The sequence below is a fragment of the Stenella coeruleoalba genome, assembly GCF_951394435.1.
Source record: "Stenella coeruleoalba genome assembly, chromosome: 21".
In the NCBI taxonomy this organism is placed as follows: domain Eukaryota; kingdom Metazoa; phylum Chordata; class Mammalia; order Artiodactyla; family Delphinidae; genus Stenella; species Stenella coeruleoalba.
The window spans coordinates 13,440,349-13,584,527 of record NC_137167.1 but is presented as its reverse complement, the minus strand read 5'-3'; the positions used below and the strand labels follow the sequence as shown (position 1 = coordinate 13,584,527).

At 44.0% G+C, this 144,179-nt stretch overlaps 1 long non-coding RNA gene across 2 annotated transcripts; it reads right to left on the bottom strand.

The window, feature by feature from the left end:
- Positions 1 to 28,606: 28,606 nt before the first annotated feature.
- On the bottom strand, positions 28,607 to 118,840 carry LOC307179797. 2 transcript variants are annotated; one of them, XR_013825557.1, is made up of 3 exons: positions 118,678 to 118,840; positions 98,784 to 98,918; positions 28,607 to 29,447 (listed from the first exon to the last, which is right to left on the bottom strand). It is a non-coding gene; the product is annotated as an uncharacterized lncRNA (long non-coding RNA). The 2 variants fall into 2 exon arrangements; XR_013825558.1 differs by lacking the exon at positions 28,607 to 29,447 and adding an exon at positions 76,400 to 76,624.
- Positions 118,841 to 144,179: the final 25,339 nt, after the last annotated feature.

Sequence of the window (144,179 nt, the reverse complement as noted above, 5' to 3'; positions counted from 1 at the left end):
CTAAACCCACGATGGTACAGGACTTATGGGAATGGACTCAAGCGTTCTTTCCTCAGGGTCTCATTTTATTTTAAGTATTTTAAAGTAAGTTAAGTTTGCTGCCCTCTCCTACGATGGATGGTTCTTCTTGTGTCTGTATCGGGTCTCATGCTTCTTTCTCAGGTATCAGAGGAGTGTTTTCCAACTGGCAGCTGTGACCACGCAAAACATTTGCATGGCTTTCTGCAGGCTCTGCAGGTCGGTGATCGTGAAATGTAAAACGACCTTCCTTACAGAGGAGTAGTACCCACTTCCCCCTCTCACCCCATATACATAGCTCTTATTAGCTCTGCTAAAAAAGAGCATCTTTAAAATTACATTTTGTTTGCTTTTATTATTTTTGCCAAAAAGAGAATATCTTGGCATCTTTGAATTTGTACTGTTTAAGGTTACCAAACAGAATGTGCAGTGGAATCCTATTTTTAGAGTGTTTATATGTATGTGTATATATATAGTTATATATGCTTAATGTTCGTATATTTTTATATTTTATGTTTATATATTTTATATGTTTATATATACATATTTATAAAGAGTGGGAAAATATACCAGTATGCTAATATTTGATGGTGGTGAAAATAATATGATTTTTATTTAACTGTGTTCCCCTCAATGAGCATATATTATGTCTATGATAAGAAAAATACCAGTACATTTTCCTATTTTTTCAAGTAAAGGTACTTGCATTACTTGGGCACGTGCTTATTGCTAAAGGTCAGTTTCCTGGTACGAGAGGACACGAAAAGGATCCCCTTGATGTGTGGCCGTTCCTTTTACCTTGTGATTTTAGCTTTTACATCTGACTTAATAAACTAAATAAAGGCAAACTGAACTAGCAGTACTGGGTTCTCCTGTTTCCATTTACCCTGAACGTAAGCCAAGCCCCAGGCTAACGTGGGCACGGCTGATTAAGGATGACAGTTTGCTCCATCACTTCCTTAAGAAATTGTTTGTGACGTCAAAGCTGGAGCTGTGGAGTCTTAGAACTCTCGTCACACTGGATGCCTGCCTTGGAGCAGCTGCATTTACCTTTGTGGCTTCCTCTCCTCTCTCCTCCAGCGGGGGTGTCTGTGTTTGCCATCTGCCCCTTTTCCTGACTCCTTCCTCCTTTGCTCTGAACACAAGGGTAACAAGTTCCATGCTGCTCCGTAAGCAATGTCCACTTCTCTCCCCACACCAGTGAGTGAATTCCTGAGATCCAGGAATTTGATGTCTCCTTCATCCCCCAATATTCCCTAAGTACTTCATCTTTTGTCGAAAGGTCTTTGTTTTTCTTGGTCAGGCTCTCTGTGTTTGTGCACTGGCTTGGGTGCTTATTTAGGGAGATGACAGACACCACCATGTGCAGGGACCAGCCCTCCCACAGGTGCCCCGACCTGGCTCTCCCTAGAACTTGTAAGACAGCTTCTTCCCTTTGGGGGTTGCTCCCAATCCTTCTGGAACACATCTTTCAACATGTGAAACTTCCGGTTGATGTGATTTCTCAAACATAAAACTCCCTTTCTTGGTATTCAGGACTCACAATCACCTGGTCCCTACCTGTCTTTCCAAACTAATCTACCATGAGTGCCCTCTACGAATCCTCCCCAGGAGCAGAAAACCTTCTCTTTATTGTGCTTGGACTCAACTGATGTCATTGTATCTCGATGCTCTTACCCAACTCAGGAGTCTCCTCCATAATCTGCTCTATCAACTTGAATCCCATCCATCCTTTACGTCTTCATTCAGATATTATTTATCCGGTGAGTTCCTGTGACTCCAGGTCATAGTAAGCTTTCCCACTCATTTGGAAATCCTCACATAATTTGAATATATGCATAAACAAAAATAATCTCATACTGCACCTAAGAAGAGATGAACACAGATGTGCGACAGTCTGCTTTATATATTCTAAGGAAAGTGACAACAGGAATATTAAAAACAGGAAGAAATTTCCAATGCAACTGGAACCTAGGGATAGATGTTATTTACATGCCAGAAACTATACTGATTACTATGTCATTGGCAGATCCATCAGACATGGTATAGGTACAGAGCCAGACTGAAGAAAAACGGGTTCACACCTTGCCCCTCATAAGTCAGAGAGGAGCCTTGGAAAAGTAAGTGGGGGAGACATCAGTAGAAACCCTTATTAGAAAGAGCAAGAGATGGTAACAATATAAGTTTACCTCAACCATCATTCATTAGTAAGAAATGAGAGATAGGTTCTAAGTATAAGCAGATGGAGAGGATTTACCCACCTTCTTCATGGGGAAAAAACAAAACCAATATTTAGTCAAGGAAGGGTTTAGGCAACAAAGGAGAAGTAGAATATAACCCTCAAGAGAGACATCAAAATGATAACCTTTGGAAAATATTTGCCTTGAGAAGCAAAACTAAATTTTAGGAAGAATCCACGAGCACCCCCATAGACACATCGCTTTCTCCTGACAGTGTGTGCAATTGTATAGGAAAGAACCTTCTATTTTTCCTGGGCATAAGTGTCTGGCCTTGGGCGCTTCTCCCAGTGGAGTTTTGGAAAGGACACAGAAGTTATCTGTTGTACATATGTAACTTCACCTAATCCCCGGTTTTCAGCCCTAGTTCTCACTCCAGCCTCCAATACATTTGCCCTCTCCTGGTCCAGAGAGTCTCTGGGGCAGGTTGGCTGCATCCTCCATCCTTGACACACAGTGCAGGCTGCAGCTTCCTTCTGCTTCCCATCCTCCAAGAATTTGGTGCAATTTCACGTCCTTGGAGTTCTCTTTCCATTATCTGAATTGCTATAGGCTCTAACTTTTCTATTGCTTTGCTATCACTTATTGAGGCATCACAAGCAAAAACAGATAGACGTGTGTGTTCAAGCTGTCAGTTTCATCTGAAAGGCTCTCAAAGTTTTACTCACTTCTTCCCAAGATATTTTATACATTTAATGAAATTTCAATCTAATTACAAGTGGAATATTTTAACAAAATAATTTAAAATTGATTTGGAAGGCTATACGGTAGACCAAACAAGAAAATTCTGAAAGACAAGAATTATGGGAGAACGGGATCATAGGACTGATACTAGAGTATTTGGTTATGAAAAATACAACAGAATGATCAGTGGAACAGAAAAGAAAAACACAACACAGACCTAAGTATATATATGCATGAACTTAATATGTGATTAGATACTACGTCAATCTGGCTAAGGGAAAAATTACGGATGATGATGGCAAATGGGGTGACTCATTTGGAATGAAGATTAAAAACCAACCTTTACTCTGTATGATTGATATATTAGAACACATTCCAAATAAACTAAAGAGTTAAATCTTTAAGAGAGACTGAATAATATGACAGAAGATAAAAATATACATTAAAATGTAGCCAATCTTGGGGGTGGCAAAGGCATTAATAACACAAAAGAGGAGAAGGAACTCCAAAGGAAATGACTGGATAGCACTGATTACGTGAAAATGGAAGATTTCTGAAAGCTTAAAAAAATAAAAAACGTAGACAAAGCAAGTAAAATATTTATAATATATGGGACAGAAACGAATAATAGTATTAGTATACAAAGACCTTTAAAAATCAATAACTATGAACACTCCATGAAAACATGGGGCTAAAAACACAAAACCACAATTTAAAAAAAAGAAAAAAAAATGACCAATAAACAAGAAATCATGTTCAATTTCTCTAGTAAGCAAAGAAACAGTCATCAAAATAAGATATCCTTTTTAACCACCAAATTGGCAAAACTTTTTTTTTTTTTTTTTTTTTGCGGTACGCTGGCCTCTCACTGTTGTGGCTTCTCCCGTTGCGGAGCACAGGCTCCGGACGCGCAGGCTCAGCAGCCATGGCTCACAGGCCTAGCCGCTCCGCGGCATGTGGGATCTTCCCAGACTGGGGCATGAACCTGTGTCCCCTGCATCGGCAGGCGGACTCTCAACTACTGCGCCACCAGGGAAGCCTGGCAAGACATTTTAAAAATGATAACATCCAGAGTACCCTTATTCATTGTTGCAGTGTGTGTAAATGCCTACAGCTTTTTTGATGAGAAAAACCATACTGGCCCAAACCTTGCATGTATATGTTTTAAATCCTTTAATATATTTATGTTTTTCAGTCCATTAAATTTACATTTAGGAAATTTTCCTAGGGGACTATTTATAGATGTAACAAAAACGTACACTGCAATATTATTTGTAATAGCCAATGGCTTTAATCAACATACTGCCCAAAAAAAGGATTTGTTAAATTAATTATTATGCATCCAAATGATAGAATATCTCATAACCATAGATTATTTTAAATAATACTTAATGACTTTGGGAAATGGTATCACTCTAGTAGGTAAAAAAGGTTCATTTAAATGTGTATAATATGATCCCAACTTTGTAAAAAGAAATTTAAACATGTACACATTTTTAAAAACTATACCAAATGTTAATGGTGATTATCTCTGGGTGGTGGCATATGGGTGATTTAAATTTTCTTCCTTATATTTTTACATGTTTTCCAAATTTTCTATAATAAACATATGTCATCTTTATAAGCAGAAAACATCTTTTTAACGTAATGATTTTCTTAACCAGATTTTAAGTTCTTCAAGGGCATTTTTTTACTGAACACACCATCCTAACTCCTGCAGGGTTCAGGCCCAGGATGTTATTTTAAATGTAGTGGGTAATAAAGATACCTTTATCTGATAAACAAACTTCCTTCTTGGGTTTTTTTGTATTGCTTTTAAAAAGACTATATAGCATATTTTAAAAATATGGGATCATCCTCTAAAACCTGCTTTTCACGTGGGCATGTGATAAATACTGCTTCCCGTCTGTCCTAGCAGAGAGCAAACTCATTGCCTGAAAGGGTTAATTTCACTTCCGGCCACCTGTTCAGCATCTGCCACATGGGTTCATTTCAAAGGCCTCGGAGGCTCACCAACTCAGGAAAAAGGATTTTTGCTTTGCAATGGATACATACACAAAGGCAGAGCCAATGCAAATAAGAAATTCCCAGTCCAGAAATAAACATTTCTTAAGCAACCCAGACAATGAAATGGATGATAGCCTTTTCTCCCAGAACTTTTTTGTAATTACGTTTTTATTGACTTTGCAGAGGAAATGAAAAAGGCTAACATATAACTGACTAAAAGAAATAAGAGTAAACCAAGCCAGAAGTCTTGAGGAAACATGTATATAAGGTAAAATAACTCTAATATGAAAATCTATTCTAGGATGTTGAAGTTATATAATTACCTCCACATGCTGCTTTTGGCCGTGAAAAGAGCTGGGTATGGTGCTGTGACATGGAACACCACGAGGAGGGCTCGGGTCTCTTAATGAATTTGTCTATCCTCTGGGTATTTTAAATTCCACAATTCAAAAGCAGGTATCAGTACTGAATTCTGATTTCTGCATGAAAGAACTGTGGAGGACAGGGCGTGTGTGAGTGTGTCTAAGTGGATTAACGAGGCATTTAACAAGTTGTCTTATGATAACCCTGTAGCCAAGAAGATCAGTTACTTGGTGAATATACATATACACACACACATATACATACATGTTCTCCAAGTGATCCGGGATGGAGGCCACTCTGGGGTGAAGTGGTGAGTCATATGCGATTGTATTTTCAACATAATCATTAATGTGGTTTGAATTAGCGATTCTAAATGGCTGATGAGAATTATGAGTGGAGGTCAGAGAGGAAGGTGGTGAAGCTTCAACTGCCACGTGCCCTGCCCCCTAATATTCAGGGAGGATTTTGTGCCTACACGTTGAGTCATCCGTGTTCTAGATGGGAGGGAATCATACCCCTCAGATGTTGGGGTAGAAAAAAGGGTAAAACCTGCTGATGCTGATAAAAATAGAAAAGGCAAAGCTCAGCCAATCTGTGAGTCAATTGCAACTAGTGTTTTGATGACAGAATCATGCTATAAACTGATCTTGACAGGATGAAATGAAGAGATGAATGTAGCAAGAAGATATTTAATAGGGATAAAAGTTAGGCTCTGACCTTGGGGCTGAAGATCAATGGCAAAAGCACAGGAAGAGGTGATCTAGTGGTTCTTGGGAAAAGTGCGAGGGGTCTCAGGCACCACTCTGGATGCCAACCAGAAATTCTGCTCTAAGCTGTATAAATGGACTTACAGAATTTAGAATGAAGAGGTTGGCATACTCTCTTCCCTGGTCACAGCACCCCCAGAGGGCTGTTTCTGGTTCTCTGGGTACCATCCTTCAAGGGATTATAGACCACCAGGACTGGGTTCAGAAGAGAGTGAGGGAAGGTTGACGGGTCTTAAGGCTCAGCAGAGGAGGAAAGGGATGTTATGCCTAAAGAAAGAATGACTTGGGGGTGAGTGGGAGGGCATGGACTGTCTCCCAAGTTTAGAAGAACACAGAAGCATCCCCATCCAGAATGGTCAGGGTCCCATCCTCTGTGCTTTTGTAGCACTGTGTGCCTATTTCTAATATGGTAGAAATTCATCTTCGTGTTAATTTCCTCCCACAAGACTGTAAGCTCTGTGAGGACAGAGACCGTGTCGTAGTTTGTTTGTCTCCTCAGCATATAGTTGATTCTCAATAATGTTTGTTTGGACCAGAAAGTAGAGGAATTAGACTTATGTCTGGCTCCTAGAGGTAGGTAGCACTATGACCAATAGCTAGAAGCTGTGGCAAGACAAGATTACAACTCAATATAAAAAACAGTTAAGTGACAGAGTTGAGCAAGGTGAAACAGTTGACCTCAGGAAGGAATGCCTTCAACCCCAGACTGAATGACCACTTAGCAAGCTAAACATTCAACATTCAAATAGATAGTTGGAGCAGATGATCTTTCAGGTGTCATCTTCTAAGCCTGTGATCTGTGATTCCACCCAAGGGTGCACATCATTCTTCTTTAGAAAGGCAACATCATGCTAAGAAGAGGTGCTCCCAGAGACACATGAAGGCCTATTCTGGTTTCCTTCGCCAGAACCTCATGGAAAAGCTATAGGTCCAAGTCTTCAGGTCCAAGGTCAGATGAAGAAGGGCCACCACATAATTAAGACCCTACAATGATGTGTCAGCTCACTGACAGGTTTTCATTCCACCAGGCAGTCTGCCTAACTCTCCCTTTGACTTCATGTGCTCCCGACTCAAACTGCCTAACTTACTCTGATCTCCTTTCCTCTTCCCTTCCCTGAGCCCCAACCACAAAATTTCCTGACTGGCCTGATAATCTGATCTTGACTTGTGACTCTTCCGTGCCTGCCAGCTTTGTGTTTCCATTCTTGATGCTTCATAGGGCCCCATGGACTGGGTCACAGGGGGAAAGATCCGGAGGGGGCTACCTCACTTAGCACTGTGGTCTCAATGTGGGTGGTAGGGGGTACAGAAAGTGGCCCCAGCAGAAGGGAGGTGCATGCTGGCCTGGAGTTCGCAGTCCCTCAGGGCTGGGCAACAGTGTCACCCCCTCTGCAGGGCCACCAGAGTGCACAACTGCAGGGGTGCCGCCGTGTGCCCAACCTGTGTGTCCTTGTGTGGGGCAACAGGCCAAGGGGAAAGGGCCCGCGTGTGGATGGGTCACCAGGTGGCAGGAGGAGTTTCCCAGGCAGCTGCTGGGTCATGGTGGGCCCTTCAGGGAAACGCCTGTATTTCCTCATTGGGCTTCTGGTTTTATGGGTCTCCTTGGGCTGCCCCAAAGAGAAAGACTTATCATGAACTGTCATGGGTACAGGGCTCAAGAAACTCAACAGCTGTAACCACCCCTATCTAGTCCCTTCCCAGTTCCCTTCTGGACTTGGGATTTAGATGAGGAATGTTGAGAGGAATTGTCCAGTTACCAGATGTGGGGGGCTACAGGAGCCCCCTGAGTCAAAAGGCGGGCCAGGGTCCCTGTCCTTCTTACATTCTGTGCCTGGCAGGGTTTGGCTTTTGCAAGGGGCGCTGAAACCTTATACACGCAGTAATGGATTCATGCTGGCTAAAGGGAAAATTCATAGATTAGCTGGAAGGAGAGTTTACAGGATGAGGATCCAAGTAGGAAGAAAATTAATTGCTCAATTCTCACACTTTATTTAAGTCCATCACTTAACTTCTAAAAGACATCTATTCTCTCTGTACAGACCTATTTCCAAAATCCCATTACCTGATTTCTTGAATGGCCCAGTGCTCCTTGGCCAATTCACAGACCGCTAACTCTCTCCCTCTCTATGTCAAGGGAGAAAAGTGCCCCCAAGTGAGCTGCTTCAGGCTCAGGTGAATGGCAGCGATAAACCCTGATTCATTTTAAACAGGCTCCAGGGGCATTCAGAGACAGACAGCGGCCAGACATGGGGGCATTGTGTGTGTGTGTGTGTGTGTGTGTGTGTGTGTGTGTGTGTGTACGCGCGCGCGTGCGCACGCTTTGGGAGGGGAGGCTGGCAGGTGGAAAGGCGGCAGGCACCAGAAGGGGTAGAGAGTTTCTGAAATAATATGCCCAACTATTTACTGTGATTCCGCGCTGCTCCCCTAATAGCTGCTAGACCAGATAACCTTCCATCCTCGGGCCCCCTCCCCACCCAGAACTACCTTTTCACTGAGCGACAGGGAATGGTGACGGGGTGAACAGACACCATGCTGCCCTTAGTCACTAAAGGAGGGAGATTGTGTCTTCCTCATGTTTTGTGGAGATGCAGCTACTCTAAAAGGAGCTACCCGACCAAAGCCACCCCACCTCTCCCAGCACACTCATGGGGGCCCCATGTGTCCTGGAGGCAACATGGTGGCCTGAAGAGGACGTGGGCTTAGCAGCCCAGCTCTGGGGCTTACATGAAGTTGGCATTGTAATCCCCATCTCACGAGGCTGCTGTAAACATGAGATAACAGTAACACCACCTAAGACACAGTGAGCATGCCACAATAGTCCCTCCCCCTCCAGGACAGAGAGAGCATGTTTCTAAGACCGTATAGACTCACACTCTGCTCTCTGTTCCTATTTTTGGAATAATTTCTCATTTGGGATCCTAAGCCTTGAACCTGAGAAAATTTGTCCTTCCCATCCAACTCCTCCCAAATTTAACTGAAGTACCTCTGTCTTTGGCTGAGAACTGATATCATCTCTACAGTATAACACGTAGGCCTGGGGTGTAATGATAGGAAGCAAATGGAACTAACGATTGCTGTGTGTATTTTATGCACTTCCGTATACATTCTCTTATTTAGACTCTTGGGCACCAGAAATCCACATGGATTTTCCTCGACTATGCATTTCCCTCTCCTAGTTGCAAATCAGACCTCATTTCATATCCATCTCAAGGAAAGAATTGTTACTTCATTCATTTGCCTACTTGCTCACTCACTCATTAATTCAGTTCACATCTAGTGGGGACTTAACATTTGCCAGACGTGGGTCAAGCGCTGGCAATGCAAAGACGGAGCAGGTGTGGCCACCACTCCTGAGAAGCTCCCAGTCAGCCGGGGGAGATGTGCACCTTCACCAGGGCAGGAGGGTGTGTCAGGTGCTCCGGCAGAGGTGTGGGGAGGGATCATCGAAAAGGGAGGTGCACTGAATCCTTCCTGCAGGCGGTCGGGAAAGCTCCGATAGAGACTTGGAAGCTAATCATGGACGTGAAAGTTGGAGCTGGCCAAGCACACAGGTTTGGAAAAGGGCATTTCAGAGCGTCAGGACCTCCTGAGGAAAATCAGTGAAGCGTGGAAATACATAGGGAACATTCCATGCGTTTGCAGGAATGAACGACAAGCGGCTTCCAGATTCATTTCCCGGAAGTGGCCAACCGTGTTAGCCTCCTCAAGAAGCAATGGGCAAAATATACCACCTTGAGGGAACTTCAAATAGACTTTTCACGTTTATGGTAACATGAAATTGAAAGTTGACGACGACCAGAAGGAAAGTCCTGAAGTAAATCTACTACCAGCCCAGCAGTTATCCCCAAATCCCAGCACACAGGTGGCCACGACTGATGGCACCCGTGAGGACCTTGCAGATGGTGCCTCAGAAGGACTTACACACCCTCTAGGAGATGAGCAGGGAAGGAATCTGGACCCCACAAAGTGAAAACAAAAACAAATGTGAGACCACAGTGCAACAGCCTCCCGTCACAGTGAGGGACGAAGACCCAGTGAAGTCAGGGACTGACCCACACCCACCGGGCAGAACAAAGACGGGAGCCCAAGTGGACCAGTTTCCCATCAAATCACCTGGATGGGGAGTCAAGATACTGCACCACAGTGGACGAGGTCACCTCCACCTGATGCCGCTGCCACCTCTCCAGACTCCTCTCTTGCCATCCTCACCACATACTCTACTCCCACCATTCTGACCTGCTTACAATTTTCGGAACATGCCAGTCTCTCTCTCTCCTGCCGGCTGGTGTTTATGCTACTCTCTCTGCCCGGATCACTCTCCTCCAACCCTCCCATCCCTCCACTTGGCTAATATCCACTCATTTCTGCACTTAAATTAGAAGCCCTCCTTGACGCTCTCATACCACCCCTTCCATCCTCATCATAGCAGTTAGCACACTGCGCTTCAGCACAGCAAGTACCAGGTCACTGCCCTGCCTCCCAAGGACAAAGCAAGCTCCTTACTGGCAGGACTTATTCCTTTCTCATCTTCGTTCCTGGACATCTAACACAGCACCTGGAGTAGGCTCTCTATAAATATATATTGCAACAATGAGCGAATTCTCTCTTACTGCAAAACAAGGGTTAAAGGCAACCCCAATCTCTCCTAATCTCCTCTTGCCTAAAGATGCCCATTGAGGAGAAACAGCCAAAGTGCACCATATATTTGTAGAAAACAGACAAATATATATTACATAGCCACCACGTTAGAGCCACTTACAATGTGTCACACACATATACTGGACCATTTAGACCCTGCAACAAACCTGCAAAAATAGATGTTACCCCCTCACCCCATTTTACAGCTGACTTTCCTCCAGTCACCCAGATAGTAAGTAGTGGAGCTAGGCTCTTCCATAGTCAAGAGTCCGAGCTCCAGAGCCTTCCACTGCACCCCTGACGGAAGCAGGTGCTCGCCATTTGCCTTTGTACTGTCTTTGAAATGGAGGTGTTTCTGCTTACATAAGCTGATGCCAGAACAGACAGCTTCAAGCAAAATACCATTGTGGTTCTGCTCAGCAATGCCAAGGTGACATCAACAGCGTTCAGTTTGCTCAGACACAAGCGAAGAAGATTAGAACACGATTTTTGTGGGCAGGGGAAAATGTGCAACTTCAATAATTAACCCCAAAGAGCAAATTTTGGATGACAATTAAATTCTCTTTCGAAACAACACATTTCTCATGAAAATAGGAAATTATCTCCTCTTAGGTTTCCTACAAAGCAAACTGGCCATATAACAAGAATGTCAGGTTCTTCGAAAACATCAACAGCGACTCTGAAATCAACAAAATCAACTTTAAAATACCCACTTGCATGGGAAGGTCTGCAAGCTTCTGAAGGCTACTGCCAGATATGATGTTTTACCTGTACTTCTCATGGATATGGATTGAACAGATGTGGACATATGTACTCAGTATACAAATACAGGCCAAAGAATTGGAAGGAAATCTTAAGGCATCTTGATGGATGGCCTATATGGACATGCTCCATGGGCAGGTAAGACTGCTGAAAGCTTATGAGGGACCCAGAAGTCATATCTTAGGACGTATCAGAAACATTTGACTGCTCAGCCATGACAAGGTACAGAGGCTAGGGGCCAGGATAGGGCATTACATGCACCAACTTTCAAGGATCAGTATAGGAAGGTGGCCCCAACAGACAATAAAAGCCCCATCTGGCATGAAGACCAAGAGGTAGAGAAAGCTCCAGCCACAGCTCAAGAAACCTTTCGAAGCAGAGATTTCCAGAGGAGATGGTGTATTTTTAAGCAGAGTCCATCGATGGGAAATTAGAATTCTGACACTTTCATAACTCAGGCTCACCAGGGCTTCTCCAACTCCACTAGAACTAAACAAGTTTGCTTTGAACACTATCCCGTGGAACACCAAAGCCATCACAAATATTTGGGGGAATTCCTAGGAGGGTCATTTTCTCACGTCACCTCTGCCTAAGGACCCCTGTTTCCATGGCATACTGGATATTCTTTGGCCCTCCAGATCAGTGCCCCACCTTTCCCCACTCAGTCCCACATCCTGGGTGTCTGATATGCACGCGCTACATCAAAGCCTTGTCTTTTGGCTTCCAGTTGGGTCTGGCCAATGGGAGGGATGAGCAAGAGATCAGAGGGTGAAAGAAGGATGAGGGGAGGGCAGTTATTCCCCCTCCCCCTTTGGCTGCTAACCTACAGCCACCACTACAACCTTCTGGTCCTAGGAAGTGCTCCCTCCGCTTGCCCCTTCGGGCCTTGGGGTGGAAAAACTCTCCACTGTTGCTGGTTCCAACGTACTTCACCATCCTCTGTTGGTTTCCCTTAACTCTGCCCACCTCCTTGAAAATATTCCGTTTGTTAAACTCTCCTTCATTACCTAGTTTGAGTGGGTCATCTGTTTGCTTTCAGAACCTTAAAGATACATGTAGTATTGACTCTATTTGTAAAACTCTGTCCTTCCTTGATTTTTATAAGAAAAATGCGCTCACACAAAGCAGTTATCCATGCAGTAAACTGACTTGTAGTCAGCTGACTTGAGGGTAACCTCATACGCCGCACAAATAAAACACAAAGTCACTTGCCTCTGGGGCTCCTGATCCATGCACACATGTCCAGACAGTTAGCAGTGGCTCCTTTCTCCTCCCCTTCTCTCCTTTCTTCCCCCACCCCACCAGTTTCTCATAGGGACCAGCTTACCTACAATGTTTTGCATCTTGGGCTCCTGGTGACATTTTTTTCTTCCCAGTCTGGACTTTTGATTCCAAGTGATTTATCAAGAAATTCTCCTAAACAAAGACATTTCTTTCCCTAAGAGAAAACCTAGTGTCACCTCTTAAAATAATAAAACCCTTAGAAGTGTGAAAAAGCAGACACAATACTTAACAGGTCAACTCACAGGTGACCTAGAGCGGCCCATGCACAGAACTTCAGGCTCCAGGGAGGGGCATTGAGAGGAGCTATTAACTTAGGTCTCAGACCAAAGCAGAAGCCTAATCACAGGCTTAAATTGGAAAACCAAGGCATAGGTGAGGCCCAATTCCTGGAAAGTATTGCTGGGGGAGAATGGAAGATGCAACTGTCAAACCACATGAGAGGTCCATGGTCAGTATAAAAGCCTTGTTCTAGCCAGATGAACCAAGGGTGACATGGCACTGAGGCCAGCCCCTGCTCAAGTTGAGTCAGGGTTGGTCTGGAAACTTGAGCCTGACAATGGGCCACCCACTGAGGGAGCTGGAGAAACCAAGATGGAAGAAGTGAAAGTGGGGCCGACCCGTAGCACCCTTCCATTAAGACGTGAAATTGTTTACGTTCGTAGCATCGAAGAAACTAAATTATGTCATCCAAGACTAAAGTAAGAATAAACCATGACTGAAATATATTTAACACAAACAGGCAGGGAGTGTGGGGAAAGAAAAGCTTTGATATGAATAAACTACCATAAATTTCCTATGTTTCCCATTTTAATATTGCAATCGAATACAAAAGAAACAAAATAAGGTAAGTGCATTCATTCATTCCTTTGAAAACTGTAATTGATGAAAAACTTGCCGTGGATGTTAATAGTCTTGAGAATGACAAAAATAAATATTTGTATAGCACCTTACCTTTCCGGAAATACTTGCAGATGTATTACCTCATTTCAAATATATTATAGAGGCGAAATCAAGGATTGGCTAGGCCATGTGACTCGCTTAAGGCACAGACATAAGAAATAGTGTTGTGAGGACAAACATCCTAGTCTCTGACACCAGGGCTATGATTTTACAACTGTGTCATGTGCCACCTGCCCTGTGTCGGGGTGAAAGCCCAAACACCTGAGCACTCGAATCTTGATTTGACAGTTAGGAGAGAAATAGGTTAGGGATGCCCCCCTCTCCCAACCCCTTCCTGCTCTTCAATCTTCTTTGGCTTTTCTTGGTAGAACCACCCACAGTTATGGGGAGAAATCATCTCAAATTGCAAAGGACTAGAATTGGTAATGTAGCACACATGATTAGCTTACTGGCCGATGACCTGACAAGTTACTTATCAAACTTACCATGTGAAAAAACCAGACTTGTATAGATGATCTAATTATTTACTAGCAAATATCTATCTTCAAAATTAGCTAAACCAAATGAATTGCTGTAGTCATGCATCTAAGTAATGTCCTACTCTGCTCAGTCTTTCCAAATTTAAATTAAACCAATGATAGACTCTTGGCAACCAAAGGGAATAAATATATACTCGTTAATCTCTAACTTGATCACAGATAATTAAATACAATCATGTTATACAGTTTAAATATCATCTATTACATTGGTCAACTCTCCAAACATCGTGGCTGGTGAATAGTCAGATAATGAACATGGTTAAGTTGCCATCATTTTTATTCCTCTGTAATTAACTCAACTCCATATTAATTAACTGGCAAACAAATAAAGATACATTGGGTGGGTGAGCAGCAAAGTGGCAGAATAATCACAGATATTTTGAGATTCTGCTCAAATAAAGAGGACGAAAGAGCTCAGACCCATCATAATAACACTTCTTTTGAGCTATACTCCTTTGTGATGGCTTTTTGCCTGAACCAAGCCTGAGTTGCAACATGGCAGACAGTTGGTGATTCACAGCTGGTATCCAACAGGAAAGTTGGTATTAAGGAGCTTAGAATTTGCTGAAGAGTGGTTAGACAGTCATTCCTAGGAGAAGAGCAGACTCTTTTTGAGATCCCGAACACTTTCTTTTAGGATTCAAAATTACCGAGACTGCCAGACACCCTGGGGTAACATTCACCAAGGTAGAAATTCGGAAAGGGCTGCGTGAAGTCACTTAGATGATGGGCTGGTTTGAATTTTGTTCAGCAAGGATTCACTAGTTACCCCTCACCCCATAAAGTGTTGGGCATGGCCAGGTGACCCTCTTCAGTCAGTGGGATGTTTGGCGAGGCTGGAGGTATGCTTGCCTTCCTGGGCTTGCTTCTTCACCTCTGCATGAGATTATCATGCCCTAGATGATTACTGACTCCAAGAGAATGACAGACACATGGAGCAGACCTGAAACCAACCTGCAGCCTGGAGCCAAGCTCAGCTGATCCAGCCTGCATCAGTCAGACCACAGTCGATCTGCAGACTTAAGAGCAATAAATAAACGCCAGACAGGATCTATGAACAGTGAGGGCCAAGCACTGAGCGGGAAGAGTGGTTCTGGGGTTTAAGAGCCCCAGCACCAGAATCCGTCCCCACTGGTGCAGTCATCATGGAGACGGGCCTGCACCCCAAGGAGTTGGCCAAGTGAAAGGTAAGAGCTGCAACTCTAAGAGGTGTAACCCTGAGAGTCCTAACCCTTGTGAGGCTCACCCTGGGCTGAGCATCACCCAGGACGTTGTAGCACATACAGGTGTGATAATGCTGGCGGCAGCACTATACACATCTGGAGCCTGCTCAGGATGGTTGCCAGAGGGGAGAGAGCAGAACAAGCCGCACCTCTTGCAGTAACAGGGCAGCAGCACTTTCTAAAGGCAAAATAGAGTTCTGGCACCAGCCAAGAAGTGAGAATGATTCGAACTCATCTTTGGACACGGTGCATAATCTAAGAATTCTAGAATATGCCATTGGAGGGAGTTCTGAGAATGGGGTGGGGTAAGATGGGTCTCCCACTAACCTGAGAGGTTTAGAACTCTTATTGTTGTACTTTGAGATGCTACTTTGGGATGATACTGTTTACACTCCAAGTTGGTAATATGAGGCTTAACAGTAATCCCGACCAAAAGGATGGCACCAGGTAAAACATTTCTTATAGCAGCACGAAATCACGGGGAAGACAACCAAACTGTTTAACATCCTGAATATTCCCGGGACAGAAATGGGTCCAACTTATTTCAATAACTTTTTAAATGTGGAGGAAATGTAATCACCTTATCAAATGGTGGGAAACAGTACATTGTCGATTATGACAGAGCGATTAGAAACTCTGGCAGACAAGGGACAACTTTTGATGTAAGCACAACCTGAAAAACCCCTTCACCTGTAGGAGTGTCTGGGTTCTTGAGTCTGGACAGAATCCCAGGCCACCACTTGCCTGCTCTGTGACCTTAAGCAATGATTTCATGTTTTCTTTAACTCACTTTCTTCTCTTGAAAAATAGAGATGATAATGCCTACTTCACAGCACTCTTGATCAGTTAAATGAGATTCTACACAAAAATGACTAATACAGTTCCAGGTAGTCAATAAATGCTAGCTATCATTGGGCTTATTTTGTTCTCATAAGATATTAATTGCTTGGAGATAGAGCCAGCCAAGCAGGAGAGGAAAATCATTTTCATTTCACCAATTATACTGATAATGCAAAATCAAATAACACTGACGCTGTTAACTGGAGATGAGTCATGTAGTTTGCATCTGTTGGCAAAACTGGCAGTTTCCTCTCAGGTATTTTGTCTGCGTTTGGGACCCGCCTGCGCTACGTAAGTGGTGTCTTGCTGATGATCGTGTAGCTTTGGCGTAGTGAAGAGAAGAAAATAATCACTCGTTTTTCTATCCGATTATCCTTTTTATAGACAAAATTAAGATATTTAAACAACAGATCATAGTGGAATTAATAGTTCCACTAAAGAATATCGAAACAACATAAGTAGAATAAGATTTTAAAAATAAGCACACAACAGCAATTTTGTACCTATCTTACCAACCCTTACACTTGGTCTCTTTAATCTTATTTTTCATCTGACCTGATTAGTTTGTCCCTTTCTAACTCACCTAAACACTTAACGGTGCCCAAGCTTTCAAGGATGACTCTGGAATACCCAGCTCGCTGCCCTCCATCTTTGGGAAACATGGTTTATGTACACTGCGGTCCTGCATGTCCTGTCTACTGATAGCGCTAATAAACGGGCATCTTCTTCTGCTCGTTTTGCTTATCCTACCTGCTACCCTCTTCACATAACAGAGGCAGAGAGAAAGAAGAAAAGTTGTACAAAAACACAACCCTAAATTTAGTAATGACTTTTTTCATTCAGATGGGAAACATTTTTCACTGTCTAAAGGAATCAAGAAAGCTCGCTAAACGAGAAGAACCTACAGGCAGACCTTGGAGATACTTCAGGTCCGGTTCCAGACCAACACAAGAAAAAGAATATCGCAGTAAAGCAAGTCACATGAATTTTTTGGTTTCCCATTTCATATAAAAGTTATGCTTACACTATACTGTAGTCTATTAAGTGTGCAATAGCATTATGTCTAAAAAATGTACGTATCTTAATTTTAAAATAGTACTAAAAAATATTAACCATCGTCTGAGCCTTCAGAAAGTCATAGCAGTAACATCAAAGATCATTGATCACAGATCACACAACAAACATAATAATAATGAAAAAGTTTGAAATAGCGCGAGAATTACCAAAATGTAACACAGAGACAAAAAGCGAGCCAATGCCGTTGGAGAAATGGCACCAACAGACTTGCTCGAGGCAAGGTTGCCACAAACCTTCAATTTGTAAAATAACGCAGTTATCTGCGAAGCACACTGAAGCAAAGCATAATAAAACAAGGTCTGCCTGTACAGACAGTTTTCCTTCTATAGGCACTGAGAACTTCGTCCACTGGAATCGATCAGTCATGGGTTTATTTCCACAGGATCTAAATAACCTCTGGTTGCCAGGAAGCTATAGCTGTCCCTCAACCTCTGGGGCAAAGGACCAACTAAAGGACACTTGACCTGCAGGCAGTGAGAGTCAAGGAGCCTGAGGTTGGTCCTGGGACACTGCCGTGAGGCTGAGGAAGGGACAATGGTGAGGGAGCAAAGCCCAGGGTCACGTAAGTCCTCCATGGGCCATCTACTCAGAGGCTGGTGCTAGAAACCTCCGCAGAAAGAGAAGGAGGAGAGAAGTGGGATAAAGGCCAGAAAGAGCTCTAATGAAAGAGCACTACCCCCCAGGCATTCGATTTTGTGGCCCAGGAAAACTGCCACTGTAACCATGAGGCCCCAAGACACCCACTCAGGGCCTCTCCAGCCTCAATGAAACTCCAGAGACTTTGCTGCTGGGAACTAAGCCAGACTCCAGTGCAGTGTTTCTGTTCATTCTCCTCGGATTCCCTGATGGCTGTCCTAGGTCAGTGGTGCTTGAGGAAGCACTTGTGGACAAAGGTGACCGTGACCAGCAAGGAACTGCCTGAGCCTGGGAGGATTTAGGGGAGACAGAGCTGGGCGGAGCCAATGATTTATTTCAACAGTCCCTGGCTCCCCCACGCCTGCACTGCCCGTAAAGCTGCAGCTACTGAACTCTGGGGGTTTGGGTGTCCTGTGTGATATCCACACATCCAAATAACCTGGGACATTCCTGATAGGATCATGGCGAGGAAAACAAATGACCAAGCCAAGCTGTTGAAGCGTCGGGACAGTATACTTTCTGTTTGTCTAAGATTGTCCCTTATCTCATGCCTTGTCCCATGGCCTTGAACTCCCATTTCCTGGTTCAGCAGATGAGGAAGTCAGTCTCCACAGCTGAATCTAAGACAGGGAGTTGGCAAGACATTCAGTCTGGTCACTGCCACTGCGGGGTCTTCCACCCCCGCCCCACGTAAAGCTCATGGACGAGTGTCAGGTGGTGCGACACGCACAGGAAAAGGCAGCTGGGACAGCTGTCCCTGGCCTGTTGGCGGGCCCCATCCATCTGTTCCTCTGTTTGTCTTGTGAAACAGAACAAGGCCACCTCTGTGGTGGGCAGTCAGGGAGCAGGTGGCCAGATATGCAGAGCCAGTGATGTGGGTGCAGGAAGATGGGGCCTGGGGCAGAGACAGGGAGCGGTATCTGGGTCTGAGCTCCAGAGGAGAGGGGCTCCCAGCTGGACCTGGTCTCACCAATGTCACAGTGGGCAGAACCGGCACCCTGGGTTGGCTTGTCATGCCCTATCAAACATCCACGCCTGCAGGGCTGGGTGGAGTCACTCTTGCCTTTGAGGGGAGGGCGGTGAAAAAGCCACAAGCAAGTCGAGAGAAGGTTGTGCAACATCCCTCCTTAAATGTGCTTTCTGGGATCCACGCTCCCTTTTTATACCTCCACGTGCCTGTTTACACCCTAAGTTCCTCCCAAACCCAGCCGTGCACTGTCTGGAAGGTCCCCATGTTGAACGAGAAAATGCCTTCTCGTTCACCCGCAGCCCCATCAAACCTCCCTTGGTCTCAGTGCTGGGAAAGCTGTCAGACAGCGGTGATGTCAAGCACATCGCTTTGTTTTAGGTTATATTAACAGCAGTTTCCTCCCCCAAGGCCCCGTGGCTGCCTCACCCTGGCATTAAGCCCTTACATTTGCCTGCTCCCGAGCTGCTTATTTCTCCAGAGGGAAGTATCACCTGCCCATTTGTCTGCTAACGAACTGTGTGCTCATAACAGTCAACCCACTCCAGCCCCAGAGAGGAAAGGGAAAGGAATGTTTGTGGCCAGGCTGAGCATCTAGGGCAGGGCGGGGGGTTTGGCGGGAGAAGGGGCTCTGGTTACAGTAGAGGCAAAGAGACAGCAAACAAGAAAACACCTTCTCCACCGGCCGTGCACAAAGCACTGGGGTGGGTGGTTTCCAAAGGTTATAGAAACCGGAGCCCAGAGAGGGTGACCGGCTGTTCAAGGTTACACTGCTCGAGAGGTGAGTGAGCTGCAGAACAGGGGTTCGAAGCCTAGGCTATTGGATACCAAAGCCACAGTCTCTGGAAGCTGTCTTACGATTCACCGGCTGCCCTCGGAGCAGGACACGCACACACAGGTGCCCCAGGCTCCTGAGTAGAGTCGTCAGCTCTCCTGGCCAAAGGACTGAGTAGGACACGGTACCCCCAGGGCCCGGGGCTCAGCGTGGCTCACGAGGGAACATGCAGCCGCCACTCCTAAGGTCAGAGCAGAGGGCTGGGGCCCGTGCACTGCAGGCAGGAGGCCAGTGGGACGGGGAGACCAGAGGCGAGCCCCTGCCTTCCACACCACTGGGGAGCAGGAAGCATAACTCCTGTCCTTCCAACCCCCAGGACCTTCTGACACCACACACGTATGGCTGGCTGGGAAAGGGAAACTTAGCACCGCAGGTTCTGAGCCACTTACAATAAAACATAATATGCACAGAAACAATTCTGAAAATCCATTAGTTCCTATCATTACAAATATGCATTTATCAGTAGTAAGTCCTGATCATCAGGGCTCTCATCTTAGTTTGTGGACCACGTGAGATGGTCATCCACTTAACACTGGAAAACTTAGGAGCATCAAGTTGGAATGGGGTGGACAGGGGAGCAGCATAAACAGGAGGACACCAGGGCCTGAGGGGGTTCGAGGGACCAGGCAGACGCTCCAGATGGGAAAATCAAGGTAGAAAGGAAACGAGAGGCTGAAGGAACAGGCTCGCATAAAGGTTCATGGAGGAGAGGAGGAGAGGAGGAGGGGGACAGAGGAACTCCTGTCCCACCACACGGCAAGACATGTGCCTCTTTGACACCCAAGAGCCTCTTTAGAAATGGAGGGCCACGGGTGCTTGGGTGCAGAGATGTGAGGTGATTACGCAGGTGATGCTGTCCGGGGGCAGTTAGAGGTCAGCTACGGAAACAGAGATGCTCCCATTAACATGGAGAACACATCCAGAAGCTGAAGGAAGAGCTCAGAGGTTGTATTGTCCCTGGGTATGTCCCACCACCACATGTCACCCAATCAGAGCACAGGCCCCTGAGGGAGCCCGGAGCCCTGCGGCCGGCGGTGAGGCTGCATCAGCCCCGCTCCCGGGAGGCCAGCGTGCGTCCCCCCTGTGTTGGGGAGATTCTGACACAGGCTCAGATCCCAGCCTGGCCCTGCTACCCTTCTCTGCTCCCAGGTCAGTGCCTGTCCTCTAGCTCCAAGGCATGGGACGTCCGTTTCCTCTATAAACCCCTAGAACCGACATTTAGTGCCTTCTCGGGTGATCGTGGGAGAATGGGCTGGGCTACCGCTCCCGCTGTAAAATAATTTCCTAACTGCGAATCAGTCGACAAGGGCAAAGAGAAGGAATTCTTGAAAGAGCCCATCAAAAAAGCAAGCTGCACGGGCTTCCCTGGTGGCACAGTGGTTGAGAGTCCGCCTGCCGATGCAGGGGACATGGGTTCGTGCCCCGGTGCGGGAAGATCCCACATGCCCCGGAGCGGCTGGGCCCGTGAGCCACGGCCACTGAGCCTGTGCGTCCAGAGCGTGTTCCGCAACGACGGGAGAGGCCACAACAGTGAGAGGCCCGCGTACCGCAAAAAAAAAAAAAAAGCAAGTTGCAAAAGAGAAGACCGTGGATCTCCCTGGATCCATCCCTGTCATGAGTTCTTAGGATAGAAGTGTGAGAAGAAAGCATGTTCTTAACATGGGACTTTTGCCCATTTTTGGTGAGTCCACTTTAAGAAAGTGGCACATAGAAATCTAAGCTTAGCAAAATGGACACATTAGGCAATACTTATTCACCTTCTGAAAGGATCTTTTATTCTGCACAAGCGTTTACAGCAAAATATCTTTGACACCAAACATGGTTTGAGTGAGTCCTTCTATGCCCCAGGTATTAAGCCAGCTCTGGAATGCAAAGTAGTGCGTCCTGCTGTCAAAAAGCAGCAGAGGAAAGCCAGATATCAGCTGAGGTCGCCCTGTCCATGGAGAGTTACATAGAAGTAGCTGCAGCTCCCTAGGCCACGGCTAGCAGGCAGCCCTATGCCCGCATCCATGTTTCTGCATGTTTCCGAGGCTCTCTGTCTTAAAGGTTCTGGCTTGAATGGAACCCTTAGCCTCACATGCTTTCCACTCCCCCACCCTCAAGCTCTTCTCTGCCAGCAGTGGCACCGACCCACCCAAGTACACAAGTGTTATGGTCAGGGTCACACCAGCTGCTGTGGAAAGAAGTCTATAGATTAGGATTTATTTTTCTCTCAAGTAACAGTCGAATGTGAATGTTCCCAGCTGGCAGGCGGCTTTCCTCCCTGTGCTAAGCCAAGGACCCTTCCCCTCTCCCGGGTTCAAGGAGACGTCTACCTCCAGTTGGCAGATGGGGAAGTGGAACAGAGAAGTACACCTGGGAACTGACACGCATCGCTTTTGCTCAGTTTCCCTTGGCGACAGCCAGCCAGCCACATGGTCCCACCTAGAAGCAACAGGAGCTGAGAAATGGACTCTTGGTCGAGCAACTGATTCCCAGCAATAGCTCTGTGCTGTGGAAGGGTGAGCAGGAGTTTTATTGGGCAGTTTGCCGTCTTTGCCACAAAAACATCACCACTTTTCCTTGATTTCCCCCGTCACAGAAGGATGGCGAGTGACAGAAGCTTTTACAGAAGGTTAGCGGATTTCAAAGAGGGTGGTGGTTAGCTATGCAGATAAAACCTATTTTGAATGTGTCCCATTAAAAATGGCAAAACAGCTTCAAATTAAATTTTTGGTATATTCTTAACAATCCTTTGTCTGTCCAAGAATTTCTTACTGGGCAACTTTCATGGCAGGTCCTCCTAATCTCTTCAGTCCCCAAATTCTTACTAAGTTCTCATGTCCAGTGGTTGGGGTCAAATCTATGTGTGTGCAGCTCGGGGCTGAGCCGGGAGTTCATCCACAACTTTATAGGTTTGCTACCTTGATCTCCCTGGAACTTTCCAGCTCCCAGGTACCACCCTTTCTGGTCCACTGGCTAGAAATCCAGAGTTTTCATCTCCCTGTTCTGTCATATTCCTCCTGTGACTGCCTCTGTTACCAGTTCTATGGTACTTGGAATTCTGTTATTTTCCCCCCCAATCTGCTTGCTATCATTTTACTTTTCCGTGTCCTCCAGGAGCTACTCAATGCATTTTCTCCAGGGATTTTTTTTAAACTGCAATCAGTGGGAGACATGGAGGTGGTGTGTACTTAATCCATCTTTGCAAGAACCGGGAACCCACTGAAGGTTTTTAAGCAAACGGCATGTAGCTTTCTATTCCAGAAAGTTTTGTTTGGCTGGGGCAAGGAGAAGAGGTAGAGGCAGCAATGCTAGAGCAGGGACTGCAGAGACGAGGTGAGAGCCGGCAGAGCAAGCTAAGACACAGAGGCCATAAGCCAGGTCAAAGGCCACTGCAGGGGAGGGGCGAAGGAGGGAGCAAAGTCCAGCGCTACTGAGAAGTGGGTTCTACAGGCTCTGAGGGCCAAGTAGATGTAAAGATAGAGACTTATGGAAGTGTCCAGAATGGCTCCCCAGGAAGGGAAAAGGAGGAGGAACAGTCCGCTCCAGGATGTCGGTCTTTGATCAAATTCGTAGGCGGATGCTCCTTTCATAGACCAGAACAGACGGATTTGAAATCTCTCTCCACTTTCCTTCTCTACACTTCAGGACCACTGGCCTCTGTGTGATCAGCCGTGCCAAGATATCCTCCATTCTGACAAAACGTACCTGAGCCAGCTTGGAGACGTGCAAAGCTTACTACTGGCCTGGTTGTTGTTTTCAGTAGAACCAACTCAAAACTGACTTCATCTGTATAACAAGCCCCCACCTTCCGCTGGGAAGCAGTCACAGGTAGAGCTATCATTCTGTATGTGTTGCATCAGTGGAACTTACTTTTCTGGAGCCCTGTTTAAGAATTTCGCCATTTGTTTCTATGTTTTGTTAGCAAAATACTATTGGGTGACATTTCAAGTATATAAAACATTTTAAGAGAAACTAAGAAAACCTTAATTTGCCTGGACTGTTCGTTAAAGAAACTAATATCAGAGAACTTAATGTAGCCACAGATAGGATAATGCTTTCCTGATCTGTTTTTGCAGAGGTAGCTGTGTCTTTAGACACAGACTCTAAAGAGGCCACACACAGACTCACCGTGGAGATGTATTCGTGTTTCACAGGCTCCCACTTTACCTGCTAGCATATAATTCTACCTTTCAGCTCCCTACAAAGTCTGCATCCTAGCCCCATTATTTTTTCACAGCTGAGAGGTGATTAATCACTCCAACTATGGACAATTTGCCCTTAACCTAGAATAAACACCTTTTCCTCTGCTGAGTATGCTTACAAAAAGAGCGTGACCCAGAACCCATTCAGCTTGGTCACGGTACCGAGACGGTAAAATCCTCCTCTCGTTGTAACCATGTGCTTAACTTTGGGTAGAAAAAACCCCCAAAACCCTAAAAACGGCAAGAAATTACCAAGATAAACAATACAAAGGACGGAGAATGAAAGCCCTTACACTTGAGACAGAACTGGATTATTTCTTGGAAAGGCTTTTTGAGACAGGAATCTGGGGGCACAAGGAGAAAAAGTTTCCTTTTGTGTAGCTTGCTGCAAGTGGACAGAAGAAATAAAAGGAGGGAAAGCTTTGGCAACCTGTTGCTAACAAAGCCCTTAATTTGGGCTGAAACTTCTCGGGTTTGGGAGCGTCAGAGAGCATTCTTGGAGCATGGAGAGCATCACTGCAAGACAGCGCCCACCCTCCCTGCCCCCTGGGTGGGCAATTGTTTCTCCTTTCCTGAACCTGGGATCATGCTGAGTCGGAAGGTTTTGTTTGATCAGTTGGAAAGGAAGAGCGAGTGGGGTTTCAGCCTCAGATTTTTTTGCTCATGCTCAGGCATGAGGCTGTCAGACCCACTGCCACTGTGCTCCATTTTTTGTTTTGTTTTGTTTTTGTTTTTGTTTTTTTGCAGTACGCTGGCCTCTCACTGCTGTGGCCTCTCCCATTGCGGAGTGGAGCACAGGCTCCGGACGCGCAGGCTCAGCGGCCATGGCTCACGGGCCCAGCCGCTCCACGGCATGTGGGATCTTCCCGGAGTGGGGCACGAACCCGTGTCCCCTGCATCGGCAGACGGACTCCCAACCACTGCGCCACCAGGGAAGCCCCACTGTGCTGCTTGATAAGAGATATCCTTTAACAGAAGGACCAGGCTTTGCGTAAAAAAAATCTACATTGCTCAGAAACTCTAGGCAATGTTTTTAATCATGTACATTTCTGCTCTATTCCTCCAGTTAAACCTTTTCTGAGAGCCCCCTTTCTGGCATCCACATTTTATCTGTGAGGTTTACCCACTAACAGAGGCCTGCTGCTGTCTGTGGGATCTGGTGATGCTGAACTGGATTTGTTCTTTGGTCAGTTTTCCAAAAAGGTGTGGTCAGCACAGCCTAGGCTGGAGGTTATGCAGGGAACGGGAACTGAGCTGGGGAGTCAGCCGGATCTAAGTACTTTGGAAAGCACGTGCAAGGATTTGTTAATACACTACAGTTGGTCCAGTGAAAACATTTTCAAATACCCCTGGGTGCTCATGCAAGAGCTAAGAATAGGTATAAATTCCCACATGTGAGAGAACTCAAAATAGCATCGAACAACAGACTCAGAAATATTTGGAGTAGGCCCTATCTGCCAACCTCACCAAAAGACAAGCAAAAAACTCCCAGTGGACCTTTGGCCGAGTTTCACCACTCAGACACCTTGGCTGGTTGTACCAATGAGTGGATTCCTTGTGAGATATTTTAGATTTGGTCCATTTCTTCATGAAGACTCAATGGCTGGTTCATGTCTGGATTTATCATTCAAAATGCTGTTAAAATACTTTTCCATGAAAAGACAGTAGGCAGCTATAGAGAAGGTTGGTGATGAGTTTTATGAAAAGGAATTCAGATGTCCTGTGTCAGATAACTAAGGACAAGCTGAGGTGGAAGGGGACTAAAGTCAGGAGATGCATCTCAGAGCCAGAAATGTGCAACTGCCTCCGGAGGGAGAACCAGAGCCACAAAGGTGGGGTCAGCTCCTGATGAAGACGAGATTACTAGAGCAGTAAGAGCAGTAATGATGAACCAGCTAACATTTATTGAACATTTACTATATTTTATTTGTCCGAAGACCCATTGCTGAGAAGTGGCAGAGCTTCAGTTCAAACCTGGAGTCTCTGATCCGGATCCCTGGCTCTTAACCTTTACTCCACTGGCCTGGATAGTGGGGATCCTGGGTTTCCTCGGCTGGAGTGAGAGCTCTTGGCAAAATTTTGCATTTAGAATTCTAACACCAGCATGGACTTATATATACTACCAAATGTAAAATAGATAGGTAGTGGGAAGCAACCGCATAGCACAGGGAGATCAGCTCGGTGCTTTGTGACCACCTACAGAGGTGGGATAGGGAGAGTGGGATAGGGAGGTGGGAGGGAGACGCAAGAGGGAGGAGATATGGGGATATATGTATATGTATAGCTGATTCACTTTGTTATACAGCAGAAACTAATACACCATTGTAAAGCAATTATACTCCAATAAAGATGTTTAAAAAAAAAAAGAAAAAATTCTGTTACCAAGTGGGCCACTGCCAAGGCCATTTTGTATGAGTGTGCAGGTGTGCATTACACAACTTTGTACACATCACAGTTTAGGTCACTGCCACTCCAACTCAAGAAACTGCACAGTAGACAGACTGCCAACTGTATACTCTGGCCCTGCCATTTCTATTCCACTTTTACAAGTGAGACCCCTAAACTGGTGGAGAGACAAAGTGACCCCAAGGCCACTGGTTGTGGAGAAAAGTCAGGACTGACCTACAAAGGACATTTCTACCCTCTGGCCAACCCACTGCAATGGATTCTGCCCAGCGTCCTACACTACAGGTTCCTGCACTACAGGGTCCGCTAACAGCTGGTAAATAAGTCAAACATGTACACAGGGTTCTGCGAAGAAATAAGGACAGACAAGAAGGCTTCCTCAAAAAAAACACAAAAAAAACAAAAACAAAAAAGCAACAAACAAACAAAAATCTGTTCTACCCCAGAGAAGCCAAAGGAAAGGGTTGGCATCAACTTGGATAAGATTCCTGAACTGCCTGCTCCCCCCAGAAACAAAGGAGAGGGGCACTATTTTGAAGCACGTGATACTCTAGAGGCAACTGATCAGTGCTGTGGGAAGACCAGAAATGCTGTCATTAGGAAAATGAAACCGGCACGTGCTTGGATTTGTGTCTCACGAGGGAGCCACGAGCGCTGCTCTCCTGCTGGCAGGGCCTGACTGCAACAGCAAGGATGGCTGCGTGCTCCCGTCCCAAGGACGCGTACGAGGGCCACAGGAAGATTTCTCAGCTGCTTCCATCTCGGGTGGGTGAGCTGAGCCAGGGATGAAAGCCTCAGAGACCTAGCTTCCGCAGGCAGCTCTGGGAGCTGGGCCAACTCCTTTGACTGTCTCTGAGGAAGGCCGCGACTCTCTGAGCCCCTTACAAACATGCAGTGAAGGCCTGGCCACTTGTTGGCATTTCAAGTGGATTCTCATTTCCCGGATGTCCTCACAGCTGGTCCAGACCCACGGAAAAAGCTGCTGTGAACAGTCATTAAAGGCAGCAGCGGATCGGGAATGGTCTCCATTAGCCCCTGGCTGCCACCAGCTTTTAGGATAGCTTGGACTAGCCTTTTCACCTCTTGGAGGGGGGGCAGGTCTCAGTTTCCCCATGAATAAAATGGGGGAGGGGAAGGTTAGACAAATATGTCTTTTCCATTTCAGCTCTAAATCCTTTGATTCTATGAAACAGATTGGTTTGAGAGGATGGCTGAATTGCCATCCACAGCAAAATCATTTTCATTATTATTTATTTCATGAAGCCAGGCTTCTAGAACGATGCCAATCCAACCATTGGAATCTCAGGTGAGCCCAATAAACAGATCCCTCACCCCTCGAAACAATTTGAGAAACAAACAGGAGCGTCAGATGAAAGGAGACAGAATTATCATCTCTCGTCCCAAACCCAACCCCAAATTCCTATTTCAGTTTGCACCTGAGTGCTCAGTGCACAGCCCAGTGTAGTGAAAAAACACAGGAAAAGGAGTGGAAATCTGTTCCAGACCCAGCTGTCTTACAGTAATTGACACATTCGCCAATATCCCTGTCTTACCCACTCTCACTTCTCAGAACATTGGCTCCAGGATCACCACTAAATGAAGTGAATTTCCCAGGGAGCTGGAGAAGCTTAAACTCCAGAGCCCCTCACTTGTCTGTGCCCCTACAAGTGCTGGAGACTGTAGAGTTCAAGGTGAAATGCATTTCTGTGCAAGCATTTCTCTTCCACTGCTGAAGCATATCTCAGAAGAAAGGGATGGACATTTTCAAGATTCCAGTAACTTTGGGGGGTTTCTCACTTTAAATAAATAATCACTTTTGTATCTCATTTTGTATTTGTGGTTTTATATCAATTCTTAAATTAGGTTCCCCAATTAACATAAACCTCAGGCCCACAAAGCCCAGATCTGGCCCTGGTTGTATATCTGCTCCGCTAATAACAGTTAACTGGATGAGGGAGGAAGGCTGACCCAGTCTGGGCAGAGAAAGAGAGAGGATGAGAATGGGAACTCTCAGTTTCTAAAGGTTTTAAGATCCAGGCTCCGGTCTCTTCTGAAGCCCTTTTGCACTTCCTGCCCTGAGGCCTTGGCCTTGCCTTAACCCTAACCTCGTCCCAGTGGGCTTCTCTTGCAAACAATCAAATAATCCTTGATAACCCTGATCTCTGTCTCTCCGTGACTTTGTGTGACTCTATCTCTATCTCTCTCTCTCTCTTTTTTTTTTTTTTTTTGCGGTACGCGGGCCTCTCACCGCTGTGGCCTCTCCCGTTGCGGAGCACAGGCTCCAGACACTCAGGCTCAGCAGCCATGGCTCACAGGCCCAGCCGCTCTGCGGCATGTGGGATCTTCCCAGACTGGGGCACGAACCCGTGTCCCCTGCATCGGCAGGCGGACTCTCAACCACTGCGCCACCAGGGAAGCCCCGACTCTATCTCTTGATGCCTCTGTTTCCTTGTCTGTAAAATGTTGCATTTCCAAGTTTCTTTCCCAGCCCTCTGATTATATGAAAGGCTGCTGCAAAGCAAAACAGGGTCAAGTCACGGAGACCCCTCGGAATTCCCCCAACGAGCCAGATCCAAGCCCAGAACCAAGCCACATCGGCCACGTGAACAGCCACGTGATCAGCCCCAGTCGCTGTCGTCTTGGCAGAGACTACTGTCCCTTCCTGGAACCAAGGGTGCAGCATGGAAACAGGGACCTCAGACTCCTCTGATACAAAGTCAATACTCCAGCACCCAGTTCTGCCGAAGATGAGCCGGGGGCTGGCCCGGGCCGAGCTCGCCTGCAGCCACGCAGCTCCCATCCACGTGCGCTGTCACTGTGGCCGTGAGCGTATTTATAGCTCCCTGTGCGTGTCGGAAAATGACGCTCAGGCTCTTTCTTACTCCCCCCTCTTCCAGGCCCTTGAAGTAGCTAGAATGCTAGTGATTATGTGCGATTTCAATTGGAGTTTCCATTGCACAGGCTCCTCGGACAATCCGTGCCTGCTTCTCACGCATGTGGCATTTCACAAGTGTCACTGTCTGCCACAGAGGAATGCTGCATGGGTGGCCGGGGAGCGTCGCTTTAGAGCTGCTGAACTACAAGGAAAAACAGAATAAACTGCAGCTGTAAGGAACTAGATTAGACAAAAGGAAAACAACAACAACAACCTTCCCTCGGGTGGTAGTAAGACAGTGGTGTATATTAAAACGGACAATGTGTTAATGAAATCTCAAGATATTTTTAGAAAGAGCAGACAGCTTCCTCCTGGGGATGGGTGTATGGCTGGTAATGCGATCCTGTTTAGAGGCCTTGGAATAGATGTGATGAAATCTCGGCGTCCCTTCCAGGCCTAGGCTGACGACACGGTCCCTCTGCCCATATAACTGCCTGAAGAGGCCCACACTTTAGCTATAACTGTAACTTGGCTCTTTCCCATCCAGTCCTCACTACCATCCCACTTCACTACCAATCCCTACCCTCATTAAGGGTAGGTGAGGCTTAACAGGAAGAGTCTGGATGCTACGAACAAATGTGGGTGAATCTCTTCCAGAGGCTGAACTGACTGCTGTCTGATACCTGAGGCTCCCTGGCCCCGGTTCCTCATTCAAGGTATCTATATCACCCACCCTCCCTAACTGTGTGAACCATCCTTAAAGGTGCCCTTAGATGAACAGCAAACAGAAGCTTCCAGAAAAGTAGTTCCTCCCACCATAGGGAGTAGGAAACCTCTGACCAGTAGAGCCAGTGGACCAATAGATAAATCAACCTCAGGTCTCTGACTCCTGAGGAAACTTGACCCGTATGCTCAACACCCATGCTGGTTCTGGCTTCACTCATGAAGCAGCAGCTCATTCCGTTGGCCTCTTGTGGATGTCTGCATCTTAAAGGGCTTTTGGTGGAAGCAGGGGACGTGGACAAAGTTTTGCTCGTCACTGTGTGTCCACAGCACCAATCGCCATGCCTGGCACACACTAACACTCAAAACATTGTCCAAGGAATAACAAAAAGAAATGTATCAGTTAGGTGATTAGTCAGAAAATTATGTTTTCTCGGATTCCTTCTGATTTTCATATTATATTATTAGTTCTTTATTTAATAATTAATTATTGTATTAATCACAGTAGATAGCCTGTTTTTTTTCTTCTATTTGCATTAAACTTACTCTGCCCAAGATTTAAATCATTTCCCTTTATGGAAAATAAGATTTAGGACAATTCTGTGAACTAGTCTAGGTTCATATTTTTTATTCAAGATGACTGGGGAGTCATACTTGTATCTAAAAATAATGACAGCCCACTGGCAGAAATGAGGAGCCAGAGGAGGTAACTACGAAACAGGAGTGTACCCCAGGGAAGGCTCTGGAGTAGGACCAGGAGGGTGGGCGCTAGTGCCAACTCTGCCTTTATCCAGCAGCTTGCCCAGGAGGAAATCATTTTCTTCCCTGGACCCTGGTTTATTCATCTGGGAGATGAGACAGTTGTTCTCAGTGGGGAACCTTCTGCCTTCAGCATGTGATATGATTCATGAGAATGATCGTCCCCCTTCCTGCCATCTCCCTGTAAAACCAGAATTCTCCTCGCGAGGAGAAGGTCAGAGCCAGAGGTCTTTCCTTCTCTCTGGCTAAAGTTTTTTTCAGGTAGCTCTTGACCTGCCACTTGTAAAGGGAATGTACTGAGAAACATCACACTTAGGGTACATCTTTATCATTCTGCCTGACACTCATTTTTCCATAACCAGGAGGGAGAAGACTGTCTAATTCATTTCTAGAAACAATTTAATTTAGAAGAGCAGGTGCCATATTCTGGCCGTGAGCTGTAAAGAAACCTCAGGGTCAGAGGCCAGAACTCATACTCCAGGTCCTCCACTGACTGGCTGTGAGCTTTGGGCGTGATTTAACAGATAGATAGATAGACAGATACCTGCATACATCCATACATACATGTAGAGCTAAAAATGGATAGATAGATCTAACTGGCTTACTTCACAGGGTGATCATGAAAACCATATAAGACATCATTTGTGTAAACAATTTGAAAACTTTAAAGTACAGTACACATCGGTTTTCAGATGCCCAAAATACGCCCCCAAGGAATAAAGGCATATATTGGTGTCATGTCATAGATATTACACTTCCAGCGGCGCCACTTGCTACCAACTCCCAACAGACCAAGATGTTAGCTGCTCAATGCCTCCTTCTCTGCCACAGTCCAAGGTCACAGCCTTCCAAAAATCCTAGACCTTCCCAAGTGCTCATCCGAAAATTTCAGGATTATTCAGTGAAGAAGTCGCTGTTCACCTTGCCGGGTGATAAAGGATTGAAGCGGAAAATGATAATACCATCAACAAATAAATACCAGTAACAAATCGATAAAAGTATGTTAGAGATCTTCTCATTCAGAGTAAACAGACTGAAAAAATAATATTTACCCAAGAAAATACGCTTGCTGCTCCAGGGAATAATTTTTCAGCACTATCAGAGACATTCTTCCAAGCCAACTAATGCTCAAAAATAGAATGGAAAGCCTTGTATATGTGGTTAGTTGACTTTCCACAAAGGTGTCAAGACCATTCAATGGGGAAAGGTCAGCCTTTTCAACAAATAGTGCTAGGAAAACTGGATATCCACATGTAAAAGAATGAATTTGGGTTCTTACCTTAAACCATATACAACAATTAACTCAAAATGGAACAAAGAACTAAAACAATAAAACTCTTAGAAGCAAACATGGGATAAAAGTTTCGCGACATTGCATTTGGCAATGATTTATTGGATATGATACCGGAAGCACAGGCAGCAAAAATAGATGAATTAGACTTCATCAAAATTAAAAGCTTTTGTGTATCACTATCAAGAAAGTGAAAAGGAAACCCACAGAATGGGAAAAATATTTGCAAATCATGTATCAGATAAGTAATTAATATCCAGAATATACAAAGAATTCCTGCTGCTCAAAAACAAAAACACCCAATTTAAAAATGAACAAAGGACTTGACTAGACATTTCTTCAGAAAGGTATACAAAGGGCCAATGAAAAGGACATGAACACGTGCTCAACGTCATTAGCCATGAGGGAAATGCAAATCAAAACCGCAATGAGATACCACTTCACACCTTTTAGGATGGCCATTATAAAAACAAAACAAAACAAACATTGTAAATCAACGATACTCCAATTAAAAAATTTAACAAACCAAAATAAATTAATTAATAAAAATAAAATAAAGTAAAAAGTGGAAATAACAAGTGTTGGTGAGGATGTGGAGAAAGTGGATCCCTTACACTTTGCTGATAGGACTATAAACTACTGGTGCAGCCACTATGGAAAACACTTTGGCTGTTACTCAGAAAACTAAACACAGAATTACTACATGATCCAGCAATTCCACTTGTAGGTATGTACCTAAAAGAATTGAAAGAAGGGACTCAAACATACAGCAGTGTTCATAGCAGTATTATTTACCATAGCCAAAAGGGAGAAACAACCCAAATGTCCATCAACAGATGAATGGATAAACAAAATGTGATGTATACAATGGAATGTTATTCAGCCTTAAAAAGGAATGACATTGTGACACATGCTACAACATGGGTGAACAATGAAGACATTAAGTTAAATGTCAGGTACAAAAGGACAAATATTAGGTAAATCCACTTATCTCAGAACCTAGAATGGGCAAATTCAAAAAGACAGAAAGTAGAACAGAGATTACCAGTGTCTGGGTGGGAGGAGGGAATGGGAACTTACTGTTTCTGGGTGCACAGCCTGTTTGGGATGATGAAAAGCTCTAGAGATGGATGTTGGTGATGGTTGCAGAACATTGCGAACGTACTTAATACCACCAAATTGTACACTTAAAAATGTTTAAAATGGTAAATATTATGTATATTTTACCACAACTAGAAAAAAAATGGAATGGAGGTCCCTGACATCATGGAAAATTGTTCTTCTGTCATTTTTTATAGATAGTGGGTATGTCCTATTTACTTAAGGGTCTCAAAACCCAGGAGGAGAAGGCGAAATTGATGGAAAAGAGCCCGCGCCTGAGTTTCCCTGTGCTCCCTGCAGCCCTCGCTCACACTCATTAATCTAAGGTTCTCAGCAATCAGTCAGCCTTCTTATTTCCCCCCTTTCAAATACTTTTCAGGGTGGCAAAAAAGATGTCAAGCCTCAGCACCCTCACATCTCCAGGAGAATGAGATGTCACCTCAGCCTGCAGCCATTGTCCAAATCTGCACATCAAACAGCAAAGCAGAGAACAGATGCAATGCGTTGAATAAGGCTGGAATCTGCAGCCTGTTCAGTCTAAAGGACATTCTTTTGGAGCTGGGGGAGTGGATAGACAGCTCAGGGAGAGAAGCAAGAATGTGAACACTAAGAACTCCAATAATGGCCCTTTCCCTCTGCCTTGCCCCAAGAGAGATCTACAAAACACACAGGTTCAAATGGGACAGATTAAGAAAGGTAGGACTGGGGAGGTTAAGAGTGAGGGCTCTGGGGTCAAAGAGACTGGCTGCAAATCCTCACTCTACCACTCACACCCCACGAGACCACAAGTTGACTCACCTCATTGTGCATTTCTTTCTCTATATGGACAGAGAATATCCTACTATAGAACCTAACTTACTGGATGGCTGTGAAGATTTTGAAGTATTAACTGATGTCAGCTATTATTATCAAAGAACAAAGTAAAAATCCAAAGCTATAACTAAGAGTCACAGTACTGAGCCAACAGAAGAAAAGATTGCTTTGGGGGTATATTGTGTACACATAAGCGCATATTGTGTCTATGTATACGATTTGCTTATAACTTTCTAGGCAGAGTCATGTGAATATTAGCCTGAAACCCTCTCCCAAGCTGCTTCCTGACTTCTACCTGTAATGTCCCTCCAAAACAAAGTTTCTTGGCAGGCAGAAAGGGTCAATGATTTTCAAATCAGAGATGGTGGAGTGTGCTTCCTCCTTGTCAGTCTCCCTAAGTGATGGAAACAAAGCTGCATCTAAGCTAGCCGAGCTCAAGTTACAGGAGCTGGAGCTGACTAGCTCTTCCTAGCTATTCTCCATCCTCCTCTCATGGTGTGGCAGGTACCACATGCCACCTTGATTAGAGCTTCGCTGGACTCTTCTTTCACGTTTCTATGTCTCATGCCCGACACCGAGATAACTTACATACTTGCCTCCTTTCCTGGGTGGGCAGAATCAGGTTTATGCCCCTTTTCCAGAAGTCTCTTCTTTGTTAGGGTACCACCCTACCTCTTCTACAGAGGGCGTGTGTATCCCTCTGTCTGTTTCCTTGATCAAGGCAACTGAAACTTCATACAATAACCAAAGTCTCATCAACTGCTAGCAAGGAGGCTAGAGTTTCCTTAGTAATACTGAGCAATCTAGTGTTCCTCAAGGGCCAGGAAGTCTATGATCAAAAAAAAAAAAAAAAAAGTAACTAGGAATCATTAATATTCATTAGAATTATACGGAGAAAAGATAAGGAAAAATGGAGAGAAGACAGGTATAAAGAAGGCACGTGTTTCACGACAATGGAGTAACCCACAAAGCTACACTATCTCACAGAACACCATTTGTCACCATCTATCTCAAAGGAAAGAAGAAATCTAAGTCTGGATGCTAACAGTTGTACCAGCAATAATTCTCATCCTCCAACTCAGGAGCAGAGCTTCCATTCTCCATGGCAGAACGATAGCCATAGCAGATATAGGCAGGGCTACATTCCAGACTCCCACCAACAATAGGATGATTCTCAACATCTGTGATCATGACCATGGCAGACCCAAGAGACCTGACAGCTTCATGACAAGCTTCCGCCTTCAGAGAATGGCATCAGTCTGGGGGACATAATGCTGCAAACCATGAAGAACTAAGTGTTTAGCCTTTACTTGCCTCACTGAACTCAGTGATGGTTTTTGTAATTAACAAGAGCTATCTTTATTTAGGTTTCCTTTCCTTCCCCCATCATGTGTGTACAGGGATCTGATAGGGAGGGAAGAGAGGATGGATGTGAGAAAAGCATTAAGCAGAGGAGGGCATGCTATCTGAGAATTCAGTGCTATACAAGAAAAATATGATCGAGAGAAAACTGTTTCTTCTAAATTTTTCCATTTGCTTACCCTTCCTTGTCACGTAGACTTCCAAGAGTTAGAACCTTAGTTTCAAAATCCTCCGGTTAGAACCTTAGTTTCAAAACTGCTCATATTCAATTGACGAACATGGTCCAGTGGTTTGTAAAAAGGAAAACTAAATATTTTAAAGACACCAAAGCATCCCCAATTATAATTAAAATATCAAGGGGCATTCTTTTGGAACTTAACAAAGCAGTTCTAAAGTTCATGGGCAAAAATAAATGTGTAAGGGACTTTCCTGGTGGTCCAGGGGGTAGGACTCCATGCTCCAAATGCAGGGGTCCCGGGTTCGATCCCTGGTCGGGGAACTACATCCCTCATGCATGCCACAACTAAGAGTTTGCATGCCACAACTAAGAGTTCGCATGCCGCAACTATGAAGTCCGCATGCCGCAGTGAAGATCCTGTGTGCCGCAACTAAGACCCAGTGCAGCCAAAATAAATAAATAAATAAAATAAATGTGTAAGTATACTGAAGAAAATTTTGACAAAATAAAAGCAACGAGGGACCACTAGCCCTATCAGGCATTAAAATATATTTTAAAGTTATAAGATGTAAAACAATGTGGTACTGACTCTAGAACTGACAAGTCAGTTGAAAAGAAGAGACACATTAGATGTAAATTTTAATGTATAAAATTTAATTAACTTAAAAGATGCTATCAAAAATCTGTAGGGAAAGGTAGGATTGCTCAACACATGGTTTTGATGCAACTGGTTAAGTTTTCATAAAAACTTGCTCTAAGTCTCCTTTCCTCAAATCTCCCCAGTTCTGAGTTTCCCAGGATTATGTCACCAGGGCTTCGGAACTGTCATCTTGCTTTCCTCCACTCTGGTCCTCTCATCCCAGTCTCCCACTATTGTCTCTGCTGCATGTGACCTCCCTGAGATCACAGTTCCAATGAGCATCATTATCCTCCACTCCTGGCTCCACTCACAGGAGTGAGGACCACTCCCCCCTCCCATTCACTTCTTAGCCAAAGTCTGATCACAGCCCTCCTTAACTCCCACAGCACATCCAGGACCAGGACATGTTTAAAGATTTGAAGTTAATAATAAAGAAATCTTCAGTGGTTGACAGGGGAGAGAGGGATGAACAGGGATTTTTAGGGCAGTGAAACTATTCTGTATGATGCTATAATGGTGGATACAAGTCATATATTTGTCAAAATCCATAGAATGTACTGTTAAAGAAAAAAATATTCTAGCACTTGTTAAAATGGTAAGGAAGACTTTATTCAGGATTATTACAACAAGTGTCAAGACTACCACAACAGGGGAGAGAGATCAGGCTCAACTCCAAATACAAAAAAGACAGCTGGGGATTTATAGTCAATGAGCAGAGGGAGGGGGGCAGTGGATGGAAAATTACTAAGAGGAGACATCAAAGGTAGAGATTCTTATTGATTTGGCTTAACAAGATTCTTGATGAAGGCAGGCCAGGGTGATCAGATGGCTATCAAGGGTAGGATATGAGGAATCTGATTAAATATCAAGGGCAATCAGATATCAAGAGTGGGGGATTCTTGCTAAACTAATTTATCAGGATTCTTACTAAGACTGAATGACAGAGGCTCGGCAAGGACAGGACAAGGGCCAAGGTCAAAGCCTCGTCAGGAAGGGGGCTCCTCTGAGCTAAACTAAAGTTTGGTCAAGGAGAGAGTCTCTGTCAGTGCAACACCAAGACTGAACCCTGATGTAAACTATGGACTTTGGGTGATAATGATGTGTCAATGTGAATTCATCAACTGTAACAAATGTACCACCAGGGTGTGGGATGGTGATAGTGGGGAATTTTGTGCATGTGTGGGAACAGAGAGTATATGGGAACTAGCTGTACTTTCTGCCCAGTTCTGCTGGGAATCAAAAACTGCTCAAAAAATAAAGTCTATTAAAAATTTTTAATTAAAAAGGAAATGTGAAATTGAATAACTCCTATGTCACAGGCAGCAGGACCATTCCTGGGCCCTTCATAGGCGAGAAGTTTACAGTTAGGTTACCAGCTATGGCACCCAGCTGATCCCTGGGAGACTCGGTCATCTTTGCCACGCCAAACAATGGGAGTGGCGGCTGTTCCATGCAGGTCCCCCCTGTCCTATCATCTCTCTTTACTTCTCCTCTCTTCTTGTGTGGACACTGTGGATTGTACTCAAGAACCACTCACAAACCCCTCCCACTTGCTGTATTAAGAAGCAGTAGGGAGGGCATTCTGGGAATGCTTTTAAAGGCAGCAGACTGAGCTGGTACACCGCCTTCAGCCTATTCCCCCTTTTCCATTCAGCATGCCTGGAATGTGGACATAATGTCTAATGCAGCCATCTTGTGACTCTGAGGATGAAAGCCACAAGCCAAGGATAGCAGAGTGAAAAGAGAGAAGGAGGTTGAGATATTGATGTCATTGTGGACCCTAGATTGCCTGTCTCCAAATGAGTTTTGCTTGAAACAAATAAATCCCTTATTTGTGTAAGCCCCTGATAGTTGGGTTTTTGTTACTTCCAGCCAAACATAATGTCAATTGATAAACTTCTCTACTCCCCAAACAGGCACAAGAGATAGATTGGCCATCCTACTGCATAAACAAATGTCCAACTGGGATTCAGGGGCCTCTAATTTTTTAATATGATTTTTAAGTGTAAAAGCATTTTCTCTCTACACAGCAGTTCCCACTAAGTCAGAACTCATGACTGCAACGATTCTCTCCTCTTCCTCCTCTCCAGGGTTCTACCTTATAGACAGGGAGTAGTAGGAAAGGGTGTTAATTGTGGTAGGATTTATTATGCAATTTCTGAGCCATTAAAAATTGATTTTTAAATATTTAAGAACAAAGAAAGCAAGATATTTCTTCTAAATAAAGACTATTAAGTAACCATAGTTTAGACTAGTGATGATCTGTCTATTCTAAAAGTGATCTTTTTAACATATAAACCAGTTCACTCCTCTACTCAAAAACCTCCTGTGTCAAAAAAACAAACAATCCAATCAAAAAATGGGCGGAAGACCTAAATAGACATTTCTCCAAAGAAGACATACAGATGGCCAACAAACACATGAAAAGATGCTCAACATCACTAGTTATTTGAGAAATGCAAATCAAAACTACAATGAGGTATTACTTCACACTGGTCAGAATGGCCAACATCAAAAAAATCTACAAACAATAAATGCTGGAGAGGGTGTGGAAAAAAGGGAACCCTCATACACTGTGGGTGGGAATGTAAATTGATACAGACACTATGGAAAACAGTATGGAGGTTCCTTAAAAAACTAAAGTTAGAACTACCGTATGACCTAACAATCCCACTACTGGGCATATACCCAGAGAAAACCATAATTCAAAAAAACACATGCACCCCAACGTTCATAGCAGCACTATTTACAATAGCCAGGACATGGAAACAACCTAAATGGCCATCAACAGAGGAATGGATAAAGAAGATGTGGTACATATATACAATGGAATATTACTCAGCCATAAAAAGGAATGGAATTGGGTCATTTGTAGAGACGTGGATGGACCTAGAGAGTGTCATACAGAATGAAGTAAGTCAGAAAGAGAAAAGCAAATATCATATAATAATGCATATATGTGGAATCTAGAAAAATGGTATAGATGATCTTATTTGCAAAGCAGAAATAGAGACACAGACGTAGAGAACAAATGTATGGATACTAAGGGGGAAGCGGGTGGGGTGGGAGGAATTGGGAGACTGGGATTTACACATATACATTATTGATACTATGTATAAAATAGACAACTGATGGGAACATCTATACAGCACAGGGAACTCTACTTAATGCACTGTGGTAACCTAAATGGGAGGAAAGTCCAAAAGGGAGGGGATATCTGTATGTGTATGGCTGATTCATTTTGTTGTGCAGTGGAGGCTAACACAACATTGTAAAGCAACCATATTTCAATAAAAATAAATAATAATAATTTTTAAAACCCTCCTATGGTTGGTTGTATTACTTCCTTGCCCATTGATATTGGGCTTGGGCAAATGACTTGCTTTGGCCAGTGGGATGTGAGCAGATATGATACAAGCAGAGGTTTTCAGCATGCTTGCTAGTTTGGCTTTTCCTCTTGCCTTCCTGCTATCTGTCATAAGACCATGCTCTGGCAGCTACTATCTCAAAATGAAGAAGCAGTTGAAGCAGTCAAGAATCCAATCTGCAGCTTGAAGCACAGCCTCCACAACAGACCCACAGATACACGAGTGAAAAATAAAATTTATTCTTATAAACCATTGAAAAGTTGGGATTGCTTGTTATGCAGCATTAGGCAGTGATAGCTGACCAATACACTTCCAATGGCTTTCCAGCTCACACTAAGTAAAATGTCAAAGTCATCCAAGTGATTTAAAAGAATCCTCATATTCTGGATCCTTTTACATTTCTGACTCCATCTTCAACTACTTACCTCCTTTCTTACTCTGCTCCAGATACGCCAGACTCCCTGTTTTTCCTCTAACATGCCAGACTTGTTTCTCCCTTAGAACTTTGCACCTGCTGTTCCTCCTGCCTGGAACTCTTTCACCAAATTCCTGCCCGGCTCATTTGTTAATTTCCCTCAGATCTGTAAGAAATTCATCTCCAGGCAGATTTATCTGACCATCTGATTTCTGATTTTAAACTGCATTCCCCAGTACTCCTTCACCCCTTCCTTGCTTTACTTTTCTATGTAGCACTTATCATCATCTATCTGTCCTCTTCCTGCCACCTCTCTGTTTTATGCACTGTAGTACTCCCAGAGTCTAGCTAGAGCACTGCTTGGCACATAGTAGGCATTTCATAATTATTCATAAATGAACAGATAAATTAATGTATTAAAGTCTCAACATAAATATACACAAATAAAATATTATTACTCAGTAAAACAAATATTAAATTTTCATTATATAAATAAAAATGTATAGATGATATTTAATGAAAGAAAAAGTCTAGATGATTAGGAAAAGAAATACGGATGACCCTCATTTGAAATTAAAGGATTAAGAATTAATATTACAGAAAACTACTCTTTCTCCTTTCAAATAAGCAAATGTCTTAAAGAACTGTAATATTCTTGTCGGTAAGAATTCTCTTTTGCTGGTCCAGGTATTCTCTTACACTGAAGGTGGAAATATGTAGGGATTCATCTTTTGGGGAAAGCAACCAAATATCTTTAAAGTTCACATTTGTGGTTCAGTAATTTCCCATCTAGGAATATTTCCCAAAGAAGAAATTAGTGCTTGAGGCAAGGAATTATGTACCAAAAATTCCTTATAGCATTCTTTGTAGTGATAAAACATTTAGAAACAACTTAAGCAATCCACAATGGGAGAACAGTTAAATGAATCATAGTATGTTCATAGTTTAGTATATGACGTTTGCAAATATTATTTAATGATATGAGAAATTGCTCACACATTATATTAAGTAAAAAAGGCAGAACACAAAATTGCATACATAGTATATCCCAATTATGTAAAAATATATGTGAAAGTGGAACATCTAGAAGGAAATCAGTACATGAAAATGTCAACAGTGGTCATCTCTGACATGGAATTATGAATGAGTTTTTACTCTTTTACATACTTTCCTGCATTTTCAAGACTTTCTAGGATGATCACATATTGCTATTACAAATATATTTCTTTTAACATAAAAGGGAATGAGATGCAAATTTGAGACCAACCTCTCTGGTAACAGAAAGTACACCCACAGTATCAGGAAATGATGCTGCAGAATGCCAGAGCCTTTCTTGACCATATTTGGGAAGGAAAATATTTGAATCCAAAGATGGTGCAAGGCAAGAAGATGGAGAGAGAAGAAGAGATAAAGTCTCTGTTGGTTTCCATTTTCATATGTTTCATACAGCACTAGTTTGTAGCTCCTTCAAGACAGAGACATACCTTCTCTTTTAGTGACCTGCAGATCCAACCTAGGCTTGGCACACTGCATGAGGAACACAGAAGGGGACTGAAATGCAGGCGAGGAAACAGAGAAACTATACTGGGGGCAGCAAATTGGAGGCATGGAACATACAGAAAGATGGGAGTTAGGCCACGGAGAAATAGAAATAGAAGATATAATACAAAGGAAGAAGAGGCCTAAGAGAATGGAGGGAGAGAAGAGAATGGAGGGAGTGAGGAGTGGGGTGAAGACAAGTGCCGACATGACGCTCTGTGATGACCACATTCTAGTCCATCCTCTAGGAAGGCTCTGGGCTAATGCAATCTAGAGTTGACCGCAAAGGGGAAGTTCTCACTGGTTTTGCATCAGCCCCAGATGATTCCCGAGAAGATCACAACCAGCCACTGCGGGAGTCCTTGACCTTGCAGCCAAGTCTGCTCAGCAGCTGGATCACACCCAGCACCGAGTGACTCACCAGCCACCGGATAATTTGGAAAAACACAGAGACACCAAAGACTTGCTTGCACTCACTTACAGCATCCAAGGCCCATTATGGTCCCACTCTGGTTAAGAAAGGTGGGGGGAGTAGATAAATGAGTGGTGAGAGACCATAAATGATAAAGCAGGGGCATAAGAAGTTGCAAAAGTAGGTCACCCCAAAGGGCAATCTCAGCTTCTCTGTTCCCCTTGGTGCAAAGAAGGCACATTTTTACCTAGAACGAGGGTGTGGTGTGGAGCAAAGAAATGCGGCTGTCGGTCAAGCAGGCGTGCTGCATCATTTCCTGCCTCAACACCTCCACAGGCCCCCATGGCCGCCACCCCTCCTCTGGCTGCTAGGTGACCAAGCCTGGCCTGTGTGTGCTTCACAGTTCTCTTCCCCAGTTCCCCCAACACGTGTAGACATTCCCTGAGCAGGAAATCCTGAGTCGAGCTCAACACTCTTCCTTCTCCCTTCCAGCAGCTTTTCAGGGGGTTAGGACCATGGGATGCTGACTTGGGACGGTGAGCATCTTCTCTCTTTTCTGGGATAGAGAGTAAAGAAGTCACCCCAGAAACTTAAGAGAGCTCAAGGGAGAGGCCTCAATTTCCAAGCATAAGCTGCTGAAAGAGTTTCAAAATCTGCCAAAGAACTGGGGCAAGATGACCAATGACGTGAGAGCTCAAAGACCCCGGGACGCTCTATTAGGTGAGCAGGTCCCAACTCCTCACTGGGCACTGCTTGGCAAACCATCACCAACAGGGGAGACCTGGTCAAAACATCACAGGTCACGGTTATTACTGAGGATCGGACCTGACACTCAACCAGAGGTTCAGAAACACATTTGCCGTCGTTCTCCTCTGGAAACGGGGGCCCACATTCTCAAAATGATGATCAGTGGTAACAGCAGACATCTGCCCTTGACAAGCGTGGTGTTGGTGTGCCCAGCTCCCCACATAGCACAATCCAACACGAGCTTCCTGGCTGTGGATTTGGGGGAGTCACTTAATCTGTCTGAGATTCGCTTCACAACCTCATCTGGTAAATCTGAGAATTAATTTAAGGCGTCTAGCACAAAATAGAAACTCAGAAATGGCTGTTGTTGTCATTAAGGTGCTGTTTTAAGTGCTTAAGGGTACAAATATGGGTAAGATATTTCCTTCTTTTAAAATCTACAATGCAAAGTATAAAATAAATAAGCTACAAGGATATATTGTACAACATGGGGAATATAGCCAACATGTTACATAATTATCAATGGAACATAACCTTTAAAATTGTGAATCACTGTGTTGTACACCTGAAACATATAATATTGTACATCAACTATATTGCAATTAAAAAATAAATAAATAAAATCTAAAATCCAAAGAGAAAGAATAAAATGGATGCACAACAACTATCACACAAGACAGGTTTATGAGAAAGGTGTAAATTTCTGTGCAAATCCAGAAGGGGTTAAGATCACAGGTCATAAAGTTCAAGTACGGGAAGGGTAGAGATGCGATTAGGAGGGTGTTCTGGGGCCAGGCTGTGGAAAGCCCAAATGCCAGGCCAAGGAGCTCGCGCTTAATTCAGTGGTCAGCAGGGAGTCATTGGAGGCTGTTGAGCAGGAGAGTTGCTTTCCTTACAGCTGTGCCAGGCTAAATTAAGCATAAACAGTACTTTATAATTGGAAAGGGAAGGCCCCGAAATAGCTCTTGACTGAGAGACAGGCATAAGGAAAGGTAATGAGAAGCACAGGCTCTGATCAAAGCAGAGAGGTTAATTAAATTTCTAATTATTGTGAAAGGCCATTAAAAAACCCTAGTTCACTAGGGATAACTGCTCTGGAGGGGCTTGAAAGAATAACCTTAACCCTTGGGTAGCTGCAACTCAGGGGAACATTTGCTTTTCCATGGAGGAGACATGTTTGAGGTACTGAGTAAACGGTAAGTACACATGCACATTTGTTCTCTGTAAATCACACCCCTCTCCCATCCAGAATCCATGTATCCACGTATGGGACTCGCCAAAAGGAATCTACACAGAAAATGATGGGTCTCTAATTTGACCCCCAATCCATACAGCAGGTGCTGAGACAACTCAACTTGTTCTGTATTGCCAAGGTTTCCCATGAATTGTTTAAAATGTATTCCTATTATGAAGTATTCCATTATTATTTGAATAATTAGTAATTTATCAATAGGTCATTTTCACCATTGACCACTGGGGATTAGCAGACAGCTGAATATTGACATCAATGGTGGAACTGACACCACTAAATTCCATCATCACCTTGAATCACCCTTGCGTATGCAGCATAGTAATCGATGTTGAAAAAGAACAATGCTACCACCTTAGTATTGTACATTACTTTGTGGTTTAAAAGGATTATTTTCACATCTCCTGTCTCATGAGAGATACAATTTTTATTCCCCTTAAGCGGTCAAGAACACTGAGGCTCAGACCGATTAAGAGGTGCACCCAAATATACACTGTTAATTATGAAATTTAGGTCTTCTAAATTCTAGCTCAGAGTTCTTTCACCTGTGCCAAACTGTGTGCAGGTCTAACTTATGGTTCTTGTCCTCAAGCAGACTGGCTGGTAAGAGAAAATGAACAAGGAAATAAAGTGAAAACAAATATGCACCAGACTTTGTGGTTATGGTGAGAGTTTAAGAAGGAAAGAGCCAGGAAGGCTTCCTGGAGGAGGTTCTGCTGCTGAAACAGCAACCCCAATTTCAAAAAGCTTAAGCGAGCCAGAAGTTATTTCTCCCCCATGTGTCTAAGGGTCAGCATCCAGGGCTGATAGGTCACAGAGCCCGTAGGACAGCTCCAAGCTGTTGGGGATGGAGAGTCCTTCCCTCCTTGTGGCTCTGCCATCTTAGTGTACATCCATCCAGTCCAGAAAGCTCACACCCTGTGCACATCCCAGCCACAGAAAGAGCAAGGAAAGACCATGCCCTTCCCTTTAAGGAAATGATCCACAGCTCACACAAAGTTGCTCGTCAATGACCTTGCTCATTTGACTCAGCACCGCTACAAGCGAGACTGGGACATGTGGTCTTTGTTGTGGGCAGCCATGTCCCCAGGTAAACTCCTGTTACCGTGGAGGGGGACAGAATGAAGGCTGGAGAACAACTAGCAGTCTCCACCATGAGCAGAGGATCCCCTGGGGCTTGGGGAATGGGTAGGCACGGGGACGGTGGTACAGGGCCAACAATGCAGGTGGGTAAAGGGGAAAAAAGAGGGCATCCTGAGCAGGCAGATCTGAGAGGTGCATTCTGGACACAAGGAGGAAATGAACCTGTCGGGAAAGGCAAGTGAAGTAGGAAGAGAAAATCAGATATGTTCACTGCAGTCAGACAGACAATGGACTTTGAAAGTCAAGCGGAGGGGTTTGGATTGGAGCTCCTGTAGGTTCTCAGGGAAACAGTGTTTAAGGACAACTTGTTGTCAGGACCACACAGGATGTATTAGGTGGGTTACACTTGGGAGCCAAGGAGACCCATTAGGAGGCTCTTTCAACAATCTGTCCATAAGCTGATAAAAGACCCAAGGCAGAAGCTCTGCCTACAGAGAAGGGGTCGTGTGAGAGGGGTTTCACGAGAGAATAAGAGGGCTTGATCTCTGCTGGGTTGTGCAGGGAAGAGTCCCAGATGCCTGAGAAGCTTCTCTCTTGGGAGGTGGGCTCCCTCACATGTGCTGTTTGGGGCTCCTCAGGTACCCATTCATCCTTCCTGCTCGTACTTGGAGCACATGATGCCGAAACTACGTCCAGCAACAAATATTTGTTAAACAGCAGCTTCATGTGGACACAGAGCCTGGCACACAGTAAATGCTCAGTAAATATCTGTTGAATAAACGGCTGAATAAATAAATGAATACGTCAGCAAAATGTAGGCATAGACAGTAAAAACTTTAAATGGTGACGGAGGGTAATTAAACTTATCGTGGTGATAATCTCATAGTGTATATCAATATCACTATGTTGTACAGCTGTAACTACTGTAACATTGTATGTCAATTATACTTCGACTTTTAAAAATGTAGGTACAGACCACATTGGGTACTGCACCCAGCAGAGGCCATGAAAATCTTCTGGGGAAAGTCACCTATCACGTGTTCAGGATTTTACATAGAAGAGATTTAGATGGAGTGCTTTCTGCAAACTGTCATAGCAATTTGTGACATTGTTGAGTGAAGTGGGAATATTAAAATATTCTCTTAGCCAAACTGTTTCTTCAGCTCAAACTCACAGAAGAAAATACAGACACCAGCTACTCCTGGTTGTATATATTCTCTTCCTGGTTTCCTTTTTTTTAATAAGGGCCCAGATTTTCTGAACTAGCTAGATGTGGGTAGTTCCAGTTCAACCATTATTCCTGGTTCTTTCTTATATTCTCCAACCATTCCATGAATGAATCAAAGGGAGGTTGCCTTGACAACACTCACCTCTCTCTAATTAAGCACCCTGAACAGCCTCCAATGCTTCCTTGAGATAAAAGCTTCCAGAGCACCGGGATTCATGACCTCAGACAATGCACAGTAGCTGAGAGGCTAACCCGAACTGTGCCGCAGCAGAATAAAAGGCTATGAAATGCTTCCTTCCCATCACCCTGTGTTCCAGCTCCTGTAGCCCCTCACACTGGCCAGTAAGCATGAGATGCAGTCCCGCAAACAGAAACCACATTAAGAGGCTCTTTTCCAATGGGCCCATGGACTGTTTTTTACCAGGTAATGAAGACATTGTGTGATCATGTGATTAGAAGACATTGTGTGATTTCTGTGCCACTTCACCTGGGCAGTATCTTGTCGGACTAGGCAGAGAGCTGTTATATCACAAGTCTTGGATGTTCTGTTCTAGCCCAAGACAGAAGGCAAGGACTCCCATCAGAGCCACCTGTACGCCCCAAGCTTTGAATCCAAGATTACAACCAAAACACTAGGATAAAAAGCCTAGACCAAACCCCAATCTTACATTTCTTAGAAATCCACAAGATGAACCCAAATAAAACCTGTATATTTACTACAATAATTAAGCCAGAATAAACTGGATGAAAATATTCTCTGAACCAAACTAATAGTTTATCCCGTTCAAATATTCCAAAGACCTGAAAGATGGACCCATCATATAAATATCGCCAAAATTTCCTAGAGTGGCAGAGCCTCTTGTCAGCAGCACTGAATTGGGGGTTGGGGGGGTGTGAAAATGTTAAGACATTATTGTCATTATTATGACTGCATTTATTCTGCAATGAGTACGTCCCAGGCCCTGCAGTAAGCATTTCTCATGCATAATTTTGTTTAACCCTCATAACCAACTAGGTAGTTTTAGTATCTCCATATTATAGATGAGAAATGGTTGGACAGGAGGGGGAAGGGTAAGCTGTGACAAACTGAGAGAGTGGCATGGACATATATACACTACCAAATGTAAAACAGATAGCTAGTGGGAAGCAGCCGCATAGCACAGGGAGATCAGCTCGGTGCTTTGTGACCACCTAGAGGGGTGGGATAGGGAGGGTGGGAGGGAGGGAGATGCAAGAGGGAAGAGATATGGGAACATATGGATATGTATAACTGATTCACTTTGTTATAAAGCAGAAACTGACACACCATTGTAAAGCAATTATACTCCAATAAAGATGCTAAAAAAAAAAGAAAGAAAGAAAGAAGGATATGGTTGGAGAGCCTATGTTGATTTCTCCAGGTCCTATAGCCAGCCGGGCAGGGATGTGAACCCATGATTATCATTTTACCCTCATACCCATCCCCTCTTAGGTGAAAGGAAGAGGGAGACAGAGAGACAAGGAGAAGGAGGAAGAGGAGGAGGGGAGAGGGGAAGGGGAAGAAAAGGAAGGAAGAAGGATTAAAAGGAAGGAGGGGGACTTCCCTGGAGGTCCAGCAGTTAAGACTCCAAGTTTCCACTCCACAGGGCTTGGGTTCGATCCCTGTTCGGTGAACTAAGATCCTGCATGCCGCGTGGTGCGGCCATAAATAAATAAATAAATAAATAAAAGAAGGGATAGATGTAAAAATAAGGGTAGGATGGAATCGGGGCCAGACGCCATCTTGAAATCTAAATTATTTATCTTAGTGAGACAATGATCTGGCTAATTCAGAAGCAAGAAGGATGTATCTGGCTCCTTATTGGCATGGGAGGTTTGGGAATGAAAATAAAAACCTGGGTATCAAAGACAGGCCTTATGGACCCAGATCTCCTATCCTAGCCTTTAGGATCCCATTGGGTTAAGGCTCACCAGGGATGCCACTTTGCCTCCTGAAATTCTAAGCTGAAGTCCATTTAATCCTCACTTTGAGAGGACTGTGGGAAAGGCACTGAACACTATGGTTCCCAGAGTGATCTTATACATTTTAGATAGAAAACAGCACTAAGGCACAAGCCACAGAACATCGGTCCTGGACAACAGCAGCAGAGACCTCAAATATGATATGTATATCAAAGGATTTTAATTCTCAGTTTAGGTCTGACTTATATAGAATGAAAAGATGAGGTACATGTGGGCTGATAGGAGGCTGGCGGGCAGGATGCATCTGCTTTTATACTTACAGCTTGTAAGACTCATTTTTCTGTTTTTGCAGATGGGTCTTACACTGGGAAAGTTCTAGCAGCTGTTAGAGGCTGGTGAACCAACACTGAAAGAATAATAATAATTTCAACACTGAAAGAATAATATCTGAACTTAGACCGATTCTCCCTTAGAAATATAGGTCTGGGTGTCTTACAAACTGGTTTGGCCTCATGGAACCCTCAGAAAAAAGCTAAAATTCTTCTTATCCCCCAGCTTACAAAAGAAGACCAAGGAAAGAGATTTAAGTTTTTTTAAGGTGAAATTAATGGAATAAATAACGTGTTTGAAAGTCCTGAGAGATGTGCAGCTGGAGGGGAGTCTGAGGTTGACTAAGCAATATGTCACAGAACGTCAAGTGCGCGCGCGCGCACACACACACACACACACAGAACCCAAGCTAATTATTAACTCCAGGAAAGTAGAAAAATTGTGCAGCAAGGGGAAGTAATCATACTTTACTACATGGCTGAGTTGCTCAGAGCATTAACATATTCATAAAATGAAGACAACTGCTATTATACCAGTCAAAACTACAACATAACCATATTGAAAGTACGGGATGTCCAGGAAAGTGTGTATCTGTGTCTATGTTTCTGTGTGTGTGTCTTGAGGGCAAATCACTTTGCAAAGTAAGAAGTCCTGATAAATTATGCAGCAAGATAAGCATATAAGATATATAAGATATAAGATAAGCATACGAGATAAGATATGGAAGCTAATACCCAAAAACATTCACTGAGAGAGTTGAAAATGGCTGCTTCTGGAGAATGGAATATTTGAGAAGAGTGTGGTTTGATGTTTTTCCTAACAAACCTTGGAGGATAATTTGACTTTTTAAACTATGTGCACTTATAACTTTGACGGAAGAAAAAACTAACTTTAAAAAATCATTCAGGGCTTCCCTGGTGGCGCAGTGGTTGAGAGTCCGCCTGCCGATGCAGGGGACATAGGTTCGTGCCCTGGTCCGGGAAGATCCCACATGCCGCGGAGCGGCTGGGCCCATGAGCCATGGCCGCAGAGCCTGTGCGTCTGGAGCCTGTGCTCTGCAACAGGAGAGGCTACAACAGTGAGAGGCCCGTGTACCGAAAAAAAAAAAAAAAATCATTCACACATGATGGTGCTATACACAATTTAGAGCTCAAAACGTGTGAACTATTTTTCTTACCCAGGGGAATGTTAAACAGCTTTAAAATGGAACCAATAACAAGAGACTCCATGACTTCAACTGTGACAACCTCATGAGAAAGCTCTTGAAAGAGCCCAACTCTTCTGAGAGAACCTTCTCTCTGCCATGCCCCACAGGAGGCCCTGCAAACACAGCAGCTAACAAGCCAGACCCAGCTCTTTTCTTCACGGGGTTCAGGCTAGCGGAGAAGATGGAGGAGTTAAGAGTTACCTACATTTGATGCTACGCTGGGGAAAGGACCAGGCGTAAAAGAGGAAGGGTCCCTACTCAGACTTGCGGTCGGTCAAAGAAGGCTTCCCAGGGAAAGGGGGTCACTTTGGAGACCAAGCCCAGCAATTGCATCCACTTTTCTTTTTATCAAGGCTACACGACCACCTCTTAGGCAGGCACTTGTGACAAGATGTAAAACAGAAGGTGATTTGATCCTCAAAGAACGTCTCCCCCACTTAAGGAGTTTACCAAGTTCCAAGATCAAATGCCCTTACCAGGGACAAACTGGAGATGAGAAGAAAGTCCAAGAAACCCAACGTTCAAACAAGGAAACTCTGGACACAAAAGGTTCCCTGACCAGAAGAAACGTTCAAACAAGGAGACTCTGGACACGAAAGTTTCCCTGACATTCAGAAGCACCACACAAACAAATCAGCCCATTCAGCACTGAATTGACATGATTTATTTCTCCAGGGATTTGCCCACTTCCAGCAGCATGGCCCTCATGTCACCATTTAGGAAAAGGTCAATGCATAAGTCCATCTTGCTAGTAAAATACCCCAGTGCATCGGATGTGAGCACCCAGGCCACATGCACTACAGCCCCCCTACTGCACTGCAAGTCGCAGGGACCAGCTTCCCAAGAAAAGGTCATCGGAGCTTTGGACAAACCAAGTTGCTCAGAAAACCTTGGTTATTCTCCATGAGTGCATTCATTGTGTAGTTGGTGGTTATCTAAATCCTCCAAAAATCACGGTCTGAGCAGAGAAGGAAGAGCTATAGAAGCAACTGGAAACTGTGGTCCAGTAACTGAGAGGTAATCCATGGTAGGTCCATGGTAATTTGGGTAGTGGAGGTTGCCAATATTTTCCCAATTGCTTATAGGAGTTTGGCTCGATGAAAATGTACTAAAAACTCCTTTTTCTGATTTTTTTCCCAAGCACAATCTCTTTCTAAATGTCAGAAAGCTTTTTTCGATCTATACGCTTGCTTGCTCGCTTGTCTGTTTTTAACCAGAGACCAAAACTGATGGAAATATCTGTTTGATTCACTCCAGAGGATATTTTGGTGTTCAAATTAAATACTCTTCAAAAATATAAAGAACCAGTCTAGTTCTAACTAGTAGTTCAAAAAGCGGCTTGCTTTATTTTTAAAAATACACATTTGGTTCTTGGTTTCTAAGTTCAGTCTTTTTTCATGGAACTTGGGAGCTGAGCTCTGGGTTCGGTTTATTCTGGGTTTTGGCGCCCAGTTTGGTTTGAGTCCTGGCTGGCGCTGACGAGGCAGCTTGCTTAGCTTGGTTCCGCAAGTTCTTGGCAGGGGAGGGTGGGACAGCTGCTGTGCTTTTAAACTGGCTGTGGTTAGCCAAGGAGAAGCCCGACGGGGCCACAAAATTCTGGAACTGGAAGGGCCCTCTGTGGACAGGCAGCCCAATGCCTGCATGTAGAGGGGAGTTGACCGCTTACAGGAAACTCACCCAAAGTGGCACCATGAACAGGGCAGAGTGGATGGCTGTCAGTTTGTCTTCCTGATTCCATGATGCCTCCCTGAGCTCTTTAGAAAACCCCTTCAGACGGCCATTCTTTAGGGGAGTAAAGGGGATTCGAACAGCAACATTTCAAAGTATTACTTTTCCATCTAGACCCTTGATGTGACGTTCTAGGGACCAAAGCGAAACATGGAGAAAGCTGTTCTCCAGCCCCTACTCCCCACTCCGCATTCCCCGAGCCTGTGTCAAGGCTCAGGCTGTGGGGAGGATCTCCCGGAACCACCACCACCACCCCCGCACCGCCCCCCGCCCCGAAGCCCCGGGCAGTGATTCAGGGAAGCAGTGGGTGGGCAGAGGAGCCAGCAGGTATTCAAAAAGACCTACGGTGCTCGCATAAGAATGAGCCTATAAATTCTACCCCCATCACCGTTGCCAAGGCAATGCAGGTGGGCCTGGAGCAGCCGCTCAGGCAAGAAAACCCCACCTCCTCCCTCCACACACATTTTCCTGGCTGCGCGTGCGTGGGGTTTCACCGCAGCTCGACTTCAGCTACTCCTCTTCCTGTATAAGGCGACTCATTTTAGCTAGATTCCAGCCAGGCGAAAATATTCAGAGGAATGTGGAAGGGCCCACAGTACGAGCTGCCCTGAGCCCTGACCTCCCCTTGGAGGTAAACCTGCCTCAAGCCTAGGTCCTCAGAAACTCCGAGATGCTAACAGTTCTAGGCGTGGACCGCAGCCTCTCCTCTGCTTCCATGCCCTCATTCAGGGTCACACCTTCATCCCTTTGTTGCTCTTCCTCCAAACACGGGCCTGACAACTTACCCTCCAATCTGTGTCACCCACCGAAGTCGACGCAAAAAGCGTGGGGGCCATATCTGTTTTCCGACAAAGCACAGAGTGGCAACAATCATAAAGGAGAGGGAAAGCTAGCCATGTTATGACCGCCAGGAGTCCACTTCTGCCCTCAGCAGAGCCAAGTGTCAGGAAGAAACGGTTAAGCCACATTGTGACTCCTTTTCTGATGTTCTTTTCCCCGGTGGGTTCCATCACGTCGTTCCGATTCCCCTCCCCCATATAGCTGCACATAGAGATACCTTTTTTTTTTCCCCCCGGTACGTGGGCCTCTCCCTGTTGTGGCCTCTCCCGTTGCGGAGCACAGGCTCCGGACGCGCAGGCTCAGCGGCCATGGCTCACGGGCCCAGCCGCTCCGCGGCATGTGGGATCTTCCCGGATCGGGGCACGAACCCGTGTCCCCCGCAACGGCAGGCGGACTCTCAAGCACTGCGCCACCAGGGAAGCCCCAGAGATACCTTTTTATTCCTAACACAGCTGCCGTTATGAAGGATGGCAGCCTCGCCATATGGCACCAGTCGCTCAGCTCCTTCAGGCAGCACCCAGCTCATGCTAATAGTATTTACCCCACACTCTGGCGGTCAAACTCTGCACCAAGAGCACCCCTTCCATTGGCCTGTGCCCCCAAGGGTACTCCATTGAGAGCACACATACGGATGGAGGAGGAACTACAGCTTAACGGCTGGGGTCGGCCCGCTACACACTGGCCCAGACGGATAATTAAGGACTAAAATAGTACAGGAGAAAGGTCTCTTCTAAATGTGAACCTCATGTTATCATTAACCAGACTGTGGATGCCTAATTAATTGGTGATTGCATCAACCCACAGTGGTGGCAGAGTCAGTGATGTAATCTGATCTATATACTCTCCTTACGTGCTGCAGCACGGGAGAGGGTGAGCCTCGGCAAATGGGTACATGCACCAGACAGAGACAGATGAGACAGAGAGAGAGAGAGAGACAGACAGACAGACAGACAGACAGAGAGAGAACAAAGTCTGGGGAGGGAGCCAAAGGTGAACACAGGTGCCACCCAATCCTTCCCCCTTCTCACACCTTAGCTTTGTCCCTACAAAGAGCCCGGGGATCTTACTCCCACCCCCCTTCCTGTAACCTGAGTGCCACCATTAGGTAAATCCAGGGAGTTTTCTTGTTCTTAAGCCTATTCCTCTGAGGAATTAGGGACAGGTTGTATGTCCTGAAACCAATAGGGCCTGGGATGTCCCTATATCTGGTAGAAGCTCCCTGTTACATTAAGAAAGGGAATGAGCTAGAAGTCCCAGAAAGGTCCTAGGATCTAAGGACTCTGAATAAACTGTCCAAGTTTGAGTATTTGGATTTTTTTTTTTTAGTATTGGTGGGATGCAGTTTAGAAACAATCCCAATAAAATGTCATTATCTAAGGTATGAGCAATAGACATATACAAGTTGATATATACAAATGAACTAAATCTCTGAATCAAATGCTTTATTTTTTTCAGGCAACATGGAGTTCTGTATAGTGTGTAGGGTTTGTGTCTCTAATGGGGACCATTGCCGGATCTGTCTGAACTGCCATGTCTTCAGCTCTAAAGTGGGCATGATACCACCGCATCTTAACTGTGGGCAGATTAAGTAAGATGACGTGTGAAGCCTAGCACATCACAGGCTTTCACTAAACGTTACTCCTCTCCTCCTTACCTCCTCTCCCCCCTGAACTTGTCATATTGGTATCCACGCTCTTGCAGCCCTAGGAACAGTGAAGAGACACAAAGAATAACAAAAACCTACTAAGCGCTATTCAGCTTGGCTAGTGTAGTGGGGGCCAACCTGGGAGACTAAAGTGTTACAGTCTGAGAAATAAGAGGCGCGCACACTAAATGAGACCTATTTGGACCCAGAGTTGCCCACTTACAAATTTCCAAAAAATAGGACTAATTGTTTTAGATGCATGGTCCTCCATTCTCCCCCCTTCCCCCTCCCCGCAAAAAAAAAAAAAAAAAATTGAAGCATATCATTTCTAGATGGAGTCTATCAAAATCTTTACAACCTATCTTAATGATTTTATGCATATTCCCCTAAGTCCAGCAGATACTATTTTTTACAGATGTGAACGTCCGGCTCCAACTTTCAAAACTAGACTGCCACTTGGGGATTAAAACATGTAGGTTCCAGGCTCTTTGCGTAAGGACATTGTGAAATTAAGATGGTTCCATCTGGAGGGCCAGCCACCAAGGGGTGCCTCTGCCTGTGTGGTCTGTGAGCAGGATGGGAAGAGGAGGGGTCTCTGTCCAGTCTCCACCCACGGCCCCTGTAGAGTGCCAACACCAGTAAAGCACACCGGAGACGGCCAGGCACCGGGAATCTCCAGCCTGCCCTTCCACGCCGCCTGACAACGCAGCTCCGCGCATCAGGCAACTGACTCCCATTCATGAAACTGTTAAGTATTCCCTCCATTCATTGAGAGACACGGAGCTGGGATGGCCACGGTGCAGCGGTGGATAAATCCCAGCTAACCCAAACCTTTGTTCTCTGAGCACAGAGGAACTTGGAATCCAGTGCTGGGGTCGTGTGTCGGAACGGCTTCGTTGCTAGGCAGAAAGATACCCAGCCTCCATCGAGAGGGGATATACATGAATGCGTGGGGAGGTGTGTTTCTCCCTGGACCTCTCCCTTCTTCGCCTGCCACCTCTAAGCACCACAGTCAGTGACACAGCAGGCTTCCATGACAGCCCCTCCTCTCCAGGGCATCTAGAGGCTTAGACCACGAAATCTGTTCTGTAAACAACCCAATCTCACGAGGGTGAGTTTTATTTTTTTACATGCCCCCCACTCAGAAATCCACAACTGTACAATATTTGCTGACATTTCCAGCACGGAGACAGTCAGCAGTGGCAGGGCAGTTCCCACATGTGAGCCATCAATTTAGAAAGCTTATGAGGTTAAAATGTTCCTTAATGAGGCACAACTCTGCAGGGACCAGTTCTGTATCACAACGAGATTAATATGCATATTAAAATGTGTGAATAATCTTTGCATACTGTAATAACCATCCATTAGGCATAAGGAAATACGTATTTTAGTACTAGATCAATGGGAAAAATCAGAAGTAAAGATTCAGTTCACACACGAAGAAACTATTTAATTCACTGGGAAACAGGTAAAACATCAAGGCTGCAAATGGTCCGTTAAAGCCTTAGAAAAAGCATCTGCGATAATGTGTTGAATGCAAGAACTCATCATGACTCCACAACAAGAAAGACTATTCTTATAGATCAAGAAGGGAAGGAGTAAGAATTACATCAGCAATGTATTTTGCCCCCAGGTCACAAAATTCTGGGTTTATAGGGAAGTATTCAGCCTGCAGTAACGGTCAGTAAAAATGACCAGATTCACACCACAGAAACTTGTAAAGATAAAGGGGGACAAAGCAGCAGGGCTGGGGTGAGGCTCATAAATAAACTTGTCCAGAAGCAGAAATCCAAGGTTTCCTGCTCTTCAAAAGCTTAAGCTCAGATACGATACAGCAAATTTATGGATGAAGCAAAATAAGTTATTCGCTCAAACTAAGACTTTTGTTATAGTCATTCAGGAAAGAGCAAAACCCACTACAAACAACCTTCTACCATTGGCAGAGGCTGTAGGGCCGGTAAAATAATTGAATCTGTTCTTCGGGGCTCAGCAGCAGCAGGTAGAGGCAGCAATGCAGCTGAGAATGCACTTCAGGGCTCCAGCTTCAGGTGGGTGATAATAAATGGATTAAGACAATGACGTTTTATAAGTACAGACCTAAGAATGTACCTCTTAATGGTGTCTGTGAAATATGCTGGAATAGGGCCAGAATAATAAAACAAATTCTGGCCAACATATCATCAGACATCTGGTTGGCTGAGAAAACTCACAGAGGCGGGAAGCCCACCTGCACAGCCATCCTAGCCCTATCCACTCTCACAGTCATGAAGGAAGCATCACTGTGAACCCAAGCACAGTGCCAGATACTCAAGATACAAAGGTGAGAAGTTTCTTAAGTTGCTCACCGTTCACTACAAAAAGTCCCCCAAAAATATCCAGGCAGGATGAATGTATAGTAAGAGGCTGCAAGGGAAAGTGGGGCTGGGAATGACTTCTATAGAGGTTGGAAAGCTTCCTCGCAGTTAGGATAGTCATGTGATCAAACTACGCCCCTAAAGACAGAAACAGGAGTCTAGTTTTATTTGAGGGGGAGGGGTGAGCTTGGGGGCATATTGGAAAGTATTTTGTCATATAAAGGAAAAGACTCAACTGCTACAACCCTTCCTACATTCACTCTATTTTTTTGTCATATATGGAGACATGAGCTGCAGCAGCTATTTTGCAACCATGAGGGAAAGACCAAGAGATTCACAGAAATAACTCTGACATCACCTAATGGCTAAACCAACACCAGCACCTGCCACCTCCTGATGTCTTGTTGAATAGAAAAATCCACCCGATGTGTTTAGACCACTGCGGCTAGTTCAGCCAAATGCATTCCTAACTGATACATCTTCAAAGGCATCTATCTTGTGCTGGAATTCCACTGATCAACATGTACATCGATCCCTTATCGCTAATGAAGTCCAAACTCCCTTGAGATCCTTGTTATTTGAGATCCTTGTTAGTCTGACTTCTCCCTTCCTTTCAGCCTTCTGCGCCCGGTATGAGACCCTGTGCTCTCATCAGGATGGCCTCTGCTCTCTTGCCCCAACTCACAAACCAACCTTCCCCCCACTGCCATCTCCCTTGGAGTGCCACACAGTGAGGTACTCCTCTGTTTCCATCTGGCCTCCCCAAGTCTGAGAGCTTTCTCAGAGCCAAGACTAGAGCACATGCTTACTTTTCCAGATCTCCCATGGTAACCAGTATACTGCTGGACCCATCACGGGAGACCACACCAGGATATCCAAGAGGAGCAGGGCTTAACTAGGTCCACCCCAACTCCCTTGTTTGACTGGACGGCTGAGACCCAAAGAGATAAAGGCACTCACTCAGGGTTACACACTGAAGTATTAATAGACCCAGAACAAGAGCACCAGGACGCTGGCTCCTCAATGAGCACGTTTTCTGCCATACCTCACTGTCTAAAAGAAAAGTGCTGATTAGAAGCACAAAAAGTAACAAAGCTGGTGATGACTATAATGGATGAGTATGTCTTTTCAGAGGGTATGAAAAAGAGAGCTGAGTAGAGGCCGACGTGAAGACGCTTCTTCAGTATGTAATTAACTGCCGACTTCTTTGTATTGTTCCAGTGATAAACTCAGCCACGATCTGCAGAACAACCTTGCCCGCGGGGGCGAGAAAAACGGTGCCAGGCTCCTGGGAAGATTGCTCACGGCGGGGGGCGGGTTCCAGGCCGACTCTGAGTCAGCCGGGACGTTCCTCACTCGCACGCCTTTATGATGATGAGACCTAACCGGTGACTTCTTACCACAGGCAGTTGTCAGTTTAGGCAGAGATGCTGAGCACGCAGCCCTTGGGTGTCCCACGTGCCCAGACCTTACAGCAGAGGAAAGACGCTCAGAACCTGAAGTGCGCCTCAACAGCGATCCTCTTTCTAACCAGCCTATAAAAGCGCTCTCAGCTGTTTTGAGGAAAGAAGCTCGGGACACTTTGGACGCCTGTGATCCCCAGAACGACTTAACTGGAGGCCACGGAGGAGACGGAAGATTCACAGTCACAAAACCTTACACTTTGGAGCCATGGAGCCATCAGGAGCCCTGGAGGTGACCTACTCCAATCTCTTTATTTTAAAGATGAGGAAACTGGGGCCCAGAGAGAGAAGGTGACTGGCCTGTGGTCACACAGCCTGCGGGTGGCAGACCCATTGGATGCTCTGCTCTCTGCTGCTCCCTGAACACACACACATACCCTCACAGCCCTCAGGCCTGGGCTTTTTGTGCCCAGGGTGTCGAATATCTCAGAGCCCCTTGAAGTATCCCGCTGCTCACCAGAAAGATAAACTAATTCCTAACAGGAGATGGGTTGAGGCCACTGTTTTCCTCCTTTATTAATCAATAAGTGGACACGGGCCTCACTTTCCTGAAATGTCATCTAAAAAGCAGTTTCCCAGATGGTGAGTGAAGAACTTGGCAACACTGGCAACCCCTTCTGTTTAAACACAAAAGGAGGACAGACAGACCGACGGAAGGGGAACTACCCAAACTGACGCCATTTGCCTCAATATCCAATATGAGGTCTTAAAAAACTCTGAAGGGAAGCGGAAACTAAGAACCAGAGATATTAATACCTTTCCAGAGCCAGATAACTAAATAGTGACAAGCCAGTATTAATAGAGAAAGAAAGCTTGGACAAGTATGACACACCAAATTCTTAAAAGGCCATGGAACATTTATGAAAGGTACATATCATTAGAAATGTTTAATTAAAGTTCAAACTGCTATGACCTGTCTGGCATTCCTGCCCTATCATTTTCTAAAACCTATGCTGGGACCCCTGAGACCACACCTTACATCAGGGCTTCACGGGCATGTGACTGGTGCAGTTGTCCAAGTCCCTGGGCTTGCAGCTTAAGGCTCGAAGGTCACCGTCTTGAAATTCTTAATTTTGTCTTTAATTTCTGTTGCGTAATTGAAGTTCGACGGGAGAGTGGAGCACGCGTGGGCACCTTGGAGCCTGACACACTGGTCCGTCCTCCCGCCAGCTCCCAGGGTGGGTCTCAGCTGCTTCCAGGTCCTGGTGCCCTGACTCCACCCACCCTTACCCGCACCCCACCCCGCCCCGCTGTCTGCCTAGGCTTAGCAACCAAGGCACTTAGGCTGGCGGAGAGCAGTGTCATCTCTCTCTGCTCCCGGAATGGGGGCAGGGTGCACAAGCGGGGACACTGGGAGGCTCAGGGCTGTGTCGTAAGGCAGAGCATGGTGGCAGCTGTCCCCATCCTGGCCGCAGACAACCTGGCAGACGTCCACGCCTACCTCCGCTCCAGGTACCAAACACTTCCCAGCACGGAGGTTGCAATCCCTTTGGGGACACCAGTCCTCAGTGAGCTGGGGCTTTGCGCCTGAAAGGAAGAGGAGATTGGCTCCCATGACCCTGCGGCGGCCAGTGGGAGAAGATCCTGGAAGCTGGTTGGCCACACTGTCGAGTAACAGGGTCCCCAGGCACTCGGGAGAGTTTATACTGACCTTGCAAGCAAGTACCCTCATGCCCAAGGGAGTGCAATATTAAATGGCAGATTAAAAAACCGGCATAATAGAGAAAGACAATAGCTGTGTGACCTTGGGCTAACTTACTTTATTAACAACTTGCCTTTTCTTTGAGTGTCCACCTGTAAAATGGGAATAACTGTACATACCTCTCCTTTCTGAAATCATCCAGCACTCAATAATTCTGTGTCATATTTCAATTACAAACATCCTGGTGTGAGGCCAAAAGTGTGGATTTTGGAATCTAGCAGTTCTGCATCAGAATTCCAGACCTGCCACTCACAGTGTTACTTTCAGAGAGGTAATATGTTCGAAGAGAGCCTAGGTTTTGTCATGCAAAGGCAGGCTGATGCTATCCTAAAACCCAGAGCTGTTCCAAGTATTGAGAGAGAGACAGAGAGATTTTATAAAGTGTGTGGAATGTAGTCAGTAACCCAACAAATGTTAACTTCCTTCCATAATACACACACACACACACACACACACACACACACACACACACACACACACACACACGGCTTTAATCAGAAATGGAAAGTGAAATGTTGACTAATCCTAATTCTTTTTTTTTTTTCAATTGCTAGGATATGAAAGCCAAACATACTTGTGGAAACTCAAGATGATTTTTCGTACTCACAGACAAAAGTGACCTTAAGGAAACAAAATAGCAAACAGAAAAGTCAAAGACTCACTTTGACAATGGATGTGAAAACATCTCCTTAAATGATGATCCTGGTCAGTGTGGTTTCCCCGCCTTCAGACAGTGGCTGCACCGGCTGGCGGGGGATGGGGCGCTTCAGTCTGCACCATACCCTCCAAGCCCTGCTGCCCTCACCAACACCAGTGCCAACAGCCTCACCAGAATCCCCCATGCAAACATCGCTGGGCTCCAACCACCAGATCCCTCCCTCCAGCACAGTTGCATCTCTCTCTCCTCTCTCAGGAGGTGAAATGTTGACTCACTATATATGTTTTTAATAAAGGCAAATTTAAGCTTTAATTTGTATTTTAAAATAAGTTCTCCTAGGACATGGACCACTAGGGAATTAGTTACAAATGGCTCTTAGTGATACATATTTAATGAACATTTAACCAAAGAAAATTGCTGGTACGCATGATTTCTTTTTTTTTTTGTAACTGCTGGGTACCATAAATCCAACCTGTCATTTCTTTTTAACTACATTTGCCACAAAAGCACTTATTTTACAGTGACATAAGCACTGCTGTTTCACCTGATGATTAATAAAGTAATTAGCATCGGTTCTAATATCCTCAGCAAAGAGGCCAAGCTTTAGCTGTTTCTGTTGCACTGAGAGGTTTTCTGTTTTCTAATGCGAGCTGGCATGCATGAAAGGCTGCATGCTGGGGCCTGTGGAACGCATTTTCTAATGTACATCATGGAGATCAGTTGATAAATTACGTCAGGCTGGGTTAGTCACCATACAGAAAATATCATTAGAGAGAAAAGAGAAATGGGAGGATGTGGGCAGGGGTAATTTGTTTTTCATGGTTGATTTATGTTATAGAACGATCCTTCTAAGTCAATTACCGAGAGACAAAATGCTGGGGAAATATAAAAACTCTAGAAAAGAAGAGGCTATTTCAGAGATACATGGTAAACAGACAACAATGACAACTCTTTTGAAACCAGGATCCCGTGGAGTCAGCTGGAAATCATATTTCTGACTATATATAGCATCCTCGGGGCCCCACCAAGTGCAGAATTGGGCCCTGGGCTCTGTCACATCCCTCCTTCCAAAATGTGTTTCCCTGGCGCGTAACTGAGGACACGTCAGGGGGGCAGGGCACAAGTGTGGGCTGGGAAGAGGGACACGGTCATCCAAGGCGTCTTAGGGTTGTTTGCTCTTGGAAACTTCGGGATGCTGAACTCAGGCACCAGGGAACCTTGTGTCAACCAGGGCCCTTTGCGGTTACAAAAATAAAAAATTGCATCAATTCATGGGCATTGCTGAAAACAGACCCTCTCTGTTTTTAAGTCTTGCCTTGGAAATCTATTAGGGAAATTCGATTCTTGGGACAGGATATAAATTTTCTTACCAGCCCTGTAATCATTGACTTCACTGCCCTTCCATCATTCATTCATTCATTCAATAAGCACTTAGGCTGTGTCAGGCTCGGGCTTGGCCCTGGGGAGACAATGATTCTTGTTTAGGGAGCCCACCGAGTATTGTATAATAGATACTAGCGTGGGCTCTGGATCCAGGTGTCACTGCTCACTAGCTAAGTGACTTCAGATAAGTTAACTTGCCCAAGCCAGGTCTACAATGGGGGTCACAACTGTACCTACCTTATAGGATTAAATGAGGTAATACCTGTGAGAGAGCTGAAGACAGGGTCCTGCTCATCGTGACTGTTCAATAAATAGAAACGCTCACTCCTACTAAGACAGTGCCACGGACTCAGGACTATGCAGGAATGTACTTGGAGCTGCTTCTCCAGTGCTGGGAATAAATTTATAGAGAGCCATCTGCGCTCTCTCCTTGGGGTCTCCTTGGGGTCTCCCTGGGATCCACAGTGCTATCTGCAAAGTTTCTCAGATCAGAGAAAATCAGCAATTGATAGAGATTGCACAAAGCACCTCACAGTGATCAGCCCAGGGCTCATCGAGCAAACTGCCCACCCCAGACAAACCCCATCAGGGACACTGGATGCTCTTCTTCCTCTCTTTCCTCCTCCCTCCCCCTCCCCTCTCTTTGGCATACCCTCAGACCCCCTTCCACCTCCCCTAAGAGAAGGAGAGCGCCTTTATGGTTCTGAATAATCCCCATCATCCCTCAGGAGACCAGGCACAGTGAACCAAGAGTCAGTTGCTCAAAAGAAAAGTAAGTGAAATTCACAGACTCAGATTCCTCAGGGCTGGGAGGAGCCTCAGAGGCTCTTCTACTGGACGCTCTCATTCCCACTCTCCGATGGAGCTGAAGCGGCCTGTCCTGCTGCCAGGTGTCGGGAGTGGAGGTGGGATGACCGCCCGGCCTCTCTTCTCTGGGGCGCGGCGATGAGAGTGAGAAATCACCCCCCGTCCCCGCTGCATCAGTAACCCCTTAGCTCTGCCCTTCCTGGTGCTCAGGGCGCTCCGTTGGAATGTTTTGGATTGGTTCCTTCATCCGACAGGGGATGTGACAAGGACCGGCACCACAGAGATGCTTTTGGATGCAGGGGAACTGGTCTTTGCTTTCTTTTTTTCCAAAGGGACTACAGCCAACCCAAACCCACCCCGACTGTGTCCTCGGCCACCTCCCACTCGCTAGTTTCTAAAGTGGTGTCTGTTCACGAGAGGCGCCTGATCAAAGGGAGAGTTGGTGGCAGTACCAGGAGGGGTGAGACTCAGGGAGGAGGCCCTGAGGGCCTGCCAGAAGCCAGGGGCTGGGGATGGGCTGGGCACCTGGACCCCAGATGCCTGTGCTAGCCTGCTGCCTTGGTCTGACATGGAATCGTGAAGCAGAGAGGCTGGCTTAGTCTCAGGCCAGCCCCAGCCCAGTGTCCACACAGCCCGGTGTCCACACAGCCCAGTGTCCACACAGCCTGGTGTCTCAGTTATCTCAGCCCAGTGTCCACACAGTCACTTGAACTGCTCAAAGAGGTTCTCAGCTTCTGTGCACGAGAGTCTATTTCAGCCCAGCCCATAAACTCCCAGCCCGACGCTTTTGTTCATCACTGCGTTTTGGCGAGAGAGGCCAGAAGGAATTCCCACAGTCACTGAGGAGCAGAGGGAGGTTTCCTGAATGAGGGACATGACTAAATGCTTTCCCCACCTGCCAGTTCCCCTGTTTCCACCTCCATGCCTGTTTCAGGACACAGAGGACATAATCCTGTCACCCAAAGCAAGACAGAAATTTCACATTAAGCTTGAAACAAGTACACGATTCTGATCCGCAGGTCACTCTCACCATTTACAGGCCAGCCAACCTTCCACACTGCCTGCCCCCAGCACCTCTGGAGTGTGAGCCCCAAGAAACGTAGAGGTTTATCCCCCTAGATACTCGCTGCTTCACAACACACACACACACCCCCCACACACACACTACACACAGAAATACACCACACACATATACCACACGTACAGACCACACACACACCACACATACACACCACACACACCACACATAAACACGCCACACATGTATTCCACACATACATACTGTTCGCGCCTGCACACACACACACTTAGGAAAGCCCTTCTTCTCATTCTCCTTTGAGATCCCAGTCACATGATCAGCGCCCCTCAGAAGCCCTCCCTCTCCTGTCCCCAGGCTGCAGTGAGTCTCTTTCTCATCTCTGCTCCCACAGCACTTCCTTTACACCTACACTTGCTGCCTTCACTAGAGTTATCTGGCCTGGTTTGTAAACTCCCTGAGCCCTGAGACTTCTGTCTTTTTCACGCTTATATCCCTTGCGGGCCTTGCAGAGAAACCTGCATAATTCTACACACAGTAAACGTTTGTCCAGTTAGAAACTAGAGACAGTGTCTCCCCAAGGAATCTTGGATATAACCCCGCTGGATAAATGATGCCAATTTAAGATATGGGGGTGTATGAGTTTGCTAGGGCTGCCAAAACAAAGTATCATAGAATTGGTGATTTGAACAACAGAAATTTATTTTCTCACAATTCTAGAGGTTGGAAGTTTGAGATCAAGGTGCCTGCAGGGTTGGTTTCTTCTGAGGCCTCTCTCCTTGTCTTGTAGATAGCCATCTTCTCCCTGTGTCTTCACATGGTCTTCCTTTGTATTAATCTATGTCATAATAAGGACACGAGTCACCTTGGATTAGGGCCCATCCTAATGACCTCATTTTGACTTAATGACCTCAGTAAAGACCCTGTCTCCAAATACAGTCCCATTCTGAGGCACTGGGTGTTAGGACTTCAACATATGTATCTGGGGGCAAGGGGGACACAATTTGGTCCACAACAGGAGGCAAATTAGCAGCGCTTCACAGCTCCTGTGACGCACTACTAGGCTCAGCCATTGCTGCTACCCAAGAGCCACCCCACGGCCTCCACCTGAGCTTCTCAGAGTAAGACTTCCCAACCCGTGAGAGCGGTTCTTGTCTGACTTTAACATGTAAGCACGTTTTTCAGTCTCCAGAGCAGCGTTTATCCTGTGGGGAGTGTGAATTCTGTGGTGGAAAGCTCAGGACGAGGCTCGCCCATGCTGAGTGTGAGATGATTGTGGCAGACATGCGTAGTCCTGTTTCTGCCTCCATTTGCACTCCTGCCACCTGCCTTCATTTGCTCAAATCTGAATGTATGTCAATTGGTCAAATTTCATGCATCTTTATAAATTACCTGTACTCCTTTCTGCATTAAAAAGACTGTCAGGGCTTCCCTGGTGGTGCAGTGGCTGCGAGTCCGCCTGCCGATGCAGGGGACACGGGTTCATGTCCCGGTCCTGGAAGATCCCACATGCTGCAGAGCGGCTAGGCCCGTGAGCCATGGCCACTGAGCCTGCGCATCCAGAGCTCCGCAACAGGAGAGGCCACAACAATGAGAGGCCCACGTACCGCAAAAAAAATAATAATAATAATAATAAAATAAAAAGACTGTCAATTGAGCTGTTCTATCTGTCGTCAGCTGGCACACCATCTCGTCCTCCTGAGAATGGCAACAGTACTCTCCAAGATCCCTCTCTCTGGACGGTTCTGGGTTCACTTTCCATCGAGAGGAACTCTCATGAGATTTGGGAGCCATCCCTCTGCAGAAACAGTTACAGGCAGACGTGTGGAGAGACAAGAGATTTCCCACAGGTTCCTGGTAAATTCTTCACCAGTGCAGACTGAGACACCTGCTGGGAGCTTCTTGGAGAGTCTCACGCATCCCAGGCAAGCCTCCGAGAGCCAGCTTGGGGCCTCAGGCTGGCATCCTCCGTGTCAACGCCTTTAACTTTCCGGGGCAGCTCTCCCAAATCTTTGGTACCAATTTCTCTGACCTCCACCACCTAAATCTTCCAATTTATGAGCAAGATTCCAAATCTATTTTAAACCCTTTATCTCCAGAACATATAGAGTTGCTTCTGTTTTTCTAACTAACTCCTGTCTGGTACATATATGTATATACTAAAAAGAAGCCATCATACCCTCATGCATTGCTGGTGGGAATGTAAAATGGTGCCACTACTGTGGAAAATGGTTTGGCAGTTCCTCAAAAAGTTAAACAAAGAATTACCATATGATCCAGGAACTCTGCTTCTAGATATATACCACAAAGAACCGAAAACAGACACTTGTACACTGAAGTTCACTGCAGCATTATCCACAATGGCCAAAAAGTGGAAACAACTCAGATGTCCATCATAGATGAATGGACAAACAAAATGTATATACACACAATGGAATATTATTCAGTCATAAAAAGGAAAGCAGTTCTGATACATACTACAATACGGGTGAACCTTTAAAACATTACGCTATGTGAAATAAGCCAGCCACAAAATGACAAATATTATATGATCCCACTTATAAGAAATATCTAGAATAGACAAACTCATAGAGACAAGAAGTAGATTACATTTTACCAGGGGCTGGAGAGAAGAGGAAATGGGGTGTTTTGTTCAATGAGTACAGAATTGCTATTTGGAATGATAAAGAAGCTCTGGAAAGAGATTATGGTGACAGTTACACAACACTGTGAATGTACTTAATGCCACTGAATTGTACACTTAAAAATGGCTCAATTTTATGATACGTTTATTTTACCACAATAATACATCTGTTTTAAAAAGCCATCATGACAGCAGACTTCCAGACGTGGCCTGTGTGTACCCAACCCAGTTTATCACACGTGATCAATATATACAGACTGAGACACACACTACGTATTGATTATCAAGTACATGTCTCTAGAGAGGAAGAGACAATCCCATTTTATCTAGCTTTGAGGAAAAAGCCAACTGAGGTTTTACAGTTTGGATTCTTCCATCCTAGGCAAAAAGTCCAACCAATGCCCTGTCCAAGCTTACCTCGCCTGACTGATTCAAAAATGCTTTCTCCCCCAGCTCGCTGAGACACTTGTTCTCCTCAGCACCCTTCTTGTAGCTCCCCCTACACACACACCATGCACTTGTTTCTAACCAGTTTCAATCCCTAGTCCAGCATGAGTGGCTTCCTTTTGGTCTCTGGGTTTATAAGATTAAAACCCTTTTCATTACTAGTACTCAGCCTCCCATATACACATTTACCTCCCTCTTTAACTACGATGCTCTCATGTCTAATGCTCTCATTGGCCTAGACATAAAGGGATCTCCACAGTTTACCAATGAACCATTTGCGTGTGTGTGTGTGTCTGCGTGTGCACGCACGCTCACCTCAGCCCACACAATTCGTCATTCTAATGAAAGCAAACCTACTGTCTTTCCAGATCCCATTCACTATATCCCATTGCTCAAGACCCTGGTCCAGTACAACCTGGTTTCAAAGCTATAGAGTTTGCATAGAGCCAGTCAGTGTTTGAGATCATAATCCTTTAAGGGAAGTAGTTCCCTTATGTGTGTAAATGAATTTCTATCCTTTTGTTTCAGTTTCAATACAGATGACCATATATTTGCTTCTTTTAAAACTAAAACCTATGGGAGTTCCCTGGTGGCCTAGTGGTTAGGATTCCAGGCTTTCACAGCCGTGGCCTGGGTTCAATCCCTGATCAGGGGACTGAGATCCCGCAAGCCACACAGCATGTGCCCCCCCCAAAAAGTAAAAATAAACCCTAATTACCTGGCTAAGTCCTTATTTGCATTTGGGGTGCTATGAAAACCACCCTGAGGATCAGAGGGCCTTGGTTTTCTTAACTTTCTGATGACCTGCTTTGTGAACTTGAAAATGTTCCTTCACTAAGCCTGAGTTTTTCCATGTTAAAAAATGGGGGAAGAACTTGAATTGGTGAATTATCTGGTTCCTTCCAGTTCTGGGAGCTTTTCATTTGGTCAAAGCAAATCCCAGGTTGCCCCTGATGTAAGCCGCTCTGTTTTAGTTGCTTCCCAGGCTCAAGAAGCATTCTCAAGGCAACAACCAGGAGAAGACCCCAGGTTGGAGACCCCGGGAATGGGAGACCCAGACACAGAGAAGTTCAATGCCCTCACGTGAGTCCCCAGCCTGAGGATCAGATGCCACAGCTCCTCCCAGAGATCACCCTACCCTTCTGTCTGACCAGCTGGTTGGGTCACCTCGAAATAGCTTTAGCTTTAAAAGCATGTAGGCTGTGATCATAATTTTATGATGGGCATCTTGTGATTTTGTATACAGAATTCATGATTTATGAAAGAGCCTAATTACAGGATCCTCCATAGAGACATACGCTGGTGGAAACACCGTCTTGCGGCATAATTGCCTAACAAGTAGATACCCAAGGAGCTGGAGAAGAGCACATGCTGCACAGACCTCAGCTAGAGCAGATGCCTTCTCTCATCCTCCCCCTAATGGCAAGGACCCTGGCCCAGCCAGCCCCTCTGTTCAGTTACCTCCCAAAATTCCATGTTCAAAATTCTACTTTTCTCCTAGGAGAAGATATATAATCTACTTTCGCTTCTCCCTAAGGCACATCCCTGGCCTGTATATAGGTTAAGTCATCTGTGTTCCCATACACCCAGCTGCCCCGATCCTAAACCTGGCGCTATTAAAATATAGGGCATCTGGGGCTGAGCTCTCTAGGGCTGCACTACATCCTGGATTTCCACCCACTTTGCCCACCCCAGCCTGCTGACACATTGCAAAAGAAACGGGATACTGTGTAACAGAATTGTCCCCATTGACACATCTTCAAGATTGTAATTTGCAAGATCTTAGAGACCCTTCTTCCCAGCCAAGCCAGGGGAGCAATCACAAGGTCCACACTGGTTGGACCCTGGAGCTGGACTTTTAGGCTCAGTTTCCACCCCTGCATTGTGGAAATAGGCTGGCTGCTCTGGACCTCAGTGCCCTCATCTGTAAGACAAGATAAGACAGAACCATCTCCATGGACCCTCCATCAGGTAAGAATAGATCTGGCTGCTGAAACAGACACAAGACAACAATGCTCAAGCATTGTCTCCCACAGAAAGTGAAGCTGAACCTCGTGGCTCTGCTCCATGATGCCTCAGGCACTCAGGTACCTGGCATCTGTTTCATTGCTCTGCCATCCCTACAGGTTTGCTCTTGGCCACTGGAATGGGGAAAAAGGGAGTGGAGGCTACACTCTTTTTAAGGAAATTACACTCGTGATTTAGAACTTGGACATATGACCACAACTGCCTGCCAGGTGGCTGGAAGAACATGTGACCAGCTGAAAATTCTATTACCTAGGAAGAAGTGGAGAATGAATATTGGGGCCACCTTGGAGTTTTGGCCACAGAGCCTCCCAGTTATACCATGCTAAGTCTAAGACATCACAGGTGAACATGGGGCAGGGGATATCAGACTCCCAGCAGAGGCTGACACCGCAGGGGTCTCCAGGAAGAGTGACCCCAACTGTCACTTTTGTGTGTGCAAAATAATTAGATGTTCAAAAGAGAAGGTGTATAATCCTACTTAATGCAGCATACATATATATTGCTTCTGCTACCTATGCTACATTCTGTTAGTACCAGACTGCAATGAAGTTTACTAGTTCATTTCAACAAATATTTATGGGCACCTATTACGTACCAGGCACTAGAGATATAAAAATGAATATGATCCATCCATCCCTGACCTCAAGCATTTAGAGGCTAGTGGGGAAATAGAACCCAAAGAGAAAAGTTTAGTATAATGGGATAAGTGCTTTGATGGTGGTGAATCAGGAGATGCACCCTCTAGCTGAAGAGAGAAAACAAAAAAATCTAAGACAAGTCTTAAATAACACAGGCAGGAAACAACCAAGTACTAAAATACATGTTAAAGGCAACCATGTTCTCTGAGTATCGATCGAGAGAGAGGAAGATTACTGTAGGTTTAATATAAAAGAAAGACTTTTTAAGGGGGAGGGCATCTTAAAGGGTGAGTAGAAGTGGAGAGGAAGAAGGAGAAGATGGTCAACTGTCGTAAAGACTTTGGCTAAAAGGGGGAGGGCATCTTAAAGGGTGAGTAGAAGTGGAGAGGAAGAAGGAGAAGATGGTCAACTGTCGTAAAGACTTTGGCTAAAAGGGGGAGGGCATCTTAAAGGGTGAGTAGAAGTGGAGAGGAAGAAGGAGAAGATGGTCAACTGTCGTAAAGACTTTGGTTAAAAGGGGGAGGGCATCTTAAAGGGTGGGTAGAAGTGGAGAGGAAGAAGGAGAAGATGGTCAACTGTTGTAAAGACTTTGGCTAAAATTTTTAAATGGAGGCACCAGAGAGATTCTTGTGTCCAACAGAGCTGAAGAAAAGAGAGGCCTTCTCGAGTTTTAACTCTTAGTGTAGAAGCTCAGGTGAAGCTCTTCACATATCTATCATGGTCCATTCATAAAAGCACTCAGCATTCTTCATAACATGGTTTCACAGGCTCATAGTAATGCCGTAAGGAAGAGAGGGAAGAAGGGGAAGCCAAAGAGACAGAGGCAGAGAAGCTGGAGCTCAGAGACATTAGGTCGCCAGGTAAGCAGGCCCTGAGCACTCGCTCCGTTAAGAGGCAGAAAAAGAGCCCCAACTCAGGCTTTCTGGACCAGATCTGGTGCTTTTTACCACGGGCTAGGTTGCACTTGAAAAGGGAAAATCCAAGATTCAGATGATCTGAATCTGAAGGGGATTCATTCGGAATCCTGCACGCAGAAGGAAGAGGATTCGGACTGAGCCATAGGAGATGGGAAGCAGAAAGAAGCCAGGGGAACTTAAGAACAGGGTCACTCAACATGGCAACCTGCCTCAGATGGCTTGTCCCCTGGGCTAAAAGGCTCATCCTGAAGCTGTATCCCAGGACACGCAGTTCTACCTGCCTCTCAGAGCCAACTTCGAGACTGGGAAGAATCAAAGGAAACACATCGAGAATTTCTAAACTTGAAGGTTATGCGGTCTTCTGAAAAGGATCTCTCTGGGAAGTTGTTCAATTCCAATGGAAACTTTACAACCTCCCAGCGTGGGGGAGGATGGACTCTCCTGGGGTGGGAGATGAGACAAGATACCCTCTTAAAGTCTCTTCCATCCTGTGATAGGATGAGCCCGGGGATATACTGTTGCTAGGACAAGTGACCGGACCCACTTCTCCTAGGCCAGAGGATAGCACTTTCTGCCCACAAAGAGCAGTCGTTCACAGGCCACTGCCTCTTTAATCCACAAGAAAAAGCAGGGTGATGGGTCTGTGGGCAGAAATCCAATTTCATAAAGATTTCAACGGATGTAAATTGTTTCCTGGATAAGGGCTAATGACAGCTAATAGGACAGTGCTGGGTACCAGGCAGATGACCTAGCAGCAGTTTCCAATTCCTGTTGGCCATAATCACAACTTCCATTGCTATTTACATCCTCCTCCCATATTACTGGCAGCACTGCCACATTTTCACACTCCTACTTCTCCCAAAGGACGTCAGCATGCCTATTTTACATGGGTACACAAAAGCATCAGCATTCCCTCACTGGCCTAATGGGAAACAAACCTGCACAAGGATAAGCTTAATATTCCACTCGACGGCTCTCATATATATGCACCATCCAGTTTGGTTTGTTCAAAAGCAAAGGAAATGGAGTTGCTTTAAATTTATGAGCTGACAAGTTTCTGAGTAATGGTGAATCACTGCTCGATATCTCACCTAAAGCTCAGATTGTGAGCTGGCTCGGGCTGCATCTCTTCTGGGGGCACAGGAATTCACTGGAGGATCGTTCATGGCCCTGAGCTGCCCCCAGTAAAAGATGGAAGGCTGGACAAGGCCAAGGTCAGCACACCCAAGGAGAGAGGCACATAAGAAAAACACTTCAGAGGGCGAAGACATCAACCAAGTGTGACTAAAGCAATGGAAGAGTAGGGCTTGGGACATGAGAATATGGAAAAGAAAACAAAAACTTGCCTTGGAATTAATCAGCCTAGAAGTCTGATTTCTTCCCCTCTCCCTGAGACACTCTCCCTACCTACAGCCCTGGGTGTGCCTGGAAACTTCCAACTCATCTCTTAAGAATCTGCAGAAGGGCTTCCCTGGTGGCGCAGTGGTTGAGAGTCCGCCTGCCGATGCAGGGGACGTGGGCTCGTGCCCTGGTCCGGGAAGATCCCACATGCCACGGAGCGGCTGGGCCCGTGAGCCATGGCCGCTAAGCCTGCGCGTCCGGAGCCTGTGCTCCGCAACGGGAGAGGCCACAACAGTGAGAGGCCCGTGTACCGCAAAAAAAAAAAAGAATCTGCAGAAAATGACCTTCCTTGGAATTCCTGCCTCAATTTCCCCAGGATTAGTCAGTGTGAGTCACAATTTTTACCACATGCAGTATGAAGGTTTGTTTTTATTTCTGTCTCCCCCACTAGACGGTGATCATCTCAGGAGTGAGGACTGGCTCTCACGCATCTTTATCCCCAGTGACTGGCATAGTACTTAATAAATCCTTTTAGATAGGGAGAGCTGAGGAAGAAATAGAGGAGGGAAGGAAAAAGGAAGGAAGGGAGGGAGGGAGGGAGGAGGGAGGAAAAAGGAGGGTTTAGCTTTCAACTCGACAAGATACTTCCTTAAACCAAATGAGATGATCCAGACTGGGTTGTACTAGGAGAGAGCAAAGAGCAAGTACATTTTATATCTCCTGTGAATACTATTGATAAGATTCTATGTTTTATATTCTTGACTGACAAGGAGCGCAAAAAGAACTGGTGAGAGACTTTAAAAAATGAGCTTTAGGGCTTCCCTGGTGGTGCAGTGGTTGAGAGTCCGCCTGCCAATGCAGGGGACACAGGTTCGTGCCCCGGTCCGGGAAGATCCCACATGCCGCGGAGCGGCTGGGCCCGTGAGCCATGGCCGCTGAGCCTGCGCGTCCGGAGCCTGAGCTCCGCAACGGGAGAGGCCACAACAGTGAGAGGCCCGCGTACCGCAAAAAAAAAAAAAAAAAAAAAAAAAAGAGCTTTAAATGGGGTCATCTTATTGTAGATAAGACGCTACAGAGCTGCAACCACAGCTGCCAGCCTGCTTTGAGATGCTCACTCTTCACCCAGTCGGCCCAGTGAATCAGGTAGAGGAACCGTGCCATTTGGCTCCGCACTTTGATCCCCCAGAGGCACTGGGAGACTCCCCCTGCCAAAGGGTTCTGAGGGGTGCTGTGAGATTTCCAAACCGCCTACCCCACTACAGTCACGATCAGCTTAGGCCTTCCTGGAGAGATGAAATGAGGCCACGCGACAGTTTGGCTCAAAAGCAAGTCAACGTGAGAGAAGCATGTGTGATATCACCACCCACTCAATCTGGAAGCCTTACTCTCTCCTTTCCCTGAATGAGTTTGCCTCTTCTCCTCATATCCAGTTGTAATGAGGGCCCTGTGGAAGGCATTTCCGCTCATGAGTCTTGCCACATAGGCAGAGGTGGCTCCAGATGAGTACTGAGAGACACCAAGGAGAGTCTCGAAACATGAAGCGGAGATAACAGTACGAATCTGTGCTTTTGTTAAAATCTGTACATGCATAAATATAGATATAGAATAAATACAATACAAGTGTGTGTATATGCATACATATGTGTGTATATACACATACATAATATATGTATTCATATGTCTTGTATACACATACTTTTATTCCCTAGCTCTGTCCACTGAGAAGGCCTGGAAGCAGTGACTCATCAAGAGCATTAGCACACAGAGCATCAGATTTTGATGTCTAAACGCCATTCTTCACTAAAAGGAAACAAGGATCTTTGGGAAAAGGGCCGATTCCAAGGCTGAGGCAGGTAAAGTAATACCGGAGCATCTCGCTCTCCAAAAAAGAAAGGAAGGACCCAAAGAATGATGGGGACACATCTAAAAGGATCCAGAAACCAGACTGAAGGAGCACCTGCTGGCCAAATATTGGGCAATTGGAGCATCATAAGTGAGGATAGCAATGAATTTATCCCTTTGAATAAAATAAGAATCCATGGGGGCTTCCCTGGTGGTGCAGTGGTTGAGAGTCCGCCTGCCGATGCAGAGGACACGGGTTCGTGTCCCGGTCCAGGAAGATCCCACATGCCGCGGAGCGGCTGGGCCCGTGAGCCATGGCCGCTGAGCCTGCACATCCAGAGCCTGTGCTCTGCAACGGGAGAGGCCGCAACAGTCAGAGGCCCGCGTACCGCAAAAAAAAAGAATCCATGAGTCCATACTGATATAAATAAATGATGAAAGAAATAAAGAAACTGAAAGTTTGATGAAGAACAGGATATTTGAATAGTCTCAAAGTATCTCCAAAGTAATTTTAAGACATTAATTTTAATGAACAATGTATTAACAATTTATAATTTTATATTAATTAACATAATTAATAAAAATCAATTAATTACAAAGGAGAAAATAATACATCTAAATTTGAGAAGCCTAGTAAACACCAACCTAATCAAATAATCAAAGTGAATGTCACCAGTAATGGGATAAGTTGAAATGATGCCCACCTGACGGCACGCAATGAGAAGAGTCCTGCATCACTTCTGAGATATTTCTTCCAAAGAGACTAACCCGCACCTCATCAGAAGGGAACATCAGACAATCCCATTGAGGGATGTCCTACAAAATAACCTGCCTGAAGTCTCCAAAAGTGACAAGGTCATGAAAGTCTAGGTGATGAGGAACTGTCACAAACTGAAGGAACTGAAGAGGCGTGACAATGAAACGTAACAGCAGCTCTGGACTGGATCCTTTTACTACAAAGCACACAATGGGGACAACTAGAGAACTCTGAAAAGGACCTGAATATTAGGTAGTACTAATGTTATCACTGTTAATTTCCTGATGTTGGTGATTGTGCTACGGTTCCATAGAGAATATTCTTATTTATGCAAAATGCGCCCTGAAATATTTAGAGGTGATGGGACATCATGTTGATAGCTTATCCTCAAATGACTCAGAAGAAACTTGATCTTTCTACTTTAGACACACACATAGACACACACACACACAAACACACACCCCTACATACATAATATTGTGATATGTAGGAGAATAGGACCCTGTTCTTAGGAGATACATGCTGAAGTATTCAGAGGTGAAGAGTCACAATGTCTAAATCTTACTTTCAAATGATGTGGCAGAGAGAAAGGAAATGTAGCAAAATGTTATCATTTGGTGAATCTGGGTGAAGAGTAACCTGGGTTCATTCTTTCAGCTATTCTGAAGGCTTAAATAAATGGAGGAGGTGACAAGAGACAAAAAGTGGTATGAACAATAAAGTTTCTAGGTGTTCTAAATGGGAAAAAAAATTAATGAAAACCCAAAACCAAGGACCATGCTTTTAGTGATGTTCTTGACTTGCTTTATGACAAGGAGAAACACGTTGGACTTTTGCTCTCTCTCAAAACAAAAGACAGTAACCCAGAAAAAGTTTGTCCTGGTGTTATAAAGAGCTTACCTGTACCCTAGCTTCTGTTAAACTGCCTTCTCCTCCCACCAGACGTACCAGGATGCAGCCAAGGCCGCACCTCCTCCCAGCACACAGAAAACCAGCTCCCATTCTTCCTGCTCCCCCTCTGGCTGAGGGCACTGCTGGGCGCCCCTCAGCCTCCCACCTGTTCTCCCTGCAGTGCCCTGAGTCCTCCTGACTCGTGGAGAGGGTCACAGGAGGTGTGTGTAATGGAGCCCTCATAGGAAGGGACTTATAAGATCTTGTGATGGAGACAAAGCCATTTCATCCTGTAGGTACCACTGCACTGTGCCTATAGCCTACAGCCTAGAAACTTTTCAGGGGCCCACAAAATGCTTAAGATCTGAAAAAATATTTAGCTTGAAAAAGAGAAAAGCAGCCCCTGACATCCAGGAGCTGGCCTGGTGCTATCAGCTAGGCCTTGGCATTCTCCTCTTGAAAATGAACAATTGCACAGAACAGCAATATCAGACAAGGCCATTGTGCAAGCAGGACAGATCAAGACAAAACAAGACCAGCCATAATCATGGCAAAACACAGACAAAACCTGAACATTATCTAGGCCAAAACACACCGAACAACTCCCCCCATCCCAGCTAAAATGAGTCACCTTGGCTGTTCTACCAATTATAACTTCAGCCTCCATTAGTACCCTCCACCCCCGATAAGGTCTGTTAAGATACTGAATCAGAATTACCCTACTTCCTGACAACATCCAATCCAGAGCAAAGCCCCACTCCCCTGAACTCTCTCCAAAATCACCTAACACCAGCCCAAATCCTATCCTTTCTATCACCCTCTATGGAGATGCTTCATGGTTCTCCATGGTGTATATTCTCCATCACCACAATGAATAATAAGCCCCAACTTGTTGAGATGCAGGTGTGTTCCTGGTGACCTTTGGTTAAAAGGCATTGACAAGCTCCATGTGCTAAAGAAAATTTGGTCCCAGAACATCGCAAAAAAAAAAAACAAATTGGTAAATACTCAGTGAAGCAACACTATGTCAACTTCCTTCATTGTTAAATTTATAAGCCATAAAATTTTATGAGCTCTGAAAACAATCTGCACGTTACATTAGATTTCCGTCCTGCACGAGAATCCCCAAGTCTGCCAGCTGATTACTGAGAAATCGTGGGCAAATGTCAATTAAGTGGGCAGCCAATTTCATAAGTGAGTTACGAATTATTATAATATGTTTCACAGAACCCAAAGGTTGGAGCGCCTGAGGTCTATAAAGATTGTAAATACCCTGAGAGAGAAGGCAATGTGCAAGGTTTGTTTAGAAACAGAGATGCCTGAGGGACAGAGAGGGGCAAATACCACCAGGTCATGGTGCTGCCATTGAGTGAAATCAGTGGGCCAGGAGAATGGATCCACTTCCCCTGCTACTCCACAGTCAGCTTTTTTAGTAATAATCTCCTGCTATCCCATAGGGAAGACCCCCTGCTGGTTGGCTGGTGGATGCGTCCCACAGCTACAGGCTGACGAAGGCAGGCCGGCACGCTGCCGCCCTTATCAAGGGCAATTCCAGGCTGCTGGCACCTTGGCCTCCCTCATGGGATCTCCTGGTTCCTGTCACCACCCATCTTCTTTTGGGGTGCATTCCCATTGTTTGATCTCACTGATGCCTGTGCCCTGGCCATGGTTCTCGGCCTCCCTGATGTGAGGGCTTTCTCTCACCTTTCATCTTCTTGCCTCCCACCTGCACCCAGGGGGATCCTCTGCTGAACCTGAAGCTTCTTAAATACCACTATTCCTTCCGACCTTCATCCCCATCTCTCCCGCCAGAGCACACAGGGGAAGCAGGTCAACCAGCACCTGACGGAAGTCATCTGCCACAGAGGATGCCTGTAGAAAGAAAACCCTCTGGAGAAACTTTCCTTTTTCATTCAGCAGTCACATTTCTGCGGAAAAGAAATAAAACCTAGCACCAGAAATTCTGAGATGTTTGGAAGTGGAAATTGAACTTGGAAATGATTGTCATTTTTCATTTGAGAAAACTACGGGGCTATGGGATTCAAGTTTTTTCTGCCAGGCTAGGAAGCCTGATTGTGCCTTTCTCCCTGAAGTCTCTTGGTTTTATAATTTAGTGGGTTTTATAATTTAATGTATTTTCTCTTTCCTTGGCCAAACTTTCAAAAAAATAATAATAACTGTGAAATGGTATGTGGTTTCTTTTTTTAAAGTGCCCACAAAGGGCAGCACAGTATGAATTATATCTTTGTCAGTACAGGTTATGAAATTACTCTAGAGGGTCATTTCTATAGAGACTGGCAGTGCAAAGCCTATAACTCAATGGAACGCAATTCCACTCAGAGCTCCCAGAATGTAATTGATGGAAGGAAGCAACATAAATTACCTTACCATTATTCGTGGATAATGTCTCTGTTTCCCACACAATCTCATTTTGCACACAAAACAAACAAAACCAAATTCAATCTCCCAAGTTGTGTCTCCCCTTGTTTGCTTTCTTTTAAAAATCCTTCTGCCCACATCATCCACAGCTGACGTGCTCCTGCTGGGCTAATTAAGTCTGGTATTGGCAACATGTTTGACATCCTCTCCCCATTTCCCTCCCCCATCCTGAACTTCCAGCCCTCCTTGATTTAAGACAAGTCGTTCATTTGGAGTCATGACAAAAGCATAAGGATCAAAACTTTACCAAGAAAAGACCAGCCAACTTGGCTTTGATTTCATTTTCCAGGCAATCTTACAGAAGAACAGCAGATTTCTTTGTCCCTCTTTGCAACAACTAGCAAAATGGTTAACCAAAAAACAAAAAAATTTCAAGTTCTCCATGGTGATGAAAAAAAATGCTGTGGGCAGCAGGGAGAAGGGAAGGGTAAGGTATTGCTTATATGCGGAATCTAAAAAGAAGTGATACACAAAAACACACATAGAGATCAATGGACAGGATAGAAAGCCCAGAGATAAACCCACGCACATATGGTCACCTTATCTTTGATAAAGGAGGCAAGAACATACAATGGAGAAAAGACAGCCTCTTCGATAAGTGGTGCTGGGAAAACTGGACAGCTATAAGTAAAAGAATGAAATTACAACACTCCCTAACACCATACACAAAAATAAACTCCAAATGGATTAAAGACCTAAATGTAAGGCCAGACACTCTAAAACTCTTAGAGGAAAACATAGGCAGAACACTCTATGACATAAATCACAGCAAGATCTTTTTGATCCACCTCCTAGAATGGAAATAAAACCAAAAATAAACAAATGGGACCTAATGAAACTTAAAAGCTTTTGCACAGCAAAGGAAACCATAAACAAGACGAAAAGACAACCCTCAGAATGAGAGAAAATATCTGCAAACGAAACAACTGACAAAGGATTAATCTCCAAAATTTACAAGAAGCTCATGCAGCTCAATATCAAAAAACAAACCCAATCCAAAAATGGGCAGAAGACCTAAACAGACATTTCTCCAAAGATATACAGATTGCCAACAAACACATGAAAGGATGCCCAACATCACTAATCATTGAGAAATGCAAATCAAAACTACAATGAGGTATCACCTCACACCTGTCAGAATGGCCATCATCAAAAAAATCGACAAACAAAAATGCTGGAGAGGGTGTGGAGAAAAGGGAACCCTCTTGCACTGTTGGTGGGAATGTAAATTGATACAGCCACTATGGAGAACAGTATGGAGGTTCCTTAAAAAACTAAAAATAGAACTACCATACAACCCAGCAATCCCAGTCCTGGGCATACACCCAGAGAAAACCATAATTCAAAAAGAGTCAGGTACCACAGTGTTCATTGCAGCTCTATTTACAGTAGCCAGGACATGGAAGCAACCTAAGTGTCCATCGACAGATGAATGAATAAAGAAGATGTGATACAAATATACAATGGAATATTACTCACCCATAAAAAGAAACGAAATTGAGTTATTTGTAGTGAGGTGGATGGACCTAGAGACTGTCATACAGAGTGAAGTTATTTAGAAAGAGAAAAACAAATACTGTAAGCTAACACATATATATGGAATCTAAAAGAAAAAAAAAGTTCTGAAGACCCCAGGGGCAGGACAGGAATAAAGACGCAGATGTAGAGAATGGACTTGAGGACACGGGGAGGGGGAAAGGTAAGCTGGGACGAAGTGAGAGAGTGGCATGGACATATATACACTACCAAACATAAAATAGATAGCTAGTGGGAAGCAGCCACAACACACAGGGAGATGAGCTCGGTGCTTTGTGACCACCTAGGAGGGTGGGATGGGGGGGGTGGGAGGGAGATTCAAGAGGGAGGAGATATGGAGATATATGTATGTGTATAGCTGATTCACTTTGTTATAAAGCAGAAACTAACACACCATTGTAAAGCAATTATACTCCAATAAAGATGTTAAAAAAAAAGTGATACAAATGAACTTATCTATTGATACAAAACAGAAACAGACTCACAGACGTAGAGAACAAGCTTGTGGTTACCAGAGGGGAAGGGTGAGGGGAAGTGATAGTTAGGGACTGTGGAATTGACATACACACGCTTAATAGATAACCAACAACGACCTACTGAATAGCACAGGCAACGCTGCTCAATATTATGTAACAACCTAAATGGGAAAAGAATTTGAAAAAGAATAGATACATGTATATGTATAACTGAATCACTTTGCTGTACACCTGAAACTACCACAACATTGTTAATCAACTCTACTCCAATATCAATTTAAAAATTTTTAAATATATCTCACTTAATCGTTGCTTTCTCCCAACTCAGAGAGATCTTCAACTTAAACAGAGTTCCTATCATGATGAGCACTGACATGATTCTAAGGCCTCCTAGAATGAGAGACAGCAGAGGCACGATTGCATGAGATTGCCTAAGAGACCGATCCTGACCTTGAGGGCATTATGCTAAGTGAAATAAGTCAGACAGAGAAGCACAAGTACTGGGTGATACCACTTATATGTGGAACCTAGGAAAGCTGAACTCATAGAAGCAGAGAGTAGAATGGTGGTTACCTGGAGCTGGAAGTGGGGGGATTGGGGAGATGTTGTTAAAGGGGACAAACTTGCAATTAGAAGATGACTAAGTTCCGGAGATCTAAAGCACAGCACAGTGATGACAGGCGACAATACCATATTATAAACTTCAAAATTGCTAAGAGACTAGATCTTAACTGTTCTCACCACAAAAAAGAAATGATAATTATGTGACATGATAAAGGTGTTAGCTAACGCTACGGTGGTAATCATATTGCAATAGATAAATGAATCAAATCAACACCTTATACACCTTAAACTTACACAACATTATGTGTCAACTATATCTTAAAAAAAAAAAAAGAAGACTGAGACACCAGGAACCAGAGCCCTAATCTAATAGGAGGTTAGGGCAGGCCCCCAGAGCTTACCCCAGGCATCAAGCTTCGGGATTGCTCACTACTTCCAGCTCTGCCCACCTGAAGAAATTAGGTCTGCAAATATCCTGCTCAGGGACTGAACGTGTAATTTGAGGTCTCCATGACCTCTCAGGGAGGGTTTGGGCAGACAGGGCCTGACAACAACAAACATAAAACTGTGCATCTGTGTCTCCTGTCCCTCCTCTGTGACCCTAAAAAAAAGCAAAGTGTGAAGCAGGGATTATTTCCAAACTCTTTATCTGAGTTGGACAGCTTTAATTTGTAAAATGAGATTTGAAGTTTTTGTAATTTCCTCCAGTTGTAAATTCTCTCACTGAAAATTCCCAAGTATTTAGCTTTGCCTAATTTGGGTTTTGTTTTCCACCAAATAAAGTATAAGGGGCTAAAATTTGGTCCCTAGAAGTGTTTCAGACCAGTTTCAAGTGGTTTGTTAAGCTGAAGTCTATAAAATGGATCTATAATCAAAAGATATTCCAGGGTTTCCCTGGTGGCGCAGTGGTTGAGAGTCCGCCTGCCGATGCAGGGGACACGTGTTCGTGCCCTGGTCCGGGAAGATCCCACATGTCGCGGAGCAGCTGGGCCCGTGAGCCATGGCCGCTGAGCCTGCGCGTCCGGAGCCTGTGCTCTGCAACGGGAGAAGCCACAACAGTGAGAGGCCCGCATACCGCAAAAAAAAAAAAAAAAAAAGATAATCCAGTGGAGGCTGACAGGGGATAAAGTGATAACTCAAGCTTGGGAAGGTTGATTCAAGTGCCTCTTAAGACAATGCCAAAAGCAACTTGAACCTGCTCTGAAATTTTTTCCCAAAGAGCCTTAAGAGTGTGTGTAAATCCAACGTTTATTTTCATTACGTGGCTTTTACACTCACGGATTCATTCTCCTCTTCCTACTCCCAATCCGGTTGAAATAAACCCATTTGTTCTCTCTTCTATGAAGATCATACCCACTTTAAGTGAATAGAGCCTAAGGCTGATTCTGGAAATGACCCCCTAGCAGAACACATCTGCTAAATGTTTTTGGTGTCTTTAGACTGGATAGAGTGTAGCAGGTACAGGGTAAAAGAAACACACCCTTTTAAAAAGCCAATTAGAAAAAATAAAAGCCAACTCGTGTTGTATAATTTTGACAGAGACAGAGGTAGAAAGTTCATTCATTACTTTCCATTATTTGTCCAACAAATGTTTCCAGAGGGGCTCGTGTTCTGGATAAAGCGCCAGGCGCTGGAGATACAAAGGTAAAACTGAGTCCTGCCCTTGAGACGCGCACAGTCTGGGAGGAATGGGGAAGTGGAGGGACTCACTAATTGCGCTAAACAGTTAGCACACCCCACAAGGGCATACTCCATGGCAGCATTGGGAGAGTAATACAAATTGCCTGGAGGACCAAGAAAGCTTCACATGGAAAGTAGGGGTGAGGCCAGCTGTGGAAGGCAATTTTTTTTCTGAATTAGGAGTGGATGTGCTAAGAAAAAAAAACAACAACAAAACTGTCAGCCACTGAGGCTCAGGCACAAGCTGAGAGCAACGTACAGCTGGTCAGGGCCGAGGATAAACCAACAGGGCCGATGAGGAAACAAGAATTCACACTCTGATCCATTTCATCAGGCCACTCTTTGATATCCGCGTGCCCTGCTAATCTGAATTTTCTAACTGATACAGTAAGTCTTCCGCTGACACAGTAGCTTTTGGTTGGTGTTCATTCTTTGTGGGGGTGAATTGTTTTTTAAATAACAAACTTAACGTAGATTTCTACTGCTGCTCTGTGCATCTGGGCAGACTCAGTCCTCATGTAGCAAATGCCACCACTGCCCCATCATGTAAAAATGAACCAAACGAGACATCCCTGAAACCACAGATTTTTTTTAATGACCTCCCCTCTGAAGGATGGGACCCTGGCACCTGAAGATACCAAATTTTCAAACCTCCAGTTACTGTGGCTTTAAGAGACCACCTAATTAACTGAGGCCAGTGAAGGACTGAGCAGGATCCATGATGGCAGTGAAATGTAATCAGCCTGTGGGTACCAACCACCGCAGTTACAGGTATCATTCATCACCAGTATGCTTTCCCCAGATTAAACTGAGATGCGTGCGTGTGTGTGTGTACGTATTTGTGTGTAATCAATAGGAGTAATTTCCATTCCAGTCTTTTTTTTGTACTTCATTTTTCCAGTCCCTGAGAACCCTTAAAAAATCTAGTGTTACCTAAACCAACGGGATACCAAGATGCTAATGCAGTCATTGCTTACACGCAGGTAACACTTCTCTGTGAGTTTCCTCCCTGGGGCTCCTGCAGTGAGTATTCAGGTGCTAAGCATTAATATTTTTTAACAAACAACCTGTTCCAGAGTCATTTTTATCTTCCCATGTGGTAAATATATAGTATTCATCTTCCACTGCCTTCTGGGAAAATGAAGACAATAATGATGTGAAATGATTTCAGCGTCAGGTCCCTGAACTTGCCAGCACATAAGCGGGCCTTGGCCTTTGTGGGGAGAGGATGTGACTGGCCTCGGAAGTTCTTCCCTCCCTCTTTCTCTAAGGAACTGGACGGTGGTCTTGAATTTCTGAATCCCTCCTCCTCACCAACTCCGTTGAGTGTATGCCTTGTTTTTGAGACGGAGTTCAAGTAGGTAACTTTTACTGGGGAAGGAAGCAGAGACCAGGGCGGAGGGGAAAAGGAACAACTGGCATCCAGGATGGGGAGGTGGGGGTCCCTGGACCATCGGATTAGAATAAGGTGAGCGTCTAGTTGATAGGAAGAAACCAGCCCAAAATAGTGGCTCTTGTAAACTTGAGTCGTGCTTCCTAATTTGTCACATCCTGTGCCTCCAAAGTGTGGATCAGCCTGTAATTTTATCTTAATATGACACAAATACAGTGGCTGACTCAGTCCTGTATTTTAGTAGGTTCTGTTTTTCTTCCTCTGTAGCCTTTCTAATGGGGTTGCTACCATCACCCGACTCTCCAGCCTCAAGGCTGTTGTATGATTTCGAACACCCTCTGCTGACTTCCTAGATGCAGAGCTGATGCCTGCTCCCCCCAAATAATTCAGCTCTGGGGAAACACACGCCCCCCCACCCCAAAGTCTCCAGTCCAGCATTCAGCAGCCCCAGGCCTGAGTCCCAGCTCTGCCAGTTATCACCTGTGTGATCTTGGGCAAAGCCCCCAAATCTCCTTAGCCTCATTGTTTTTCAATGACAACATCCTCTCAACCAAATAGGGGTTTGGTGGGAACCAAGAGAGATGGCGCTTTTTAGGTCACTTAGCCCAGCGTAGAGCAGGAGTGCAATATACAAGGGCTATTTTTACACATGATTATTTTACATTAGGCGTCTGTGCAGCATCTGTGACGATCACCCTTTCCTGCTCCGAGGTGGTGATTCTGGCAGACGCAGTAACTGGAGATGGGCCTCCGTGTTAGGAACTTTGCTCTCCGGCAAGACTCAGGGACCAGATTACCCTGGCTGGACAAACCTTTCCAACATGGAAAAAGTGGGAGTAAGAAATTTAAGGGGAGCGAAAGAAGCTAAAGCATGTTTCTATGGAGAATAATAATAATATAACAATAACTGTGGCGTGTAGGAGACAACCCAGAACGAGCATAATAATAATAATATAACAATAACTGGCGTGCAGGAGACAACCCAGAACGAGCATAATAATAATAATATAACAATAACTGGCGTGCAGGAGACAAACCAGAACGAGCAGTCAACCGTCACCTCTCTGTGCTAGGTCTGTGTGGAGATGCTCAGGGGTAGGAAGCCTAGAACACACCATCTGTCACCAAGTTAAGTCACTGCCATGCCGTGCAGGGGTCGGACTCTATTCCATCCGTCATCTATTGAAATCGGATCTAGAAGAGATGTTTCAACACACCCAGAACAGAGCAGACCAAATCCTCAGGCAAAGCCTAGGGCTCTCGAAGTCAGAGCAAGTTCAAAAACTGCGAAAAGAACGGGGTGGCCCTGACAGTCTTAGGTAACCAAGCCTGGCCACCAGAAACCTTGGGACAGTCAAGGTGAGTGGAGAAGTCCCAGCCCCCATCAGCCTGCGAACACCTCAGACCTCACCGGCTCCAAACGTCCACCTCACCTCACTACATCAGGTCCAGTGTTTCATCCAGTTTTCCTTCCCAAATAATTTCTGAGACCTCCTCCATCACCATCAAGAATTCTCGAATCTTCCGCAAATCAGTCTCGGTGAGGCTTGTGCCCAAGACCAGCCACCCGGCCCCATACGGTGACGTCCTCTCTGGCCCTGAAATGCCAGCCTTCAGCTGTGAGTCACCCCAGCCGCTCTCTCCTTAATCCGCTGTCCCATGGATGCACAGAGACCCCCCCCAGAGGCCCACAGCGATCGCCGACACCACATCGAAACTTTGGACGAGACTGAAGGTTTTGAGGCGACCCGATGAGAAATATAACATAGATATTTGGAATACAACTGCCACCAGAGGGCTCAGAACAGCCTTATTTGGGGTCCCTTCCTGCTGAGTTTCCAGTCTGCTACAGCCCCTCAAAGAGAGAAGTGTGTCCCGCCTTGCCACTCCTTTGTCCCTTACAGAAATGCGACACACTCACAGAGGCCCTGATGCAGTTCAAGCACACCCCGAGACAGACATCACCAAGCAGATCACTGTGCGTCCGTGTGAAACGTCTGCATTCAGGTTGGCGTCCTGTTCTCCTCTCACACACTGGCTACCTGCTTTGACACAGATGTCACCCAAGGGCCCTTTCAGAGGCTTTCAGAAAACAACCATGGCTCTGTCAAAAGTAAATTGATGCTTTCACCAAAACGGCTAGCCGCTTTCAAACCGTTTTCCTCACTTCTACCTATAACGACCTCAAATCTTAAAGCCTGGTTTCGCCCAGGACACTGTTAAAATGGGAACTGCTCTCTAATTGAAATCACTTTTAAAAAAGAAACTTCAAAGGACCCACGTCTCCACCGGCCAAGCTTTCGTGATTCCCATCCTACGCGGGGCCACCGGCCATGCAGACAGACACAGATCCTCGGCGCTGAGGCGCCCTGTGCTTTGTCTCTCCCTCTCACAGACTGTGTGCCCTGCATAACTGCCGCCACTGAGAGCCGATGATTCACCCCACCGCCACTTCTTTCTTCCCTTCTTGCCTTGCGTCAGCTGAAGTTAGTCAATATGATGTGCACTGTATTGTTCAAGATACTGTAAAGGAAAGCTTTCTTTTGGTAACACTTAGGCTTAACTGGGCTTTAAAAAAATAATAATTGGAATTATTGGTATTTTCCACAAGATCAGGCACTCTCTAGGTGTGTCCACTTACGTTTGAAGTTTAGGGCAATCAGTACAGATTCTCATAGGGTATATGAAAAACACATATTTAGACATGTCAGCCATAACCATGCCAGGCACCATTCACAGGTAGCTCTGCAGGAGGATTCACCCCGAGGTTCAGCTGGTGACACGGACCAGGTCCTCCCTTCCACCAGGGTCCTGATGCCCCTGCTGATGGAAGTTGGACTCTCCTGGGACAGCTGGGGTTTGAGGTCCCAGGGCTTCCAGGATTCTGGGTCAAGAGGGAGGAGAAGAGAGTCTTAGAAGCAGAGAAGAAAGAATTGGGATCTGTATAGGACAGAGAAAATATCAGAAAATACACATTTGAAAACATTTGTCAGAATCACTTAGGGACAATCAATTGGAGACTAATCAAGTCGTGCTGACATCCTGAGTCAGCGAAGTGAGGATCCTAGCTGTCTCCCCGCTTCATCAAACATCCAGCCAAGCTTGAGTTTCTGCTTCCTGTGCACCAAGGGGAGACGGAGTTGACCAGACGCTGGCTCTGCTCCCACAGAGCCCCCAGTCCCGCAGAGGGGCGACGGGGGTGCTGTGGCCTGGGGCGGGCAGAGTTTGCTCAGAGAACAGGCAGGACAGGCTGCAGCCAGCCTAGTCTGAAAGATCCTGGAGCTTTCCTCAATGCCTGATCCTCGAATAAAAACCAAGCAAGGTCGACCACCCCCGCAAGGGTGTATCTCTACCCACATGCCAGCTTCCCCAGAGCTGGCTCCCTATAAAAGCTCTTTCAGCAGCAACAGAATTTTATGAATTCGTTTTGTAACAAACTGAGCCCATTCTGATCTCCAGGGCCACAGCTGACAATGACCCTAGGTGTGGAATCCAGCGTTGCCAGGAGAGGTCAGGCAGGAACACCCCGCAGGGAGCCCACGTGCGTGAGGGTGACCTGTGCACCCTGGTTAGCTGCCCCTAGCCGCCTCTGCAGCCTGGCTCCCTGCTGCTGAGCTGCTCGTCCACACTAGGAATCACACACTTACAAGCACACGCACGCACGCACTCTTCCGATCTGGAGGGGCAGGCACTTAACGAATTCCACAGCAGATGAGCAACCCAGTCTGATTCCTGACTCACAGGTCAGAGTGGGAAGCCGGCTTCCAGGGAAAGCATGTCCTCCTCTCTCCCCAGATGCCTGCATTCAGCTCATAGCCCTGGGCGTGAGAGAGCAAAACTCATAAAAGTCTGATTAGCTGGCTCGAGGGCAGGGGCGAGCTCAGCCCGTAATTGGAGAAACTGAGCAGTAGATCAGTGTTTGCCAAAGAGAAGTAGTCACCGTTGTTCTAAAACAGCACTTGGGTGTTTAGTTAAAAGACGGGCCCTGCTGACCCCTAATGACACTTAGCAAGTTGCTCTGTGCTTCTAATAGGAGCTACAGCTCTTGGGCTCATTTTAAATTACCACCAAGTGTTGTGTAGCCTGGGGCTTCTTCAAGGGAAAAAAATCAATCTGAGGGGAAAAGCTATTCCTTAGCAACAAAGGAAAAAGAAAGAAGGCAGTTCCTTTAATGGAATGTGAGATGGAATCTAGCTTAGCAGAGCCAGAGCAAAAATAGCTTTTATCTGATCAAGGTGCCTGAGTTCCACTTAAAGGAAGTTCAGGAGGCCCAGGCTCGGGATGCCGGAGACCACAGCCAGCGTCACGGGTGAGGGACAGTCCTCCCAGCAGAGGGACGGAAACCAGGGCCGCGGGCATCAGGCCGCCAGGATGGCAGGAGCGAGTAGTCATCACAGTCATTTAGCCGATGTGTATTTTTAACCACACTCTTTTTCCAATTACAATAAAGCTGAAAGGAAGTGATTTCAGCAGTCTGGGTAACAGTACTGATGGGGTAATGGCCTGTCCACTGACATTGGTTACTGCACCTGTAGAATGTGGTGGAAACTGGATGGCGGGCACTTAGTTATACAGGTTATAAAATGCATAGTGAAAATCTAGGTTAAACAAAGAAGTGAGGAAACAGGGAGGAGGGTAAAAACTATTGGACAAAGCCAGGAAGTAAAATGCATACACCAAATGCGTGGCTGTAGGGGTCTACGGGGTGTGTGTTTGCATTAAGTGGATACAGTTAGCACACCAGACACAGACACATTCACACATTGTGGGGGTCTCTACAGCTCTGCGTGTGAGTGTGTGTGTGCATTAAGCAAGGCCCTCTGGCTTGAGCAGCAGTTGTGGTCCACAGTAATTCACCTGTGGTCCCCAGGCCGGCTTTCTCTGTTGCCTTAATGCAGGGCTCAGCCAGACTTTCCACTTTCCAGAAAGAATCGACTCACATCTCAACAACAGTGTGACTTCGAGTTTCCCGGAGACTTTGTAGGGAATTCAGAGGAGGGTTTTCTATCGCATACACCACACCAAACTCTGCGGGTCTCCATTTACTAGTCGATTTCTCCCCAGCCGGCAGTAGATGGGACTCTCTTTCTTCCCTTGAAGCTCTCATTCCTAGGAGTCCAGTCTCTCAGCTCCAAAGTCTCCCTCTGGGCCCCCCATCTCATTCCTTGCTCTCAGCTGCTGCCTGCAAACTCACATAACTCCTTGCTCAGGGATCAACAAACCAAAGCTCCCAGTTCCAGAAGAGACTCACAGACATAGAAAACAAACTTACGGTTACCAGAAGGGAAGGAGGGTTAAGGATAAATTAGGAATTGGGGATTAACATATACACACAATTATATATAGAATGGATAAACAACAAGGACCTACTGTATAGCACAGGGAACTATATTCAATATCTTGTAATAACCTATAATGGAAAAGAATCTGAAAAAGTATATATATACACACACATACACACACACATATATATATATATAACTGAATCACTTTGCTGTACACCTGAAACTAACACAACATTGTAAATCAACTAAACTTCAATATAAATAAATTTTTTTGTTTGTTTACACAATTTTATTCAAAATTGCCAAAACCTGGAAGCAAGCAAGATGTTCTTCAGTAGGTGGATAAATAAACTGTGGTACACTAGGCAAGGGAATACTTTCAGTGTTAAAAGGAAATGAGCTGTCAAGACTTGAAGAGATATGGAGAAACCTTAAATGCATATCATTAAGTAAAAGAAGCCAATCTGAAAAGGCTACATCCTGTATGATTCCAACTATATGACACTGTAAATCAACTACACTTCAATATAAATGAATAAATAAATAAAATATTTGAAAACAAATTTCCCAGTTCCAAGATCTGCTCATTTTAGGAAGAAAGGACTGACTATACATAAACAACAACAAAATTTTGTCCTATCAAATTTATCAAGAAGAATTCAGGCATAGAGTTTGGAAGTAACATCCAGCAAAGCAACAGGCAGACATCATTAACCCTATAACTTGACAGTTATGCATTTCAAGGGACAGGGCAAGGTCTAGATGACGTTTCTTCTAGAGTCTTCTTTCATCAGTGCATGGAGGCCATGACCACATCCACATCTGCCTCTGGGTTACTGTCACCACAACAGAAACGTTCAGGACTAGTTCATCAGCTCTAATTCTTTGCACAGAATACAATCCAAAATGCTGGGATTCTTCCACAAGACCACGCTCATTTTTAGTATATTTGAGTTCATATCCAGCTCGAAAGTGCTATGGCTTTTGGGCCCCAAAATTCTCAATAATGGTCACAAGTGTAAATTAATTCATGCTTAAAATATAAAATGGCCTGACTGCCCACCACTCCCCTGAATTATTCATGAAGCAAGTGGACTGGGTTCTTTTCAATCTATGCACACTCTCTCCCTTTTCTGTTTGTAACACTTTCTCTGCACTTTTGAAAGTGAGGCTACCGTTAATCAGTGGCTGTTAACAGTGTCCACTCAAGACAGAACCCTCCACTCTGGACTCTGCAGAACTGTGGGTCCCCCAGACATTCCACCAGCCCCGGGCCTCACCTGTGCTCAACCAGTGAGGCAGAAACCTCAGACAAGTTCCCCACTGAGACTGGCAGAGTCCCAGAAGAAAGCAAAATGCTGGTGATTGATACAAGGTCCCAAAGTCAATTGACATATCAATTGCTCTCAGAATGACGGCAATTTAGAACTACCAGGGAGCTTATCAGTGACCTAGTTTGACCCTATAATGTTACTGAAAAGACTCAGGGAGAATCAGTGAATTAGTCAAGAGCATGCGGCCTCTAGGAGCCAGAGCAAGGGTCTGAGCTCAAGGGGGCAGCCTAACTCCCGCTGGGCAACCACTGGGGTCAGGTAGGCCAGAAAAGCCTGAGGACCTGGGAGAGACCAGCTCAGAATCAGGTCATATTTAGTAGCCAAAAGAAATGTCCTTCTCCCCCAAGACCACTCCATAACAAGCCAAGTCACTTTCCCAGAAACCCGCTTCTCTCGTCAGATCCTCAAAACTAAGAACTGTCTATGGTTTTGTGTCTACCACACAGCTGCGGGTAGCGGCACAGGGCCTTGAGGGACAGCCCCTGCACGCTCTCACCCTGGGGAACTAATTAAAGCTCCACCAGCCTCGGGAACAGGAAGTTCTGCTCTGCAGGGCTGTTTCTGCTGGGTATGGTGCCTTTGACCGTAAGCCCCATTCTAGAGACGTGGACGCAAAAGAGAAGGAGAGGCGTCTGGTGTAAAGAGAAAGGGCTTTGTAGATGGGCCTGGGTTGCGTGAGTAGGTAACCCCTCTGACCCTGAATGTCTTCATTTGTGCATATAAGAATAATAAGTACTAACACCAGTATGGGAATTAAAAAGTGCCAGACACCTTTTAAGCGTAAGCGGTTCACATATATCAACTCATTTCATCCTCAGAACCCTTGCTACTATTATTATCTCCCTTCTTCTGAGCTTGAGTTTCATTCCAGCAATGTCTCCCATCTCCATTCCTAGCCCTTTTGGACCCCATATTACCTGGATGCTGTGTTGGAAGGAAGGGCCAAGGTGTTACCCCACAGCCTGGCACACAACGAGCAGGGAATATGGTTGCCATTGCTGTCACTGTGATCATTATAATTTCTCTTGCTGAGTGCTGTCTATACTGATGGCAGATCCAGAATGACCCCGGGTGGGGTCTATCCTCATAGGCTTACTCTGTTCTCATTTCAAAACTCTTGGGTGTCGGAACTGTGACCATGTCCACATGCCGGATCCATCAACTCAAATTTCCGATCCATTACTTCCCTCCTAAGAGCCGGACCCCTCCCTTTTGTCAGATACAAGCCTCAAGAGTAAGAGGGCTGCCAGTGGGTCCTCACCCACGCCGAGGTTCTGAAAGGAACGGAAACATTTCCTTCTCAACCTTTGCAATTCCAATGAGGAGATTAAAATGTGACATCACTTAAGGACCAGCACGTCGACAGACTGTCTGTCTCTGTGACTCAGCCAACTAATCTTCCTGGGCCTGAAGAAGAAATCCTTTTTTTATTTGTCCTCCACGCAGGTAGATAATTCACTTCCTTGAAACACGTCATCGGTACGGAATAGTTGTTTTTGAGTGGAACTGTTCTTGACATCTCTATTTGGTGGCGGTGTTTCTACGGCGCTACTGTTCATCCTCAATGCAGAATCGTAGGTCGTGTCCTTGGCCTGGCCCTCAATGACAAGATTTCAAAGAGCCAGCCGACTCGGCCAGAGTTACCCTAGCTATGACATTTGCGGTTGAATCTGCAAGACACACCTTTCCATCAAGCTGGGGGACCCCCAAAGGCACTGAGTCTGGGGAGCCTCCCAGGGTTATCACACATACTTGGAATAATATGAATCCGAGCATATTTGGTCTGCCAGATGTCCTTTGCCATGAACTAAAGGATTAAAGTTAAATAACACAATTTGACTGAACACTGATGATTGAAATTTACATTTTAAATAGGAGAGAAAACAGAAGCCCAGACAAGAGGTAAAGAAACGCCATATGTGAGCACCAGGTGGTGGTGACGTCCTGCTAATCCTCAAGGGCAGCCGGCGAGAATAGACAGACATAAACTTCAATGCCAGATTGACCAGAGTGTGAACCTGGAGGATATGCGTTTTGCCGTGGGCAAGTCTCGGGATTTCTCAGAGCCTGAGTTTCCTCACCTATTTGAAAACTTCTTTTCTGAGATTGTCATGAGGCAAGATAATATTTGTAAAAGACGCCCTTCCCCTGCAGAGTAAGTAGTCAATACGCATTATTTTCCCTTCTTTCTTGATATTCAGATGGACTCTGGGTTTTTTTCTTAGAATCCAGGCTCCTCCTGGGCTTTGGTACTGGTGAAATCCCTGCATACACGTTTAACTGCAGACAGCACGATTCGAAGAAATCTCACTTCTGCATGTTTCTCACTCCCAGGACATCCAAGTATCCCAGGACAGTTTCCTCTGGGAGAAACCATCACAGCCTTCGAGCTACTGCCTCTCCTTTCTCCTTCTGTGGTTAAAAAAAAAAAAAAAAAAAAAAAACTCAGAAGAACAGAGGTTTCGGGACTTCCCTTGCAGTCCAGAGGTTAAGACTCCGCACTTCCACTGCCAGGGATGCAGGTTCAATCCCCGGTCAGGAGATCCCGCATGCCAAAAAAAAATGAAGAAGAACAGAGGTTTCCCATTGTATCCTCACAGGTAACCAGAGAAAGACCAGTACTTTCTTTCTTATTTTCCCTTTCTCATCCTCCTCCCCCAACTCATCAGTTTTCCTTGACTGTCCTCCTTCAAAGCTGAGTGTTGATGCTCCCAGCCGAGAAGCAGGAGAGAACTGATACATACAGGTATGTCCACGTGCAGCTGCATCGCCCAGCACGCAACCCCTGCTCCAGCTCCTTCTTCTGAAGCTTTCCTTCCCTCTCCCCATTGATGAGTTCACACCGCATTCTCCCTGTTTTACAATCCCTCCTGCTTCCCCGGCTTCCACCCAAATATTGGTGACCATTCCTTCACCGTACCCCATCCCATCATTCCATCCCCTGATCATTCACTTAGGTGAAGGTATGGATCTCAGCAAACCCGTGAGATAAGAAAGTCAGTGACTATGCACCTATTTCACAGGTGAGAGTGTTGCGACTCAAAGAGTTGAAAGGGCATAACTTGATCGTAGCAAAAGAGACCTGTGGTGCATTGAATGGTGGTCCCCAAAAAGATCTGTCCATATACTGGGACCTGTGAACGTGAACTTTTGGTGGGAAAGGGTCTTTGCAGATATAATTAAGTTAAGGATATTGAGGTGAGATCAGCCTGGATTTTCTGAGGGGCCCTGAATCCCATGACGATGTCCTTGTAAGAGTGAGGCAGGGGACTTCTCTGGTGGTCCAGTGGTAAAGAATCCACCTTGCAATGCAGGGGACACGGGTTCAATCCCTGGTCAGGGAACTAAGATCCCATATGCCACAGGGCAACTAAGCCCACGCGCCACAACTACTGAGCCCACGTGCCTCAGCTAGAGCCTGCATGCTGCAACCTACAGAGCCCACATTCTCTGGAACCCGCACGCCACAACTACAGAGCTCACATGCCCTGGAGCCTGCACGCCACAACTAGAGAAGAGAAAACCCACACACCACAACGAAAGATCCCACATGCCTCAATGAAGATCCCACATGCCGCAACTAAGACCCAATGCAACCAAAAATAAATAAAATAAATAAATATTAAATAAACCTTAAAAAAAAAAAGGCAGGTCTACCCAATTCCATTTTTTTAAAAAAAGAGTGAGGTAAAAGGAGATTACACAGAGAAAAGGGAGGGCCATGTAAAAAAGGAGGCAGAGACTGGAGTGATGTGGCCACAAGCCAAGGAGCCATAGCCACCAGCAGCTGGAAGAGGCAAGAGAATGAATCCCCCAGAGCCTCCAGATTCCAGATTTCTGGGCTCCAGACCTGTGAGAGAATACACTTCTGTTGTTTTAAGCCCCCAAGTTTGAGGCAATTTGTTAACAGCACCCTAGAAAACCAATATGAGAAACCCAACCCTGGTGGTTTAATGGTAAATTTTACCATGACGTCAAGACCCTACAGCCTTAGAAAGGAGACCTAAGGGATCAAAGACCTTCAGCCTCAGTCCCATCCACCTGGCCTTTCCCCCAACCAAGCCAAACAAACAAAAATCCCTGGCCTTTTTTTTTTTTTAGAGTTGCGAGTTAAGTCTTATTTGGGGCAAAATGAGGACTGCAGCCCGGGAGACAGTGTTTCAGATAACTCTGAGAAAACTGCTCCCTCCTTGGCCTTTTTGAGAGAGATCCGCCCAAGTTGTAGGCTAAGCAACAATTCAAAGGCACCTGAAGGAAATGAAGGATCTGTGTGGACAGTCGACATAATCAAACCTTTCCTCTGTGCAAGTCCTGAGAGAGCCGGAGAGGTATCTCAATACAAACAGACGTAAGACTTATTCCTTCCAGGCAATTACTCACGAGAACACCATCCACTGGGTAATGAACGCAAGAGGACCCATTCTCTAAATAATGCTATTTGCAGCAACACAGATTGACCTAGAGACGATCATACTAAGTAAGTCAGAGAGAGAAAAACAAATATCGTACGATATCATTTATATGTAGAATCTAAAACAGTGATACAAATGAACTTACAAAATAGAAACAGACTCACAGACAGAAAACAAACTTATGGTTACCAAAGGGGAAGGTGGGGGACAGATAAATTAGGAGTTTGGGATTAATAGATACACACTACTATATATAAAATAAATAAACTGTATAGCACAGTTTATTGAACTATATTCAATATCTTGTAATAATCTATAATGGAAAAGATTCTAAAAAAGAATATATATATATTTATATGTATAACTGAATCACTTTGCTGTACACCTGAATCACTGTAAATCAACTATACTTCGATTGAAAAAAAGAAAAAAAAAGTACCCATTCTCTCTTTGCTTTGCAAAAATTTTGTACACATCTGAAAGGATAAAGCATGCTTGCTCTTCCTAAAACATATGACCAGGAGCATTTCCTGTGCCTTCATTTCCATCCCATCACTTCCTTTCTCAGGGTTCCTAAGTGGCCCTCTGATCAATTGCAACTCCTAAGCAGGAGGCTCAACAATCATCCTGAATCACCTCCTCCTGCCTCTCTCACATGTGATAGTGTTCTTGCCTCCAAGTGATCACAAAGGCCAGTCAGCTCCCAGATTGCCCCCTGCCACTTCAAAACTTTATTTTAAATTGTGATAGTCCTGAATAATTCTGTGGCAAAACCATCAGCATTTGGATCCCTTTGTGTATAGCAGCTATGTGGTGTAGTAGGAAAAACACTGGAGGAAGGAGAGCAAGATTTTCCTTGCAGCAGTCAGGATGATTTAGGTGGCAAGCAACAGAAAATCCTGCATCAAAGTGGCTTAACCACTAAAGCCATTTATTATCTCATTTATAAGCTCTTAACTGGGAGCCCAGAGGTGAGCGGCTCCAGGCCAGGCAAAGATCATTAGCTCAAGATGTCATCATGGGCCCAGGTTCTTTCCATCTCTTTGCTCTGCTCTACTCAGTGTCAGCTTCATCCCAGACTGGTTTCCCAAATGATTGCAAGATGGCTGCCAGGGGGAATCAATTCTATAGATGGCCTCATTTATGTCTGGATGGAGAGTGCAGGAGTGAAACTGTCACCACTGACCAGGAAATATAAGTCCTTCCCTTCAGTCTGATCAAGCCGATTTAGGTATGAGTCTACCCTGACTAATAACGGGGCATTGCCTGTGGGACTGGGTTAGACTTTTCACATTTCTCCTTTTGAGCTGGCATGCATAGAACTTGAACAACACCAGGGTTCTGATAGGAAAGAGAAAACATATTGTGAAATTAAGTAGACACACGACAGTCTCCACCTGGAGACTGGTCCTGGCTCTGCTCCTTGCTAGTTGTGTGATCTTAAGTAAGTCATTTGACCCCTCTGAGCCTCACTCTTTTAAAATAAATAAGGAGGGAAATTTTAGCCCCACAGGAGGATCAAAAGAGATCATGGAAATAAAAAGCACTTTAAAAACTGAGTTCTATACCAAAGAGGTAGACAGGGTTGGTCCCTCCCACTGTCCTCAGCTCACGGTGCACTCACGCACCACAGTACAAAGCGTACTCGTCCTTAGGCCACCCAGGCTCCAAAACACTTAACAAAACGGCTCTGGGGGTAGGGTTGCCAGATTTAGCAAATTAAAATACAGGATGCCAAGATATACTTGAATTTCCAATAAATAATACTTAGTACCAAGTGTTCCCCAAATATTGCATGGGACTTATACTAAAAAAAATGATTCGTTGCTTATCTGACATTCAACTTTAACTATGTGTCCTGTATTTTATTGGGGAATCTATACCTGTGAAAGACTTGGCCAAGATCAAGGGGCTAGGCTTGGATTTCTCTTCTGTCTTTCCATCAAATCCTGGTTAGTGCTTTTTGCAATAATTATCTCCCTAATCACTCACACTCCTGACGTCCCCCTTAAACGCAGCCTCCACTCTCTTACCCATCTCAGTTGATGGCCCCATTCCCCCAGCTGTTCAGTTCCCAACGTTGGAGTCACCTAGACTCCTCCTTTCCCCTCCCAGCCTGCTCGCTGTCCTGCCTGCTCTACAGTCACAGTACAACCTGGAGACCCTCACCACCTGCACGTCTGCCACCCTCTCCTGGCCACCAAGCCCCGCTCTTACCCTCCAGGGTCAGCCAGCCTCCTGATCCTTCTCCAAGGGTCAGCTTGCGTTCCCCTATGGCCCATTCTCCCCACAGCACCAGAGGGGCCTTTTAAAAGCATCCGTCAAATCATGTCTCCGCCGGCTTAAAATCCTCCCCCAGTTGCTGTGGCTCTTAGACTAAAACCCAAGCTCCATTCTATGGCCTCTAAAATCTTACCCAAATTAGCCCTACCTTCCTTTCCCACCCAACTGGTCCTTTTTCTCATCCTCCAAACGCTGAGCTCACCCCCACCACTGGTCCCAGAATGAGTTTCCCTCCACGGCCACGTGACACACTTCCTCATCATATTCAGATCTCACCCCAAATGTCACCTCCTCAGAGAAGCCTTCCAAGACCATTCTACCCAGAATAGCAGCCCTCGCGCTCCATCACTGTTTTCCGCCTTTCCCCACTTTATTTTCTTTGTTTCAATATCACTCTTTGACACCTGATTTTTAAAATTTATTTATGATCTTTGTTCGCTCTCCCCACCCCTCCAGTAAAATATAAGTGCTGGACTTAAACTGTTTAAGGTATACAAGCACCTAGGACCGTGGTTAGCAGAGTCGTCACTCAAGAAACATTTGTTGAGATATAGAGAACAAACTAGTGGTTACCAGTGGGGAGAGGGGAGCGGGGGAGAGGCAACATAGGGGTAGGGGATTGAGAGGTACAAACTATTATTTATAAAATAAGCTACAAGGATCTGTCTTGTACAACACAGGGAATATAGCCAATATTTTATAATAACTATAAATGGAGTGTAACCTTTAAAAATTGTCAATCAATATATTGTACACCTGTAACTTATATGAAATTGTACATCAACTATATTTCAATTAAAAAAGAAACATTTATTGAATGAGTGTCAAATGAATATGCATAGATATGCATGTGAAGATGCTAGATATTTTGTAGATCTGCACTGTCCAGTCCAACAGCCACTGGCCACACATGCTATTGAGCCCTTAAAATGGTGCTAGTCGAAATTCAACTGTACTATACATGTAAAATACACACAAGATTTAGAAGGCTTTGCTGAACAAAAGGAATGTAAAAATAACTCATACATAACTTTTTATTGATTACAAGTTCAAATGATAGTATTTTAGATGAACTGATTAAATGCAATATAGTATTAAAATTAACTGTACGTGTTTCTTGTTCCTTTCATTTATGTGGCTACTAAAATTTTTTTAAATATATATTTGCATTGCATTGGTGGCTCACATAATACTTTTACTGGACGGCAATTCTCCAGACCACAGGCTGGGATGAGGCTGCTTTTGATACTTGCCACTTACAGACCTAGACCCTTAACACGCTCCTTTCTCTGCCTTCTCTCCCAAGCCCAGCAGAACTTAGAGCAACTAAAGTGACTCTCTGACATCTTTTCACCAGAGAAATAACACCTACTGTTTGATCTATGGCAAGGCATTTGTATTAGTCAGGGTTCTCCATAGAAACATAACCAATAGGATATATATAGATATATATAAGAAGATATACAGATATATATACATGTTTCTGCACAGCGAAGGAAACCATCAACAAAATAAAAAAACAACCTACTGAATGGGAGAAAATATTTGTAAATCATATATCCAATAAGTGGTTAATATCCAAAATATATAAAGCACTCATACAACTCAATAGCAAAAATAAAAACAATCCAATGAAAAGTAGGCAGAAGATCTGAATAGACATTTTTCCGAAGGAGACATACAGAAGTAACAAAAGGCATATGAAAAGATGCTCAACATCACTAATCATCAAGGAAATGCAAATCAAAACCACAATGAGATATCACTTCACACCTGCTAGAATGGCTATCATCAAAAAAGCGGGAAATAACGAGTGTTGGTGAGGATGTGGAGAGAAGGGGAACCCTGTGCACTGTGGATGAGAACGTGAACTGGTGCAGCCACTGTGGAAGACAGTATGGAGGTTCCTCAAAAAGTTAAAAATAGAACTACCATCTGATCTAGCAATTCCATTTCTGGGTATTTATCCAAAGAAAATGAAAATACTAACTTGAAAAGATATATGCATCCCCATGTTCATTGCAGTATTATTACAGTCACCAAGATGTGGAAACGTGTCTCTCAATGGATGAATGGATAAAGAAAATGTTTATAGATATAAAATGTATGGAATATTATTCAGCCATAAAAAAGAATGAAATCCTGCCATTCGTGACAACATGAAATGGACCTAGAGGGTATTATGCTAAGCGAAATAAGTCAGAGAAAGACAAACACCGTATGATTTCTCTTACACATGGAATCTAAAAACAAACAAACCCAGCTCATAGATGCAGAGAATAGATTGGTGGTTGCCAGAGACAGGAAGTGGAGGTGGGAAAAACGGGTAAAGGGAGTCAAAAGGTACAAACTTCCAGTTATAGAATAAATAAGTCATGGGGATGTAAGGTACAGCATGGTGACTACTGTATTGAATATTTGAAAGTTGCTAAGACAGGAGATCTTAGTTCTCATCACAAGAAAAAATATTTTAACCATGTGTGATGACAGATGTTACCTAGACTTGTGATAGTGATCATTTTGCAATATATACAAATATTGAGTCATTATGTCAAACACCTGAAATTAATATAATGTTATAGGTCAATTATACCTAAATTTAAAAAAAAGAAGAGGGGAATTGACTCACATGGTTATGGAAGACGAGAAGTCCCGAAATCTGCTGTCTGCAAGGTGGAGAAGCAGGAAAGCTGGTGGAATGATTCAGTCTGGGTCCAAAGGCCTGGAAACCAGGGGACCAGTGAGTTAACACACTCACAGATATCTGCAGAAAAAATGACTTACCAGTTATTGGGCATCCCTTAGCCCAGTCAAGTAGGCACATACAACTAACCAGCACAGCACCCTCCATAATAATGAAAAGACATGTAAACAGAATGACTGCTTCATAGTAAGGATGCAATCAATGTCAGCTAGCTGTGTTTGGGGTTTTATTTTTGCAACAATTATTTATTTTTGGCCTAATCATTCAGTATGTTATAAACTACTCAAAAACGGGATCATGCCTTCATATTCATTTGTAACTTGCCAAGTATAGAGGCCCTGCACATCCTTTACCACCTTTACAGGTAAGTGACTGATCAACCAGCAGCCTCCCTCTCCATCATAGTGGCTTCAGGGCAAAGCCAAAGAGAATTGATTCAGCCTTAAAATGTCATATGAATCATGATGCCGAAATGATTCATGCCCACCTTAGAATGCAGCTAATTCCGTCCACCTCAACTGGCTTGCCTTTGCTCTCCTAAGAGTCTGGGATTACATTTATTTATTTTTTATTTTTTATTTTTTTTGCTGTACGCGGGCCTCTCACTGTTGTGGCCTCTCCCGTTGCGGAGCACAGGCTCCGGACGCACAGGCTCAGCGGCCACGCTCACGGCCCCAGCCGCTACGCGGCATGTGGGATCTTCCCGGACCGGGGCACGAACCCGTGTCCCCTGCATCGGCAGGTGGACTCTCAACCACTGCGCCACCAGGGAAGCCCTGGGATTACATTTATTAACCTGAGAAGGGAATGGGGTCTGGAGAACACTCAGTAACCTGCTGGGCTGGGAGGGAGTTTGAGACTGCATGAGTCTCCAGCTACTACCTGACACTGAGGCCTCGCCAGGGAACTTCCAGAGAAAGGTCTTTGGGAACCACAGCATCATTTAGTGACAGGGACAGAGAATGGGTAGAGACTGACCTAAAGAGCAGGCAGTTGTACAGAAGCTGCCTATATTGATCACAGCTCCTCAGACAGAGAGCTATATTCAGCTGGGAAGTTCAAAGAGAAGGGACATTGATGAAAAGATGCTCAACATTTTTAATTATTAGAGAAATGCAAATCAAAACTACAATGAGGTATCACCTCACACTGGTCAGAATGGCCATCACCAAAAGTTCTGCAAATAATAAATGCTGGAGAGGGTGTGGAGAAAAGGGAACCCTCCTACACCGTTGGTGGGAATGTAAATTGGTGCAGCCACTATGGAGAACAGTATGGAGGTTCCTTAAAAAACTAAAAATAGAACTACCATATGATCCAGCAATCCCAGTCCTGGGCATATACCCTGAGAAAACCATAATTCAAAAAGAGTCATGTACCACAATGTTCATTGCATCTCTATTTACAATAGCCAGGACATGGAAGCAACCTAAGTGTCCATCCACAGATGAATGGATGAAGAAGATGTGGTACATATACATGATGGAATATTACTCAGCCATGAAAAGAATGAAATAATGCCATTTGCAGCAACAATGGCTGGAACTAGAGATTATCATACTAAGTGAAGTAAGTCAGACAGAAATCAAATATCATATGATATCACTTATTTGTGGAATCTAAAACATAATGCAAATGAACTTATTTACAAAACAGAAACAGACTCACAGAAATAGAAAACAACCTTATGGTTGAAAGGGGAGGGGAAAGGATAAATTAGGAGTTTGGGATTAACAGATACACGCTACTATATATAAAATATATAAACAACAAGGACCTACAGTATGGCACAGGGAACTACATTCAACATCTTGTACAATAATAACCTATAATGGAAAAGAATCTGAAAAAGAATATATATATGTATACATATAGACATAATATAAAATATAAAACTGAATCACTTTGCTGTATACCTGAAACTAACATGACATTGTAAATCAACTATACTTCAATATTTTTTAAATAGGGAGGTTGACACCCACACCCATGTGCCAAAGTCATCCATATTTTTTGCTCTTTAACTTTCCCTGCTGTGAAATCTTTAATCCCTGACTTCTTCCTGTTTTACTTGCTTCCCAGAACTGTCCACTCATCTGCCCTCTAGGGAGTGATGAGTCCTTCCTCATTCACAATCATTCAAACAAGGCTGCAACCTTCCATGCATTTTCCATAAGAAGCATCTTTTAAATTCATCTTAGAGGATGACTCTCTCTCACTGTCATTCATCAGTGTTGACATCTAAGAATGACTAAACCAGGTGACCTGGTTCCCTGTAGCAAACAGAAGTAAATCTGAGGGCTCACAGTCTTTAATCTGCCAGGTCTCCTTCCCCAAAACTGTGGTCACCCCACACGTAGGTTTCTTGCCATGGTCTTATGAAGTTAAGTGCTCTGGCTCTCAGAAGTCCCTAAATTCTTTAAAAGATGTAAATGCTTTGTTCTCTCAATTTTAAAAGGGCATGTAAAGGGACTAGGGCTGCCACAATAAAAGTGACTGTTTAGAAGTGAATATTCCAGATTCTTCCTTAGCATCAGGTCTGCAGTGTTAACCTTACTCCAGGAGGATGTAGGAACTTCCTAGGCAGATAATTTGGCTCCGGAGAGTCATCACTTCAGCCAACATTTTGTATTTTATATCTCTACTCTTCCCAAGGCATGAGTTTCAAAAGGCAAACTGCATGGGATTCATTCATTGCCAATCAGACTAAGCTCTCTCTAGGTTTACATCAAAACTGTACTTTTATGCACCTTTCTTTCCTTAGCCTAAGTGAGAAGGCTTCAGATAAAACCCAGCTATGGACTGGACTGGTCTGAACCTATTCTTAAAACAATAATTCCAACTGAGCAACTTGTTGTGAAGAAATAACCAAAAACTACATTTCAACAATGACCTAGAAAAGAAAAAGAAAAACCACAGGTGAAAAGATGTTTATCCTCAATAGTAATCAAAGAATGCGTATATGATATCATATTTTTTCAAATTAGCAAATATAAAAATAATAATAATCTCCACTGCTGGCCGAAGTATGGAAAAGCAGGCATTTTCATATACTGCTTTTGAGAACATAGGTTGGTATAAGTTTTTGAAGAACACGTGCAAGATAACAGAAGTCTTAAAGTATGCTTACTTTTTGGCCCAACAATTCCACTTCAAGGAATTTATCCTAAACATGATTTTTTTAAACCCAGTAGGTACCTAAGGACTTTTTTATAATCCAGTTGTAATGATCCCAATCTCTGGGAATGGGACCCAGGCAACAATATCCTCTAAAGATCTCCAGGTAAATCCAACGTGCCACCCAGTTTGAGAACCACTGTTCTAAGGACTTTACATGTATTGTGCCCCTTAGTCCTCATAATAAACCTGTGAGGCCCTATTAGTATCCCCAATTTATAGATGAGATTTCAAGACTTAGCAGGGTTTAAATAAACTTGGCGAAGTTTACACAGCTAGTAAGGGATCGAGTTGGGAATTGGACGGAGGCAGTATAGTTCCAGGCCTAAGCATGTGAGCCTTACAGACTCAGAGCTGAGCTTCAGAGGAACAGCTGAGCTTTGATAGAAGGCTTCCCCAGCCACCTCAGCGACTGCAGGGTTACACTGGCCTGCATCAGCTTTCTTAGTGAAACATCCTCCTTTCTGGCTTTGATCCTAACCCCACTCTTCCCTCTCCGCTCCCAACACAACTCCTCCATCTGGCTCACACAGGGTGTGAGAAGACAACAGTCTCTCTGAATCACCACTTCCAGGCAGCTTTTAATAGTAACTACTATGCACAAACGAGAAAGAGTCTCTTGTTTCCATAATGGAGAAAGTAGCCCAAATCCCAGACACCACCATGGCCCTGACCAATGGATGTGGGAAACCCCTGGGAAGGAACAGGGCCATATCAAAGACCTCCCACCGGGCAGGTTGGATATCAGGTTTGGAGACACTTCTCCCACCAGCCCTGCAGACCCAGCTGCCTTGGAACAGGTCAGGCATACATCACGCTCGCTACTTAAGGAGGCCACAGTGGCACCACCTAGAGGATGTCATCAAAATGCAACTTTATTTCTACCTCCCATTGTCCCTTTAAAATATATTCACAGACGGGCCTTCTCTGGTGGTCCAGTAGCTAAAGACTCTGCGCTCCCAATCCAGGGGGCCCAGATTCAATATCTGGTCAGGGAACTAGATCTCACATGCATGCTGCAACTAAAGATCCCAGGTGCCACAACTAAGACCCGGCACAGCCAAAATAAATAAATATTTAAAATATATTCACAGAGAAGCTGGATCACTCAAACACTGCCAATGGAAATGCAAAATGTTCAGCCACTCTGGAAAAAGTTTGGCAGTTTTTTAAAAAACTAAACGTGCAATGACCATATGACCTATCAATGACACTCCCAGGTATTTATTCCAGGGAAATGTAGACAGATTCACACAAACACATAGAAACAAATGTTTACAGCTGCTTTATTGGTAACAGCCAAAAACTGAAAACAGCCCAGACGTCCTTCACTGGGTGAATGGTTTAAACAAACTGTGGAACATGCATACCATGAGACACTTACTCAGCAATAAAAAGGAAAGAACTATTGATTCAGGTGACAACTTAAATGAGTCTCCAGGAAGTCAGGGTGAGTGAAAAAGGTCAATCCCAATCATAAGCCTTTTAGCTTTGTGACAGTTTACCTCCATGTGTGTGTCTGTGACTTTGAGGTAAATTAAAAAACATGCTTACTTTCAAAATTGGGGATGAAAATATATAACACAGGGTGATGAAATGAGATAACATGTGTCAGACACATAGTACAATTGCTGTCAAAATATGCACCCTTATGAACACCCCAGCAATTTTTTTTAACATCTTTATTGGAGTAAAATTTCTTTACAATGGTGCGTTAGTTTCTGCTGTATAACAAAGTGAGTCAGCTATACATATACATATATCCCCATATTCCCTCCCTCTTGCGTCTCCTTCCCACCCTCCCTATCCCACCCCTCTAGGTGGACACAAAGCACCGAGCTCATCTCCCTGTGCTATGTGGCTGCTTCCCACTAGCTATCTATTTTACATTTGGTAAAGTATATATGTCCATGCCACTCTCTCACTTCACCCCAGCTTCCCCTTCCCCCTCCCATGTCCTCAAGTCCATTCTCTATGACTGAGACTTTATTCCTGTCCTGCCCCTAGGTTCCTCAGAACCTTTTTTTATTTTTAGATCCTGTATATATGTGTTAGTATACGGTATCTGTTTTTCTCTTTCTAAATAACTTCACTCTGTATGACAGTCTCTAGGTCCATCCACCTCACTACAAATAACTCAATTTCATTTCTTTTTATGGCTGAGTAACATTCCATTGTATATATGTGCCACATCTTTATCCATTCATCTGTCCATGGAAACTTAGGTTGCTTCCATGTCCTGGCTATTGTAAATAGAGATGCAGTGAACATTGTGGTACATGACTCTTTTTGAATTATGGTTTTCTCAGGGTATATGCCCAGGACTGGGATTGCTGGATCATATGGTAGTTCTATTTTTAGTTTTTTAAGGAACCTCCATACTGTTCTCCATAGTGGCTGTATCAATTTACATTCCCACCAACAGTGCAAGAGGGTTCCCTTTTCTCCACACCCTCTCCAGCATTTCTGTTTGTAGATTTTTTGATGATGGCCATTCTGACCAGTGTGAGGTGATACCTCATTGTAGTTTTGATTTGTATTTCTCTAATGATTAGCGATGTTGAACATCCTTTCATGTGTTTGTTGGCAATCTGTATATCTTCTTTGGAGAAATGTCTATTTAGGTCTTCTGCCCATTTTTGGATTGGGCTGTTTGTTTTTTGATATTGAGCTGCATGAGCTGCTTGTAAATTTTGGAGATTAATCCTTTGTCAGTTGCTTCATCTGCAAATAGTTTCTCCCATTCTGAGGGTTGTCTTTTCATCTTGTTTATGTTTTCCTTTGCTGTGCAAAAGCTTTTAAGTTTCATTAGGTCCCATTTGTTTATTTTTGGTTTTATTTCCATTTCTCTAGGAGGTGGGTCAAAAAGGATCTTGCTGTGATTTATGTCATAGAGTGTTCTGCCTACGTCTTCCTCTAAGAATTTTATAGTGTCTGGCCTTACATTTAGGTCTTTAATCCATTTTGAGTTTATTTTTCTGTATGGTGTTAGGAAGTGTTCTAATTTCATTCTTTTACATGCAGCTGTCCAGTTTTCCCAGCACCACTTATTGAAGAGGCTGTCTTTTCTCCATTGTATGTTCTTGCCTCCTTTATGAAAGATAAGGTAACCATATGTGCGTGGGTTTATCTCTTGGCTTTCTATCCTGTTCCATTGATCTATATTTCTGTTTTCATGCCAGTACCATACTGTCTTGATTACTGTAGCTCTGTAGTATACTCTGAAGTCAGGGAGCCTGATTCCTCCAGCTCCGTTTTTCTTTCTTAAGATTGCTTTGGCTGTTCGGGGTCTTTTGTGTTTCCATACAAATTGTGAAATTTTTTGTTCTAGTTCTGTGAAAAATGCCAGTGGTAGTTTGATAGGGATTGCATTGAATCTATAGATTGCTTTGGGTAGTATAGTCATTTTCACAGTGTTGATTCTTCCGGTCCAAGAACATGGTATATCTCTCCATCTGTGTGTATCATCTTTAATTTCTTTCATCAGAAAGATGTCTTATAGTTTTCTGCATACAGGTCTTTGTCTCCTTAGGTAGGTTTATTCCTAGGTATTTTATTCTTTTTGTTGCAATGGTAAATGGGAGTGTTTTCTTAATTTCTCTTTCAGATTTTTCAACATTAGTGTATAGGAATGCAAGAGATTTCTGTGCATTATTTTTGTATCCTGCTACTTTACCAAATTCACTGATTAGCTCCAGTAGTTTTCCGGTAGCATCTTTAGGATTCTCTATGTATAGTATCATGTTATCTGCAAACAGTGACAGTTTTCTTCTTTTCCAATTTGGATCCCTTTTATTTCTTTTTCTTCTCTGACTGCCGCGGCTAAAACTTCCAAAACTATGTTGAATAATAGTGGTGAGAGTGGGCAACCTTGTCTTGTTCCCGATCTTAGTGGAAATGGTTTCAGTTTTTCACCATGGAGAAAGACGTTGGCTGTGGGTTTGTCATATATGGTCTTTGCTATGTTGAGGTAAGTTCCCTCTATGCCTACCTTCTGGAGGGTTTTTATCATAAATGGATGTTGAATTTTTTTGAAAGCTTTTCTGCATCTATTGAGATGATCATACGGTTTTTGTCCTTCAATTTGTTAATATGGTGTATCACATTGATTGATTTGCGTATTGAAGAACCCTTGCATTCCTAGCATAAACCCCACTTGATCATGGTGTATGATCCTTTTGATGTGCTGTTGGATTCTGTTTGCTAGTATTTTGTTGAGGATTTTTGCATCTATGTTCATCAGTGATATAGGCCTGTAGTTTTCTTTTTTTGTGACATATTTGTCTGGTTTGCTATCAGGGTGATGGTGGCCTCATAGAATGAATTTGGGAGTGTTCCTCCCTCTGATATATTTGGGAAGAGTTTGAGAAGGATAGGTGTTAACTCTTCTCCAAATGTTTGATACAATTCGCCTGTGAATCCATCTGGTCCTGGGCTTTTGTTTGTTGGAAGATTTTTAATCACAGTTTCAATCACAGTGCTTGTGATTGGTCTGTTCATATTTTCTATTTCTTCCTGGTTCAGTCTCAGAAGATTGTGCTTTTCTAAGAATTTGTCCATTTCTTCCAGGTTGTCCATTTTATTGGCATATAGTTGCCTGCAGTAATCTCTCATGATCCTTTGTATTTCTGCAGTGTCAGTTGTTACTTCTCCTTTTTCATTTCTAATTCCACTGATTTGAGTTTTCTCCCTTTTTTTCTAGATGAGTTTTCTCCCTTTTTTTTTTTTTTTTGAGTTTTCTCCCTTTTTTTCTAGATGAGTCTGGCTAATGGTTTATCAATTTTGTTTATCTTCTCAAAGAACTGCTTTTAGTTTTATTGATCTTTGTTGTCATTTCCTTCATTTCTTTTTCATTTATTTCTGATATGATCTTTATGATTTCTTCTACTAACTTTGGGGTTTTTTTGTTCTTCTTTCTCTAATTGCTTTAGGTGTAAGGTTAGGTTGTTTATTTGAGATGTTTCTTGTTTCTTCAGGTAGGATTGTATTGCTATAAACTTCCCTCTTAGAACTGCTTTTGCTGCATCCCATAGGTTTTGGGTCATTGTGTTTTCATTATCATTTGTTTCTAGGTATTTTTTGATTTCCCCTTTGATTTCTTCAGTGATCTCTTGGTTATTTAGTAGTGTATTGTTTAGCCTCCATGTGTTTGTATTTTTTACAGATTTTTCCTGTAATTGATATCTAATCTCATAGCGTTGTGGTTGGAAAAGATACTTGATATGATTTCAATATTCTTAAATTTACCAAGGCTTGATTTGTGACCCAAGGTATGATCTATCCTGGAGAATGTTCCATGAGCACTTGAGAAGAAAGTGTATTCTGTTGTTTTTGGATGGAATGTCCTATAAATATCAAGTCAGTGCATCTTGTTTAATGTATCATTTAAAGCTTGTGTTTCCTTATTTATTTTCATTTTGGACGATCTGTCCATTGGTGAAAGTGGAGTGTTAAAGTCTCCTACTATGACTGTGTTACTGTCGATTTCCTCTTTTATGGCTGTTAGCATTTGCCTTATGTATTGAGGTGCTCCTATGTTGGGTGCATAAATATTTACAATTGTTATATCTTCTTCTTGGATTGATCTCTTCATTGTTATGTAGTGTCCTTCTTTGTCTCTTATAATAGTCTTTATTTTAAAGTTCGTTTTGTCTGATATGAGAATTGCTACTCCAGCTTTCTTTTGATTTCCATTTGCATGGAATATCTTTTCCATCCCCTCACTTTCAGTCTGTATGTGTCCCTAAGTCTGAAGTGGGTCTCTTGTAGACAGCATATATACGGGTCTTGTTTTTGTATCCATTCAGCCAGGCTACGTCTTTTGGTGGGAGCATTTAATCCATTTTCATTTAAGGTAATTATCGATATGTATGTTCCCTATTACCATTTTCTTAATTGTTTTGGGTTTGTTATGGTAAGTCTTTTCCTTCTCTTGTGTTTCCTGCCTAGAGAAGTTCCTTTAGCATTTGTTGTAAAGCTGGTTTGGTCTTGCTGAATTCTCTTAGATTTTGCTTGTCTGCAAAGGTTTTAATTTCTCCGTCGAATCTGAATGAGATCCTTGCTGGGTAGAGTAAGCTTGGTTGTTGGTTTTTCCCTTTCATCACTTTAAATATGTCCTGGCAAACCCTTCTGGCTTGCAGAATTTCTGCTGAAAGATGAGCTGTTAACCTTATGGGGATTCCATTGTATGTTATTTGTTGCTTTTTCCTTGCTGCTTTTAATATTTTTTCTTTGTATTTAATTTTTGATAGTTTGATTAATATGTGTCTTGGCTTGTTTGTCCTTAGATTTATCCTTTATGGGACTCTCTGCACTTCCTGGGCTTGACTGACTATTTCCTTTCCCATATTAGGGAAGTTTTCAACTATAATCTCTTCAAATATTTTCTCAGTCCCTTTCTTTTTCTCTTCTTCTTCTGGGGCCCCTATAATTCGAATGTTGGTGCATTTAATGTTGTCCTAGAGGTCTCTGAGACTGTCCTCAATTCTTTTCATTCTTTTTTCTTTATTCTGCTCTGCAGTAGTTATTTCCACTATTTTATCTTCCAGGTCACTTATGTGTTCTTCTGCCTCAGGTTTTTTACTATTGATTCCTTCTAGAGAATTTTTAATTTCATTTATTGTGTTGTTCATCATTGTTTGTTTGCTCTTTAGTTCTTCCTGGTCCTTGTTAAACGTTTCTTGTATTTCCTCCATTCTATTTCCAAGATTTTGGATCATCTTTAGTATCATTACTCTGAATTGTTTTTCAGGTAGACTGCCTATTTCCTCTTCATTTGTTTGGTCTGGTGGGTTTTTACCTCATTCCTTCATCTGCTGTGTATTTCTCTGTCTTCTCATTTTGTTTAACTTACTGTGTTTGGATCTCCTTTTTGCTGGCTTCAGGTTTGTAGTTCTCGTTGTTTTTGGTGTCTGCCCCCAGTGGGTAAGGTTGGTTCAGTGGGTTGTGTTGGCTTCCTGGTGGAGGGGACTGGTGCCTGTGTTCTGGTGGATGAGGCTGGATCTTGTCTTTCTGGTGGGCAGGACCGCATCCGGTGGTGTGTTTTGGGGTGTCTGTGACTTATTATGGTTTTAGGCAGCCTCTCTGCTAATGGATGGGGTTGTGTTCCTGTCTTGCTAGTTGTTTGGCATAGGGTGTCCAACACTGGAGCTTGCTGGTTGTTGAGTGGAGCTGGGTCTTAGCATTGAGATGGAGATCTCTGGGAGAGCTTTCACCTTTTGATATTATATAGGGCCGGGAGGTCTCTGGTAGACCAATGTCCTGAACTTGGCTCTCCCACCTCAGAGTCTCTGGCCTGACACCTGGCCAGAGCACCAAGACCCTGTCAGCCACATGGCTCAGAAGAAAAGGGAGAAGAAAGAAAGAAAGGAAAGAGAGAAAAAGAGAGAGAGAGAGAGAGAGAGAGAGGGAGAGAGAGAAAGAAAGAAAGGAAGGAAGGAAGGAAGGAAGGAAGGAAGGAAGGAAGGAAAGAAAGAAGGAAGGAAGGAAAGAAGGAAGGAGAAAGTTATTAAAACAAAAGGTAAAAAATATGCCTTAGCTGTGGCCATGTCACTCTAACCTCTCTGTGGTCACACTGTCTCCCCTTCTGTCTCAAAACTTCCTCTGCCTCAGGGGTTACCTTATGGGGATATTTGTGATGGCATTTAGAGTCCACCCAGATAAGCGAGGATAACTTCCCTATCTCAAAATCCTTAACTCAATCACATCTGGAAAGTCCTTTTTTGCCAATTAAGGTAACATTCACAGGTTCCAGGGATTAGGACTCTGACATGTATTTTGAGGGGCCACCATTCAGCCCATTACACTATAGCTACATCATTTCACGCCTGGTCACTGCTCTCCTGGGTTCCAGTTTATTCCACCTACAGTGACTGGAAGCATCGTTTCATCACATCCCACCACTGCTCAAAACCTAGATCAGGCTCCCTGTCCCACTGAATCAGAGCCGGCTATACCTGGAAGGAGCCTGAGAAACCCTCTGGTCCCTCCTTCAACTGATAAGGAACCTGAGGCTTCAGGGGTCAGGGAGCTTCCCCAAGGTCACACCACTTATCAGTAAGAGTTCAAGGGCATCTCTTCATTCCTAGGCTGAAGCTATTCTCACAATACCACTCCCATCACCCAGGTGGGTTCCCCTCTATCTCATCAACCCCATTTCCTTCACTGAAAACCTTAGCTCCAATCACCTGATCTTTATGCCTCGATCCCTTTTTATTTATATATGGGTAAATAAGCTTGCCTTCAAGTCTGATCCCCAAAATCACCTCTTTTAAGAAGTCTGTATCTGGTTAAATATGTCTAACTCCAATCAATTCTTTGTTTCGTGTTTCCTCAAAATTCCTATACTAAGTTGGGGCTGTATTAATCTCACTCACCTGTGTGTAGCCTTTTAAATGTTTTAATTTTTGTGTTCTATCTACAAGTTTAATCCCAGATTTTTCTGTATCTTTGATATCCTCGCCCATACTACTCAGCCCATAAGTGCCACCTGCCCTCCTTCTCTCTCTCTCTCTCTCTCTCTCTCTCTCTCTCTCTCTCACACACACATACACACACACACACACACACACACACACACTCTGACACATGCAAGTTACTATTGCTGCTTCTTAAATGCTGTTGACTGAGAGTACACATTCTATAAACTATTGTCAAATTAGAACATGTAACAAAACTCACATTATGTTGTAATGGAGGTTGAAAATCATTCATGTGTTTTTTTCTTCTAGATTTCTGAATACGTTGCCCTCACCCTAGAATTACCAAATGCCCCCAGAGACTCCCATCTGCCTGAAAAGGCAGAATTTTTACCAGGAGAATATGGAAAAGAATGACAAGAGTAATTTTCAGTTCATGGCATTCGGAAACCAGGTTACACAGCAAAACAATAGGCTTGAAGCCAGGCTTCTGTCTTAAAAGCAGATTTTCCCAATTCTGTCCCATCCCCTTAACCCCTTGTCTCCTTATTTTAAATTATCAAGGACTAAGACTGGATGACACTAACGCATGAAAGTCCTACTGTCACTTGGATTCAATGTCCCTCCACCGGGCAGGAAGGCCAGAATGCTTGCTGTCCCACAGAAGGAGGAGATCATCATATGAGAGAGTAAAGGAAAAATCCATCACTTTCCAGCCTGGAAGGTGGTGGAAGTGGAGGACAGGAGGGCAAATCTGTTAGACGTACATGCCATTTCCCCTCTCCAAACTTTGGCATTGAATAAGCAAACCTAATGGAGTAGGAGGCATGGCCCTGGCTCCCTACATAGATTTCTAGAAAAAACAATTCTCAGGCTGCCTGCACCAACCTAGGGCCAGGCCACATCAACGTGGCCACACAACAAGGAGGGAACAAGGAGGGCCCTCAAGTGTCACTTTCCCAAGCCTCCTTCCTTTCTAGCCTGGCATTGATGGTGTATTGATTGCCAGGGTTTGTCAAGGGCCTGTGTATGATGACTGTAGCCACTGAGGGTCAAAGGTCAGCCAGGGAACAAGCTCTTGGCCAGGCCCAGGTTACACCAGCCACACTCAAGTCGTGATGCCAGAAACTGGCAGGAGCCTGTACAGAGGCAGCAACCTGAGAATACAGCCGCCTTAACCAAAGACCCGGCTCCTCCCCTCCCCCATGAGGTCCTAGGACCCACAGCCCCTCCCCCATACACCGGATGCCTCGCTTACACCAGATGCCGTTTTAGGAAGAGAAGCAGGAGGAGGATGCAGGCAATCTGAGATTCAAAGCATTTTTTCCCTAGAAAAGCTGAGCATTCCTTGAAGGCTCTGTTTAAATGCTCAAACCAGACATTCACTCAAACCAAATTAGACATTTAGTTATTTTTTTCCACTGTGGGGTGGGGAGGGGAGGGAGGGAATCGTGAATTAAATGAAAACAGCTATAAACAAAATACAGAAATCACATTTCCTCTTCATATCCAAGCTGCAGTGAGAGTTAAATTTTTCAAAGCCATTACAGGAGCATGCCCTTTCCTGAGAGGCCAACAGCTCTGGATGAATTTCTGAATCTGCAAAACACCCAGAAAACAATGAGGACAGAAATTCTTCCCCTAACTACAGAGAAGTGAGTTACCTAGCAATGGGTCACTGATTTGTCGTACCAGCTGTATGTAAATTAAATTCTAAAACTCAAATTGATTTCATTTCCAGTTACTAAATATCCAGGTGGCTTGCTGCATTAATTAGAACTGACGTGGAGGTTAATAATTTCACCCTCTGATCTCTTCCTCTTCCAGATCAAACGCCTTGCTATTCCTGCTGATAACATTGTGGGGCAGGGCTCGGGGAAGCGTGGGAGTGGATCACGAAGCAGGGGCCTGATGAATCATCCAGAAGATAAACTGCTCACAGCACCCCCCCCCTCCCCTGAGGAGGGTATGTTATCATGCTGGCGGCCAACAGCAGGTGCATCGGAGGGACACAGCTGGGCAAGGCGGCGATCGGTGAAGCCCCATCACCTGCACAGGGGCCCTCTCTCTCCTCAGCACCCAGTGAACTCCCAAGGCAGGCTGCACCTTGGGAAAGAGCCAACCGCTGCCCACTCCCCAGAAGCTTAGGCAGAACAAAGCCCTGGCCACAGGCTAACAAGCTCTCCCAAGATGGGATTAGCAGCACTGCCACTGGGTTGGGCAAAATTGGGCACCAATAATATGAGTTCCTGCTGACTTCAGACGCCTGCTAGACAGAGAGATCCCTGGATTATTAAATTCCTAGGAAAAGAAAAACATCAGACCCCCCATCAGAAAGCGCCTGGGATATCAGGCTCTGGCTCTAGCTGCCACCCAGATGCTCTTCTAAACAGAACATATGGGGTTAATTGCATTTTCTTTTTCAGTTCCTCTGCAGGCAGAGCTGTGTTTGGCAAGTGGTTTGAAGGTGAGGTTACAGAAACCATTTGTGAAAATTAGGTGAGAAAACATCTCCCCCCTTCATCAGCTGCCAGGTGCTGTCGAATCTTCTTCCAGATGTTCTTTTTTGGACTAAGTACCAAATGTTTGACTGAAGTCTCCTAATTCCAAAGACCAAAACTACTTTGCAGATACCTGCGTGGGTCTGGATTCAAATGCCGCTGGTGACGGGCACAGCAATATGTCAGCTCCATGAGATGCATACCTAGTTCACAGCCCCCACTTAGCCCAGGTTCTAAATGTTCACATAACAGTCTCAAAAACAACGCCAGGATATATTTTTCACTTGAAACAATATTGTAAATGGTGATCGGAATCCCAAGTTCTTCCAAGTCTCCTGTAGTATTGAGGAGGTATCTGTGACTTGGCGAATTCACTTTGGGATGTGAATACCTGGGTTAGAGTTTCTGCTTAGCCTTTCTAACTATACTACCCTGGATGAGTCGCTCCTCTAAGTCCTAAATTAAGAATCACATTAACACCTAAAAGGCCTCCTTCCCTTCAATGACCCATGTGTCAAGAACTACAGGGTGGAGGGATAAATTGGGAGATTGGGATTGACATATACACACTATTGTATATAAAATAGGTAACTAATAAGGATGTTCTGTATAGCACAGGGGACTCTACTCAGTACCCTGTAATGGCCTATATGGGAAAAGGCTCTAAAAAGAGTGGATATATGTATATGTATAACTGATTCACTTTGCTGTACACCCGAAACTAACACAACATTGTAAATCAACTATACTCCAATAAAAATTATTAAAAAAAAAAAAAAAAGAACTACAGGAGGAGCTGACGGTTCAAAGCACGAAGGGTATCTAGCACCAAGCTATGGCCCACTGGCCGGGCTCTTCTGCCTCTAGCTGGGTACCCTCAGGGAGGTTTCTCCCCCTTAAATTCAGTAACCCGGGCAGGCTCTAGAGTCAGACTAACCTGGATAAATCCCAACTGTGCCATTTACTCGCTATCAACTCTGAGTAAGTTACTGGACTTTTCTTACTGGAAAAAAAAAAAATTCATAAAAGCAGTATCATAAGGTTTCTGTAAATATTAAATGATAACATGTACGTATATCCCTTGGCACACTACCTGGAATCAAGGACTCAATTCAGGTGGTTCTATTGTTGTTTTTAATAAGAAAGCAGCTTATGGGGAGGAGAATAGTTAACTGGCACCATAAACAGTAATTAGTAGATGCTAAGTCATTATTTTCTTTCATCAGCAAGCACCTTCAAGAAGCAAGGACTACAACTCTTAAAGAGAGAATTGAAATAAAATGTGTACAAGCATAGGCCCAATAAAGTGCCGTGGGACACAAAGAAAGGCTGATTCTGTCCGGAAGAGACTAAAAGCCTTCAAGAAAGAGGTGACACCGGACCGAGGGGGAGTCTGATCAGGCTCGCAGAGAGTGCAGGAGAGGAAAAACTTTTCCTCTACCCTCTTACATTTAGTGACTGGGGCCTGTGAATTAAAGTAACAAAAGACAGATTAACAAGAGAAAAGGCTTATTTCATATGCACAAGGAGGGGCCCTCACAGAAAAGACATGTGAGCTTATATACCCTTTAAACAAAGGTCAATAAATTGTGGAGAAATGATAAGACAAAGAAAAACGGGTTTGATCTTCTTAGGGACAGTAAATTGTGGGAAGGTAAACATGAGGGAAACTAATGGAAGGTAAAGGCTATTTAGTAAGGTTTATAAGTAAGACTCAAGTCTGTATAACAAACCTTACTAAATCTTACAAAAATCTTAAATTAAATATTAAAAATGAAATTTAAATATCACTAATCTTTAGTAATAAGAGTCTAGTCATCTCTGGTGATTAAGAGTCGTCCTCTTCTTCCTGGTACAGGAGACAGGAGGGGAACACCTTCAGAAAGGGAAATATATGCCCTGATTTTAGGCAGAAAGGAGGAGAGCATAGAATTTTTTTCTATATCTGCTGTTTCTTAATTGCCTTCAGTTCAAAATAATCTTTATGCCAAAGTGGCTTATGGGGGGTGGTGACATATTCTGATCCCCCCAAGAGCAAGGTCATTTCAGACAAGGGAACAGTTTAAGCAAAGGCTTGGGGCTTGAGTTGTGTACAGCATGGATGGGAATAATGAAAACTTTGATATAGTTAGAACCGCAGGCATGTGAGTGGAAGTTCCAAGGATGAATCATTACTAGAAGAGAAGTTAAAAAGGCAGAAATAGATAGGCATCAGATTGTCGTGGGCTTTGAATGCCATGCGAAGAGTTTGGGCTTCACCTTTGGGCCAGTGTTTCTCAAGATGAGGCCCATAAATTGTCTACATTAGAATAACCTAGAATGTTTGTTAGAAAAGCAGGTTCCTGAGCTCTATCCTGAATTTACCAAATCATAATCTCTGGGAGGGATGCCCAGGGATCTGTATATTTCACAAGTGTTGCACACTAAAGTTTGAGGACCATTGGTATAGATGATGGGACCCTTTGAAGGCTGAAAACAGTTGAAGGTTACAGTAAAAACTGTGATTTAGAAACAGACAGCTGTGTGGACAATGTCTTGGATGGGGTGGGACCTGGAGGCAGGCAAGCAAGCAAGGCCAGAGGACCCGAACCGAGCTACAGTAGAGGTACTGAGGGCCTCAGGCCAAAATACGAGGCACCCTTATAAGGAGGAGGTGGTTGGCTAAGGGGATGAGTCATGGAGACTTTTAGACCTTTCTGAAGAAACTGAAGAGCGAATGAGTATAGCTAGACATCAAACAGGGATGTGTAATCAGTGGTCAGATTTGCAAGGGCTTTTAAGAACTCTTGTTAGAACCACCGCTTTCTGGGAAATTTATGCAGACAAGTGACAAGATACTATGTTTTTTTGAGGGGGATGGAAGCAGCCAATGGCTGTAAGTGACAAAGCTTCACTATCTTTATCTAACCAACAAAGAATCCATCAGAAATCCCACCAGCAGACCTGTCAGACTAAACAACAGAGGAAAATTGATATGCCCCTCACTGTATGCACTAGAAAAAGAATGAGAGAACAGGAAAAGCTCATTTTGCCCAATAATATATATATTATTCCTGACCCCAGGAACAGCCAGGCTTTAGAAATAGAAAAAAATAGGAAAAAAATGGAAATTGGGAAAAATAATAAAGGAAAATAAAGATACTTTTCCAAAAGTAAGGCAATCCAAGGCCAAAGCTAGAGAGGGCAGAACTTTGAGATAAAGCAGCTCTTTCCTAGTTCTGCCTCTGTTCTTCCTGAATTCTCACCACTTTTTCCAGCCACCCAGCTCTGCGCATGTATTTCATTAGAATATGAATGAGAAGCCCTTTGGGAGAATTTTATGCTGTCATGGCAACGGTCGCCATGGCAACCCTTAATTAATTGGATGCTGATGAAGTAGAGGAAGAAAAAAAGCCAACCAGAATGGATACAACTCTAGAGGCAGTCATGGTGTGTAGTAATTATATGAATTTCATTCAGCAAAATCATGTAGCAGGTCAGAAATGCAAATATCTCCTCCTCAGCCACCACCTACTAGGAGAGGCCGGTTTTCAGAACAGACGCATGTGAATGGGTGACTGGGGCCCTGACAAATTCCAAAAAGAAAAAAAGAAAGAAACCCACCACATATGGCTGCCCCAGCCTAGGCAGATTCCCCAGGGAGATAAACTCATTCTAATATGGGAGTGAGTCGATCCTACTGGGAGTGGTCACAAGCAGCAACCACAGCCGATGATAACTGTTGCCTTCATGCCCTCTTCATGGCAAATGGTACCAACCAGGCAGGAAAATAACGAACTATGACCCTGCAGAGCTGTTCAGCTATGAAGTGTCTTCCGATGGAGGGATGAGGACGTTTAGTTTGCCACCACCATCTCGAGATGGCTCCGTGGTTCCTGCACACACACAGATGGCTCACAGTTCAAATAGGACACCAGTCTGAGGGTGGGAGAGGAGGATCAAAAGAGGAGGGGTCCTGAAAGAGGCCGCCACAAGTCAGCTTTCTCTGCAGAAAGCAAAGTGGAGGTGGTGTGGGACCTCCTTGCTACGGAGGTCCTTAGCTAAGGAATACCTTGTTAAGGTATTTTCTCCAGTACTCTCCTCCAACCCTCACCCCACCTCAAGTCTATCTCCTCAATTATCCAAATTATAGACAGACCTCAGGGAACTGGGGAATTGATTTCCTTGTATGTTTCTCCTAGAATTTTCCATTTCACCTGCCTGTTGAGGTTAAACCAGAGTAGTTAGGAAATGTTGAGCATAGCTAAGAAGCCCTCCCACTGCACCCCTCCTTCCTAGCTCTAACCAAGAAACCTTGGCAAACGGTACCCAAGGCAGTGACCTTGACACTCACAGGCAAGCTCAGACCCCCCAACTCCAGATTCTGTGGGGCTTTCTACAGCCCTTCCCAGTGGCCAGTATTTCCAAGTTTCGTAAGTGTTTGGAGTGTTTGGAAATGGGATTCTGAAAGCAATTCCTTGAGCTGCAAATTCAGCCACAAACTGGTGTAGTGACCACGGAAACCCACCCTGACCTCAGGGAGCCATGTCATTTCCCTGTCTTAACAATAATCTGAAAAACCCACGCCCTTCTCACAATCACGTCAGGCTCAAAAAAGTACAACCCACTCTTGTTTTCACTCGTATCATTGTTATTATTATACAAAAGCCCCTTATTGTGTAGAACACTGGACCAGGTGCCGCCCAGACGTGTCCCTTACTTCTGCCTTCAAAAATTTGACAAAGACCAAAATGACTTAATTCAGAAACACTTTCTATTCATAAAGATGTTTTCGAGAGAAAAACAAGACCTGTGTGTAAGCCCCTCTCAGAGGCTTACACCAAAATTCTAAGCCACAAAAATGCATTCCAATGTCCTCATTATCAACACCTCCATCTCACTATGTACAAAGCTAATATCTTCAGTGTGAGCCGAGAACAAAGCACACATGATCATCTGAAGGAGGGGCACCTTTTCATTTACTCAGGCAGCCATTCCAAGGGAGTAAATATCCCCTTTTTTCCAGGGAACCAATTACTGTTTTCGCTGATAGAACTGAAGACAGGGTGGAGGAAGGGAGAAAGAAGAAAGGCACACTTGAATCGATGATCTGCTTCCAATAATAATACATGCCATCTGGTCTGACTTTCCTGCCTTACTGACAAATACCCAAAGCACCTAGGAGAAGGAACACAAAAACCAGATTCGTCTGTGATAATATACATAATATACGTAATTTGTGGCTTAAATGATTAACTGAAAAAGTCAATTCAGTCTGTGATAAAGGAAACCATAAATGGCCCCTTGACCTCTGGGATATTTAAAATTGCTGTGAAGATTACCTCATTCTTGTTTCAGAAATCGTTAAGGGTTCACCATACAATTTGCAGAATGTCAGGGTTGCTAAGTGGCCATAAAAACTCCGGTAGACTCAGGAAGGGGACTGAATTGGAATGCGAGAGAATGTGGCTACAGGCATCCCTGCTCTATCAGCTCGGAAGCCATTTCACAAAATATTCAGAACAGAGGCACAAAGCACTCCAGGTTTTCGGAATAAAAGATTTCATCTCCCTTAAATCTGAAGCCATTTATACAGAATATGTTCAAAAGAGGGCACCTTGCAGAGCCTTTCCTTTTATTAATATCACTGCGATTAATTAAGATCAAACCACTTTTGAATGTTGGAAGATGGCCAAGTGGCCATATTAGTTGGTAATGATCTTAGAATGGTTTAGGTGTCCATACCTGTTTGTAGCATCCTCAGGTCAGCACGTTTATGGAAGGTCGGGGCAAACTGATTTCTTTCACTTCCTCCCAGTCAAGTGCAAATATCTACAAAGACAAAAAGAGGAAAAAACGTGGGCTGATGGGTTTTGGTTTTTGTTGCAGTTTTTTTTTTTCATTTTAAGGTTACTTTAAAATATATTGCATATATATTATATTATCATATGTATCATTATTTGATATATGCTATCCAAAAAATCAAGGTTCTATTCCATATAAAATAGAACCCACTAAAGCAATCTCCTTCTTCTGAATCTGTGCATTCAACATTTTTCAGTGCTTTTACCCTAGATGAGTCAGAAGACCCTGGTTTGAATCCTGGCCTAACGCTCCCTCCAAACTCATATAAGACACTTAACCTAGTTAAGCTTCAGTTTCCATACCTCTCAAGAGGGGTACTTAGGCAATTTATGTGGTGCTTAGAAATTCCAATGAGATCATATATATATATATATGAGCCCATATGTATATATACATTCATGCATACACCCACTCACACATGTGTATACACATACATACCTATGTACACACACACACTGACACACACATGTGCAGGTACACTATGTAAATGTTGAGGCCATGCCCTGCAGCAGGACAGAGGTAGATAAAGCACAGTCCCTGCCTTCAAGGAGCTTACAGTCTACTGTGACAGCTCCTTTGTTTACTGTTCTTCTTGCCTACCTGCTCTGTGAACTGCACCCTAGTAACCCATCCTTAAAAGTCAAATTGCTTTCCTCTAATGCTGAATGCTGGCGTGATTATGGAATCACTTTGGAGAATTCTTGGAGACAAGGATCCTCTCAAGTTCAGCCTTGTCTTTTTGCTGAAACTCTTCATTCCACGTGATCAAGCAGTAGGTTCTGCATTATCCCCTTTCCCTACACCTCTCCAACACTGTCCTCTTTTGCCCACCTATAAAAATACTCTCTCGGGCTTCCCTGGTGGCGCAGTGGTTGAGAGTCCGCCTGCCGATGCAGGGGACACGGGTTCGTGTCCCGGTCCGGGAAGATCCCACATGCCGCGGAGCGGCTGGGCCCGTGAGCCATGGCCGCTGAGCCTGCATGTCCGGAGCCTGTGCTCCGCGACGGGAGAGGCCACAACAGTGAGAGGCCCGCGTACCGCAAAAAAAAAAAAATACTCCCTCCTCTGAAATTCATGCTTCCCAGTTCTATCACCTTTGACCCTTTCTTGTACCCTCTTCACACCCCTAATTCACCTGAGAACTTTAGTATCTTTCTCCTGGTCTCTCTCTCTCCTTTCCTCTTCCTGTCATTATCCTGCAGTCTCAGTGTCCGAGAGAATGACCCCAACTAACAGTCTGGCTGCAAATTTCCTCGATCTCTTGAACTCAGTGAGATTCTCCTACTCTCACACATTATCACAGCCATACCCTTGACCTGCTCGTCATGGAAAACACGCCCGTATCTGCCCCAAACCAGCATTCCTTCCAGCCAGCTTATTCCCTCAGGTCTGTCTTCCTTCTTGTCATTACATCCCATCAAGACCTTCCATTCTCAGCTGTTCTCTTTTCTACCAGTCCGTCACCTCTCTTATTATTTCCCATCCTTTCTTATCCAACCTAGTTTCCATGAAGCATCTCTTCAACTCCTGTTGCCAAAAGGCTCAACTCACTTGAACTCTTCAAGTCCTGCACTTGCTGCTGAGTAATCCTGCAGGAAGGCATGTAGGAGTGTTAAGTTGATGCCACTGCAAGCTTAGGTTCTCCCACAGCAACTGAGTCCGGAGTGACTCTTACCAGTATTACCTTCCCTGATCACCTCTCTCTCCCATTCCCCCGCAGCAGCTATTCCAAAACTTCACCACTTTTTGCAGTCCCCAGCCTAACCCGTGTCCATCTCACTTTGCAAATTAACCAGCAGCTTACTTCACCAGGAAAACAGAAGCTATCCATAGAAAACTCCTTCAACACACACCTAGCCACGTATAACTTACCTACATCTACATTAATTCTCATATTTCTTCCTAAATCTAGGGGAGGAAATGTGTTTTTTAATTTAAAACCTCTTGTAATATGGAAACTTTTCCCATAAGGTCATTCTAATCTCTCCCATATTTTTAACCTCTATGTCTTGATCATATTTCTCTAACAAAAGCCTCCCTCAACCTAGGTTCCCTCTTGCTTTCCCATCTCTCCCACCTGAACAGCCAAACCCTTCAAAAAATAGTCTGCATTTTCTGTCTGCATTTCCTTTTGCCCTCATTACTCTTCATTCAACCATTAAAGTGGATCATCTGTTGGGTGTGTGTATCTCCCTAGGATTTACATTTCTAGGTTAGAGTTCAGCATTTTTTCAGCTTTAATTGCTGTCCAAAGTGGTTTCCAAATTACCAATTTATCCCCCAAGGAACAGTGTGTGGAGTACTAGTTACCCTACATCCTCACCAGTTTTGACACTTTTTGTCGCTCATTTTAGCCATTTTGGTGTATACGTATTAGTATTTCGTTATGATTTTAACTGGCATTTCCCTGATGACTAATGACATTGAACAAATTTTCACACGTTTATTGGCCTTTTAGATATCCTCTTTTGTGGAGTTCCTATTCAAGGATTTTGCCTATTTTTCTTTTGCGTTCTGTCTTTTTTCTTACTGGTTTATAAGAGTTCTTTATTCTGTATACGAGTCCTTAGTGGAATATATGTACGGAAAATATCTTTTGCCGCTCTTTTCACCTACCTTTTAATGTACTTCTTGGTGTCTTTTGGTGAACCGAGATTCTTAATCTTAATCAATATAATACACTTTTTCCATTTATCTATTCCTTTTTCTTTTGTATCCTGTTTTTTTAAAAAAAAATCTTTGCCTACTCCAAGGTCACAAAATACCTATATTGTAAAAGCTGTATTATCTTTCACGATTAGATCAGTAATCCATAGGGAATTGATTTGTGTGTACAGTGTAAGATAGGATATTATTTGATTTTGAATCCCTGGCACCTAATACAGAATTCAGTTAATCCTTAATAAATATCGCCAAAATTAATTAATGAGATAGCATTTGGGAGATATGGAAAGGAAAAGCAAAATTTGGGCCAGGACTGTGTGGCATCACATATCTTCCCTGCGAATACCTTGTGTTCTGGGCTTCCTCACCCCCAGTCACTGCCCACCTGCTATGTGGCCAACTTTTAACAGTCAGGCCAACTTCCCCAATCCTTAATCTTCAATCAGAAGCCAAAACCACAGAGTTTTTGTTTTAACCATTAGGATTTAAAAAGTGTTATCCTGGGGAAAATATAGCCACTTCACATTCCAACGTACATGTCTGAAGACTAAAAAGCTTCCAGAAATCTAAAAGTATCTTCAGCCACAAAAAACAGACTGCTTGGATGGTAAAGTGCTACTTCAAATCTTTTTAAAGTAAGGCATTTTTTATCAAAACAAAGATGATAAAGTACCCTAAATAGAAAGCTAACTGCTTTTCACTTTCTAGAGGTCCCTTTTAAGAAATGTCCAAAAAACCCTTATGATTATATTTCATGCTCCAGGACTAGAAAAGAACTTCACCAGCCACTGTGGGTTGGGCCTGCTTTAATATTAACATGCCCACATTCTACTTCCTGCCGGTCCCAAGTGTTTCCATAGATTCATATTTCTCTCTAAGACTGAAAAGCATGAAAATTCAGTATAAAAGATGACAAGATAAGAGAAGGGATGTGATAAAATCTTAGACTTGATCCAAAAAGGAGTGGAAAACCATATTCAGGCCTACCGGAAAAGATGCGATGGCCAGATCAATGGCAGAGAAAATTATTTTGTCAGTGATGACAGAGGTTGATTAGAAAACAATGAATTCCTGATCTAAGGCAGTGGCCGAAGAAATGGAAGAAAGGGCAGTGAGATTGCCTAGTTTAAGAAGACTCTGAGTTTAACCCTGATTCCATGTACAAAATAAAGGACAGAGAGAGGCCATGGCTGGAGGCTCCCTGGCTTGAGGCCGCGGGAAAGTGACGGCTCTGCCACTGGAGAAGCGACCCAGGCCCAGGTGACAGTGAGGAGGAAGCCGGGCTGCTGGCAGCAGGTCAGGCACATTGAGTGCTCTGCGGGGCAGACACACATGGAACCAAGTCACCTGAGTCAACTTGGAGGCTGAGAGCTTATCTGAGAACCAAATGAACCAAGACCCAGCTCAGGGTCCTGCCACAGCCAGAGCAGAGGGCACAGGACAGCACACCAGTACTGCAAAGCATTGTTGCTCTCCTACTCGTAACCCAAGCGCATGACAAGGTGACAAAGGGATTTAGATGGCAAGGAGAACTGACTCCTATAGCCTGATAGATGTGCACTGTGATTAATCAGATTGCCTCAAACTTTTCAACCATCGGAAGATGTGGATTCAAGTTCAAACTCTGGCCCTTATTAGCTTGTAGGACTTTCGTCAAGTTGTTCATTTCTTTAAGCCTCAGTTTTCTCATCTGTAAAGATGAGCCTATCTGGATTAAAGATCTGAACTCTCTCCTGCTCTGAAATACTGTGGCATTCTTTCCCATTTGCCTCCCAATGGGGCTCAAGTTAATCAGCTTACACCATCATCCATCATTTCTCTGTCTGAGGGTTTATTCCCTAATCAGATTCAGGTAAATTTTCAGCCTGTGTCTGTCTCTTACTTCCAATCCAATAAAACTGGTATGGATTTGTTTTGTATTTCATTTAATGTCATTATTCATTCTAACAGTCACTGCCTAGCCATTTCCTTGCCTATAGTATAATCAGCTATTAAAGCGCTACAATGGCATGGTTTTCAAATTTGTATCCTCTTTTTCTGAGCTAGATTAATTCTAAACTGATTAAAATATCCCAGAATTTCAAATACAATTTTTAAAAGGCAACAGATCTCCGAGACTCCCTTATGACTACAACTTGCCAAGGGGGTTGCCAGCTCTTGCTGACTGCCAAGGAAGACCAATAACTAGTCCTGACAGTGGTCTTGAAATGAGAAACAGATGCCCAGTTATTAGTATGACAATGCCACCCTCATCCATTGGCTTCCAGGTCATCCAGGAGGCACCAGGGCTGATGCTCATATCTCCTGGAAGGAAAGACCAGCATCCTGGACCGGTTCTAGGTGTTTTCAAATAAACATCTTTGCCTCAAGCAGTTTCACTGCACAACTAATTAGTCATATGGCCATTTTGCCATAAAATATAAAATAACTGGTTGACAGTTACATTACACTAGAAAATAACATATCCGTTTTTGCAAATCCTTCCGTGAAAACGCAGTTATCCCTCCTACCCGTCAAAACTAAAAGTTGACCAAGCTATCGCAAATACAAAAGTGGCAGCTACCAATTCACAACAGTCTTGGAGAGCATTAGTGATCGATTCTTTAGCTAATTTAGATACAACGGCTTGTTATCTTGTGCCATCTTTACCCAACTTATCACGCAATATTGGAAGTTGGAGGCAAAAGAAGAATCAAGCTCCTCCTATCCTCAAAAAAGAAAATGGTTACATGACTCCTAAGTTTCTTGAAAATGGTGAAAATTTCAACAGAGCCTGACTTAAATTAGCTCACAGAAAGATTTGCAAGCTGATATGTTATTGTTTTCTACTGTAGTGTAAATGTCAACCAGTTATTTTATCTTTTCCAGCAAAATTAGTTGTGCCAGGAAACTGGCTATGGCAAAGATGTTTACTGCTAAAGTACTGGACACATCCTGGACCAGTCTTCTCACTCAGAAGATAGGAATCGGGACTGCCCTGGTGGCGCAGTGGCTAAGAATCCGCCTGCCAATGCAGGAGACACAGATTCGAGCCCTGGTCCAGGAAGATCCCACATGCCGCAGAGCAACTAAGCCCATGCGCCACAACTACTGAGCCCACGTGCCACAACTAATGAAGCCTGCGCACCTAGAGCCCATGCTCCGCAACAAGAGAAGCCACTGCAATGAAAAGGCTTCCTGCTGCAACAAAGAGTAGCCCCCGCTCACTGCAACTAGAAAAAGCCCGTGCGCAGCAATGAAGACCCAACACAGGCAAAAATAAATTTTTTTAAAAAAAGAAGAAGATAGGAATCATTTGCCATTTTCCTCCACATGTACCCACCCTCTCCATAAAGATATATTCCTTCTCTCTTCCAAAATCCTATAAATTTCACCACCTTAGTGAAACCTTGGAAGGCTCTTTCTAGCCGTTGACCTAGATTTTACCTCTTAACCTCCTTGCCTGGAATCCTGGACCCCATGCTTTGGTCCTTACATCAGTGGACTTTTGTTCTAACCTTTCAGATGTCTCCAACTTGGACGAGGATCATCATCATACAATCTGATAACTCAAACGTGACAGGGTCAGCATCACCACCCATTATGGCTTCTGACACCCAGATATCTGTCTCACCTACATCTACTGCCAACTCTTGGCTATGCCCTAGAAATGCCAATAAAATCAACCAAGGGATTTCTGCAACCCCTTGAACCCATGACTGTGCTGTGATCCCTTTGGTTTCCTCAGAACTGGGACTATCTACGGAATCTAACATCATCCTAGGATCATATGGAGATGGTCCCTGGCTAATGCACATGCACCCAGCCCCCACTGACTTAAGTGACCATCTGGCTTAGCCAGGAGCAAAGTGCAAAGCCTCAAAGCCATGTGGAATTATGAGTGTCTATTCTTCATTTTCATGCCTTTGGAATATGCATTTTTCTTGTCTTTTCTTCTGTTAAATTGTAAGACTCTGAAGCTAAAATGATGTGTATTCCCTTTCAATTCCACAATGTAATTGACTCCTCATTGTGATTTATCAAATATTGTTACTATGCTAATGAGAGGAAGGTTACCACATACCTGTGAGGTATCAGGGACCTGGACCTTGTGACCCCAACAAGATCACAATCAAGGTTGCATCCAGGATCTACAGGGTTGAAGGACCCTACCTCCTTCAACCACGCTCCCACACCAAGTTGCAGGAATAGAAACCCCCTTGGCTGATGGAAAGACCCTCCTGCCACCACTTCACAAGTTAAGCAAATTCCAAGACAATGCATGTGACTTCAGATCTGTGAGTCTAAACTTCTGTTTGGAGGCAGGTTCCCCTTATCCCACCAGAGGCTTTTTATTTCTGGCTTGGCATAAAATTAACTGGAATACTTATATACTAAAAAAAAAAAAAAACAGAAAAAAAAAAGTAAGCTTTTTGATCTCCCTCCAGCTCAGGTCTGCAGACAATGAGATTTTGTTATTAGGCTTGTAAATATTGCTCACTTTAAGGGTGATGAGTTTCACACTGAGTCTGGGGGATTTCCTGATAACAGTTCAGCCAGTAAAACCTAAATTGAATTTTCTCTCCTTGGTATTAAAATGCTCCTATTCAGTAAACAAGTAGTTATTGAAAATTGCATAGGGTACTTTATACTGTCCAAGGGACTGCAAGCCCCTGGGAAGCTCACAATCCACTGTAGAGACTCAGATGGACCTAAAACACTCAAACAAGGTCACACGCTCCATACTCTATGCTCAAGTGCTCCAGGAGCGCAGAGCAAAGTGGACCTGGCCTTGATGTACCTGTAATCCTTCCAAACAAAGCAATGGGGAGGAGGAATTCCAAGAAGAGTAAAGAGCATGAGCAGAAGGAAAGTAGGGTAATGTGTATTGGGGAATAATGAGTAAATACAGTTCATTTGGAGTGTACTATGTGGGGGTAATATAACAGAGAAAAACAAGCCTGACTCCATATTGGATCATTCCTTTAGCCCTAACCCTTGTGCTCTGTTGCCTATGCTTAGTCATGCTGGCTTTGCACCTTTTGTAAAAGAATGTTGCCTATAGCCTGAAATATACATGACAGCCCACTCTCAAGGCTCTGACCTGTAAAGGTATAACACTTTTCCACTCATACAGAGATTAAAAAAAATTGCAGAACAGAAAATAACAATTGTCTTATTAGAGGTTTATAGGGACATTATGATCAGACCTGCCTGGACGGCTACAAGAACGAAGGATTCAGCACCAAGAAGTTTGCAGCAACCAGCAACACCTTTCAGTATAAAAGAAGCCTGAATTCTAACCCAGGTAAGAAGGTTCTTTGGGACAGTAGTCCAACATCTTCTCAGCCTGCTGACTTTCTGAATAAAGTCGCTATTCCTTGCCCCAAGACCTCATTTCTTGATTTATTGGCCTGTTGTGTAGCAAGCAGTATGAGCTTGGACTTGGTAACAGTAGCACAGAGGGAATACTGGGAAATTGGAATTCCTGGAGACTCTTTCCGTCATGAATTGGCATTTGTTTAACCTTCATAGATAAGAATTACACACTGTGAGGATGGAGGAAACATGCTTGTTGTGAGGGCTTCTTATGTTCTTCAGAAGCTACTTAATCAATACAGACCTAATGGTGACATCTTGTCCCTGTTTCTACGACAGGCCATTGCATTGCCTTCTTTTTCTTTCTTATTATATGTATGTCCCTTCCCTGCTAGACTGTGAGCTCCACGAGAGCAGTAGTTGTTTCTTATTCATCTTTTAATCCTTAGTAATTGACACAGTACCTGGAACATAGTGGGTGCTAGTAAATGCTGAATGAATGAATGAATGAATCAGTTAATGTGCATCTCTGCTCCTTATGGTCACCTGCATTGTGCAGAAAAGACACTGGACAACAGTTTCATTTCATATGGAGAGACAAGGTACTAATGGTAAATGGGAAAACAGTGGGGGCGGTGGAACCAACAGTGGAGGGCTCCTTTCTGATACCAAAAACTGCTGGGGCTGGACACCAAAACCATGAAAAACGCAAGAGCCCGAGCAGAAGGCTTCATGCCAAAGAGCACCTGAAACATAGCCGATCATTCAAAACTGCCTCTCACTGGCTTTGAAGCAAAACACTGAGTAAACGACCATCACCGCTAAGCAAATTGATCATCTGGAATTTGTAGCTGGCTTGTTAGACTGTATCCAGGAAAGGGGAGGGGAGCAGGTTTGGCTCAGCTGTCTATAATTTTAAGCATTTAATGGGATGATAATGTGCTGTTCAGTATGTTCATTTTGAAAAGCATCACTCACTCAGAGGGAAAATGAATAAAACCAAGCCTTTTTCTCCAAATCTGTATGGAAACATAAACATCCTTCAACCAAGAAAACAGGTGGTTAAGACATGGAAGTATGGAAGACACCTTCAGTGTCCCACAGAAAAGTGTGTGTGTTGTGTGGTTTGTTGTATTAACTTATCATGGGAAGCTTCCTATAAAAAAAAAAAAAAAAAAAAAAAGCTAGAATTCTAGTGCTTCTAGTCTATACATCCCAGTACTTAAAAGTCCCCAGGAGATTTCATGGAGCCACAGACTAAAGGAGAGACACAAATAAACAGAGGATGTGTGTGTGTGTGTGTGTGTGTGTGTGTGTGCACGCTTCTACATCCATATGTATCAAGTTATTGGGACTGGCATTTCCAGACAAGAGATTATATGATAGCCTAGCATATTTTCCACTCAAATGAAATACATTTTCTAATGACATCAATTTAGTTGATTTTTTTCTTGATGCACCAATGCTTTCACACATATTCTCCTTTTCCCTCCTTTCTCTTTTGCATCTGAAATTAATTCTGAGGAATCAAGTTGGTCTTTATATTGTAAGTTCCTCAGCTCATGTTCCTTTGTCACCTATTTACAAACCCTGAAGATGCACAAACACTATCTTTTTGTAAGAGTTAGAGGCAAATAGGCTCTATGGTCAACACAAAGGAGAAAGGAACATGACAAAACTGGGAAAATTATTCTCAGTAAGAGACCAAGATTTTTTTTAATTCCCCAAGTCATCAAATATTTATAGTGCCCCTGTTAGGTACAGTAAAGGATTAATAATAATAATAATAAACAATCTCTGCCATTCATTCATCCCTTCATTGTTTGAATACTTAGCTATCTCTAGCTTGTGTCAGGCACTGCCATTAGCTAGCAATGCAAGATGAATAGGATATGGTACCACCCTCTAAGAACACACACTCCAGAGACCCATGTCCTTAAATGGTGAATCATTATGTGCTTGCCTCTGTCTAAAGAACGAGGGAAGGGGATGTGATAGAGAGGTGGGACGTTTGCTGTATCTCCAATGTTTTATTTCTTTATAAAACTTAATAAGAAGAATATTAACATTTACTAATACTGGATGGCAGGCTAAATCCATGGGTATTTGCTATATTACTTTTCTGGTTTGTGATTTTTTTTTTTTGGTATATTAGAAATAGTACATAGTTAGACATTGTTTTGAACTGGGTCATGGTGATGATGATGATGATGATAAATGTAAGAGCAATGTTAGAAATCTATGCAGAGATTATAGATGGCACATATAATCCAGTCTGGGAAGAAGGGCAAGTCTTGACGCTTCCTCTAAGAAGCCCAGAGCTGAAACGCTCCCCCAGGAGTCTGAATCTGAGTCTTTGCCCAAAAATCCAATGGAGCAGATCAGCAAGACAGACAGTTTGGCAGAGATGCAGGGCAAGAGCTCAAACAGGCAACTGTGGCCCTCCTCTCCAGAGTTCCTGGGCGAGCTGCTATGAGCACCAACTCGCCCTTCCAGCTCAACTGACTCAACTTCTGTCAAGTTCCTGGGCTCCCACTGATTTCCAGTTCCCTGCTGGGAGTCAGATTCTTTCTGAACCCAGACTGTTTATCTGGGTCCTGATTTACAGCCTCATCCCCGCTTGTAGAGCTCTGCTCCCTCCAGTGCCTTGAATCCTGCGTCTTCTACATGTTCCTCTTTCCCACTTCCCATTCAGTCACGAACCATGACTCAGCAACCTACCGTCAGTGACTAATTTTACCCCAGACAACCCTGAGGTTTTGTCTTCACCCACCAGACATTAGGCACTAACTCCAGCCCAGGCTGGACCCTGCTTACTGCAGTCTCTGGACATTTTAACTTGAACTACAGAACCCTTCAGGGAGCCTGCTCTCAGTCGAGGCCACATCTCCTGCTGCCTTACTCTGTCCCTCTGCTATTGGATTCTAAGAAGGTCTGCAGGCTAAGACAAGAAAGAATCTCCGCATTGTCAACAAATGAGTGACCACTTACTAAAAAGCCACTGTGAGCCAAAGGCTCTATAGAGCAGTGTCTTCCAAATTTCCATTCTGCAGCCCACCTGCAAACTAACCACAGCTTTCGCTGTGAACAGCAGAGTCTTGGCCTTAACCCAGGAGAGCAGAGGAGGGCCAAATACGAGCCCACCAAGTTGGGACAGAGCTCCGGAGCAACCTCACCACTGCCATGTGGAAGGGAGGCAAGCCGCAAAGCAGCTGGTCACCGTGGAAGCCCTAAACCAACGGTTGCTTCATGGCTAGTGAGAGACCTTGACCCAGACAGTACCCAGGGCAAAGGGCAGTCCAGGCAATACAGCTGGAAATTACCAGGCTAGAAGGAGGGCTTAACACCATGCAAATGGAGCACATAAACCCTGCTTCAAGGCGATTTCCCCCGCGTAGAGGATACATAGGGAGCACATATGAAAGATACTGAAACCATTCAAAAACTTCAAGCACTCTGTGTAACAAAAAATGGGAATGAATCATACTTCGAGAGTTCAGAAACTGAACTGTTAATTGCATATTCTGAATAATAAAATGAGCCAAAGCTTATTTTTGAATTTTTTTGTTTGTTGGTTGGCTGAGTTGAGGGTAACCAGAACCTTTCTGAACCAGAAATAAGCTTGAATATCAAAATATTCTCAGAAGTTATGCAATATTCCACCAAGTTCAAGTGGCAGACGAAAACAAGTACAGGACTTCCCTGGTGGCACAGTGGTTAAGAATCCACCTGCCAATGCAGGGGACACGGGTTCGATCCCTGGTCCAGGAAGATCCCACATGCCGCGGAGCAACTAAGCCCGTGTGCCACAACTACTGAGCCTGCACTCTAGAACCCGTGAGCCACAACAACAGAAGCCACCCCAATGAGAAGCCCACGCACCGCAAGGAAGAGTAGCCCCCACTCGCCACAACTAGAGAAAGCCCAAGAGCAGCAACGAAGACCCAACGCAGCCAAAAATAAAATAAAATAAATAAATTCAAAAAAAAAAAAAAGATTCTGATTTTTAAAAAAAAAGCAAGTACAAGACAACACAGGATTGATTAAAAGGTTTTTCTTATGTCAGTAAAGAATTGGAAAGTCTATTAAGATTAAGAAAAATTGCAACCTTTACACAAAAAGAAATAGTAAAGATAAATTAAGGATAATATACTAGAGAAATATTTCTATTAATATGACTAATATGTAGAGCTCATTTAAATAAAATTAAATGAATTTGTAAAAATCAATACTCCAATAGACACTAGCATGCAATACACACAAGAAGAAATGTAACTGGTAAGTAATATATGGAAAATGGTTACCTTTGTTATTAAAAAAATAAAAAGAAAAGAAAACCACATTATGATATCACTTTATATTCATTACAATTAATATCCTACCTGGCAATGCTCTGGCAAATGTGACACATTTGTACATTGTTTTTGTAATTTATACCAATACGAACAATATTGTATACAACATACAATATTGTATATACAATTTGTATTGGTATAATACAATATAATATAGCAATATATATCAAGACAAAAATGTCTCTTGATTCATTCTCTGGAAATGCTGAAGGAAGTTATTCAAAAGAAGGAAAAACCTATACGTAAAAAGATATTCACTGTAGGGTTTTTTGTAACAAGTACTGGAAATGTTTAACAATGAGGAATGGTTAACTTAGGTAACCATGGTGCATCAGCTCTGAAATACCGTTAACATCACAGCTCTAAAATTGTACTGTTGACACCATATAAGAACATGTTTATCATAGACTGTTAAATGAAAAAAAAAATACACAATACAAAATTCTATTCATCCACTGGTTATAATTACACTAAAGTATATCTGCAGGTGGATAAAAACTTAAACTGAAAACAGTTGTGCTTGGGCTGTGGACTTGTAAGATTTTTACTTAATTGCATTTCTGCAATATTCTCAAAGCACTGGTACCACAGACACAGTGGGGGCAGGGGGAGCCCACCATGGAAGCTTGAGCAAAAATTAGCCACATTTCCATTGCTGGTACACGCGTTCACAGTACGCTCCCACACAAAGAATCAGACCGGAGGCAGATTTCAGGGCTGCCTCGGAGACACTGTCCCTGCCTCCCGCACTGCAAAGATTTTCCAGTTCCCCCTCAGTCACCTCATTCATGCTTAAGGAAGAAAACACAGCTACCAGACAGGGTGATAACAGATGTCCAGGCGCTGAGCCATCCTGTAGCTGTTGTTTGTTATTCACATGGGCATGTGCCGGATCTCGCAGATGAAAACCAGACCTACCCTCTTCCTCTTGGCTTTTTTTTTCCCCTACCGCTGCTGCCGTAACAGCTAAGTGCCAATTATCTCCCAAGCATGAAAGCAAATATTGTGATAGCCCAACAAGCTCTACAAATGGTAGGGGACACTGGTGGCGATGATTGTCTTTCCTGGTCTGGTGTCTCTTTATCAATCATAACAGCTCTTACTAATGGAGGATCTAGTCGGAGCAAAACTCTGTGCTAACACCTTCAGTACTTGGCATTCTTTATTTTTGCTTCAATCTCATTGCATTTTGTCTCTGCTCCAAAAAGAGTTCCCTCAAACCATCTACCCATTCTCAGGATCCAAATTAACAGGGGGTGATATGAAGACTCTTCAAATATTTGAAGGCCTGACATGAGACAGGGAGGGAGAGAGAGAGAGAGAGAAAGAGAGAGAGAAAGAGAGAGAGAGAGAGAGAGAGAGAGAAAGAGGGAGAAATTGATCTTTCAGGAACTGGCTTATGCAGTAGTGAAGGCTGGCAAGTCCAAAATCTGCAGGGTAGGCCAGCAGGTTGGAGACCTAGGGAAGAGCTGATGTTGCAGCTTGAGTTTGGAGCCAGTCTGAAGGCAGATTTCCCTCTCCCTCCAGAGACTTCAGTCTGTATTTTCTTTAGGCCTTCACCTGATTGGAAGAGGCCCATCCTGCTCATCAACTCACCTTCAAGGAGGAGCAACTCCTAGATAAGTAAAGCATAAAACAGACTCCAAGACAAAATGGGGCCACTGGAGAGGGGGGCAAAGTTTATCCTGGACTAGCGCAAAAGCTCTCCTGGGTCAACTCTCCTTTTCTTGGCAACCTGAAAACATGATAATGGGGTCCGGGTGAAAGGTCTGAAGAGGAGGAGCCCAGATCACCAGAGAGGAAATTACAGCGCAATTTGGCAATGAATCCTCAGCCATTCATAGCTTGTGGCCTTGTCCCCAAGTAACTTCTGGGTTATGGAGGCATCTCCACCGCTCAGATTTTGCAGAATAAAATATCTACGAGGCAAACAAATTTTGCTCTTGCTAATATTGGTCACCTTTCACTGAGTAACTTTTTTTTTTTGCGGTACACGGGCCTCTCACTGCTGTGGCCTCTCCCATTGCGGAGCACAGGCTCCGGACGCGCAGGCTCAGCGGCCACGGCTCATGGGCCCAGCCGCTCCGCAGCATGTGGGATCTTCCCGGACCGGGATACGAACCCACGTCCCCTGCATCGGCAAGCGGACTCTCAACCACTGCGCCACCAGGGAAGACCTCACTGAGTAACTTCAATGGATAATTATACTAACAAAGTCTCTCTTTCTCTTCTCTCTGGGAGGAGGGAAGGAGAAAAGGAAAGAAGGCGATGAAGGCAGAAGGAAGCCCATCCTGCCATATTTATCACAATCCCTCAGGCACCCAGAATAGTAATAAGTTGGTAGCTGAGAATTTGGGCATTTAGAACATGGACCTCACCCCTTCCCAACACATATGACTAACAGCGGTGACATCGCCAGGGATCTGAATCAAATCTCAGCCTGTGAATATCTTGGTTTCCTCCAACAGAGAAAATACAAGTGAGGACACTTTTTGTAAGTGAGGACTTAATTAAAAGGCACAAATACCATTATACCACCCGCAGCTCGGCTGGTCTCTTACACATCCCCTCCTTCCCAACTTCATCTTCCATCCCCAATCATACCTCTCACAGCCACGCCACTGACACCTCAGAGTTGTTGGGAAAGACACTTCCTTAACAACTAATTGATTCGCTGCTTTTCATTGTTGGAGAATTGTTTTTCTTTGTGCTTCACCGGTGTCTTTAGCCCATTGAAAGCATTTCTCATACATTTCTCTTTGTAGTCTTTACAAAGAGGTAATTATATAATGGCTGACTTCTTTTGGTTACGTGGGAAATCAACATCTCCATAGCTTTTTCAGACATACTTAATAAGAAAGCCATTAGAAAGGCAAAGAGAACCTATCATTATTTTCTGGTTTCCTCCTTAATTATAGACAATCATTCCGAAGGAGGGGGACAGCTTCTGTGATAAAAGTTGTCTAGCATTTAACAGAACAATTTAGAACCAGACTGAACGGATCAACATTATGTCAACTTGCAGATGCTCGACAAAAAACGCTTAAGGATGCTGGATGGAATGAGAAGCTAATTCAGCCTTTCTCCTTTCCCTTCATTCCGAAAATAGCGGGTTGTTTTTCTCTGCTTAGGAAAATTCAGGTAGGTCTGTCTTAAAGGCTCCAATTAAAGCATGATATATCCCCAAATTCTTCTTTCCCTAGGTAACACAAATACTACCACCACCATAAAAGCCACTGACATTTTCCCCACTTATATACATTCTCCTTTGGCTACAATCCTGTCTCCAGAAAATGAATTCTAAAGTCCTCTTATGCTTCCTGTCTTAGTCCTGGAGGCTATAACAAAAATACCGTAGACTGAGTGGCTGATAAAGAACATAAACTTATTTCTCATAGCTCTGACTCTTAGGAAGACCAAGATCAAGGTGCCAGCAGATTCAGCATCTGGTAAGAACCTGATTCCTGGTTCTTAGATGGCCATCTTTTATTACAACCTTACATGATGGAAGCAGCAAGAGAACTCTCCGGGGTCTCTTTTAGAAGGGCACTAATCCATTTATGAGGGCTCTACCCTCATAACCTCATCCCCTCCTAAAGGCCCCACCTCCTCATACCATCATATTGGGAGTTAGTTTTCAGCGTGTGAATTTGAAGGGAACACAAACATGGAGACTATAGCGCTGCCCTTATTCCCAAACTGGTCTATAGTCCTAAACCAAAGAAACATGCTTCTGAGTCTAGAGCAGATATTGGTGCTGGGGAGACACGGCAGCTTTCACACAACAAAGACACAATCAATCAAACACCCCTGAATCCAGAAGGAAACCTCTGCCCAGGAAAGTCACGGAATGGCAAACTGAGACAAGATGCAAAATGCCTACCTGTTTCCTATTCAAGGTGTCCATTTGTCTGAGGGGAAATTGGTAATGACCTCTAGAGGAGACCATCGAATATATCCAATGAATATCCAATGAATATCCAATGAAGGGTGTACTGGCTTCTAACCACGTGAAACACCTCATTCTGCTTTTTCGGTGCTACCCAATAATGCTCTACAGGCTTTGAGATGTACTAGAAAGGGTCTGAAATAGGAGTCAGGAGTCTGTGACCATGTTCCTATTATTACTTCCACAACTTAGACAAGTCCCTTGGTCTGTATGCTAGTTTTACCTATAAAACAGGAAGGATAAGATATGGGGATATATGTATAGCTGATTCACTTTGTTATAAAGCAGAAACTAACACACCATTGTAAAGCAATTATCCTCCAATAAAGATGTTAAAAAAAAAAAAACAAGAAGGATAAATACCTTCTTTACCTAATTCATTGGACTGTTTGGGAATCAAGTAAGATAATGCTACTAAAGTCACCTTGAAAACTATAAAACACACAACAAATTCTTCACAGTTTTCCACTGAATTAACCAAACCCTGCAGATTTACTTTGTCTGTTTTATGCGCATTGAGTAGGTAGCCTCTACTATTTTTCTCCCTGAAAGGTGAAGTGACTTCTCCAGGTGACACACCTAATAAATAGAAGACCTGAGATTCTAGCAAAGCCTCAATGACGTCAGGAGCCTGCTCTCTTAAACACTACTCTTTCTCTAAAAATGCAAGACGTGAGGTGGGTCTAGGGGCCATTACCCAAAGCCACCAACCTTACTTTAATAAGTCCCTCTCCAACCTGTGAACATCACACAAATGGGGATATCTGATATATGAGACAAGTACTCATTTTTCTCTTTGGTAAGTAATCACTTTCTATGAAACGTTTTTGAATGTTTTTCAAAATATAAATTTAATTTTAAAAATCAAACAGTAGAGAAGTCTCTACGTGGGAGTAGGTGGGGAGATTCTGCAATTCTCCAATCATCCCCCACCCTCCATCTCAGCCCACCATTCTACACCACTGGGGTAACCACTGCCAACAACTCCATGTGTCATGAATATTCTGAATGTTTTAAACACAAGTAGGACATTCTATACATATTACTCTGCAACTTGTTTTAATTTAATACGTGTTAGACAGCTCTTCCTATTAACACATATATATCTACCAGGTTTTAGTAGCTGTGAACCATGGTGTTCATGGACCATAATGAATGTACACTGCTACCGCGTGATGGGCACTTAGGCTATTTCTTAGTGTCTATGTGGGGGGGGGGGGGTTGTTATTATTAGAAAGCAGCCAGGAACATCCTGTACACATAACTTGGCAAATTTATGTGAGTTTATCTATGAAATAAATTCATAAAAGTAGAGATGGTGAGTCAAAGGAATTGAGCATTTTAGGTTTTCATAGATATTGCCAAATTCATCTTCAAATATTTGTACCAATTTGTTCTCCCACAAACAACAGGAATATCTGCTGGCAAATATTTTAGCCAACTGAGGAGATCATCAAACTTTTTAATCTCTGCCAACTCAATGGGGGTAAGAACGCTCATCCGTGCATTTATTTTGTACTTCATTGTCAGTGAGCATGAAACTCTTTTCATTCTTTTTACACACCCTCTTCATGTCTTCTGCCCATTTTTCTCTGAATTTGTGGTCTTGGTCTGTTCTATTTTTAGTTCTTTAGGTATTATGCAAAATGAGTCCTTTTGTTGCAAGTGTTGCTGCTATTCTTTTTCCAGTCTGTCTTTGGACTTCCTTTATGCTATTTTTTTCAAGCAGAAATTTTTATTTTTATTTATTTATTTTTTTAACATCTTTATTGGAGTACAACTGCTTTACAATGTCGTGTTAGTTGCTGCTGTATGACAAAGTGAATCAGCTATACGTAAACGTATATCCCCATATCTCCTCCCTCTTGTATCTCCCTCCCACCCTCCCTATCCCACCCCTCTAGTTTTTTTTTATATAGGCAAATCTGTTTATCCTTTTCTTTATGGTTCTAAGTTTTATATCATGCTTAAAAGAGCCATACCCATTCCAAGATCGTTTTTAAAATTTCTAAAAGTTTTATTCTAGTGTTTTTATAGATCCATGTTTTTACATTTAAACATTTGATCCTTCTGGAATTTATTTTAGTGTAACTAAGGAAGTCAGTAACAAGCTTTACCAGGTGGAACAGTTCCTCTTACCAGGAAACCATACTAAGTTCATATAACAAAAAATGTGTGTTGCATATGCATCACATATTGAGTGTGCCACGGCGTCTTCATCCTTTACCAGCTCTTCATTTTGTCTAAATGATGACCTTGAATTGTATGCAGCTTACTGATCCAGGCCTCAGTTTATCTGCTGGCATGGGACCTAGTATGTGTACTGACATCAGTCAATGGGTACCACTTTATTAATTTTCCTAATTCAAGAATTCTTAACCCTTTTTCTACCTCTTTGGGAGAATAATGTTCTTAAAATATACAGGATTACAAAAGAGACAAAGACATGAAAATGCAGTTCTATCCAAAGACCCCTTGGTCTATGGATCCCAGGTCACTTGGGACTTCCTTCCTTCTCCTGACATTGCAAACACACTTCGTGGAGGCAAATACAAAAACCTGTCTTCCTACTGCTGCCAGCTTGTGTCTCTGCATCTCGTGCTTCCTCTGCCTCAAGGCCTCCTTTTCAGTCACCGACACACTTAGCTAGTTTGCGATTGGCTACTCCATATCGGATGAGCCACTGCCACGTTCCGAAGAGGCGGGCGGGGTTGAGAAAAGTGAACTTGTACAAAACAACAGCACCTTCTCTGGTTCTCTTTTGCTTCCATCCTTACTCTCATTCTTTCCCCATACCCTGTGCCAACATCTCCTGCCTTACTGCTTCCTACAAAGGTATCTCTGACCACGCAGTCATCCAATTTACATCCACATGTTACAGTCCTGTTATATATGTGCCAAAAAAAAAAAGAACATCGTCATATATTCTCGTGAGTATGTGTCTATCATAAATTTGGTTGGGTTTTTTGGTCCCTAAATAAGTATATCCTTCCCCTTGTCACCATAATGGAAGTCCTCCTGATTCCTGCCTTGAGAAATGAGTTGACAGCAGAAGGTCATTTCTGATGAACTGTTACCCAAGAGAAGAAAAATGCTAACAGTGGATTCATGTGATGAGAAACCTTTGGGAATGAGCTATGAATTGTGTGAGGCCCACACAAAAGGAAAACTCTCACCTTGCAGGTACCAGGAAATCTGATTACATCAGTTTTATCTGTGATGTGCAACAGTGCTGGATCATTAGCCTTTGCCTTTGCTCAAAGCCAACTCTAACATCTGGATCCACCATATCAGAGCCCCCAAGGGCATCACCATACCAAGAATTCTGCAGCCCATGTGGAAGAACAAAGAGTTTAAAGCAAAGTCCCGTTGACTTTGAAGCAGCCCCCTCCAAAAAGAATCAATAAGCTACCCTTTGGCTCCTTACTGACCACAGAATACAGAAGGCCCAAACACCCACACTCTCTCTTTCTCATCAACTCTATGCTGAAAGAGTAACTGAAAAGGCTATTTAAAAAGTGATAAAGTGGCATTTTCTTTGATAAAAGCAAATGCATGAATAAGAAACCCAGCTTTTCTCTTAGATAGACCACTTGGACTGTAAACACACAGGCACAAAGAATTTAAACCCCTAAGTGACAAAATTTTCAAAGAACTGCTACATTAAAAAGAGACTATAGACACAAAAACACATTTTTTAAATTATAAAGACGAGTCCAGGAAAGGTTTGGTGATCATCAATAACGTTGTTAGTCGTCTTCACTGAACCTGGCTCAAAATCATAAAAGCTTCAAGTTATGGACCTCAGAAAATTTATTTTAGAGCTGTTTTTGTCTGATGTAAGATTACTCATCCCTGTACACACAACACGAGGCCTGGAAGAGACCATAGAGGTCATCTAGTCTCACCACCGACTACAGATGAGGAAAGAGAGGATCAAAAAGGTTAAGTGAAGCGTTCAAGGTCACAGTGAGTCAGCAGAGAGCTGAGACAAAACCTCAGATTTACTAACTCTGCGATCTTTCTAATGACCCCTTGCCACCTACCAGAAATCAATTTATAAAGTTACACTGTCATACAAAGCCCAGCTGGACTGGCTGGCCTGCTTTTCCTCCCCGCATCTTCCATCCAGCCTTCCCCACTCTGCTCTCTGTCCCAGGGGGCTGACTTGTACCAACTCCCTCAACCAGCAACCAGGCCCTCTGCTACCAGCTGAGTTCAGTGGAAAAGCGCCCCAGCAGGAGGAAGAAGGAATGGAAGAGAGAAAGGTCGGGATGTTTATTCTCTGGGCTCCCTCCTGTGTGGGCGTTGCCCTGAGAGTACAGCTCCACCCAGCTCTTTCTGCCTCCCTTCCTCTGCCCCTTCGTGTCTGCGGGTGTGTGTTCGTTTCCTACCATACGCTGGGCGGCTTAAAACAACAGAAATGTGTCTCACACTTCTGGAGACTAGAAGTTTGAAATGAAGGTGTCGGCAGGGCCATGATCTCCCTGACACGTCTAAGGAAAGATACTTCCTTGTCCCTTTGGGGCTTCCAGTGTTTGCTGGCCACCCTCGGTGTTCCTTGGTTCGTAGAGATATCACTGCACTCTCTCCCTTCGTCAACGTGGTGTTCTTCCTGTGTCTCTGCCTGTGTCTCTTCTCCTTTTGTTATAAGAATGACAGTCATATTGGATGAGGGCCTGCCTTCAATGACCTCATCTTGACTTGGTTATAACTGCAAAGATTCTCTCTCCAAATAAGACCGCATCCATAGGAACCCAGGATTAAAACTTCAACCTATCTTTTTGAGGGACACAATTCAACCCATAATGAGGTGGGAACAGTGCTCTGCTACTACTGGCCCCAAGGTGCTGCGTTATCACTTGTGTTTTCATGTACAGATAGACCTCATTTTACTGTATTTCACTTTATTGTGAGTTTTCTACAAATTGAAAGTTTGTGGCAACCCTGCAGAAGTCTATTAGCACCATTTTTACAGCAGCGTTTGCTCATGTTGTATCTCTGTGTCACATTTTGGTAATTCTCGCAATATTTCAAACATTTTCATTATCATTGAATTTGTTATGGTAGTCTGTGGTCGGTGATCTTTGACGTTAATATTATAATTGTTTTGTTTTGGTTTTTTTCTTATGGAATTATAGTTGATTTACAATATTGTGTTAGTTTCAGGTGTACAGCAAAGTGATTCAGTTATACTTTTTTTAATCAGATTCTTTTCCATTATAGGTTATTACAAGATATTTAAAACAGTTCCCTGCTGTACAGTAAATTCTTTTTGTTTTTCTTGTTTTGCATTTTTAAATTAAGGTATGTACATTTTTTTAGACGTAATACTATTACATACTTAATAGACTGCAGTATAGTGTAAACATAACTTTTATATGCACTGGAAAACCAAAAAATTCATGCAACTCATTTAACTGGGCTACTTGCTTTATTGCAGTGGTCTGGAACCAAACCCACAATATCTCCGAGTTATGCCTATATGCTATATGCATTCCTATAAATAGTTCCCTTACTAAAGTTTACTAAACTCTTCCACTTCCACTTAGGATATAGAGAGCCACAAGAGAATATTGATCCCACCCTAACCATGAGAAAAGGCAAATAATCTATAAAAGTATAAGTTCTCCTGAGCCCATCAGAGAGCTGAGAGCACAAAGCAAGCAAGTGAACTAAACTCCAATGAGTAATGAACCCCTCCAAGGAGAGGTGGAACACACAAACTATTTCCCATCTGGCAGAGCCTGAAAGGAAGAGGCAGCTGCTATAAAAGTGGATAAAAGGAAAACAGCTAATGTCTTAACGAAGTCGTAAAGGTCACATGGGGCTTCATGAGGGAGCATGGAATCCCTGGAACCCCATGGACAAGCAGAATCTGCTCCCCTCTCACCAGTTCTTTTTCATGAGGCTTTACCAGCGAGTCTGGAGAAAGACTGAGGGCAGGACAGGAAACTTGAGTGCCAGTGTCTCGTTGTGAACACCTGTGGCTGCAGTTGTACAAGCACAAGGTCTTGCCCATTTTCCAGACTCTTCTTTCATGTGAAGCAAAACACTAAGGCTGCTGGGGGGAAAGGCAGGAAACGCCAACTCTCAGAACCCTGATCCCACAGTGATCCTATTGGGTAGGGTCGTAGGGCAATCCTCATTATTATTTACAAGCAGGTAATATTTACACGTGAGGCAGCCACATTAAGGGACTTGCCAAAGATTGAGCCAAGACCAAAGCATCTTATTCCTGCCTTCTGGGTAAACCCAGAAGTGAAGTAAATCAGAAACAAAGTCAAAAATGTTTAACCATGGCTAAATTATTGAAACATCAGAATTTTTCATAACACTTGAAGAAATGTTTTTTCTCACCACGTTCACACGTCAAAGATGACAACCTAGAGTCTTCATAAACATTCCAAAAACGTTACCCATTGGCTGAAAATTGGCTATTTGTGATCATTTTTACTTAACAGAAAGACCTTTTCAGCAGATAGCTAGATCTCCCTCCTTTGGATCTAATAAATGCCAAATCATCGATCTAAGAAACATCATAGTCGGAAAGTAACTTGGATGAACTCTCTGTTCCATTTTGGACGAGTGGGATCCCAACTTCTTGAACACAACCAGGACTCTGAACTTAGCTCAGTGCGTCGTACTTTCAGAAAAAAGTCATAATTAGAAAATCTCTGCTGTGTTATATTCAGTCCAAATCTACTTCCCTACATCATATATGCACGATAATAGAGGAACATTTGAATGAAAATGATAACTTAGATTTATTTAATCGGGAAACTCACAGGGCACCATAATCAGAATGTCTTTTACGGTGGAAGCAATGGCAGGTAACTCATTTCTGCTAATAGTCGCTTGACTGAAGAGCAATCCTAGCCAAGTGAACAGTTGATTCCATCCATATAATTACCTGTATGGATACTGCTAGATGGTATGGAGGATTCAGGGCTAGTTTTTATGTCTCAGTGCTTGTTTTTTTGAATGTGTAGAGAGAAATGGAACAAATATTTATTGAGTTTATAGAATGAATTATGCACCATACTAAGCACTTTACAGAAGCACTCATTTAATTCTTATAGTAATCTTTACCAGGCATTATTACTCCCATTTCATGGATGAAGAAATAAAGATTCAAAGAGGTTAAATAACTTCCCTGAGGCCGTGAAGTTTATAAATAAAAACTCAGGGCTTGAACACATCTTCTGAGTTTCAAAGCAGATTGTAATCAGTGCATCATATTGCCCTGATTAACCAGAAGCAGGACCTGAGTCAGGCAACAGTGCAAAACGGGCAAATTCATCACCAGTCTCTCCACTCTTCCTTCCCACCACCTCACACCCCTCCACCACCATCTTGTGGTCCACAATTACCCAAGATGCCCAAATACCACCCGGTCTGGATCTGCCTTTCCCAGGCTTTGCTCCCTGCTCCAGACTCAGCCCTCATCTTGGCCTCCGTCCCCTTTGCCTGGTTGGCTTAACCTCTGAAAACTTAACTCATACTTGCTCCAAATACTCCTGGGTGGGGTAGCGTTTTAAAAAAGGAGCCCTGGAGGGACTTCCCTGGTGGTCCAGTGGTTAAGACTCCACACTTCCAATGCAGGGGGCACGGGTTTGATCCCTGGTCGGGGAACTAAGATCCCACATGCTGTGAGGCCAAAAAAAAAAAAAAAAAAGAACTTTTCATAGAGAACAGACTTGTGGCTGCCAAGGGGGAGGGGGAGAGGGAGAGGGAGAGGGATGGACTGAGAGTTTGGGGTTGGTAGATGCAAACTATTACATTTAGAATGCATAAACAACAAGGTTATTGTGTAGCACAGGGAACTGTATCCAATCTCCTGGGATAAACCATAATGGAAATGAATATAAAAAAAGAATGTCTCTATACTGAGTCACTTTGCTGTACAGCAGAGATTGGCACAACATTATAAATCAACTATACTTCAATTCAAAAAAATCAAAAAAAAATAAGGAGGAATCCTAGAAAGAAAGGTTACTGTGATAGAGTGAGGGGAAGTTTGATATTGAGAACAGTAGGAGGTTTCCATCCTAATGTTTAAAACACAATGATCTAGGCTTCCCTGGTGGTGCAGTGGTTAAGAATCTGCCTGCCAATGCAGGGGACACGGGTTCGAGCCCTGGTCTGGGAAGATACCACATGCCGCAGAGCAGCTAAGCCCGTGCACCACAACTACTGAGCCTGTGTTCTAGAGCCCGTGAGCCACAACTACTGAGCCCGCGTGCCACAACTATTGAAGCCCGCGCACCTCGAGCCCGTGCTCCCCAACAAGCAAAGCCACTACAATGAGAAGCCCATACACCACAGTGAAGAGTAGCCCCCGCTCACCGCGACTAGAGAAAGACCGCGCACAGCAACAAAGACCTAACTCAGCCATAAATAAATAAATTTTAAAAACAAAACAAAACACACTGATCTGCTAGGACAACAGTGGCAACCCAACCAAGATCCTTTTCCGTCAAAACATTTCCATTACTTCACATCTGCTTCCCAGGGGTGCTGGTTCTCGTACAAGGTGAACAGAGGCTGCATGGGACACAGCCAACACCTTGAGGGCCCAGTTCATGTCTTATTCATCTTTATATTCCTGCTGCTAATACAATTCCTGGTACCTGGTAGGGGTTCAATAGCTCTTTGTTGAGTAAATGACAGAAGGAATGAACAGAACAACCCGGGTTGAACAGATATGTCACTGGCTCTGGCTCAGTCAGCTCAGCTCATTTATTTCTCTGGCCCTTGTCCTAAGGAAGCAATGACATTAGCCATAACAAAAATATGCATTGCCATGTCTCCTCTGTAGAAAAACAGTCTGAATAAACAGGATAGGAACTCAGATAATAAAGAGACCTCATCCCAACGAGGGAGGCAATTCAATTCTCTCCAAATGCTCAGAGATTCTGAACATTCAGAACTTAAGCAAAAGTACACCTAGACTTCTGGGATCATTAAATCCTCCAAGCCGTGTCCTTTTTTCACTACTTCATCTCAGATTTGGGGAATTTGGACCCAGAACTGTATGACCTATATGAATACTCTACAAACCCAGGATATAAAAGCAATTATATCTGCCATTTTTCCAATTTTATCTCAACCTT